Genomic DNA, 122617 nt, shown 5'->3' with positions numbered 1-122617 from the left:
AGCAACCACTGCTGGGCTGTGATGTGGTGCCTTTAGAACCCTCTAAAAATGCCTGGATTGGGTGTGTCATTGTAAGGTCTCTTAGGGGATGTGAGCAAACACTTGCAGACACCCCTCTGGTACCAGCTGTTTGTGGGTGTGGAACTGTAGGGTCTCTTGGGAGGTCATTCACATGAACAGCTTTCCTCAACAGGTTTCCTCACTGGCTGCACCTGATCTCCAGGTCTGCCCGTTATCATGAGTGCTGCATGATGTTCCACTCTGCTTGGGACAGGAATTGCCCCATTTGCCCTGTGGGTGCCAAGGCCACAGGGAGGCATGCCCATACCTAAGTGTTTTATCTGCCTGTCCCAAGTCAGCAGGACCTGGGAGAGGCTTGGTGTCACTCCTCTTGCAGGGAGTTCCTTGAGCCATATGATGCCAGCAGGTGACACTGGCTGCTAGGGAAACACAGTACTTACCCCAGCATTGTGGTTTCCAGGTTCTGGCCAGGGGAGAACAAACACCATTGGATTTGTGATGGATATGGCCACGAGGCAGCCAGGTTTTCTGGCTTGCCATGGCTGCCAGACTTATCCTGGGAAACTGCAGGAAGTTGTCCAGTGAAACCAAAACTTTTGAAGCTACATGTTCAAGTTGATTGGGAGCATGAACTACATGCCTTCCTGTGTGTGTGTGAACTCTGCTATGTTTCATGGGACATGGGCTTCTTTTTTCTCCTTTATTGGGAGCCTTGGGGATACTTTACCCTCATGTGCACAGTTGTTTATTTCCATGCAATATCTGAGAACATGTTCATATACGCACAGGCACACATGTACTGTTTTTCCCCCATGCCTTGGTGCTTCCTGCAATTTAGTGCCAATAATTCAGTGGTGTTTCAGCTTGCATACATGGCTGATCAAAAACTCTCCAAGCCCATTCAACTGCTAAGGAAAGGCATATTATCTTAGTGAAAATATGAATGGTTTATTTTTGTTTCATACACATATGCAGCTCCCACACATTACATCAGAGTTTCAGTATTACTTAGCACTTTGTAAAGCCATTTCTGACCAGGTTCTGTTAGTCTGTGTGGAACAGTTCAGTCTTAGCACAAATATTTCTGGAATATGGCTAATAAAGGCAATTTTTAGGAAAAAAAGTACCAGAAAGTGACAGTAGAAGGGGACAGCTTTCCACCTTCTGACAAAAGTGTTACTGAAGCAGAACCAGGAGAATTTGCCATTGGATGCTGAGGTGCCCTACAGCATCAGTGGGTGGACTGGCCAGTGCCACAAGTGAAGAGACGATCATGTGTAACAAGGGAGGAAGTCACAGATGTGCCCTTGCATCTGTTTAGAAAATTCAGGTGAGTCAAAAGCTCAGATTTCTCTCACCAGGTTTCTCTTGTTCATCTCTGAATCAAGTTAGTCTTGCAATTGGCAATGCCCAAAACTTAGGTGAAGTAGAAAAAGGTAGTTCTTGTTACTCTGTAGGCAATGGGAGGGAATGGGGACTGTTGGCTCTCTTCTGAGCTAAGCTTCTTTGCTCAGGATGGAGTTCCTGGACTCTGATTCCTCCATCTGCTGGTGCTTTCTGAAACAAGAGGGAAATGGCTGGATGCTCCATGGCAGAGACCTTGTGGGAGTGCAGACAGCATCTGCCAGGGTACAAGCAAGAGCTTTGCTACTCAGTGCAGAAATCCCCATGGCATTTCTTTCTTTCCTCTCTCACTGCCGCTCCATGGGGCAGACAGGGACTGACCTTTGTCTCCACACCCAAAGCAGCGACATGGCAGCTACAGCCATGGCTGTAAGCAGCCCGGCCATGAGCCCTGTGATCAGCACCACTTCTGAGTTCCCTGGGAAACATAAGGAGAAGCTGCCATGAACTTTCTGGGGTTTGCTCCATCTTGTGGTGCAGGGTGGCTCAGGACCCCCATCTCATCCCCCACAGGTGGCACCTACCCCATGGGATGAGAAGGCTGCGGGTGCCCAGGCTGTGGTGGCGCACACGGCAGACATAGCTGTGCCCATCACGGGGAGCCACAGCCAGGACGCTGCGGAGCTGGTAGGTGAGGTCAGCGTTGGGCAGGATGGTGCTGGTGTTGAGCACCGGGCCCGGAGGCACCTCCTGGCCATCCTGCAGCCAGGCCACGCTGATGGGACGGGGATAGAAGCCAGTGACATGGCAAACAAGCAGCAGCTGGTCTAGGCTGGGGGTGTGGGCGAAGACCGTGGCCACAGGCAGCTCTGGGGAGTGAGAGCAAAGGGGTGGGGCACAGCTGGGCCCCAGTGTGGGGGCCTTTGGGCTGGCTGTTGCAGGGTCAGGGTGGTCTCACCTTGTCTCTCCAGAGCTGCCCTCCCATAGTGCAGCAACACCTCCATGTCATTGACACAAGTATCATTGAAAAGAGTTTCCACCAGCTCACTCAAGGCGGTGTAGTTCTGGAGAAAGGACTGGACATACCGTGACAACTCGGTGTCCTGGGAGAGGGTCCAGGTGAAATTCTTTGTGTCGAAGCTGAGGAAATCCTGACCATTGTAACCCACATAGACAAAGGCCAGGGAGGTTCTGTTGGGGTACAGCATGCAGCCTGCTGTGCACTGAACAACAAAGGGGTCTGTCGGGACAAAGAGGAGAGAGAGGTTGCGTGAGGGGCTGGGATTGCCTTCCTCCAGACATGGTCAGTGTCTCCTATACAGCACCAGCTCTATCAGATCCTTCCCCACCTCCCAGCTGCTTTTCAAGAAAGGGGATGCAGTGAAGACCAAGCACTCACAGGGGATGTCCTTTTGCATGGCCCCTTCATTGATTAGATGGTTGAACTGCTGCAAATAGATCTTAAGCAGGTTTTCAATGGTGTCCCAGTCGGCACGGGGAAGGGCTGGGCGCACCCAGGGCTGGCAGAAGCGGATGGACCATGTGTGTTTATCAAGAGAACCAAGTTCGATGTCTTCCAGCAGGCCCAGCCCCTCTATGTCCGCAAATGAGGTGTTTTGGAAGGTGGTAGTCTGGAGCAGCCGGACAGTGAAGGTCCCTGCATGAGACAAGAGTTGACAGGGAGGAGATGGGACTGGGAGAAGAGGGCTGAGGAAAGTGGAGGAACTGAGGGATGGGTCCTTGAAGTTGCAGGGATCCCTGGGTTCCCCATAAGCCCCTTACAGCATTTGCAGCCCCAGTTCCCATCTTCTGCACCCACCTGGGGTGGCTGCATCCCTGCTGGGGAAGAGGTGTGAAGCCAGGGGATAAGGAGGAGTGAGGAAGCAAGTGCCCAAGGTGGGTGTGAAGCAAGAAGCCTCTCCCCAATGGAGTCCCATGGAGGTAGATGTGTATGAGCCAGGGGTCCCACTTACCCTCCAGGTTTGCCCATGTCCCAGAGAGGAAGAAGAGGTAGAGGAGGAGGGAGAGAAGGCAGCAGCAAGGGGACTGCATGATTCCAGCAGTGAGGCCCAGAGTGTGCAGCAGTCGGTGCAGCAGCAGGAAGAATATTCTTGAGAGATGTGGCCTCAGATGTCTCCTCAGGCTGGCTCTGCCTGGGCAGCTCTGCTGGTGCTAATGGCCCTGGCAGCAATGGGGCTGGCACTGAGGTTTAGGGGAGGGCTCTGAGGTTCCCACTTGGAGTGAGTTGGGGCATCCTGAGTATGGCTGTGAGTGCTGGGAGAATTTGATTGTGAGCAAGGTTGTTCTATTACATGCAGGAGCAGTCCCTCATGGCTGCAGCAGCACCCTGACAATCAGGGTGATGTGGGTGAACTGAGTCCTCTGTTCTACCCCCCTTTCAGGTCAATGTGTCTCTTGGCCATGTGCTGCATCCATTGCCCTGATAGGAATATCCTTTACTTATGTCTGGCATATCTGGCCCTGCATAGAACAGACATTGCCACCTGCTCTGCACTGCCAGGTGGGTTCACAACAACATGGCTGTTTTTCTCACAGGGCAGGCAAGCCTTATTCTGACCCCAGGGCCTCATGCCTGAGCTCTCTTTGCCCCAAGGCTGTGCACTGGTCCCATGCCTCTTTGTCACCTCCTAACCATCCCACACCCAGGCCACTCTGATGGGCCACAGGTATATAAGCCAGTGATGTGGCAAACCTGCAGGAGAGCTGGGCCATGGCCTTGGAAATCTCTGAGGGATAAGAGAGTGAAGGAGAAAAGTTGATGGTAATATCCCTTGACCCCTCAGCACTGCTGGTCTCATCCTGGGGAAGGGACTTCCCAGAGTTGAGGCAATGAGCACTTCCAGCCTGGATCACAGCTGTGGGGTCAGGGATGGCTGAGGAGGCAGTTCTCCAGGAGCTCTTCTTGGGGTGCAAGAAGTGAAGGGAGTGGAGCAGCTGTGGTGTGGTGGTCACCAAGGGGAGAGATAGGCTGCAGGGCCTGGAAAGGACTGTTTCCCACTGACAGTTATCAGACTCCTGGGGCAGTGGCAGTGACAGGATCTTCAAGCTGGGATGGGACCCCACCATCAAGCCCATTCCAGGGAGTTGCAGTGGATATGCAGCTTCCCCATTTCCACAGAGCTCTATCCAATGCCATGGGATCTGGGAGCTGCCTCTGTTTCCCTGCACCTCACAGTGTAGGGGAGCCTGAAGTCTGCCCTGAATGCCCCAACAGGGGAGGGTCTGAGGATCAGCTGCAGCCTGGCAACTCCTCTTTCCTTCCCACCAGCTTTGGTGAGGAATCCAGTCCCCCTCCCCAAGAGCCCCCCCGTGCATGGGAACAAAAATGGTGGTAGCCATGCACCTGCTCTGTCCAAATTGGCAGCAGTATCCAGTGCTAGAGGGACAATGGGATGACCAGAGCCAGCCTCTCCCCACGATCCCATATCCACTGCTCCTCCCTCACCTGCAGTTTCTCTCTCCCTTTCCTAGGGGTGCCCATGTTGAGGGTGAAGGCAGAGCTAAAGCCACAGCCAAGGGGAAGTCTGAGGTGGGGTGTCCTGATAACAACCAAACACAGCAGAGGTATCCATGTTGGTATGTGACCCTTCCAAGCACAACTGGGATCAGGTGTCACTGCTCCATGTCACCATTTTTGGTGTCTCCAGCTGTAGGGACATGGGGAAGGCCCATATGGGGATGCTGCAGGATGAGCTCCAGCACCCCATGACACTGAGTCAGATATGGGGACAAAAGGACACCAAACCCCTTCCCTTCCATGGAGCTGTCCCAGAGAGAACTAGAGATGCTGTGGTGGTCTGGTAAGCCCAGAAATGACACCAACTTCCCCAGCAGCATGATGCAGGGGATGTCCAGCTATGCCACCACAAGGTCCACATCCCTCCCACTAGTCCTAGACCTAGAGGAGACTGGCTGTCAGGATGGCAAAGTGCAGCCATGGGGCAGCCAGGGAGGGAAGAGACAAGGGAGCTTTTGTCTCTGCAGTCCTGTGAGGTGATCACTTGTCCCCATGGCTTCCCCTGAGATGACTGCTGGTCACTTCTTGCTGAGCAGCTGAGAGGCCATTCACAGCCTTCTGTCCTGTGCAGGTGCATGTGACAAAACTCAAATAACATGCAGCCCCCTGTACCCCAAGATGAGGTCCAGTGTACACAATCTTCTTATATCTACTCATATTTCATTTCTCCTTACTGGTGGAAATAATCACTAGATACAAAATTGTTAAATCCCACAGACTCCACAGAAACAAAGACAAACCCAAAACAGAGGGGTACTCCCCCCTTTCAAGATGGCATCTGCCACAGGCAACCATGTTTAGGGAGACAAAGGGAAAATGCAGTCAGCCTTCCTCCCTGCTTATCTCTCCAACAGCAAAGGCGGCTGGCACATTCCACAGGTGATACTTAGCAAACAGCTAGAAATCATGGAGAGACTTTGCCACACTGGGGCAGAGAACTGCAAGGCAAAGCCAGGCAAAGCAAAGCAGCTGGGCTGGGTGACGGTGCCTTTTTGCCTCGGCTGGGTACTGCTGGCAAGCTCTGGGCAACTTAGACTGGAGCAGGGCCACTGTTCAGTATGGCACAGTGCTGCTGACAGGCACTCCTGGAATTTGCCTTGAGGCAGGCCAAGATGCAAGAGAGGAACAAAAGGGAGGTAGAAAAAGCAAAGCCCCAAAGATTCTGCCTTGAGCAAAGATAACAAGGCAAGAGGGGTCTGCCTGAGAGACCCCTGACTTTAAAAAGGGGTCTTTGCGCCTTTCATGTCAACTTCCATCCATGGCACTGGATCTTAAAGAGACAGTAATAAGTTTGGGCACAGATAGATATGGACTACAATAACATCTTGGGTTACCCAGGACACATGCTTATTTGAAGTGGGCCAATCTTCCTTCCTGCCCTTTCCCAGGCTCAGTTTTTCCTCAGACTTCTCTCCTCCTGCTCATTACAGCTGCAAGTCACGCTCGATGCCATTACCCACGTGCAGGGTACAGGTTCTGTGTACAGTGTAGGCTCTTGCTTTATCTGTGCTCCCACCTGGCTTCTCTGCAGACTGCAGTCCCTTCAGGGGTGGGAGGGGGTGGCCCTGGCTGGGAGGTGACCCTCCCATCCTGCTGCCCACTCCCACTCCCTCAGGGGGACAGGAGAGAGAGTTACAAAGGCATGAGAAAACACTCATGGGTCAAGACACAGATGGTTTAACGAGGGAAAGAAGCTCTCTCAGGAAACACTTCCTCATATCACACTGTGGCCAAGGATGGCAGGAAGCTCTGGAGACCACTGGGGCCAAGCCCTTGCCCAAGCAGAGTCACCTATAGCCCAGCTCAGGGGGTCGTTCAAGAATGATAGATAATTTAAAAAGCATAAGCATGGCAACAGAAAGCTGCCTGAGTGTGGCCTTGGTACGTCCGAAATCTTCAATTCCAACCTCATCCCTTTACATTTTGAATGCATAAGTAATTACCCAAAGTGTAGTGTAGTGGCAATATCTAATGCAAAATGTTTAATTTTGACCTTTTTAAAGCTGTGAAGCATAGTACTGATGTCCATCTAATACTAGAAACCTCTGCTGCTTCTTTGAGGGAAAGAGTATCTTCTACATGGGTAAGTCTGATTAAAATAACACACAGTTCCAAATTGATGCTTGTTTTATTAGAACACCACATAATGTGAAATTCACAATTTATGACACTTAAGCATCAAAATCTTAAAGTTTCTTGCTCTATTCCAAAACCTCTAAGATGTGAAAAAAACCCCAACATGTTGTTCTAACCCAACATCTTCAGAATGTTACTTTGAGAACATTAGCAAAGTAGAATTTAATTTAAAGCATTTAATAGCTGAGATAAGCAATGCTTGAAGAAAGGTTGACAATGCTTACAGAAGAAACAGTGCAACCCAATATTCATACTACAGATCTACCTTTCCACAACAATTAGTACTTCCAGGTCAGTTTTTTCCACCAAAAAGATGTTGTAGTGGCGAAAAGATGATGCTGGGGAAAAAGTAACAACAAGAAGAGCACATTAGACTTAAAATACTTCTCTGAAAATATTGGGAAAAAAGCTGATTTCTGTGCAGAAGGACACAATGCTAGTACAAAACAATACAGAGGGAAACTGAAAAAAACCAGAGGAAATATTGAATAACTTGTGCACTAATGGTCTGGTCTCAGTCATTAAAAGAATGGCACACATTACAATTAACAAGGAGTTTTATTTTTGAAAAAAATAACAAAAAACAGCAGCTGCCAATATCCACCTGGTTCTGTGCAGTGATGGATGGCACTCACAGGATCCAGCCTCAGCAGCATGAGAGAACTCCTTTGGCCAGCCAGCAGGTGTCTGAACAGTGACACTGATTTCCATTTAAAATGGTGCCTTTGGGAAGGCAAAGTCCAGATTTGTTCAATGGCCAAATAAAGGTCACATGCAGCTTCATGGGGCTGACTATCCATCCAGGAAGACCCTTTTAGGTGGCACTTCTCAGCTGAGAAAAGCCACTTTGTATAATGGCTGTGATGGAGATTCAGTCACCCTCTCTCATCAGGAGTTTTTCCCAAAGACAGCTCAGAAGAGGAACATTTAGTGGTAATGCTGCCCATTAGCATGAGATAAAATGACATCCCTTTTTTTTGCCTTGGGAGACTTTGGTTTAAACACAGAAAAATGTCTCCGTCCTTCAAAATTATGGAGAACAACCTGGCACTGCCAGAATCAGCCTTTAACACATCCTTGGACAGAGCCAGGCTGCCGCTGCTCATCAGTGTAGGATTAGTACCTTCTCCAGAACTGTGAGAGACCTCTTCCTTCTGACTTCATGCTTCCTTTCTTTCCTGTTTGGTCCACTTGCTGCAGCAGCTGCACTGCACCCTCGGCCTGACTGACTGCTCTTTTTTGTTCAAGGGCAAATTCCACAGGCCCCCCTGTAAGAAACAGCAGCAAGAACAAAACCACAACCTCGCTCTCTACACACTCCCTGTGTATCCAGGGAAATGAAACTCAGTGGAAACCCGGAATTCCTTACTCACAGAAACTCAGTTGGTCACAGTCTTTAGTAAGGGATGCTGGGCTGAATTCAAGTTCATTTGCTTTGAAGGAATTCTAAAAGGAAAAGGAACCCAAGAACTGTTACATAATGCTAAATTATATTGTACAGAGATTTTTGTTAGCTTGCTTCCTAAAAGTATTAAAAAGCAAGGTCCAAGTCTTTGTTGTGTGGCTTCATTTGGGGATTTTTTTCTGTTATGATGAGGACTTTCTTCACCAAGGTTTTTTTACACCTCTTTCATCAGGACATAACATAAAGCTGTAATTTATTTAGAAGATTTTAGCATACCATATAGTGAACTAATAGTAGCTATGGAATAGGCAGAGATTTCAAAAAACACAAACAGAAGAGCTGTGGGAAACGACAGCCCCTGGACAGTGCAGGGCCCTGGAAATTCATCCTTCTAGGACATAGTCCCAGGACAGAAGGGTCAAAAATGAAAAGTTCCAGAAGCAAGAGGTGGGCCAGGAATACCCATTAGGAAGGTGATCAACAACACAAAGTACGACACAAAACGAAATAAGCATATAGAAACACAGCAAAATCAGCAGGTAAGCTTCTAAAAGAGAGTAAACCCTAAAACAATGACAGGTCCTAATGGTGTTTCCCTTGCACTAATCTCAGAACCATTTCGGTTTGAAAAGCCTTTTAAGATTGAGTCCAGCTGCTAACCCGGCACTGCCAAGGCCATCACTAAACCATGTCCCCAAATGCCACATCTAAGCTCAGGTTAACACAAAATTCCAAGCCTCTGATGGCCTGAGATCTTTGCAGTTTAGTCTGAGAGCATTAACTAAGTTAGGAAAATTCTCTGGAGTGACAGGCTGAGTCTCTTTCTTTATTTGACTCTTGCTGGTGCACTGTGTAAGTGAAAAGACATGCAGGTTTGACCACATTCATCCTGACCAGATGTCACCATCACAGGCCTGGGACACATTTGGATGACAGCTGAAAATGCAGTCTATTGAACAGTCATGTACCTGTGGAACTTCTTTGCTCCTTATTCCAAATCCAACATCCCTAAGTCGATAACACACATACTACATAGACAGATTTCCTTCCTGTTTAATGAAACCCTTCCCTTTTTGAGAAGCATTATGAAATACCAGGTGGATTTGAAACCAAAGCCACACACTGTTGATAAACTGAGAAAAAGCCTTGGAAGAACAACCAGAAAAACTCCAACAAAGTACAGGAGCTACTGACATGTTTTTATCCTAAACCTAATCTTTCTTCTCATCCTGAATTAAAAGAAAAAAAACCAAACAAAACCCAAATGGAAAGCATGTCACAGAAATATTTGGCTTTCATCTTCTAAAAATGCATGTTAGGACTTAATAAGAGGACTTCTGCCCATGATTTCACACAGTAATTGTGACACCTGATCTAGTGTTCATCAACAGAACAGTCTGTGTCCAGACAACCCTCTCAGTTTAACAGCGCCTTAACTAGTGCAATTTCGAGGACAAGTCATGATGTCACAAGCAGCTGTTCCAGAGAAGGTTCTTTTCACCTGAGTTGGTATTTACTGAGTTATTTTTATCACAGTTCCAGTTTACCTGGAAAGTGCTTATGAGATGCCCTCCCACATTAGTTAACACAAGAAGAACTTAGAGTAACGTCTGCCAACTGTCATACTGTTTCTCAGAGTCCAAGCTGCTAACCTGGAGCTCCAGCATTCAAGGACTCTAATGTCTTGAAAACTGTATAAACAACAGAGGAATTCTGGAGACACTGATTATAGCAAAGTGGAGAACAAAAAAAGCATCTTTCAGAAAATTATCCTTATCTCACCAACAGTGTTTGGAGTACCTGAGGAAAGAAGCCAGAGAGGGCATGTGCAGAGACCTGTCACTTATACTGCAAAGATAAGGAGGGGGGGAAAAAAAGGGATACAAATTTACAGACAAATAAATCTGCTTTTTTTTAGGTAAGTTATTCTTTACTGAATGCTCCCAAGGAGTTATTAGGTAGTCTTCTTCCTATCCTGCAAATCCAAAAAACCTGTCAAAAAACCCTGTTCTAAAATAATGTTTCGGGCTTCTTTTGTGAGAAACCCAAGAGAAATGTGTTTGCCTCCTTGGAAAAAACTCTCTTCCAAAAAGCTAGAGAGGGGGAAAAAGCCAGAAAGGTGATAGTGTAGTAGGGATTTGAATTAAATTTAGAATGGGTATCCAGAAAATATATGAAGTGCATTTGGGAGGATGTGCAACATCTAGGAGGACACAGGTGTTAGGGTGTGACTAAGAGCAACTCTATCTGAGCAGGCTTGGAGCCTGTGGGCTAGAAGAAAAAGAATCTTCTCCCCCTAACAAGGTCTTTGGAGAACACAGAGCAACAGCCAATCCCTCTGGAACAATCCTGTCATGAATCTGCCTTCTGGTGACATAGTGAGAAAAGGCATGGCACTGTTTCAGGAACAGGGTGATGCCTGCACAGCCATCAGCAGAGAGAGGGACACTGGTGGGGAGTGGCACATGGTCACAGCAAAGCCAGTGACAAGATGCCAGCACTCACTGTTGGCCCTTTGTGGAGTTCTCCATAAAGGGGCATGTGAGATGACAGAGGACTGGAGTCCTGGAGAAAAGGCAGGGCATCCCTCAGGCTCACCTCTCAGAGGCTGAGCTTACCCCTGAGCTTGTAGCTTGACAATCAGAAAAGTTTGCGTAATCTCAAAAAAAATATAACTCATCCTTTTGCTAAGTCTCGTGAGGAGTCAAAAATGATGAGGGTGATGCAGGGAAAAAGGGGACAAATTACCTGCAGGCATTTTTATGCTTGCCACTGTAAGGGTCCAGGACTAAATAGGTGATGTTGTTTCTTTCTGAATATTCTGTAGCTTACCTTTTCAAATCCTTGCTCTGCTTTACTCATGTGGTGAACACAGTCAGCTCCAGTTCTAAAGAAAAGTAAGTAAAAACTGAGTTTACGAAAAAGGAAGCAGCCACTCCAAGTACTTCACTAGAAACCAGGACTTTAGTAGACTCTACTCAACAAGATATATACCCTTAATCTATATTTGTACTCATGTTTCAAAGTCTTCCTTAAAAATGAAAATAGGCACTCATTCTGCTTTTCTACTGTTGGGAAGGATGAAAGTTTGACAAGAAAGTCTCACAGATATGTATGCTTGGCAGAAAGATTTTTAAATGTAGAGTCTGATGAAGGAATAGAGATGGAAGCAAGTTTTGATATAGAAGAAAAGAATTGCTGAGCCAGTCTTACTGGATAACCAAGAAGGCAAAAGGTATGTTAGTCAGAAGGGGTTCTTATGACTTAGAGCAAAGGATAAACCCACCTCAAACATGAAGATGTTTTTACCAAGCAGAAAGAGCGCAGGCAAACAAGTCAGCAAAGTAGAAAACAAGTCTTGCAAGTAGAAAAAAGGTCTCAGAATTTTCCACTGCACGAAAACTGAAAAACAACTTCTAGCTTAAACTGTAATGTACTAACTTTTAGTGATTGGAGAACAGTAACATGAATATGGTAATTATAGTAGTTATGATAGGCTATAGATAATAGTTAAGGTATAGATTGGTTCTACTGCATTAAGATGCTAAGCAAAGAAAAGTATATAATGCATTGTAATCAAAACTAAAGGGTCTCCAGGCCTGCCTGCAGCTGGAGTTGACAGCTGTAGGCACAGGCTCTGTCACCCACTACCCTGGACTGCTGTAACGTCTTGGATGGAATAAACTGCATTTTGGAGAGCCCCCTGGAGTCCCACGTCTCTCATTTAGGCTCTTACATTCTACGATGACAAACAAGCAGTTAAAGAGAAAAAGCATTACATGAAAAGGGGGATGAGCAGATAGCTGAGAAAGCTTGTGAATCCTACAAGGTTACAAGGGCAGGTTGTAAAGAACCACAGAAAGATCTTGCAAGACTTGGTCATGGGGCATTAAAATGGCAGAGGAAACTCCATATGGGGAAGTATGAAGGGATGCATGTGCAGAAAAACCACCCTGGCTTCACTAGAGGTGATCAGAATCACTGGGAGTGCCACTTGGAGATTCTGATTTCTCAACACTCAGTAGCACTCCAAGAAAATCCAAATCCCCCGAGACAATTTAGGAGCAAGAGATTGTCCAGAAAGAAGAGAAGACAAAGAGCTGGTCTCATTGCAGCAGACACACTCCTTCCTGGGGCAGGGAAGATGCTCACTCTGAATGAGCTCTTCAGTCTAACAGTGTAACTGGAAAAAATGACAGAAGGCTTGAAGCTAGTGCTCACCAATTTGATTTTGAATTCAAGCATACACTTAAAAATTACGGATTGTTCTAATCATAACTGCTGTGGCAAGATTCAGGACCTAGAGAGAACTGCCAGACTGGATCATGAAATAGTCCTTTTTGACCTTGTATTTTATTAATCTACAACTTGTGTCTTTGGGTAAAAGAAATAAAATTCTGAATCCTGGGCTCATTCCTCCCTCATATTCAACAGTTGTACTGTGAGTAGAAACAGGCCAGGGGGATGGGGGTGGGATTAAAGGAGTACATTTGCATGAGCAGGAAAAGAACTGGCTTCAGACTTTGTTAATATCTCCACATGAAACACGCTTGGGAAATGGTTAGGATATAAGGCACCAAGGTAGATATAGTCTGTACATGGGAGGGGAAAGGTGTGCACTAATGGATCCAGGACTGTTTGCCACAAACTTGTGAGGATTCAGCATAGGTATAGATTTTCTTCTTTTAAAAAAATACACTCTAAGAAGAAAGAAGTCTGCCAGCCTGTAAGTAACACTGGATATCTGAGAGGTAGTCAAGAAGTAAGCAGAAGGTTTGCCAAGAGCCAGCCCTGTACCCTCACACAGAAGAGTGATTCAGCTGAGCTGAGTGATTCACCCTGAGCTGAATAGGCAGAGCTCTGCCAAACCACTGCCCTCAAGCAGTGATCCCTCCCCTCTGCTCAAGGCTGCTGAGGCCCCTCTGCCCCAGTATGGACTGGAAACCCCAGTACATAAGTGGGACTCACAGCAAAGGGCCACATGCAAACATGATGATGGGATTGGGGAATTTTTTTTCAAGTGGAGAAGCTTTAAGAGATGAGGCTGTTTAGCCTGGAGAAGGCTTGGATGGGATCTTACCAATGTACACCTGATGGGAGGAAATGAAGAACAGAGAGCCAGACTCTCCTCAACCCTCTTGTCTTCTGGCAGGACAAGAGGCAAATGGCACAGACTGCAAAATATGAAATTAAATTTGAACACAAGAAAAACCTTTTTGACTGGAATTGTGGTCATACACTGCAAGTGGCTATTCACAGCTGTGGTGGTTCCACCCTCAGAGTCTACTCAAGACCTGAAGGAACTTGCTTTGGGTGACCTTGCTTGAGCAGAAGGGGTCTGAACCTTGATATCAAAGGACCTGTCCAACCTCAACCATTCTGTAAAATCCAGACATAGAGATCTACTTGGAAATAACCATGAGAAGTTTAGCTACTGAAGAAATATGGTGAAGTTGTGTGAGAATACTCACACAATGCATGCAATTTCATGAGACTTTAAAGCACTTGGAAAAGAGCAAGTTCCAAGGCATCTTGTCATCAGCCTCAAGCCAAGAGGGCAGCATTTATCAGCTGGCTCAATGGAGCAGGCTGGGAGGCAGGTAGAAAACTGCTTCCAGTTCTTCCCTTGCTGTCCTAGACTCAAGTGTGCAAGCCAGTGCACTGCTCTGTCTGGCTGCTGAGCTATCACCTCACTGTGACTCAAAAGGTGATGTGAACACAGAGGAGTTAAACAGGCAGAGTTCTAGTCAATAGTATGGGAACTTGGAAAGTACGGGACCACTTTTTTCCCAATATGAGCAATGATGCTTAGATTCTGTTAACCATGCAAGAAAAGGAAGAAGGAAAATGGGGCAAAGGATTGCACAGAAATGAAGCATGAAGAAGGTACAAGAGACATTAAGAATATTAATATGTGTCCTGGGAGACTCTTCTGGAGTTCAACTTACCTGTCCATACAAGACTGTGGGCATGAGGTATCATCTCTGACTTCCACTCTTCTCCTCTTCACTGCTTCTTTCATTGCAGTACTTTCTGACATTTCATTTCTTTTCCTGACCTTCAAAGGATTGCAAGTTTGGTATTGGTAACAATTGATTTTGACTTTTCTATTTTAGAACAAAATTCCTAGTTGAAGTACATTCATAGTTTGCAAAAATTGTTCCTGCTTATACTCTGAAAACAAAACAAAAAGGATTCAAGACTAAAACAAGCACTGGGAGGTCAGCCAGAGAATTATGCTCAATAGTTTTAAATAAAGTATTTCTTTCTAGGACATCCTATTTTCTCCCTTTTCAGAGGACTGCCAATGAATGTAAATAGCAGGAATGCAGAGACAGAAAAAATTCCTTAGGGGAATTTGGACACTTCCTTGGGGGAATTTGGATTTGAATTATTCTTCATTAATTCACTTCAGACACTTACCTATATTGAAAATAATCCTATCCTGAACTCTCATTACACAGAAACTTCTCAAATAAGCATAACTTTGCTGTTTATGACACAGTACCTAGGGAACTACTTAATTACTCAGAAATATCAACCTCGCAGATTCTTCCAGTGATGGAAACACTGGACAGCTCACTCAGTCAGGCTTGCAGAAAATCCATGGAACTGAAGGCAGCAGGCTCTTAGGTCCTGATACAGGACTGCTTTCCAAGCTCAACTGAACTGTCAGAAGAACGTCTCTCCCCTTGGTTCTATGTGAGAATTCGGTGCCACTTTACACTGCCTGACTAACTCCTAGTGGTAGGAGAACTCTAGCATTGCCTAAAGGCATAGATTCTGTTTCTCAAGAATACTTAGAACATAAATTAAACAACAAAATAAAACCAAATGCACAACTTACAAGCTCACCACTGCCCTTGTTTACTTCTTTACCTGCAACAGAGGTATAAAACTTGGTGAATATTTGGACTCAACTTTCTTTAACCAGCTGAAAAGTATATTTTTGCACTGCAATTTCTCTTCCAGGAGCAAGATAAACTGCTGTGAAACAGTCTCGACCTGCATATGATACACTGAAATAGAAAACGTTCAAATACAGCTCTTTCTGAACCAGAATTCCTGGCTATGAACACCAGATATCACTGGGATGGGACAATTGCTTGTCTTAAAGAAGTCAAAGGTATCTTCAGAAGAGAAGGGCCTGAAAAACAGTTAGCATCTCGCTGTGCTTTGGGCACCAGATGGAAGATGCAAGGATATCTGGATCACAGCCTCTAGAGAATACTGGCCAGCTGTAGGATGTATGGGATTCACACATATTTCCCTGAAGAAAAATCCCCACCAAGAGAAATGTAAGACATCAAGTCTGAAAGTAACAGTGCCTTATACTGTTCCTAATTCTAGAATAGCAATGCTGTACAACTATCTGGATAAGGCAATTAAATACTGTAGCAGGTGTGCAGGGAAGTGAGTGAACTCTCCATGGTTAGAAGTCTTTACATCCAGACATGGTATGTTTGATAGGAAATGCAAATAGGCGAGACTAAGAAAGTTGGCCATCTTATAAAGATCCCATTATCTTCTAGGCAGTCATTAAAGAAAAACAGTAAGCTTTTCCAGACCCCGATAATCACAACAGGAAACAATATGAATACTCAGTTTTCACATCAGGGGAGTTTTAATGTAGAGTCCCACAGAGTCCTTAGCTGTTGCTTGAGGTTGTTCAGAGAATTCATAGAAAACCTGGAAATTGAGATGCTCTTGAGGTGAAAATGTTTGCTAATTGTATAAAAGATATTATTAACATGATTACTATCATTATTTTTTAAATAAAACTCCATTATTTCTTTAAGAACATAGCAACAAAGAGTGTGATTTTCTATGTCAACAAATGTAGTCATGCACAAGGAAGGAAAACATGTGTCCCATATACATTTATGTGCTGGCTCCAGCCCACTGACTGACATAAAAAAAGGAAGGTTGGGAGCCACTGGGCATAGCTTCACAAAAATACCAGCTAAAGAGTCATCAGTGGTTGGAAGACAAAGGGGAATTCAGGGAATTTTAGACAAGCAATATGAGACAGTAAGGAACACACTCTTAAGCACTATTTCAAACTCATGGTACAGCATCCCACATGCAGTTTTGCTCTCTCTGATTCAGATATAGTGACAAAGGAAAAGAGAAAAGCAAGACATAGATCATAGATGTTTATAGAAATTACCCAAACATAATCACAGTGACTTACCACAAGATATATATCGCTGAAATGAATTCAATTCTAGATACAACGTACAAATGTAGGGATAAGGCATGAGATGGACATTCTCATGTTTGAATTTCATTTTTGATACTTGCTCCCATTTACTCAAATCTGAGAAGAATGGTAAGACTCAAAAACACAACATTAACATTTTAAAGGAACATGAGTCCTGAAAATGTCTTCTAAAGCTTCAGAAGTCACAGCACACTGTACATGTGCACAAGGGAGCTAATACAACCTGTTCTATGAACTTGTGAAACTGCACTAGTAACACACTACAGGAAACACTTATCCATTTTTATTTATCCACACTGCCCCATCAGTCACCTGTATTAATAGTGTTCTGTTCCCTTAACTCCTTAACTGTGCTTGCCTTCAGTACTAACACCCTCCTGAAAAAAACGTAGCCAGGCCCTTCCAAACCTATAAATAAAAAAAACCCCTTCAACAGTCTTCCTAATTAAAAAGGAATTATTTTAAAATTTTATTTAAAAATTAAAAAGTATTTGGATTCATAGAAGCAGCATGTCCTGGTTTGAAAAGGAAGTGAATTTTTCGGGATGCTGTGGTCAGACCAATAGGTGCTCAGATTTGAATATTGGCACCTGGTGTGGGCACTGAGGACATGGATATGCCTCTGAGAACACGGGGGTTAAAAGCAGAGAACTCCCAGGGGGAAGCTCTCTTGGGTTCCGGTCAGTGAAAGAGGTCAGAGTTGCCCTGCCTGGCTGTGGGCTGGGCTGAGGAGGGGAAGCCATGCGGCCGGGTGAGGTAGGCCGGGCCTTGGACAGAGAGGGGAGGTGAAGGCCCCTGCAGGATGGAAGGGTGGAGGAGCACTGAGAGGCATCGGGCAGCCCCCCCCCCCCCTTCGCCCCAGGAGAGAGGGAGAGAGAGACAGCTGGTGCCTGTGCCACCTTGAAATTTGATAGCACGGCCAGCTGAGAAGTGGGGGGGGGGGGTGTGCAGCGAGAAGGTGCCCGGCAGGGCAGCCATGGGAGTTCTGGACATGCAGAGCCTGAGATTTTTAACCCTTTTCTTGGGTGATGGAAACCTTACAAAGGCTGATCCTCCTGGAGTTGAATGAGAAGAGAGATAGAGATGGGATAAGAGAAAATGGGCTAATGTGATGCAAGTTTGTGCAAGTGAAAGATGTCCAAGAGAAGTTGAGAAGAATCCTAGGTGGTGGGAGGAGATGATGGAGTGGCCTTTAGCTGGACTTTTCTTGTATAGCCATGGACAGAATCATTTTTCCTGTGACACAGAGACTGCATTTAGCAGGAGGCAATGGCTTGGAGCCAAGACAGTGCAGTGATGTTATATGAACAGAGACAACAGGTGAGGAGGGTGGTGGTGTCCTCGGTCTTCAGGGAAGAAAAAGATCTCTGTTCTCGAGACCCCTCGGCCCCAGGGGGTGAAATTTGGGGGGGACAGGTGTCCCAAAAGTGAGAGACTGTGCTTTTTTTGGAATTGGGCAAAGCATCCTTAAAAGGGGAAACCTAGAAGCAGCTCTGGTCCATGCGCAATGGTGAGAGCACTGGGCATGGAAGGAAGATGTCATGATGGCAAATGATCTCCAGCCAGTGCCACGTGTGACATGGAAACACAAGAGGTCTCAACTGTGTTTCCAGGGGAAGCCTATGGTACAAGAGGCACTCCTCTCTCCTTGATGAACCGAGAATTGATTATCTAAAGGGTGGTGATGGACTGAGAGTTGGGGACCTGACAGGTGGTAACTGAATTGAGAATCCAAGGTTTTGTACTACTGTGATGTATTGGAAATTTGGTGGCAGGAGGAGGAATGTTTTTAGAGGGTTTTCATTCTGAGTTCTGTGTGTGTTTCTTTTTATATATAGTTGTAGGTTAATAAAGTTTTTTTTCTTTATTCCTAAGTTGGAGCCTGCTTTGCTGTATTCCTGGTCACATCTCACAGCAGACACCAGGGAGAATATATTTTCATGGGGGCACTGGCATTGCGCCAGTGCCAAACCATGACACAGCATCATTAAATTTACTTCACAGTTCAAAATAGGGGAAAAAAGACAATTGATATAACAGTCATTCCTTCATGTGAGTGCAGTTCTGACATGCAGGAGCTTCTGCTTGGAAGGTCAAAGCATGCTGGACATAAGTCTCCTCACACACCTCAGATCTCAGGGAGAAACAGGTGAAATGAATACTGTTAGTCCTCATCTCCTAGCAGAAATTAACGTCTTGGGGACAGAAGACGATGAAACATTGATACAATCAGTTCCTTTCAGGACTGAAACTGCCTGATTTTTAGCTTGAGGGACTGATCATTGGTGATTAACAAAGACACTGTCACTCTACAGAGAGGAGCCCAACGCACCAACTGTAAGACAACCCCTCATGCCAGGCCTCTGAGCTCACAGTTCTCTTCCAGGCCCAGTGCTGGCTGAGCATGTGGATGGACTTACAAGTTCTAGAAATACAAGTTTGTAACTCTTCAATACACAGACAGAACTGGTTGAGCTTTAGAGCAAACTAATAAAGTTGGTTGGATTGGGTGTCTTCTGTATAATGATGCTCTTGGCTACCTTATCTTCTTGACTCTAACATGAGTAAGTTGCTATAGTATGTACCTGCTTCAGACAGAGAAAAAGGATTTCTCATTCCATTATGCCTGCTATTAGGAGGCAGGAGGGGAATGCCTCAGAGGTTTTCATTACTCCAGGGCACTCAGAATCACAGGAAGTGATGCCAGATCTCATCCAAAAATGGACACGCCTTTAGGACTGGAAAACGCTAACATTTAACTGAATTACTTTTCAACAGAAGTCTCGGGATATTAACTTCTCAACCCAATACACAACAGCAACTACAAGAGAAATATTAACAGTTACCATCTCTCTTATCAAGTTATTGTCACTTTAAATTAAAAATCTGCAGAATATGTAGCAGCAACGACTAAATTCTGTCCAGTTGCACAAGCCAGAAGAAAAAAAATGAAGGCCACTTATGTATTCTGATAATAGAACACCTAGAAAGAGGAGGAGCCTGTAGTACAGCCACTAGCTAGAATAATCCAATCTCAAATGCCTCAGCACTTCTGTATCAAAAGTGAAATCCTGGGAAACTATACTCCTCAAAACCTGTGCTTCTATATGACTATGCTGTGCAACTGCACACAGCTTTTACAGCACTGTCTGTGGACAGCAGGCCAGACTGACAGCAGCTCAATGCCTCTGCAAACTTTAGGGAAGACAGAAAAGATCTGCTGACTGGTCCCACAGGAGTGAGAGGCATGAGTGCAGTAAAGTGAATACTGTGCCGATACATTTGCTTCACAATTGTTTCTAGGCTTCAAGGACTGAAGAGGGAACCAGGATAACTGGATGACAATCCTGCAGGCTTTGTGTGTTTAAAAGCTTTTCTGTTCTTCCAATTATCTTAGCTCAACTACTGCTTCTTGTAAAGCTCACTCTGTGAGGTACTTTTTGCTTCTCTCAGCCATCTCTGTGGAGACATGAGTGCAGACTCACACTTGCTCCCATCTTCCATTCCCAAAAGCTCATGGTGGTTTAACCTTGAGGGACCTAACAAGGACAAACATGTGAGTTTCCCTGCTCATGAGCCAGCATTGCTGGGCCTGTAAGGAGTGTTTTACGTTCCACAAACCTTTGGGAACAATGCACCGGCTGTGCTTCTGAGCACATGAGATGGGCTTCCTGGCACTTTATGTTTACCTTTGTTTGCTCTGGCTAAAGCTAATTTGGAACACAAGGCTGTTTGGATGAAAACACTGCAAAACACTCTCGTCACATCAGTTCTCTGGTGAAGGCAACACCTGAAGTGTTCACAACACCTGAGGTGTTCACAATACCTTCAGCCAATGTCAAACTGCAAAGATTGAAGTAGTACTACTCCAGCTAAAGAACTACACACTCCTACACATAAATGTTGACTTATGCAATGCCCAAAAGATACAAGTCATTGAATCTTTTCTTTTATGAGTAGGAAAGAAAGGATACATGGAAAGACGGTGAAGTGGTCTGTAGAAAATGGATGTAAATCATCAAGATTTCCAAGGATTACTCTAATCACTTCCTGGAGAGGCCAAAAAATAAACAAAGGAAAAATATTAAAAACATAGTGACAATTCCACTGTCAAGTATACTTTCAAGACTTGGGGAAAAATTAACATTACTTTACAGTTTGCATGAATCATGGAAGACCAGATTCTATATATTCTGCCTTTCCTCCTCCCCTTCTTCTCCCCACTCCCTCTCGCCATTTTAGAGAGCACTGCACTGACAGACTCATAGACATTTAGGTGAATGAGTACCTTAATCTTGAATTAACATAGAAGAAGTACTATGGAAAATGGGGGCGTGCTTTTAAATTTAAGGAGTGTCATTTAATTTTTCCAGCAAAACACACACAGCATTTACCTACCCCTCTTTCTCTGAATATTGACCCAAATCAGTTATAAGGCAAATGCAGTTAAGCCCCAACAAACTCCTCTACAAACACAAAACGTTTTCTAGTAATACCTTTCAACATTTTCAAAAGTGAAAAAAAGTTGTAGTTCTTCATATCAATTAAAATAAGCACATTTTCTTCAGTAATAGCATCTTCAATGCTATTACTGTACTTTGAAGTTTTTTAGAAATTAGGTAATAGGAAGAAGCATTTTTAAGCAGGCAGTATATTTGTTTCAATTTCTTAGTAATGGCAGGGGCCTTCTTCCGTCTCAGGAAGAAGATGACAACAACACAACTCATCCATTGTGACCATCAGTTTGTGCTTGGACACAAAGCAATGGCATCATTAAAAGAACACCCACTGGTTCAAAAGTTGCAAGGAAAGCACATGCAATTTAGCATTAGATTAGCCTCCATCGAGCCAGGTCACCAGTACTGCCACAGCTCCTGAAAAACCAAGAGGGATTAACAGCTAAATCAAGTCTGACAACTTGAAAGTTTCGACTTTGAGAAAGTTTCGGTTGAGACTGAAATCTTGCAGGGAAAGAGCTCCTGTAAGAATGACTCTGAAGAGGAATCAGACAGGAATTGGGTGTGACTAGCTCAAGAAAGAGGAGTTTCCCTTTGTCCAATTTTAACAGTCAGTAGCTTCTTTGGAATATTTCAAACAAAAGCATGACTCTTCTACACTAAATTTTCCCTGTTGAGGAACATTTTTCATTTGTGGGGGTTTTTTTTGTTTGTTTGTTTGTTTTTTACACTCAGACTCTCCAGGGAAGTTCCCCCTAAGTTCCCCATTGCTCACACTTGAAATGCTGCATTTGACAAAATGTTCTCAGTCCTGTAACAAGCATATAATTTGTTTAGCCTAACACCCATCTGAAGTCCTATGGACCTGCCTCAGCTCCTACCTCTGACTCCTTGGCAGCGCTTTCAGTGAGACTGAGATTGGGAGAGCTGTGAAACAAAGAGAGAATTGGAACCATCCCAGTCAAAATGCAGTGAAGCTACATTTCAAGTAACAGTTTAAACAGAAACAAAACATAATTCCCACTGAACAGGAAAAAATACTTAGTGGGCAGATTAATTCCTAACCTATTACTCGTAAAAAACATCCCTTATTCACAAGGATTGTTCCGTGTGAACTTTCTATCCACTTGTGTTTTGTTTTTTAAGGTCTTGTATTAACTCACTGCCATGTGCAGCCAACAAACAGCAGACTGACTTCTTGGCTTTAACACACATACCTGTTGAAGTTGCCGTACCGGATTTTAAATTTGTACACATGCCTTCCAGCATGAAGAAATCTTGTTTCAGGCAATGGATAGGTGAATGGTTTCAACGACATCTCTCTCTCTCTCCCTGAATGCCAGACTAGGAAAGCAGGAGAGTCAAAGATTAATTCCTGAACCCCTCACCACATCTCTTTCTGTTGTATGGAAAGATTATATGCAGTTTTTCTTCCAGGGGACATTTGCAGAGAGAACTCTCCTACCAGTGAGCAAAAGGCTGATCTGAGTGTCCCGTGTCAATAGCGCTGTGTTTTTGAGCAGGATCTGAGGACAGGCCTGGAGCACACAGTCACCTCGTCTTCAGCTGCACTGCCCTGCAACTGCTTCTGCCGAGGTCCCTGAAGCTTTACAGGACTCGTGCTACAGGGATGGCAAACCTCCTTTTCGGACACCCCCCCCCACCCCAGACTCCTCTGCGGAGCCCTGTGGGGCCTGCGACCAGCACCAGATGCAAAGGAAGCCGTGGATCCTGGCTACCCCCGAGAGTCCGGCCCACAAGAACTCATTGCTCTCCACTCCCAATCAAAACCTCAATCAAGTGCTGATGTGGAATGATCAGGGAAATTCTTCACCTGTAGAACATAAAATTCTATCATATCACTAAAACAATCTTACAATATAAGAAAATGCAAAAACAATGCAAAGAAAGTTCATTGCTCCAAGTCCACACAGCTGAGTCTCAGGAGAAAGTCCATGGACCGAAGATATTCCTCTTTGACATCTCTGAAAGTCCCTTTTGGTCCTGAAACGGGCTTGCAGAATCCTGAAACAAAGAACTGCTAAAGAAAATCCAACAACAATTATCAAAGATCTATTGACAGTCATCAAACAATTTTGAGAAAATTTCTGGAATGTCTTGGCCACAGCCCTTTATTGAACCACTTGGGCTGAAGCTAATTCTTGGCTCTTCAGTGCTTTTGAGCTGCTATTAGCTCTTTCAACTGTTTTAATTTTTTTTTTTTTTCCAGAAAGAGCAGCAGCAGCAGAGAGGCCTGAGAGGCCCTTGGGGACCCTGGCCCTCTTGGAAAGATCAGGAACCCCAGACCCAGCCCACAGAATGGTGGCTCAGGTCCTGACAGGGGAAGCAAAGCCCCCAAACCCAACAGGAGGCCGGGCGGTGGCCCTGGCCCAGGGAACTGAGCCAAATGGCCCAGTCCCGGCCCATGAGGCGGGCTCTGTGTTCTCACAACCCAGCACCATGCTGCCAGTGCAATGGCAGAACAAGTGACCAAACGCTTCCTTCCCCCTGAACCACTGAACCATACCGGCAGTGGGGGAAGAAAAGCTGTCCCGAGAACCTTCATCTCGGGTCTGGGGATGTTTCTTCCCCACAGCAAGCGAGTGATGGTCGCTTTCCGCTGTTTCCCCTGCCTCTGCAATGCAAATGCAAAAGCAAAAGGTGTTCGTCCCTTCTGCTTCCCGGTACCACTCCCACACCCTCCGGGCTGGGGACCAGAGGCAGAACCCCCGGGAGCCACCTCCCCCTTGCCGCTGGGGGCGCGAGGGATGGCAGGGATCACAACTCCCAAGGGGAAACCAGCCCGCGAAAAACGCTGAGTTTGAAAGCAGGCAGCTGTGCTGCGCCCGCAATCAGCTGCCGAGCCACGCATTCCCCACGGAGGGACAGACTGGCTGCCGGAGCCGCAGCCCCAGCCGCTGCCGCAAGGGCAGACGGCTCGGGACGGTCCGAACTCGGACATGCTGCCGGTTCCGGAGCAGCCTCTGATGCAGACGCTGACACGGAGGACGGAGTCCCCGAAGGTGGCAGAACCGCCGGGGGGGGTGGTGGGGGCAGCAGGGGTGCGAGAGGTGCACGGGAAAGCGCCACCGTTGTCTCGGCTCCGGGAGCGGCGGTGCAGGCACGAGCTCTGTCCCTGTGGGAGGGGATGGCGGAGACAGCACGGGGTCAAGCCCCCGCCAGTGCCGCCGGCAGTATTGCGAATGCAACTGCCGGCTGTGATGCAAAGGGAGTGGGTACAGGACCGGCAGCAGCTTCTGCCCCTGGCTCCGGGATCGGCCATGCAGGCACAGCTGCCGAAACAATCGGCGCCATGAGCGGGGCCGCCCGGAGAGGCGGCCGCAGCGGCAGGGCGGGTTGGGGCGGCCCCGCGGGCCCAAGAGGCGGCGCCGCGGGGACTGGTGCCGACCACGGGGCTGGGCGGGACAGGGCCCGCGGCGCTGGCCCGGGCGGCGCAGCCCACTCAGATCCCCCCTGAGAGCAACGATGGGGGAGGAAAAGTGGCTCCATCTGAGCATGCTCCAAAGGCACGGAAAAAACTTTCCTTCGGCTGCGGGCAAAACCTTGCCCCCCCCGCTGTGATTCAGGGGGGCTGGGAAGCAGCAGGTCGTCTTCCTCCCAAGGGTCTTCTCCCAGGAGCGGAGCCTGCCCCCTGCAACCGGCAATCCACTGAAACGAAGCTGCTTTCCGTTTCAAAACTGGGAAAAGCGTTTTGAATGACGGATAGATCCGAGGGAATCCAAAATCCTGGCACCAAGCCATAATAATGAATTCCATGCATTCCCATATGTACGAATCGAGGGCATAGAGCACATTCGTGAAAAACCTGTGGAACTTTGTCGACCAGAAAAACTCATGGAAATGTCTCTTCACCATAGGAACTCTGTCCTCATGACCCCATTTTTGCCAGAGGCCAATAAGTGTCTTCTCTGAGGGAGCTAAAGGAACCTCCGCCTCCATAGGCACCCTCTCCCACATGTGCAGCCAGAGTCTGCGAAGGGCAGCATCATCAGGAAGGGAAACGGTAACAGTACCTTGTGACAGTGTCCACCAGGCTCTGGCAGGCTGCTTGATGCTGCTGAGCTTTCCGGACATCTTCTCTGCAGGCTTTTCAAAAGGTTCTCTTTGTGGTCAGCCTTGGCTGTGAACTCTGTCCAAATTCAGGATCTTCAGTTCTTCAGCTCCTGGCTAGAATCCACTTCTGTGGTCACTTGTGAGGTGACCATCAATGCCACACCCTCGGGGTTTACCCAGTGTAGCAGTGCTCCTCCGGGGTCTCACCAAGTGATGAATCTTCTCCAGTCACTCGGGGTCACCATCTGTGACGGTGTTCACAGGGGTCCCAGGATGAGTGAAGAGACGAGGATTTGACTCCATGTTTCAGAAGGCTTGATTTATTATTTTATTATATATATTACATTAAAACTATACTAAAAGAATAGAAGAAAAGGTTTCATCAGAAGGCTAGCTAAGAATAAAAAAGGAAAGAATGATAACAAAGGCAGCTGTCTCGGACTCTCTGTCCAAGCCAGCTGGGCTGTGACTGGCCATTATTTATAAACATCCAAGATGGGCCAATCAAAGATCCACCTGTTGCAGTCCACAGCAGCAGATAACCATTGTTTACATTTGGTTCCTGAGGCCTCCCAGCTTCTCAGGAGGAAAAATCCTAAGGAAGGGATTTTTAATGAAAAGATGTCTGCGACAGTTAATATCCAGGGACTGATACAGCATCCCTTGCTGTTCAGTCAGTGAGGTGAAGTCCACTTCCTATAAGCAGTGGCATGATGGTCTCCCTCAGCATTGGTAAAGACATGATGTAGAGAATAATTCGGCAGCTGCAGAAGAATTTTGAATTTATTTTCACTGTCTTTTGGTTTAAAAAAAAGCAAAATAAGCTTAGGGAGTCAGGAAGTAAATTGATGCATTGATTTCATACACAAGCAGGAAATTGGTAACTACCAATGTTCAAGCAAGCAGATAACGCAGTGGAAAACACAGCTTCACTAACTACTCTAACCTTCTCTAAAGACACTGAGCCCACCCTTCTGGGTGCATCTCAGCAAGAAGGGCTATGTCCTGTTTGAGCTGCTCTTCAATAGCAAATGGGAGGCTCTAAGCTGGCTTTACAGTAAAACAGCACCCTCAGGAATCCCTCCAAGAAATCCTTGGGGCACACCAAGGGAGTCCTCAACACTAATGGATCTTGCAGCTAGGCAGAGTCCCATCTTGCCACGGTGTCATAAACTCATGCCTGAAAATTAGGCAAGAAAACAGTAGTCCATAGTATAGGGCCTACGGAGCAGGTATTTGTTTAATCAATGCCAGGAGGGGGATAGCTCCACCACAAACTCACTTGTCTATTCTTTGCACAGTACTGCATTTTATACTTTTTTACATAATGTGTATATGATACTTTTCTAACCTTCATATCGCAATGTATTTTCTAATTATATGATTATGTAAGCCCTCATAGCACACGCGCAGATTCTGCATGAGGTGATCGTCAGGCTCCTGGTGGTCACTTTGGATGAAGGCTCGTAAGTCTTCCGGGGGTTTGAATTTTTCACCTCTGTTTTCTGTGCAAGCTGTATAAGATTGTCTGCTCAAAGAGCCATTGGTTAGCTTTTGCAGTTAGCTTGTTCTGCTAAATTTGCTAAATTTGCTGATTTCACATACCCTGTTCCAAAGTAACTACACTTTCTGCATAGCTACAGCCTTTGCATAGCTCAAGCATTATCTTGTCACCTAGCCATCAGCACAAGGAACTCAATGTACATTGTGACACAACACAGCCTCATGGCTCAGCAGACCATTATGACAACCTGAAATCTCATGGATCCAAGCATCTACTTGGACAAAGTAGGGGCTCGTAGGACAACAGGTGCCACTGGGACATTGCCAGCTCTTGTAGAATCCAGTGTCCATTGTGACACAGCACAGCGAGATGGAAACATGGAGACCACTGGAATGGAATCTGATGGAACCAAGTGTCAATTGTGAACACAGCATGGCCTCATGGAATTCAGGGGCAACTGGGACTGGACCATGGCTCATGGCAGCAAGGGGCCATTGTGACACAGCAGGGCCTCATAGAACCCAGGAGAACATTGTGGGACAATGGAATCCCATGGAAACAAGTGTCAATTGCCAAAATCTCGGGCTTCATGGAACCTAAGTGACCATTGTGACTCCATGGCACTGCTCATGGAAGCAAGTGTCCATTATAGCACAGTCAGGTTTAACAAAATGCAGGAGACAATTGTGATGCAATGGAATCTCAAGACACCAAGGCTCCACTGTGACACAGAGGGGCCTCATGGAACCAAGGAGACTGTTAGGCAATGGAATCTCATGGAACAAAGTGTAAATTGTCAACCCAGCAAGGCCACATGGAAGCCAGGTACCAATAGGATGTTGAAAGGTTTAAAAGCATTGTGCCTAGGCATACTTAGGCAAGAATAAGATACATTGCAGCCAATATAGAACCTGGCAAATCCTAGTCACAAGCTAGACACAGGATGAAACTGGGCAAAAAATGGGGAACAAAACTTCGAACAATGAAGTACACAGCTTGCTAAAACCAGTGAGAAAATTGCTGAAACAGCTAACAAGAGACTGATCATGCCTACAGGAGAAAGGTGAAATGGGAACGGCGATAAAGACATCCAGCCTTCATCAGTGGACCACCAAGGAAGACGCAGAGCCTTCCTCAGTGAGACCTGGATGCACTGCGCCTGTGTTTTGCATATGCTAATGATAATGATGAGTTCTAAGAAATAGTTTGTATAACCACAACTTTTCTAAGGAAAAAAATAAATATGCATGAAGTATAAATACGTATTGTAATCTGCTGTGTACCTTGGGTGCCGCGATGCTAGGAGGATTGATCCCTGTGCACCCAGCACACTGAATAAAGCAAAGACCTGTTTCTTGGACTTTGTCTCAGAAATATCTCTTGGCCTAGTTTGGGGCGATTCAACATTTCAAAGGCTCATCCAAGCAAGTGTCCATTGTGAAACAGCTGGGCCTAATGGAACACAATAGAACATTGTTACACAATGGAATCTCATGGATGCAAGTGTCAGCACTTATGCACCGGGGCCTCATGGGACCCAGGCACTGTAATGCAAGGAGTCTTGGGGAAAAAGTTTCAATTTTGAACAACGCAGCTCCTCATGGAACACAGGTGCCATTTGGATAATGCCAGGGCATGTGGAACTCAGTGTCCATTGTGACACAGCGCAGCCTCATAGAACTCAGCTGACCACTGTGACGCAATGGAATCTCATGGGTCCAAAGCTCTACAATGACCAAGGTGCCTCTGGAACATTGCCAGGCCTAGTAGAAATAAGGCTCCACTACTGCGTAGCAAGGCCTTATGGTACCTGGGAGGCCACTGCGTCGCAATGGAATCTGATGGAAGCAAGTGTCCATTGTGACACAGGAGGGCATCATGGCACCCAGGAGACCACTGTGACACAATGCAAGCTCTGGGAATCAAGAGTCAACTGCAAACACAACAGGGTCTCCTTGAAGCCAGATGCTATTTGGATATTGGCAGGGCAGATGGAACTCGGTGTCCACTGTGACATAACATAGGCTCATGAACAACAGGAGAGCACAGTGACACCATGGGATCATGGTGAACCAAGCATCAATATAAACACATCAGGCTCTCATGAAACTAAAGAAAATTTTGTGTTGCAGTGAAATGTCATAGATCCAAGGCTCTACTTTGGGCAAGATGGACCTCATTAGACACAGGTTACTCTGGGACCTTGCCAGGCCTAGTAGAAGCAAGGCTCCATGATTGCACAGCAAGCCTCATGGGACCTAGGAGGCCACTGTGTCACAAAGCAGTTTGATGGAAGCAAGTGTCCATTGTGACACAGGTGGGCCTCATGGTATCCAGGAGACCCCTGCTGTGCAGTGCAATCTCTGGGAACCAAGTGTCAACAGGGCCTCCTTGAAGCCAGGTGCTACTGGGATATTGCCAGGGCAAGCAGAACTCAATGTCTATTGTGACTCCAGTGTCCATTGTGACACAGTGTTGCCTTGCAGAAACATGGGGACCCTTGTGACACAATGAAATCTGATGGAACTAAGTGTCAATTGTGAACTCAGCATGGCCTCATAGAACCCAGGGGCAACTGGGCCTGTGCCATGGCTTATGGAAGCAAGAGGCCGTTGTGAAATGGTGTGGCCTCATGGAACTAAGGAGAACATTGTGGAGCTATGGAGTCCTGAGGAAACAAGTGTAAATTCTCAGAACAGCGAGGTCTCATAGAACCAAAGTGACCATTGTGGCTCCATGGATTATAATGGAACAAACTGTCACGTGTAGCACAGCACGGCCTCATGGGACACAGGCACCACTGGGACATTGCAACTGTGCATGGAACCAAATGTCCATTATGACACAGCCAGGCCTGATGGAACACAGGAGGACACAGGAATATTGTGACACAAGGGAATCTCAAAGACACCAAGGCTCTCTTGTGACACAGAGGGCCATCATGGAACCAAGGTAACCATTGTGAGGCAATGAAATCTCGTGGAAAAAAGAGTAAGTTGTCAACACTGCCTGATGGAACCCAGGTGCCAATGGGACGTTTCCAAGGCTCGTGCAAGCCTCCATTGTGACTCAGCTGGGCCTAATGGAACACAGGAGAACATTGTTGGACAGTGGAATCTCATGGATGCAAGTGAAGTCTTTTGCAGCAGGTCCTCATGGAACCCAGGAGACCATTGTGATGCAAAATATCTTGGGGAAAAAAGTTTCAATTTTGAAGAATGTGGGGCTTCATGGAATAGAGGTGCCACTTGTGTACTGCCAGGGAATGTGAAACTCAGTGTTCATTGCGACAAACCACAGCCTCAGAACTCAGCAGACTACTGTGGCACAATGGAATCTCATGGATCCAAGGCTGTAGTTTGACCAAGACAGGCCTCATGGGCCACATATGCTACTGGGACATTGCCAGGCTTAGTAGAAACAAGGCTCTATTATTGCACATTAAGGTCTCACAGCACCTGGGAGGCCACTGTGTCACAATGGAATCTGATGGAAGCAAGTGTTCATTGTGACACAGGAGGGTATCATGGCACCCAGGAGACCACTGTGACATAATGCAAGCTCTGGGAATCAAGTGTCAAGTGCAAACACAGTGGGGCCTCCTTGAAGCCAGGTGCTATTTGGATTTTGCTCTGGCAGGCAGAACTTGGTGTCCACTGTGACATAGCACAGGCTCATGAACAACAGGAGAGCACAGTGACACCATGGAATCTTGAGGAACCAAAATGGTCTCAACACAAATCCTTCTAGGAGTAACTCTTGCAAAAAACAGACTTTCTTTTGTCTTCAATGGCCTGGAATATTTAGCTTTGGAAAATCAACTAATTTACAAATGTAACTGCAGGGGCAAGCCACCATTCTTTTAATTAACCTTTATATGTGTATAACCCTTAGTAGGGATCCATCCTTGGGACACACTTCACATTTTGTAAGAAAAGAGGCATCATTTATTTGCTTTAGTGAAAAAAAATCTTGAATATACTCTGAATAGAATTAGAATCCAAAAGAGTGAATATATAAGGAACACTTGAGATACTGCCTGGGATGAGATGCCTTTTAACAGCTTCACTTAAGGTCTCAAATTCTCCATCCAAATATTGGCAGATTGGTCAGAGGAGAAAAGCATTCTTTTTTAATGGTCCTTTGGGAAGATAGAGCTTGCAGGGAATTTGGTACTTTCTGGTCTACTGCCTACATTTCAAGAGTTTTAGATACTGAAATGACCTATGGAAGATGAAGTCATTATGAATGTGAAAGTCCAGTGCATGGCAGTCCCAGAAAGGAGTCTATCAAAACCCTTGAAATCCCAACACAAAAGTTGCGAGTTGGCAGTGTATGCCAACCAGTTTTTAGCAAACCACAGAAAATGCAGATGAAAAAACAAAGCAATTAGGTCAGATACAGTATGAAGCAGAATTAAAAAAGGAAAGCAGATGATTGCAGCAACCCTGTTAAGTGGTATAAAAAATGCCAGTAGTCTTACTGACATTAGCAGAAATTTGCAGCAAGTCTGAAAATTACAAACTAGGCAAAAGAAAAGGGGACTGATGACTAGTCTGGGATAGGGTTTCCTAGCTGGGATTTTCAAAATATACAGATTGTATCATCCTTTAATCCAAAGTATGTTATTAAAATGACAGTAAGGAAACTGCATCAAATGCTAGAAAGACTCAGGACAGCATACATTTAGCTAGAAATGCTACTGATACACTGAGAAAACTGACACCAATGCAGCAACATTGTACTAAACTCCACAAATGTCCACTGCTTCACTGTCTGGCGTTTCATTAATATGCACATAGCAGTTCTGCAACATTCCTACTGATCATCTTCTTGGCACACCACTAGTTTCTTCAGTGCCAAGATTTCAGGTAGACGATATTACAGATACAAATCTATGGCCTTCAAGTGAAACATAGTGTGAGGAGAAAATCCTGTCTGAGATGTTCATCATTCAATTTTCTAGACAGACCAAATAAAAAGAAAAGCAAGCTACAGGATTGTGCACTTGCTATTACAAAACACCTGCTGGCATCTGAAAATAAACTAGCAGAAAATCATGATAAATGGCAGTTGAAGCAAACAAACCTTTGAAGAGAATAATGATGTGATAAATAAAACCAACGCATTTCCAGGCTATCAAGGTACTTCAAATATAAGAAAAGGATTGAGAGCAGAGGCTGAACTAATGAGGAAAGATTAAAAGAACCCCAAGAAAAACATGACCAAAAATTCTGAAAGATAAGGACGACTGACATGTTTAAACCTTCACAAAATCAGTGACCAGAGATTTAGATAGACAATTAAATCAAGCAATTTACAGGTGCACCTTCTGCTCCTTTTTCACCTGGCAACATCACAGGGTGAATTGTGACCACAGAGTCAAGATGATTTGGATTATGTTTTTTGCTACAGGAGAGAAGTACAGCAGCTGAAGTACCTGTTACTGATGTGATACCCAGGAACACAGAGTTGATACATTCTATTCATGTCCAATCACAACTAGCAATACTAAGAGGATAGGATTGGCCTCTTTTCATGACGCTCTTCTTGTTTTACAGCCTGCTCTTATGATATTGATCCTCTTAATTAGCTTCTCTCTAAAAAGGAGAAAGTCCAATTAAATTTCCCTCCCTACTGGTGGAGCTTTGACATTTGGTTTGTTCAGCCTAAAAATGGAACTGGAACTAGCAAGAATTACTGTATTTTAAGTTTCCATCTCAGTTTGATAAAAGCCTACATGCTGTTGACTAAAGAATATTCTGTTTTCCCCAAGACGAAATGCATGCAGTTTCATCAAACTTTCTGTAATAAACCCCAGCAATACCAAAGAGTCACAAATAGCAGGAAGAATTATTTCACCATTTAGGGAATCAAACTTCTCACCCTCTTCTGGAGTGAGCATAATCTGGTAGCTGAAGAAACAAACTTGACAACATAAATCTCCCTACTACTGAGAAGCTGCTGACACAGGAACCACCTAAGCTCTGTGCTTTCTCCTTTACATTCACTTAGTCAAGCTTAGTAGCCTATATTGGCAATGGAGACAGATGAGGACAACTGACTGGTGGTCAGAATCCAAATTTATTCTGGACTACATATGCTTATACACTATTCTAGGAAAGCTAGTGATTTTTTATTACAATGTTTGGGTTCATGATCACATAAACAAATGTCTACATTTTGCAACATCTCTTGCTTGCAGAAGTTGATTCAATCTTCTTTCCTGTCTCATCCAATTTTCTTGAAATCTTCAAAGCTCTGTTTGTTCTTGCCAAGGCATCCTGGTTATCAAATCTCTTATGCTAATCTGGTCCAAAGAACATCAGCCTGAAATTGACCCAGTAAAGCAACCAATTTCTTATATCAAATATTTCACTTCTGTACTGAACAATCATATCTATAACTTAACACATGGATTGGATTTGGCAGCATGAGCATCTGAAGGCTATGGGCTTTGCAATGGCACTCTAATGCATTGCCAGAGGTTAAATATGAAGAAGAATTCTAGAAAAGCATAGGAAAAATTGCACCCAGTTTCCCTGAAGGATACATCCCAGGACATTTGGAATCACTTGTCAGAAAAGTGCATGGAGTTTTCTTGATAGCACAGCAACTGGTTTTTTTTCTCCTTCTTCTTCATTTTATCCATATTTTTAGAAACTAGCAAACATGAGGATTGGTGCACCATGAAATCACAGACCACTGCAACCAGAAAAAAAGGCTTTCGTAGATTACTAGGAAAGCAATGTCATTCCTTTCTCTGGAGATTTCCTGTTGTTAAGCGAGTCAGTAACATTTGCTTTGTATTTTGTATATTCTTTTGCACAAAAGGACTCATCTTTTTCATTACCAAAAACATGCACGGAGGAGCATATTGGTTCTTGTTTTGAAATATTTCAGAGCAAAGGCTACGTCATACAAGGAGAATAGTAAAAAAAAGACACTTCTGACAGCTCTCTCGGCTACTTTTAACATCCTGGAGGGATGGCAGGAAATATGGAACACTGGTGTGAAGTCAAGTCTGCCCTTAATTCTGTCACACTGACAAGGCTTTCCCCTCTGGTTCTCTGATGCAAAGAAGAATTTCAAATGGATGCACTCCAAACACATGCCGCCATTCACTCCTGCCTGGGATGGCTTCTTACAGCTCAGCTCTTCTGTTGGGGGGATGTACAAAATCACAGGAGCATGACATAAAGCAAAAAGGCAGATATTGGAAGTCACCTACAATATGTCGGGCAAGTCTCTGATGTCCCAAAATAGTGAATACAAGAGTGAGACATCAAAAAGATGAGCCCCTGCGCATTGCCCAGCCCCACTGCCTCTGGCTGGGAAACTTACATTAAAAACAGCCAATCGCTCTTCCCTTAGAAACATGGTGGCCAAATCCAATTGCCTACTGCATACAGTGGGTCCTGGATTCCACTTTCCCTAAACTATGCCTGGGAATTGTCTCTGTTTAACAGGCATAAATTCAAACCTGGAGTGTTGGTACAGCTGCAGTAACTAAGTATGTAACCCCACCAGATGACAGCAGGTTATAGGGCGTTACCACAAGTCAGAGAAGACTGCTTGCAAGTTGCAAAATAAATACTCAGAAAATTAATTTAAAGCTGAAATAACTCATGCTAAGCAGATAATACAACATTATTATTATTATTATTATTATTATTATTCACTAAAACTTTATACCCTATCAAGTAACAAAAAAAATTTTCATCAACACAGCATATTATTTTGTAATGGATATTTTTTTCTATACCATTGAAAAATGGCTTCAGAAATTTTCAAGCTGAATTGTTTGTTTATTCTTACACTTTTAAAAATAACTTCTATTTTGAAGGACTCCCAAAACACAGCATCAGGAGTTAAAACATATCTCAATCCCTCCACAATACACAACACATTTATTAATTGTTTTAAACTGATGCACTGTCTGACTTTTAACTCCACCGCTTACAACTTCTGCCTACAAGGAGCTCACAAAATGGCTATAGGTTGAGTTTCTGCTAAATGACTGCCAAGTTTCTGCCAAGTTTCAAAACATGAAATTAGAAATCAAAGAAAAAAACAAACATCTACATTATAAGCTTCATCTGTCATTAGAGGAAAAAAAAAGTCTTTCTTGTGTAACTTTTCTAGACCATGCCAAAAGGGTGAACAAAAAAGCCACTCTGTGCTCTATATGTTGCCGGAATCCAAAACTGTGGCAGATTATCATCACCCCAGCATGGTATACACTTACTTATTTCCTGGAGAGCGACATTTTCGTTTGCTTTGGTTCATTTGCTGTTAAAACATTTGTGAAAATAATTTAAAAGATTGAAAGAAATACCATCAAGGCGATACTTAGAAGACTTGCTAACTGCTACCTACCATTTTATCAGAAAACAACCACAACGCTAATGATTTAATTGAAATGATTCCTTTTTAAAATGGAATTATGGCTTCCTATGAATTAGAACTAGATGTGATTAAAATTAACCATTTCTCAAAAAAAGAAATGTTTCATGGCAGTCACTATGAGGGAAGATATATGGCTAAAGATTCAAAGATTACGAATCTCAGGAGGAAGAATTTTAGGAACAAGGAGGGGTATATATGCAGACCTTCACTCTAGACTGTTTTGTTCCACAAGACTTCCCTTACATCATGGTTGCAAATAATCTGCAGAAGAATATTTACACTGAAGAGCAAGCAAGAGTTCCACAGATTTCCATCTTGAAAAGTGTCACAATTCAAACAAGTTCCATCAGCAAATACTTTGGAGGAAACAAACTGTCCGACAGATGATGAAAAGCATCTTGAAAGCTCTGCGTCCATCGTAGAAACAGTCTTGTCAACAGGCAGTGCCTGTTAGCTTAAGTGTCCACAAATGTAAGCTGTCCTAACAGCTAAACAACATATGGAGCCCTCTAGAAATGAAACTCCCTACCCTAAATGGAATCTACAAACAATGAAGTGCAAGAATAGCAAGTACCATGGTGAACATAGCCAGTGCAACTTAAAACACAAACACCCTTAACAGACACCTAAAATATAATAGCAGATCTTATCAGCTGCACCTCAACCATCATACAGAACTAACTAAAAAACAACACATTGCAATTCCTCCTAAGGGTGGCAAAAATGTATTTTCTGCTACAATATCAGGTTCCAAACTATAGGCTGAGTAGTACAATTTATGATGAAGCACTTCAATCTAATGAGGAACTCTAAGGCTAATACATCCCAGGGAAAAGGAGACCTGACTGTATAACAGAACTGTTTTACACACCATAGTTTCCAAACCACTTGGAGAACTGGTCAGTCCTGGCCTTCTGTATGGATGAGAACTGGAGATTCACCACTGCTAGGAAGGACTCATCAAAAGTCTTAAGAAGACACCAAGAATTACAGAATGAGAAATTCCCAGAAATACCAGAAGCAAAATAAATTGAAAGGTGCACATCTGACCCATCTTCAAGTTCTGGAAGCATGTGTAGGACAAATCTGAACTGAATGAGATTTTTTTGCTCCAAATTCTCCTCCAGCATATCAACAGTGGCACACACCTGCTGATTCATCAAGTTACACAGTCTCTCCTTTGGTCTGTCATACACAGTTAAGAAACTGCTTTGTAATAAGATAAGGAGTCTTGTACTTAAAGCATTCGTAAAACCAATCAAACAAGCAAACAAAAAGCCCACTTTCCATCTCTTACCCAATGCGTCTGTATCCTAAGTAGAATCAGTCACTGAGCAAGAAGTTCTTAAACTCAAACCTCAAAGGCACAAGACAACCCTACTGAGATGGACTAGGGCTCCTGAAGCAGCTGCTTCTGGTCCATTGAGCTGGTTGGCAAAAATGAGAGGAGAAAAAACTCTACAGAAAAAAAAGGCCAGAATTTGTCTTGAAGAGGAAAAACTTTAGATCAAAAACAAATACAGCCCAATTGTAGTGCACAAATCAAAAGTTGCTAAGCAATCTGTAGTGACATGACTGGGTTAACCATGGGAACATGACTAGCTTTCCTCAGGAAGTTTCAAAGGACATTTAGTAAATAAGACAATTTTAAAGGCACAAATTTCTTGCTCTAAAACAAGCTAAGTCACAGCTAAGTAATTAGCACAATTCATTTCACAGGCTTTTTAATCATCCAGTAGTAGCAACACTAGTTTTGGAGAATTGTTTGAAGTGCTATGAGGACAGAAGAAGGGAAGAATTCCAGCAAACAAACAAAAGAACAAATACAGAAACTTCAGGATTAAATCTATCTGCATTGTTGAAATGCATCATCAATATGAAGAGACTAGGAAGTCAAGGGAATGTTTTTCCTAACACCTTTTTTTCTTGAGGCAGCTGGTAATTAGTAGTCACGGGTTCAAACGGAAGCCAGAAACACTTCCATGCATGTTCCAAGCACTGTTTCAGACACTGGAGTACCTGAAGGACCTGCACAGGCTGCCAGATGTACCACAGAAGTTCAAGGACACTCCCATTTTCTGGAGCTGCTCCTTGAGGTCACACAAGGGTGTGGCAGACTGGGTCTTCAGTTATACTTACTGCAAGTGAATGAAAAGTGCCTCCACAAATGCAGACCTTGAAGAATATATTCTGGGTTTATCATATAGAAATTGAAATAAAGCGAAAGGCTCAAAGCAACATTAGTTAAGTGCTCCACTTGCTAACAAAATCAGAATTTTCAGCCCACAGATGTTTGCTTACATCTCTAGCCTGGAGTATACTACTCTGTTTTATCAAGTCAACCTAGAACACATTTCACTACAAGTAAAAAAAGGCAGTTAAGAGGAATACTAAAACTTCAAGTTTAGGCCAAGATTTCATCAAATTAGAACATCCAAGATCAAATACAAACAAAGGAGAGGAATAAGCGTTATGGCTTTTCCCTTCACCCACACAAATGTGGTCCAAACAGTTCCTTTTTTAGCTAGCAGTTCTATTTATGTATTTATACTGAGTTGAAATGGTGTAATAATTTTTCTAAGATTTCCATACTGAAACCTGACAAAGAACTCTAAAAAGTGTCAAATACATAAAAAAACCCATCCAAGCAGGCAAACAAACATGAGGTCTTATAAGAGCATGTACCAAAAGATTGAAAATAATCTTGTGAAGGTCAGATGGATGCTCAAACATTATTGACCTTTTAAGGAATTGTTTCATCCCTGCCTCTTTCCAGAGACAAAAATCCCCAAATCTAGTTTGCACATTTATATAGAAGAAAGAACTAATGCAACTTTTGCATCTGGTTGTCTCCCTAGTACCATCAGAAGAAGCTAGGCCATTTATTTGATTGAGTGAAAACAGCCTGGAGAAACAGTACTATTGGTCTGGACTCCAGACCACATGATCAGGTAGCTGAATACATCAACAAATTGCATTAATCCATAAAAGGATTGAATGACTTTTCAGAATTTCAGCATGTTCCATTCTCACCAAATGAAAGCACCTCCAGATGGAGCAGATGTAAGGCTCCATGTGAGTGAAAGAAAAACCATACTTTTACTGCAACATGTAATAGATAGGGACTCATACTCATCTTCCTGATCCCTCAACTCTATCTAGTCTTTCAATATAATAAAATTATATGATTACATTTCCAAGTCTTCATTTAAAATGGCTTCCAGAGTTAAAAGATGTGTATAAGTCTGGTCCATTACTATTTGTTGGCCAAGCAACGCAATTGTTTAAATTAATAGAACTGAATTTTCATAACAGGTTTTTTTCCCCCTATGTTTTATCATAACATTAAAGGAAGAAATTATCTTCCTGTTTCCAAAATCTCCAAATTACTTTCCTCCTTCCTGCATCAGGCAAAATGCAGGATTACTAAGGGTTTTTAAACCCAAAATTATTCCAGGCAGAAAAAATGAAGAAGAGCAAGTAACAGACAGGGATTTGGACATCAAACCAAAAATGGCCCAGCACTAAGGGCAGTTCAACTTGAAAAGAAAAGACAAAGCATTAAAAGTCAGGTCTCCTGCGTGACATGGATGAGACAATTCTAATAACTAAGTTACATCCTGTATGATTGTCTTGGGGTGACTTTATGATGCTGAATTGTATCCCCATTCATCTGTTTAGCCCAAAAATAAGTTTTACACCTTTAAGACTAGTTCTGAGAGCAAAGGAGGGGGAGAGAAGAAGCATGCAGTTTGTTTCTGAAACTGCACTCACTCCTCTACATTCCAGCTCCTAGACTGTATTATCTACAGCACAGACAGACAGCAAGACAGAACTCTCCTTTACTTTTTAGTTTGTTTTTAGCTAGCTGAAGCAGAGAAGTTCCCTCAACTATAGTCTTTCTTTTTCCTTAGAACTCTTTGAACCTGCTCTAAACTGAAAAATCAAAGGAGCATCAACAACTCGCACCTATTAACCCACCAAGCCTAGCCTAGGTCTTAAAATTTCCCAATGCCAGAAAAACTAATAAAGCACTACATAGGCCCAGCATGAAGGGCAGTCAATTTAAAAAGGAAAGATGAAGCACTAAAATTCAGGTCTCCTGACTGACTGACCACTTGTCCACATCTTCTGATGTGGACAAGACAAATCAAATAACTGTGTTACATCCTGTACGATTCTCCTAACCACTCACTGTAATTCCAGCATGGATAAATTCTTCTTGCTTGAAGAAGCATTGATGTAGCTTATTTAAGCATGTGCCTGCCATCCACTAGCCATGCAAATTATTTACCCTGCTTTACAAATATTACACCTGGAATAAGCACTCAAATATCAGCATGTGCCCCATAGAGCATTTGCCACCATCCATGAGTCAGTGCAGAGGCAGAGTGCTGGCCACTTCTCTCATTCAGCCATATCCAAAGCTTTAAGCTTTAAGCTCCGTAACCTGACTGGATCCAGCTTGTCCTTCAGTGGCTTCCGCAAGTTGTCATGTAGGACTCCATACAGCAGCTATCCATTTTTGATGCATCTCTACAATATGGCAGGAACCATCAGTAAAGACAGACACTTTTCATTTTTTGGTCAGGGCCTCCTTAGCACGTGTCACCTTCACCTCTTCCCCTTCTGATGATAATCTGAAATTTTTCCCTCAGGGCCAGTTCGTAATGACTTCCAAGATGCCTTTCCCTTTGAACATCCAGCCCAGCACTGGCAGTCGGGTGCCAGTGGAAGTTGTGCTTTGGTGCCAATCACTTCTGACACAGATGGAACCTTCTCATAAGCTGCCAGTAACTGCAGTGTGGTGTAGAGGTACAGCTGGACTCAGATCTTTTGTATCCCAGAGTCAAGAGCCATAGGGTGGTCCTCGAACTTCCTCAGGTCCCTTCTGGCGGAGGCTCCAGGATGGACCATTCTCCCTGGCTACAGTGTGGAGCCTGTTTTCCACACCTTGTTCTGTCCTGACTGGTCCAACGGCTACTGTAGGAACAATCTCCTCTTTAATTTGTTCAAAAGCTTGTTGCTGTTAAAGACCTCACTTGAAATCAATCTTCTTCCATGTCACATGATAGAGTTTACAATCTGATTGTAACACGGAATATGCATTCTCCAAAATACCACAGTGCCAGGAAAGCCTGTGTTTCCCTCCTCTTGGTTAGTGGGGACATGGCTGCTATTTTGTTAACCGTATCCACTGAAATCTGACAATGTCCATCTTGCTATTTTACTTCTAAAAACTGAATTTCCTGGGCAGGTCCCTTGACTTTACTCTGTTTTATGGCAAAACCAGCCTTCAGGAGGATTCGTCTCCCTCGCACCGAACAGCTGCCCCCATGGAAAACCCGCGGCTGCCCCGCCACCGCTCCGCGTGGCCATAGCAAGCCGGCCGATACTCGCTGCCTAGCCCCGGTCAGGGCAGCCTGTGGAACCGGGGCCGAGGGCGGGAGGGTGAGGCCAGCGGCCCCGGGGCGCCGCTGTTGCCAGATGGGTGGGCAGCCCCACCGAGGGATGGCTCAGAGCCGCAGTCTGGGCAGTGAAACCCGCTCACTGCCGCTGCAACAGAAGCCCCGTGCCGGCAGTGCCCGCGGGCACCAGCCGAGAGAGACTGCCGGGAGGGGGCCAAGCATGGCTGCCAGCGCCGGGAGCAAGACAAAGCTCGTACAGCAGTGCCTCAACACCAGCACCAGCAACACGTCCAGCAACAGAAACACGGACCCAATGACAAAGGTAAAAATGTCCTTGCCATGAATGTTTTGGGGGTCAGTGAAATGGTTTGATGTAAAGAACAGATATGGTTTCATAACCTGGAATGTTAACAAAGCAGATGTGTTTGTACATCAGACTGCTATTAAAAAGAATAACCCCAGGGAATACCTCCACAGTCCAGGAGATGGAGAAATTGTGGAATTTAATATAATACAAGGAATAAAAGGGCCCCAAGCAGCCAATATGACAGGACCTGATGGAGTTCCAGTGCAAGGTAGTGAACATGCACTGAATTGCAAAACTGTGAAATATTATCCACATCACAGAACTCCTCCACACACCTACCAAGGAAATAGAACCCAAAACCAACAGCCATCAAGCCCCAGCAACAGCCTAGAATCCAAAAGGGCACAGAACACCGACGAGCTGTCCTGCATTGAAAAGTCCACCTCCATAATGACTGAACCTTCCAATCGGATAAGTCCCACTTCTTCCCCTTTCCCCAATTCCTGTGGCCTCCCTGCCCCTCTCCCACTTTCCCATTTTCCTTTCCATTGTCCTATTACCCCTTTTTTATGTTCCCAGAAATTCCTACCTCCTCTCCCCCTTTTCACGGCCTCCCTCCACTAATCCCTTTCCCCAGTGTTCTTTCATAATACCAGAGGGAGTGTATTGGGAGGGAAAGAAAAGAATGTTTCCCTGAAGTAACCATCTTTTTCTTAAAAGTTAATAATTTCTATTTTGGAGTTTCCAACAGGCACACTACCACGTACACTACATCGTACAGAGCCAGTCACAGACAACAACACTGCCACAGGTGACAGAGAACCAGTCCCTGCTGAAGGAACCTTCTCCTGACTCAGTTTCCAGATAAACCGTACTCAGAAAACCCCACATCCGTCCTGCCAGCTGTAAGAAAATCAATTTGGAATTGTTTGCATTTTGAAAATTGTCTTATGAGTGCTTTTGATTGTTTTTGTCATTTTATGTTGATTCAATTGATCCTTCAGAGAAGCTTTCTTAATAATATCGAAACGGGGAGTTGTGGAGACCCTGGGGGGCATCCCCTGGCTTGGGGAAACACAAGAAGCTTCCCTCAAAAAGCTGGTAAGGCGGCATTGGCTCCTTCCCCTGTTCTTATCTCTGTTCCTGTGTTCCTGAGCCACTCCCTCCCTATTCCCTGATTGGCCCTTATCTTTTAACTGCCCCGAGACCAAGGTGACCCCGGGCTCCTGGGGAGAGAGAAACCTGGACCCTCCATGTGTGTGTGCCTGGGACCCGAACATGTTACCGTGTGGCTGAATTAAACATCTGTAGATATTATGAAAATGGCCTTTTTGATTCTTTACCCTGGACTTTACTAGCAGCTATTCAGGCTGCAACACTGCAGCTGTGCCAGGTCATCAAAGGCATTGCCAAGGATGGCCGAGAGTGAGTTCTGTGACAGGTAGAGCGAGTGCAAGGCACTGAGTCCCTGGAAGAAGCGTTGTGGGACCACACGCATCCCCTGTGGCTGCTGCGCCTGCAGCTTCAGCTCACAGAGGTTGTGCAGGGAGCAGAAAGGCGGCAGCTGCCGCAGGTGTGGGCTCAGGCAGCGCAGTGCATTGGCAGCAGCTCCAGCTCACCCAGGGTCACCTGCACCGGCTGGAATGCGGCCACGCTCACCTCCAGCAGCCGGATGCGGGCCAGGTAAAGCTGGCAAAGCTGCGGGAGGCCCTGGAATGCCACGGCTCTGAGTGCCGCAGGTTGTTCCCGCCTAGGCCAAGGGTCTGCAGGCGGTGATAGAATGCCCCACTCAGTAGATGAGGGAAGGGCGGTGGATGTATATTTATAGACATCAGTAAAGCCTTTGACACTGGAGAAGCTGGCTGCTCATGGATTGGACAAGGGAACTGTTTGCTGGATGAAAAACTGGCTGATGCCCAAGCCCAGAGAGTGGTGGGGAATGGAACTAAATCCAGCTGGGGGTAGTGTAGCAGGACATGTTCCCTGCCACAAGAACTTGCTAATTGGTGAAATAAATCACTAAGGACTGCTTGTCTCATGGTTATTTGGGTGCTATAGAAGCAGCACTTGTAGCTGGCAATAAACATCTTGCTGTGGAAGCAAGACTGTGGAAAGATAAGCTGGAAGTTCTGACAGACACTTTACTTCACAATCTATTAAAGCTACATCAAACTTTCACAAAGTAGAAGTTTCTGCACATTCCCTGGAAATGTGTGGGGCTTTTCCCCCAAAGTTGGGATGCTGGTTTTGTGGTTCCTCTCTTGAGGGTTGAGTGAAAAGACTTTGTGCACACTCTTGCCAGTTTGGTGGTAAGTTACATTGATTCGTAATCTATACTATTTCTTTCCTAGCTTTGATATAGGTACCTTAATGTTGTGAACTGTTTTACGTAACCTACTGGTAGTTCTTCTGTTTCATGCCGTGTAGCAAGTAACTCTGTTCAAGACCTTTGTCTATTATCTCCTGTCTATTCAATAAATAACTAATTTAATAATAGACCTGATCTGCCACTCTTAGAACTTGCAAGCCAGAGTGGTTTAGGTGCAGACCACCTAATTCAAGCTGTACCCAAAAATATTAGCCTAAGACAGGGCTTGTCTGAAGCTCCCATTCTATCCATAACACCCAATTACTTGTGGGTGACCCCAGGAGTCAGTGCTGGGTCCAGTCCTGTTCAACATCTTTATTGATGATCTGGATGAAGGGATCAAGTGGAAGTCAAACTAAGTTCACAAATGACACCAACTTATGTGGGTCTGTGGATCTGCTGGAGGGCAGAAAGGGAGAGGATCCCTGCAGAGGGATCAGGACAGGCTAAATCAAGAGGCTGAACCTGTCATCTCCCCCATTGAGATGCCTGTTGTGTAGGAATCATGCTCCAGGTGCCTCCACCTGAGGGACTGGAAAGGGCTGGAGCAGACCTGAGAGACTCACACCCCCCAACCCATCTCCCCCAGGGGCTTTTTCATCAGGTTTTCTCTTGCTGTCTCTTCCTGAAGCGTGAGTGATGGAGCAGCCTGGGAGGGCACCTGGGGTCAGCCAAGGTTTCCTACCCCAAACCTCCCCCACTTTTAGAATCCCAGGCTGGTTTGGGTTGGAAGGGACTTAAAAGGTCATCTCCATCCACCCCCTGCCATGAGCAGGGACATCTTCTACTATCCCAGGTTGCTCCAAGCCCTGTCCATCCTGGCCTTGGATACTTCCAGGGATGGAGCAGCTGCAGCTTCTCTGGACAACCGGTGCCAGGGTCTCACCACCCTCGCAGGGAGGAATTTCTTCCCGATATCCTATCTAACCCTACCCTCTGGCAGGTGGAAACCCTCACCCTTCATCCTGTACCCTGACAAAGACCCTCTCCAGCTCTCCTGGAGACCACTTTCTATATTATATTTTATCTCTCTATTAGATTTATACCTACGTACATATCAGCCCAAAAAGTGGCTCAGGCAGTCCACCTGGGGTAGCCCCTTTTGGGGGATGCAGGGGGGTGCCAAGGGTTTGGGCAGATCTATGGGTTATTTTAGAGAGCCTCAGGAGGTATTAGAGGGAGGTTTGGGAGGGTCCTGAGGGTTTATAGGGTCTTGGGGGGGAGGAAGCTATGGAGCATTTTCAGGGGATTCTGAGGGTATTTGGGATCTACTGGGGAGTCTGTAGGGGATGAAGGGGGGGTCTCTGGGGTTTTATATACACCAGGTCCCCAAAGTCCTCTCAACCTGTTCTTCATCTGACAGGATTTTCTCCACCTGTCAGGGAAGTTCACTACACGGACTCTGTTCCCGATTCCCATGAAATTTTGATGCATGCAACATGCAGGAATGCTTTTCCTGCAATTTCCCTGGCTCCAAGAGGGACCACGGGAGTGACACGAAAAAGTGCGGGGGCCTGTCCATCCTCCACATCGGCAACTGCAGTTTTGATTCAAATTTTAATTAAAGGCTTAAGTGTTGCTGATACTGCGATAGAGTCAGGGTCTTACTCTACATCGTTGTCATCACGCCAGTTCCCAGGGCGCTTGGAAGCCAGCTGGGGATGCTTGCGGGATCATTAAAGGGTCTGGAGGGGCACTTAGGGGTCGGGGAGGTAGTTGGAGAGCACTTGGGGGTCCGAGGGTATACACAGGGGGCGTTTTGGGGGCAAGTAGGGGACGGGCGGACTTCGGGACGCTGAGGGGCACTTGAGGGTCAGGAGAGGGAAACTGGGGGTACTTACGGGGCCCCGGGGCGCACTTACGGTTCAGGGAAGCACTTGGGGAGCAGCTGGGACGGTACTTAGGGGACTGTCCCGACCCTGACGGGCCTCTCACGGGCCGCGGGGCATGACGGGAACCGCAATCCCGGCTCTATCGGCGGCCTACGGAGCCCCGCGGTCTTTCGGGAGTTGTAGTCCAGGAAGTGAGTAAACTGGCGCGGAACCGTCGGCCAATGGGAGGCGGCGGGGGGGGGGTAGGGAGGGCACGAGGGATTTTTGGGGGCTTAGGGGGATCTTCTGACGCCCTCATGATCCCCCCGTCCCCAGCGCCCTCAGGGGCGGAGGACACCAGAACCCCCCGGCGCCACGTCAGCCGTGTGAAGGTGAAGAAGACGGGTGAGCCCCACTCCCACGGATTTGGGGGTTCCCCTCCCCGAAATGCCCAATAAACCCCCAGGCACCCCTATTGACTTCCTAGTCCCCGTAGACCTCCCAACGCTGTTCTGGGCCCCCCAAAACATCGCACAGACTCCGGGACCGTAAAGACCCCCCCAAAGCCCTACCTGGACCCCCAATATTTTTCACAGATTTTCCTCGATACTCCTAGAGTCTCCCCCAAAATTCCCACAGACCTCTTCTAGATGCCCTAGGCCCAGTGTGCCCCTAACCACTCCCGATTTCCTGCACTCCCCATACAAGCCCCAATTCCCTTCTGAACTAAACAACGTTGGAGATTTTTCTCCTTTTTAAGGCCTTTATTAAAAATCAGCTTGGGTGGGGAGAACCACACGCCACAGCTGTGCCCAGGAGTGGCACGGAGGAGAACAAGGAAGAGTGCAGCTGTATCCACTGGTCTGCAGACAGAACTGGGGTTTCCATCCTCAGGAGAACACCAAGAGATTGCCCAGTTTCAGGATGACATTTGAGGGCCTCTTTCTAGCCGACATCTTTTAGGTTAGGATGAGAAGTAAAAAGGGTCTTAGCAGACACTGGATTCAGTTCTTCACCTCTAGACATCTCTTAGATCTCTTAATTCCACGGTGGCTCATTGTTTTAGGGGTTTTTCCTGCTAGATTTGGTGAGGGGTTTCCTCATTTGCATGCCTACTCCGATTTCACCTCCTCCTCACAGTGCTGGGTGCCATTTTCCAGGAAGCAGCAGGGTGATACTCGAAGAAGAGGGATTTCTAACCATCAACAACAGGTAATTAAAAAAAAAAATTATTAACAACAGGTAATTACAACATAAAATTATTAACAATTAATAGTTAAAACTGCAGCTTAGCAGCAATTGGTTTAACCTGTTAACTCCGCAACCTTTTTTAAAAAAAATGGACAACTTTTTTACTCATAACACCTTCCTCAGCCTCTGAGCCCCTCCAAACACCCTAAAGACCCTTAGGGACCCCCTAGAGACACCCAGTGCCCCACCAATAGCTGCTTTTGAGCCCCCAGAAGCCCCCAAATGCTCTGGGGGACATTTGGAGGGAGAGGGGATTGGGGGCAATCCCAAAGGTGGGGAAAGGTAAGGGAGGGAGTTTTGGGGGTCTCCCCACCTCCCTGGTGCAATTTTGGGGTGTCATTGCTTTATTGGCCCCACCATGGGCTGGAGGTGTCCAGGTGGGCATTCCAAGAGGGTCTCAATGGCCCTGGGGGAGGAAAGGGAGAGCACATGGGGAGTTAGGGGGACCTGGGGGAGGCTCAGGTGCAGACCCTTGAAATTTGGGGGTGGGGATGTCTTACCAAAGGCTTCGCCTTACGGCCTGGCGGTGGCATTGCAGCATCCAGAGGAGGACGTCCCCAAGAGGGCCTGGGGGGGGCTGCATGTCACAGGGGGTGGGTCACAGGGGGTGGGTTACGGGGGGTGGCAGTCCCACAAGTGTTCCCCCAGCCCCACAAGGGACTTCCTGAGCCAGAAGTGTCTCCCCAACCCACAAATGCCCCCTCAGCCCCTCAAGAGGTTGCTGACCCACGACTATCCCCCCGCCCCACAAGTGCCCACCCTGGCCCACAAATGACCACCTGAGGCCACAAGGGCACATCCAGGCCCATCAGTGACCCCTCTGCCCCACAAATGCCCACAGCCCCACAAAGGTGCCTCATAACCCTCATTAGCCCCCAGCCTTCGAGTGACTCCCTGGCTGACAAGCACTCCCCATGACCCTCAGTTGACCTGATGACCCACAAGTGACCCCCATCACCCTCAAGTGGGCTCCTTGCTCATAAATGACCCCATGGCCCTCAAGTGACCCTCATGACCCTCAAGGACTCCTCTAGTTCCTCACCCAGTGGCTGCTGCCATGGCGCCCCCTATAGAGTATCACATGCACTGCTCCTGATTGGCAGTGGGGCCTCCCTGGGGTCACTTTGAAATGGGCAGGGGACTTTTATCCTTTTTAATGCCTTTATTAAAAGTGATCAGCTCTGGGGGGGAAAACTCACAGTCCACACCACGCTGCTGCGGCCACCACCGCCGGTGCCGCTGCCGCTGCCGCTGCCGCTGCTGCTGCATCCAGGAGTGACTCAGAGAAGGAGAAAGAATGCAGCTTTGTCCACTGGTCTGTGGACAGAGCGGGGGAATCCATCCTCACAAGAATATCAGGACAATCCCTTATTCTTTTGGTTTGACCTCTAGGGTCCTTCCTCTAGCCGAGGTCCTCCTGGCTGGGGCGAGGGGCAAAAAAGGGTCTCAGCATCTCTGCAGGCTCTGGATTTTGTTCCTCACGTATAGTCATCACTTTGATTCATCAATTTTGTGTTGGCTCGTTGTTTTAGGGGTTTTTGGCTAGGTTTGGTGAGGGGTCTCTCCCGCTGCATGCTGGATCCAATGTCATTTGCATGTTGATTCATGTCCCTTCCCCTCACCCGTCTGGGTGTCATCTTCTAGGAAGTAGCAGGGTGTCACTCTGACAAAAGGCGGAATTCTTAACCATCAATGACAGGTAGTTAATGAAAACGACTGGTGATTACAATAACAAACAGTTAGAACTCCACCCTGGCAGCAACTGGTCCAACCTGTTCACTCTGCAACCTTTTAAAAAAAATGGGTAACTTTTTTTACCCGTAACAACATGACCTCGAGCCTGGGGCAGGGGGTCAGGAAGCGCCTCCCTTGCAGGCCGCACGGCATCCTGGGAGCCACGTGACTTCCAATGTGGGGCACACCGCAGAGCCCCGAGGCAGTCATGTGACCCCCGAAATGGCTCCTGCAGCAAAGGCTCATGGGACTCTCGCTTCCCATTGGGTGGCGCCCCCTGGTGCAGAGGTGCACAGCAGCTGCTGCTGATTTGCCGCAGAGCATGGTGGGAGTTGTGTGACTGTGAGTATAGTGCCCCCTGCAGGGTATCCAGCAAGCTGCTCCTTATCGGCCAGAGGGTCTTGTGGGAGGCCTGTGGCCTCCAACATGAATCCTGCCCCAAAGGTTCCTGGGAGACAGCCTGGGGTGAAGATGCCCCCTGGTGCTCGCAGAAATGTCTCCCGATTGGCCATGGCAGGGGCCCTCAGGTGGGTCACGTGACTCCCAGAGCACTGTCCCCTGCAGGACCCTGAGCGGTCATGTGACCTCCCCGGTGGCACTCCCTGCAGGGAACCCCGGGGAGCGGCAGAGCCCAGCAGGGCCCTGGCCACCAGGGGCGTGCCCAACACTGGCTCCTCCCCTTGGCATCGCCTCCAGTGCCATTGGACAAGGGGATCATCGAGGGTGGAGCTGCAGGGGGCGAAGCCTCCGCTTGGCTCCGCGCCTTCCAGCCCGTGGGGGCGGGGGCTGAGCAAGGTCTGTCTGGGGGGGAGAGAAGAGTTGGGGAGGGGCAAGGAGCCCCGAAATGCTGACCCTGCACTGACCTCACGGGGCTGGTGGTCTCGGGAGAAGTTTGAGGGGCTACGGGACGCACTTATGGGCAGAATGGCGGGGTCCGGGGCATCACCTGGCATCGGATGGGGTAGTTGGGGGTCCTCGAGGCACTCTTGGGGAACGCTGGCGCAAGAGAGGGAATTGGCAGGCACTTAGGGGTCTGGGGAGCACTTGGAGTCTGGAACAACACTAAGGGAATGAGGGAGCTGACTGGAGCCTCCAGGGGGCAATTGGGGATCCCATAGGGCACTTGAGGATGGCCTGCTCTCCCACCTCCTTTGCACTGAACACTCTGTTTGCTGCTCCAGGCTGAGCCTCTGCGGGAGGTATGCGGGAAGTGATGATGCGCCCCCCCCGCAAAGCCCTACAGATTCCTCCCTTGGTCCCCTCTGGAGCCCTCAGGCCTCACTCGCTCCATCGCCTCGTTTGGTTTCCCCCAGTGCTCCGAGCTCGGGCGCTGATTGGTTCAGGGCGGAGATGGGCAGGCGCTGCGGCCAATGGGAAGTGGGGGAGGGGGAAGGTGGGGGAGGGGAGGGGTCCATGGGAGGGCTTCGGGGATTCCCAGAGGGGTTTGGGGGCTCTGGAGGCACTGAGGGAGGCCCTGGAGTATAAAGGGGGGTCCCTGGAGCGGTTTGTCGGTCTGGGGGTGCTGAGACATGCCCAGGGAGTTCTGGGGGTCACTGGGGTGGTTTTGAGGGTCTCAGAGAGGTTGGTTGGGATCCTCAGGGAAAGGTTTGTAGTGGAGGGAGGTTGGTGTGGTTCTGGGTGTCCTAGAAGGGACTTCGTGGTGCAGGAGGATCAAGGGGATCTCCATATGGTTTGGGAGGCCCTCGGGTTGGTTAAAGTAGCAGAGAGCTGGGGTCACACTGACAGAGACCCTGATATCCCCATGGACCCCCCCCAAATCTCCCCTAGAAACTCCAAACCCTCCCAGGGACCCCCAGATCCTGACAGGACTCTCTCAGCTCCCCTTAGTTCCAGTAGCCCGTCCAAGGGAATGATACCAAAATTTGCTGGCAAATAAACTTTCTAACACAATTTGAAGCATTAGAAAGCAGGCGTTCTTTATCTGCACAGGACACACTGAAGGATTTCTCCTTTAATCTGATGTGTGCAGTGAAACTTTACCACAGGGTATGGTCCTGGAGGGACCACGAACGATTCTCTGGTGGTCCTGTTCACAGAATGCTTCCATATTCCATGTGACCTTTCCTTGAACGTTTTCGTTGTGCATGCACTGTTACTTCTTGTTATGTAATGTAGTGTTGAGAGTTTTTTGCATGACAATGGACATATGCAGCATATGCACTATCCAGCCTTCATAGAAACTGAGTAAGGTCACCATGCCCTTGGAAGGACACAAAAGGAGAAGAACACGCTCAAAAGCAGACAGTTCAGGAGGGGAGACTGCAAAGGCAGACAAGAAAACCACAGCAAGATGCATGAAGAAGGAAGACTAACTAAAATTAACTAAAATATCAAAATGCATGCGTAAAAAGGATTTAACCGATCATGTATTAGCTTGAGGTGTGAACGATAGAGAATAGTATAAATATGGCTTGCTTTTTGTAATAAATTGGCTTGACTTGATCATATTGGTCATGGCGTGATGTCCTGTTAATTATCCTCTGCAATGTAGCAGGCCCAGTGTTGCTGCCGCTTGGGGCGTGGCGTCCCGGGTCGAGGACGGTTCAGTGGTGGCGCCTCTGCCACATAGGCCAAGCACATGCATACACCAATGTGGTGGACAGTAACTGGCCTTTATTAATGGTTAGACAGGGTCATTTATAACAGGGGGTAACGGTCAGTTAACAGTAAAAGGGGAGGGGTTCTGCGTGACCTCGCGATATCTCGAGAACTCGCGATATTTCCCCACAGCCCAGAGCCTGCAAGACTTCCCTGGTGGTCAGAAGCCTAAGATAGGAAATGCCAAATCCTGGTGACTGGACTAGAAGCCCACCTCTTCCACCTTCAGACCCCTTGCTTATCTCTAAGACTATAGGTCACTTTCCTTTAACCCTTGCTATTGGACAATTTCTGAAACCCCTGTACCCTATATAAAGAGCTGCTTTTGCCTAGTGCAGGAAGAAGAGCTGTCACTGGGAACCTTCGCAGAAGAATCGATAAAAGACACTCCTGTGGAACCCCGCACAGCTCTTCTCTCTCCCTGCGTCTGCCTGCCTAGGCAACCTAGCAAGCTGAGAGCTGAAATCACAATGAGCTGATAATCACTAAAGAGCTGATATCACTTCGCTTGCTAAGGTTGCCTTCGGCTAAGAACTGCTTGGGAGCTTGGACAGCTGTGCTGAACAGGTCAAACAGGTCAGAGCTATCTGGACACCTGTTGCAGCTTGCTGGGGTCAGCCTGAACCCCAGAAAAAGTCGCAATAACATAACTTGACAAAAACCCCACTACATTCCTCATTACCTATATTCCACTGGCTCGAGCTGTGCTCAGCATATCCTCTCAGCATACCTTTATGTACTTTCAGCTTTTTTGCCAGTTGTCTTTAAGCTCCATCCAGCACCTTCAGGGCAACTGAAAATTTCTCTTCTCTGTGTCATTTATCAGGAGCCCCAAAACCCTTCCAGAGACCCACATCTCCCCAGAGAGACCTTGTGGTTTGGGAGGTTCAGAGGGCTGAGGGGATCCCTGGGTAGTTTTGGGGGATCTCCAAGTGGTTTTTGGGGTCCCTGGATGGCTTTGGGGGTGGGGTCTCTGTCTCTGTCTCTCTCAAGTTTTGAGGATCTTTGTGGGGTTCAGGGTTTCCCCATTTTTATGTCTTCATTTCAAGGCAAAAGCCCTTTAATTCCCTGTTTGCCATCATCTCTCCTGGCTCCAGCTGGTTTTCTTCAGCTTTTTCAGTCATTTGGGCCAGAATTTCTCATTACTTGGAATTCCCCACTGGGACTTGGTTCATTAATTTTGGGTAAAAAACATCTGGATTTGGTTTGTCCTTTCCCCAGGGTCATAGTGTCAGGAGAATTAACCCACAAGCACTAGAGGTTTCTTTCCAAAAAGGAGGCAGAGGAGTCCTGTAACTTTATTCAGATAATGCAAGAAATCATGGGCATTTCCCCTGGGTCTGCCAAATTTTTGGGGGATGCAGCCTGCTTTTTATCCTAATTTCCCTGCTGTATTTCCCTCTCTCTTTCCTCATTGGCTGGTGTGCTTGAGAGGCACAGTCTTCCTGAATCACCCAGTACAGACCCCCTTCCAATGTATACCCTCCTATTTCTTTTCCTTGTGTCAATCAATGGAATTCCTATGGAATTTATGGTTCTTCCTGTTGTTTCTTTTATCTCTTAGTATCCATTTTTGTTCATCAGCAGACTCACTGTTTGTAAAGACAAATCCCTCATTCTTTTTAATGGAGTCAGTGCCATGGGGATGGCAATTTTTTTGAGTTCCACTCTGTCACATCCTATCAGTGACAGGATCCAGCTGCCAGTTCCCAGATTCTGTGGAACTGAGGGTCATGCCTCCCTGGCCCCTCCTCCTCACCTCCCATCCTGAAATTTTGCTGAATCTGCCCAAATCTGCATGGCTTGGCTGTGGTTGAGCCCCATTTGGGGATAAAAAGAACAATTTGGGGACAAGTGCTCTGTCTGTGTCTGCAGAGTCCCTGGAATTCTGGAGTTGACAGGCTGGTCAGTGGGGAGGCTTCATTTCCTGTTTTTTCCTCATTTCCTTATTCTTTGGGGATGGACAGAAATTGAGGAGGGGTTTTTTGCCCAAATTTCAGATTTTTTACCCTTTCTCCTCCCCAATTTTATGGCTTTTGCCCCCTTATCCCCACAAGTTTCATAATTTTAACCCTTTTTCTTCACAAATGTTGTATTTAAACACTTTTTTGTGCCCAAGTTTTTTAATTTTTGCTCATTTCTCCCAAAATCTCAAGGGTTTGCCCTTTTTGTGCACTTTCCCCCCAGATTTCAGATTTTTTTCCCTCTTCATGCCCAAAATTTGGACATTTCCCCCCTTTTTTGATGCTGAATTGAGGATTTGGGGGAACTTGAGTGGGATAAGGTGGAAGGTAGGTTATCCTGGATTTTGAACACCATTTTGACCCAAACTGGGGGAATTTGGGGTCCCAAATTTCATCCTTTCCATAAAGTTTTAGTGTGAATTTGGTGGAAATGGGCTATTGAAGTGGCATCAAGGTAAGGTGTAGCATTGTGTTTTATATGGGTTTATTGTAAAGTTGGTTATTTTTATAAGTTAAGAATTTGGTTTGACTCTCGGTTCCCCCCATTTTCTCCCTCGTAATGGTTCGTTCCTTCCACCAGGTACCTGTCAATCAATGTAACCAACCCCCTTTCCTTCTGAGCAATTTCTGTGTCAGTCTTCCCTTACCTAACATCTGATTTATCCCCTGAGCCTTTTCCATCCCCTGGGCCATTTCTATTGGTTCAGTTGTGTCCCTTGCTCCTCCCCTGGGCTTCATTCATTTGTCCCTCGTGTCTCCTTCCGTTACACCCTCCCCCTTTATAAGTGCCTCCCTAACAGTTTTTCCCTGACGCCGTTACTGGCCCCGCCTGGCTCAATAAAGTGCGTTGGCATCCATACGTGTGTCTACTCCTTCCTTCCTTCACCTTAGTACTTCACAGTCCTGCTCTCGCCTGTGTCACTACGCCGCAGACGGAGCCACTACTCGGGGTTCTTGCAGAGAACTTTGTGTTAAGAATAAGAAGCTTGACTAGGCCAATATTCAAGCAGCAATCAATTTATTATTTAATATGGTAAAGTATGAGCAATACAGCGCTGGGTACAGTGGGGGAAGTTTTCCCTCCAACTGCACACTGATAATTGATGGTTACAGGTATTTATAGGGGTACTCATCAGGTTGTTTTTTTTTAACAGTTTCTATTTCCAATTTTTACTCATCAGCAATTTTTATTCCAAATCATTACATCACAATTCTATACACTATTGTGATTTGAATTTCTCAGGATGTATTTTCAAAGGAGTATCCCCAGATGGTGATGGTCCAGTTTCCGAAAGAAGAAAGACGAATCCCATCTGGTGGAGTCCAGCTCCCCAGATGTGTCCACCTTTTAATTGCAGAGACTAAAATCTCATAACAGTGATGTCCAGCTTCCCTTTGGTCGAAACCATAAGGTGATGTTCATCTTCCTTTCTCAAACTGTTTTTCTCTGTTTCAATAAGGCGTGAGATAAGCATATTTCCTATATATCTTCCAAAGCTATAGTTTCAAGGATACAAGTAATATTCTAAAATTATACTTTCAAAAGGTTATTATTGCAGAGCTTTTTTTTTATGGGTTAAATGCAAGCAAGAAGCAACATCCTTAACACCTTAATTCCAATGCTCCTAAATCAACCAGGGTTAATTTCAAACAAAAGACAGGTTCAAAGGCCTTTTTCCATGCTTTATTTTCCTCAGTTATTATTAGAATTCACAACTATCCCATTGTCGATGTCCACACATTTTGCATTTGCAAGTACACACTTCGCCTGTTTGTACCTGACACGAAACACAGCTTTGCATCTCACACTGGGAGTGGCAGGATTCATGCTCTCCACTTTGGGAGCGGCTAGCTGGGACCTGTCAGCTCCCAAGGCCGCAGGACGAGACTGCAGTAAGGGGTTGGTGGAGGAGGGCTGCACCAGCATTTTAACCTGATTTTTACATAAATATAGGTGATTTTGGTAAAACTTTATCCTTTTTGAATAACGTTTTGGGCAAATCTGAATGGATTGGTGTAGGAGCATCGGGGGGTAGGACAGTCAAGACAGACGGAGACGAGATCTCTGAAGCCAAGTCGTGGAATTTGCGGTTTATTGCAAAGGGCCTGGGTGCAGGGCCCTGCTGGGAGCTGCCAGCCACAGCTCGGAGCAGGCCCGAGAGAAGTAAAGACAATGGTAAAGAGGATGATAGAGAGAGAGAGGATGAGAGGATAAGACAGCGAGGTTCCCATTACAATACAATAAATCTTCTGTGTTGAATATTCTAATTCTCACTAACCAATCCAGTACAATATACAAATCCTATAGCATTTACATACAGCCTATAAGAATCATTACATTACCCTACTATGTTACATTTTAAGCCCTAAAACCTCCTCTTTAGACCCCTTCTGCTGAGCTAGTAGGGTCTGCTCTGACCCTTGGACCTGCCTGCAAGCAGGGGGCATTGTTTCATCATGAGGGGATTACCTTCAGTTGGGCCACACCATTGTTTTCCAGTTGTTCAGTAACTAAAGTATCTCAAAGCTTGCTTTCATTTCAATCTTGCTTATAGTTTCTATATTGTCGAAATCTCTTGCCAGGCAATCATATTTATAAGGCTTTCCTGTTTCATCTTCCCCAACAGATTGGGGAATTTGAAGTGGCCTTGGAGGGGGGATATCAGGGGGAGGGAGGGTTGGATCATTTGTTGAACTCCATTTTGATCCAAACTGTATGGAATTTAGAGGGAAAAACAAGCATTTTGGCTCAAATTTGTGGGATTTGAGGCAAAATTCATAGTGTTTGGAAAGTTTTAGGGTGGATTTTGGTGGCAACAGGGGCCAAAATAAGCCCCAAGGGATTCCATGGGGTGAAAAAAGACATTTGGGGGGTTATTTGAGGGTTTTGGAGACATCGCTTGGCTCAGAGGGATTTTTCCCGTAAAATAGCAGTTTTTAGTAATTTTGGGTGATTTTCACCGCAGTGGCACAGCTTGGTCCTGGTGGCTCCTCCTTCCCTTCTGTGGTAAGCAACAGCCCCATTTTGCAGACAAAATCCCCAAATTTCTTGAATTTGGACTTATTTGCATGCTTTTTTGTACAGAAAAGGAAATTCTGAAAGCCTGGACTGTCTTTTTCCTGAAAATTCCTTTTCCCCCTAATTTTGTATCTTCCCCAACAACCTCTCAGCCTCATATTTTTTATTTTTAACAAAAAAGTGTCCTTTTAAAATAATTTGTTTTAATCCAATAGCCTTTCGAATCTTCTTTTTTCATGAAAACATCCCCTTTTTCCTCACTTTCTAAAGAAAAAATGAAAATGCACTTCATCCTGATTATTTGGGCTTACTTTTTAGTTTTGGGGAGGTTTTTTTGAGGTAAAATTCCAATTAGCTATTTTGGTGTTTTTTTCAGGAACAAAACCCACCATTGATACAATGACTGTATTTTTGGGGGAGAAAAAAAAGTCGATTTTTAGAATGTTTTTTATGAAAAAGGCCTTTTATTTGCTCTATTTTAATAAAAACAATTCATTTTTATGGGAAAAAACCATCCTATTCCTTATTTTCTTGACTTTTTCTTTAATTTTTCATGCAAAACCTATATCAACCCTATTTCTTAATCAGTTTTTTAAGGAAAAACCCTTTTTTCCTCTTTTTCTCCTAATTTCTTTCTTATTTTTCTTCCTTTTTAAAAGACTTCATAAACTTTCTTTTAGACTATGGTTTTAAGGAAAACCACCTTTTATTTGGTGTATTTTAATTTTTAAAATCCCAATTTCTTATTCTCCTGTTGATTTTTCTTCAAGACCACAATAAAAAAAAACCAAAAAAACCCCCCAAAAAACAAACCAAAAAACAAACCTGACTTATATTTTATTTAAGAAACACCCCTTTATTCCCATGTTTTATTCCCAAACCTCATTATTCCTATTTTTCCTCCAAACACCCAAATTCCATTTTTTTAGAAAAAAAAGCCAGAATTACCCTTTTTTAGTTAACCCCCCAGTTCCCTATTCCTTAAATTTAAAAAAATTCCTTATCACATACTTTTATACATATATATGTATGAAAACTGAGTTTTGATCAATTGTATCACATTTTTGCAGGTTTCTGCTCCAAGAAAATCTCCAAGTTCCCTTTTTTTACCTGATTAGAGAAAAATCCTAGCCTTTTAAACTTGTTTTGGGGAAATCCAGGGCTTTTTAAATTGCTTTGTAACATTAAAAAAAGTCCTGAAAATATAGTTTGAGTTCTTTAAAAATCTATTTATATATATTAGTTTTATATATTTATATTTTAATATATATTTTACCTTCTACAAAATAATTGAAATGTGAATAGGCTAAAAATAATATTAAATGCTATAATTGAATAGTAATTTGTGGTTAATGTGAGAATAATTAGTTCTTAGTGCTTATCTATAGTATTATATGTTTTGGATATATTAATTTTATATATATACAACTATAGTTATATAATACAGTTATATAGTTGTTAGTGTAATTATATAAAAATCTAACACATTTAAATGTTCTGCTATAATTATATTGTTATTATTCATTTGCATTTTTTTGTTAAAATGTCTATGAAAATTCAGTTTAAAAGAATTTCAAAGTTTATATGGATGTATAAAATATGTAAAATATGAACATATGTATTATATTTTATATTTGTATAACATCCTACTGTATCAGCATATTTATTAATATAGCACTCCATAGTAGGTATAGTTTCATTTAGTAATTGAGAGGTAATTATAAAAGAATAGATATAAATTACTATAAATATAATTATGTTCAATTTTTAGTTTACATTGCAATATAAGATGTTGCTTTATATTATTGAATTCATTATATTGACTCATTTATTGAATTATAATTATATATTGAATTACATTACATTATAGTATTTATAATTCTATGTAATTTATTAGTAAGTATTATATGACTGTCCTGGTTTGGGGTAAATTTGGGAGAAAACCTCCAAAAGGGGGCCCCTCCAGAAAGCAAACCCACATGGCCCCTCCCCACAACTGGTTCGGGAAGAATTCCTGAGAGAGAAGTGGAAAGAACCTGTTTCTGTAACAGGCACAGCACCCGCCCAGCACACAAAATGAACAATACCATATGACACCACTCTTTCACCACTCTGAAAAAGTAGACAACTTCAGAAAGTCTCTCTTGGGCATGGTCGCTCTGTTATCAGTCTGTCCTGTGCTGGAGTAGCTGCTGCACCTTGGCCGCAAGGTGCAAACTCTTGGTGTTTCCCAGGTCCCAGTCTGGAGCAGGCTCAAGTGGTTCCAAGAAAAGGAAAGAAAAACAGGGAAAATTTGGACTGCCTAGTTAAACTAACTAACAAGCAGGAGCAAGAGCAAAGCAAAAGCAAGAGTATAAAGCAAACGCTGCCCTATGTACTGCCCCATCTCTTTGTCCCACCAGCTGTTGCGGGAGTGAGCAGACTGATAACTGATAACAAAACTAAGCTTTGCTCTTCAGAGCCAGTCTTGAAGGTACAGTACATAATATCCAGCATAACAGAACAACGACTGGGGATACAAGCATCGTAATGTCACCCTAGGACAATGACGAAATGATATATGTCTAAAATTTATGTTGCAATGTGATATCCACTACTATAATTTTTATATTACTTATATATAATCATAGATTATAATGTAATATTATAATATAATGGTATATTAGTTCTATTCTTTTCTCTAGTGGTCTTTAATATAGACATTACTGCTCTAATTCTGCTTCTTATTGCTTATTTTTGCTTGATTTTGGCCTTTTCTTTTCAAGCCATTTCTATGAAGAAAAGAAATAAAATTCTTTTAAATCACTATGTCTATAATATTCTAGAGAAAATATAAAGTATCAACTGTTGTATACAATTATAAAAATAAAATCTAAGTTTAATTTCTACTATGATTAATATTAAAATAAATAATTGTAGTGGTTATTATTATATTACTTTAATTATTTTTAATATTTCTGGTTTTGGATTGATTATTTGCTGATACTCTTTTATGATTATCTACAATATAATAGAAAAAATATTGTATATTTTCATAAAGGTATTGTATATTACAGGGTTATTATTAATAGGTCTGTATAATAATAACAGGAAACGATATAAATAAGTTATATACTTAATAACTAATATTATATAGTATATAATAGGTTAAAAAGGTAATAACATGTTTTTAGTAATATGTGAGTTCTATATTGTTAATATATAATTAAACTAATAATTAGTAATATATCAATGTGTATTACATTATGTAATTAATATATTAATAATATAGGTTTTTGTGGTAGTTGGTGTTTTACAGTTGCTTTAATATAGAAGTTAGACCTTTTATGTTAGTCGGTTATAATGGTTTCTCCCATGTACCCCTTTTGTTCCCTCAAATGGTTCGTTCCTAAGTTGTTTACCACAAAGTTTTCCCGCCACTTGTCTGCCCATCAGTGTGTCAGTCTCCCTGTTCCTCCTCTCCTTCCATTATAAGCCCTTGTCTATCCCAGTTGTACTGCCCCTTACTCTTGTCAGTCTCTGTAGTCACTCCCCTTGTGTTCTCGAATGTTCTGTGTCAGTTACCCCTGCTTCAATGGCTGATTAGATTACAAAGCTTGCTTCCTCTCCCAAATGAGCCCTATTGGTTATGTTGAGTCCCCTAAGATACCCTTGTTGGATGAGACTTGTACCCACCCCTTGTATCATCCCCTCTTTAAAAATGCTAGTTGGACCTATTTTCTCTGCCACTCGACCCTGACCCTTCCTGGGAAGAAGCTTTCCTTAGATTTCATACGACTGATCTCTCCCAGTTTCCTTTGTTTCGGTTCCTTGTGCCTGGTTTCCTTGCTGTGCCACCCACGCCACAGCCTGCTGCAGGGAGCCGCAAACTCCCTGTAAGCACCGCCACCCGCAGAGGTTTCAGGCGAGATTTGGGGGCGGCCACTCTAGTGCGTGCTCTCTGGCCACGGGAAGTGTGCTAGCCAGCAACTTTCTACCCTGTGGCCACAGCGTGCTGCCACAAGTTTTCATAATACAAATATGTGTTAATAATGTTTTATTATAGCATTTTATTTCATATAATAATATTAGTTAATAATGCAGCATTATTTCATGTTATTAACACATTGATATATTATTAATATTAATTTGATAATAGAACATATACATAAGAGTTTACCATTTTTATAGCACATAGTTTTATTTATATGTTGTTTATTAATAAAATAAACTAAATATAATTTTTATCCTGATTATATGTAAAAATAGACTATGAATTAGATACTGCAGTCATATCTTTAATGTAATTTAAGTACAATTCCTACTATAATTCTATATAAAACAAATATAAAATTGATTTATGTTAAAAATGTGTATTTATGATTGGCTTTTCACAAATACTAAAATGAATATGATATGTGTTATGTTAGAAAGTTATGGTGTATTAATTTTATTAAGTAGTGTGTTAAATATAGCTTTAGGTTATAACATAATGTTAAAATAGCAACTATGCTATGTAAGATTTTTTTTAAAGAAAGGACTCGCAGCAAGATAGCAGCCACAGGACACCTAAATCTTTCAGAGAAAAAGAATTTATTACTATTATCAGAAGAAGCTAACTTCTTCCTGCCTCGCTCAATCTGAAAGATGCCGTGAGGACTAAGAGGAAGAAGTTGACGATGACCAGACAGACTCCTGTGTTTGAATGGAATTTATGCATCATGTATGAGGTGTATGAATATGCAACAGGCTATTGTTTTTAAGGATTAATCCTCTGTTAACTTGTGTCCTTTTTCGGGTTTATTTTGCCCAGAAAAGGTACCCAGACATCCATAACTCTTTGTTTTTATTGTCTCATATTGTCCTAATCCAAATTGTGCAAATTATTATTACTCTAATTATATTGCTATTTTGATAACTGTTTTATTACTATTAAAATTTTAAAAACAAGTGATTAGCGTTTTTCACAATTTAACAAAGGTCCCCTTTTCCCCCCATTTTTCCAGTGCTTTCCAGTTACAGCTACTGGGGCCAGGAGTTCCTGGCTGTGTTCCCACAGAACAGAGACGGGGCAGTATATAGGGCAGCTTTTGCTTTTTACTCTTGCTTTTGCTTTGCTCTTGCTCCTGCTTTGCTTTTGCTTCTGCTTCTGCTTGTCAGTTAGTTTAACTAGGCAGTCCAAATTTTCCCTGTTTTTCTTTCCTTTTCTTGGAACTACTTGAGCCTGCTCCAGACTGGGACCTGGGAAACACCAAGAGTTTGCACCTTGTGGCCTGCAGCAGCTACTCCAGCACAGGACAGACTGATAACAGAGCGACCATGCCCAAGAGAGACTTTCTGAAGTTGTCATCTTTTTCAGAGTGGTGAAAGAGTGGTGTCATATGGTACTGTTCATTTTGTGTGCTGAGGGGTGCTTTGCCTGTTAAATAAACAGGTTCTTTCCACTTGTCTCCACGGAATCCTTCCCGAACCAGTTGTGGGGAGGGGCCATGTGGGTTTGCTTTCTGGAAGGGCCCCCTTTTGGAGGTTTTCTCCCAGATTTGCCCTAAATCAGGACAAAATTTGGTGCTCAACATGTGGGGGCAGAGAGAGTGGAAAAAAACCTGTTTTGAGTGCATTTTGGTTACCATTATTCTGTGTTTGTATAAAGCAGTTAGTAGCCATGTTTTTTGAATTCATAATGTCTCTTGGTATGAAGGCTTGCATGCATTTCTGGTCCCTAGTTTTTTTGAGATCTTAATACCTCTATAGTCCCTAGGTTTATTTTCTTATCCAGAAATAGCTCTAGTATTGTCCTTAATACATAGTTTTTACAGCAGAGGGGCAGTGACCAGAATAGCTCTCCTGCTGGACTTGGTGGTAAGGACTTGTAAGAAGTTTATAAAGGTGCTTGGGTCAGTTCCAGGTATGAATGGTTCATGGTTATGGTAATTCACCCAGTTTGTTAGAGGAGGAGAAGAGGATGAGGCTTTTCAGCCTTTGCTCTCCTTCTTCTCTGAATCTGTTACAACGCTATTGGAGAATGTTCAGTTTCCCCGAATGTTAAAGAGACCATCTTTCTGGTATTTAATCTGCAGCTTCTCTAGAATGAAGGTTGAGATTTCTAGAGGGGCTGATGAGACCCCTGACCCAGGAGAAGACCCAGGTGTGGAAAATCCTGAGTGATGTGGGAAATGGGAGAATATGGGCCAAATCCTGAAGGAATTCTCTGACCCTATAGTCTGGGACTTTCCCCATGAACAAATTCAGAACCCAGCTGAGGTGGGGAAATACCTGAAAGAGAAGTAGCAGGATGACCCTAAGGAGGAAAAGATCATTGCAGTGAGCCAGGCCCTGGCTTGTGCTTATCTCATATTGCTAGATACTGTCGGGCAGCAGACAGAGGCAGGGCGGCAGGAAGATAAATCAGCAGCTATCCCAGTCAGACTACAGCCAACAGCCCAGGCTCAAAGCCAGCAGCCAAACTAGATAGTGAGCCTAAGCCAGCAGCTAAACCAGGCAATAAGCCTCAACCAATGGCTGTTGCTACCAGCACTAGAAGTGGAAAGTGCACGGACAAGACTAATCAACCAGTGGATGGTGATGATGCAGGAGAAGGAACCTCAATGCTTCCTGACATGAAATCAGGAGTCAAAGCAACAGCCACAAGATCAGAAGCCAATATTGAGTCCTTTTCTCTGTAGGACCTTTGTGGTCTAAGGAAGGATCACACTCGAAGACCTGATGAATCCATAATTTGCTGATTAGTCCGTCTCTGGGATGCTGCAGGTGAGGCTACAATTCTGGATGGCACTGAAGCGAGGCATTTGGGATCCCTGTCACAGGATCCTGTCATCTACCAAGGAATGATGAGGGGGGCTAACCCTCACAGCCTCTGCGCACGGGTCTTGGAAAGTGTAGCACAAAGATACCTGTGTGCAGATGATCTCTACATGTAGCAAACCCAGTAGAAGACCACAGAACAAAGGATTCAATGCCTGAAAGAAATGGCAGTGGCAGAAATTGTCTTCTCAGATGATGTAACAACTAGGAATCCAGACTTGGTACCATGCACGTCTGTGATGTGGCAAAAACTTGTACAACTTGGGCCACATGAATATGCTTCTGCTTTAGCCATAATGAAGAGGGATGAGAGGGATGAGACCGTGCTTGATATGGCAAAGAAGCTCCGAGCATATGCATATGTTGTACTTGGCCCAACACATGCCAGAATTGCAGTGGTGGAAACACGTCCACAGAAATTAGAGGCAAAGATAGAAAAAAATCATAAGAAGCTCAGAGAGGAGATTAAAGAAGACCTTCTCCAAATCTCAGCAGTACAGATCAGAGGTTCTGGTACCCAATGCAAATGTTCCCCAGATAGAAGGAGAAGGTACAGCCCACGAACTGAGCTGTAGTTGTTCCTGCGTGATTGTGGAGAAAACATGAGGAGATGAGATGGAAAACCTACTGCTGCTCTGGCCCAACGGGTGTGTGAATTGAAGGAAGACAGGGCTCAGAGAGGAAGTTCCACAAAAGCAGTTCCAGTTGCCTGTAGCCAAACTGCCAGGTATGATGATGATGATGATGATGACATGTCCAATCCCCTTGAAGAAACATCCAAGACATATGTCCAAAGGAAAGAAGGATAACCAGGTGTTGCAGTGTGTTTTGTTAAGTTATTTTAGGTTGGTTTGTTCCAATCCCCTTCTGTCTGAAAATGGTTCTGCCCCAGTTCTCCCTTCCCGCCTTTGGAGCTGTCTGTCTTCCTGGCTCCACCTCAGCCAACAATGTATCCCCTAAACTCCGCCCTGGTTTCCCTGGAAACCCTTGTATCTTTTCTTCTGACCCCTCCCCAGTACCCCGCCAATCACTCTCACTCCCCACCCTTACTGCTAGAAAGTTCCAGCAGGGGAGTTCGATGGTTGGCTGAGGAACCTGGGCCCCTCCCGAGAATGTTTCCCGTTGGTGTTGCCCACGTGTCAATCCCTTGGACCCCACTCCCCACTACACCCCCATTGGCCCAATGCCTGGCACCTCCCTTGTTCTCCCTACCCCTTAAAACTTGCTGTCACCCCCTCCCCCGTCTTCTCCTGTCGGTCCCTCCGGGATTCATTAAAGCCTGGATTAAGCCACAGTTGGAGGCCGCCGTCTTCTTTCCGCTGGTTGCAGCTTTCACTAGACTCCGTCCTGCACAAGGTGTGCCTACAGCCGCAAGCTGGGCACTGCCTTAGGTGCTATCCCGAAGCCAGCTATCGGGAAAAGTGCCCCCCTGTGCTGCTAGCAGTGCTGGTAGCTAGCCGGACGCTGACAATTGAGTCGCACTGCTGCAACCAGGCTTAGAGGGGGCCTGCCTCTAGTCAGGTAGAGGCTAGGGAAAATCGTGTTTTCTGGACTGTGTGGATTTGTTGGCCTGGCACATTGGAGCCACAAGAATATAAAGCTTTGGTAGATGCTGGTGTGCAATACACATTAATCCCATCGAGATATGTGGGGACAGAGTCTGTTTCTATTGCTGGTGTGACAGGGGGATCCCAGGATTTCACTTTGGTGGAAGCTGATGTGAGCCTGACGGGAAATGAGTGGAAGAAACACCCTATTGTGACTGGCTCAGAAGCCCCATCTATTTTAGGCATAGATTACCTCCAAAGTAGGTATTTCAGGGACCCAAAAAGACTCAGGTAAGCATTTAGGATGGCGGCTGTAGTGACAGAGGGTGTCCAGCAATTGAACACCTTGAGTAGACTGTCCAAGAATCCATCTACAGTAGGACTTTTGAAAGAACAGCAACAGGTACCAATTGCCACTTCCACAGTGCATCACTGACAGTATAAAACAACTCGAAATGCTGTGTTTCCCATCCATAAGATGATCTGAGAGCTGGTGAGCCAAGGGGTGGTCAGCAAGACCCACCCACCCTTCAACACCCCCATTTGGCCTGTGCATAAATCTGAAGGAGAATGGAGATTGACTGTGGACTACCGTGCATTGAATGAAGTGACTCCACCACTGAGCGCTGCCGTGCCAGACATATTAGAGCTCCAGTACAAGCTTGAGTCCAAGGCAGCAGAGTGGTACGCCACTATAGACATTGCTAACGCATTTTTCTCCATTTCTCTGGCAGCAGAATGCAGGCCTCAGTTTGCTTTCATGTGGAGGGGAGTGCAATACACCTAGAACCAACTGCCCCAAGGGTGGAAGCACAGTCCCACCGTCTACCATGTGTGATCTAGACTGCACTAGAAAAAAGTAAGGCTCCAGAACACCTACAGTATATTGATGACATCATTTTGTGGGGAAACACAGCCGCAGAAGTGTTTAAAAAAAGAAAAAATCATCCACTTACTCCTGGGAGCTGGTTTCGCCATCAAAAAGAGCAAAGTAAAAGGACCAGCTCATGAGATTCAGTTCCTAGGAGTAAAGTGGCAAGATGGACGGTGTCAGATTCCTATGGATGTCATCAACAAGATCACAGCTATGTCTCCACCAAGCAATAAGAAGGAGACACAAGCTTTCCTAGGTGCCATAGGCTTTTGGAGAATGCACATTCCTGAGTACAGTCAGATCATGAGCCCTCTTTACCTGGTCACCCATTAGAAGAACAATTTCCAGTGGGGCCCTAAGCAGCAGCAAGCCTTTGCCCAGATTAAGCAAAGAAATCTCTCATGCAGTAGCCCTTGACCCAGTCAGGACGCGACCAGAGGTGAAGAATGTGCTCTACTCTGTAGCTGGGAATCATGATGTTTCCTGGAGCCTTTGGCAGAAAGTGCCTGGGGAGACTCAAGGTCGACCACTAGGATTTTGGAGTTGAAGCTACAGAGGCTCTGAAGCCAACTACACCCCATCAAAGAAAAAAATCTTAGCTGCCTATGAAGGAGTCCAGAGGTAATTGGTACAGAAGTGCAACTCCTCTTGGCATCCTGACTACCGGTGCTGGGGTGGATGTTCAAAGGCAAAGTTCTACCCACCATGCCACCAGTACTACGTGTAGCAAGTGGATTGCTCTTAGGACACAGTGTGCCCGTAAAGAGAAACTGAATCTCCCTGAGATTTTGGAGATAATTACAAATTGGCCAGAAGGTGAAAATTTTGGTGTCACAGATGAAGAACAAGGACCAGTGACACGGGCTGAAGAAGCTCCTCCATATAACCAAGTGCCACCAGAGGAAACACCTTATGCTCTTTTCACTGACAATTCCTGTCACATCGTAAGAATGAATTGGAAGTGGAAAGCAGCCATATGGAGCCCCTCATGACAAGGTCGTAGAGGCCATTAAAAAAGAAGGTGGATCAAGCCAACTTGTGGAACTCAAAGCCATTCAGCTGGCCCTGGACATTGCAGAAAGAGAGAAGTGGCCAAAGCTCTACCTCTACACTGATTCATGGATGAGAGCCAACGCTCTGTGGAGATGGCTAGAGAGGTGGAAAGAGGCTCACCAGCAGCATAGAAGAAAACCAATTTTGGCTGCTGAAGAGTGGAAAGACATCGCTACCAGGGTAAGAAAGTAAGACTGTGAGAGTCCACCATGTAGATGCCCATGTCCCCAAGAGTAGAGCAAATGAAGAGCACCAAAACAATGAGCAGGTAGACCAAGCTGCAAAGATAGGGGTGTCAAAAACAGACCTAGATTAAAAACAAGAAAGAGTTATTCCTAGTTTGATAACCCCATAACGCCTCAAGCCATCAGGGTAGAGAAGCCACCTGTAAGTGGGCATGAGACTGAGGGGGTAGATTTAACCATGGACAGTATTTCGCAAGTTATCCACAACTGTAAGTTTATGCTACCAAATTTATAGTTTATGCTATCAAACAAGCCAAGCAGTTAAAACCCCTATGGTATGGTGAGTGGTAGTCCAAGTACAAGTATGGGGAGGCCTGGCAGATTGACTAGATCACACTGCCGCAGACACGCCAAGGCAAGCGCTAGGTGCTCACAATGGTAGAAGCCACCACAGGATGGTTGGAAACCTACCCTGTGTCTCATGCTACTGCCCGGAACACTATCCTGGGCCTTGAAAAGCAAATCCTGTAGAAACATGGCACCCCTGAAAGGATTGAGTCAGACAATGAGACTCATTTCAAAAACAGCCTTATCAACACCTGGACTAAAAAGCACAACATTGAGTGGGTGTACCATATCCCCTACCATGCACCAACTTCAGGCAAAGTGGAGAAGTACAATAGATTACTAAAAACCCAATTGAAAGCCCCGAGTGGAGGATCTTTCAAAAACTGGGAGCAGCATTTAGCAAAGGCCACCTGGTTAGTTAACGCCTGAAGTTCCACCAACCGAGCAGGTCCTGCCCAGTCTGTGTCCCTGAATATAATAGATGGAGATAAAGTCCCAGTAGTACATATCAGAGGTTTGTTGGGGAAGACCATATGGATCAATTCTACCTCGAGTACAGACAAACCTATTCATGGGGTTGTCTTTACTCAGGGACTGGGTGGGAGGGGGGGTGGTGCTGTGCCTGTTAAATAAACAAGAGGGGCTGTGTGGGTTTGCTTTCTGGAGGAGCCCCCTTTGGAGGTTTTCTCCCTAATTTGCCCTAAACCGGGACAGTGGTGGAACAGCTCCTCCCAATGACAGCGTGGAGGAGGAGCTACATGGTGCCACCCAACCCACTGCAGACAGATGTCGACTTCATTTATGTGGTGACAGATAAAGACAACACCATCACCTACAACACCAGGAGAGGGAATGCCACTGTGGCCATGGCAGCAGGGGAGGTGCAGATGTTCGTGGTGAACCATAACTCCCACCTGTATGTCAGAGCAGTGGTAGCTGTGCAGCTGGCATTTTTCTCCAGTGGGTCATCTTGGCAAGATCCCTTCCTCCTTGTTGTCCCACCTGTCACCTCCCATTGCACTGCATTCCACTTCAGCAGTGTGCCCACCCAGTATAACCATTCCATCCTCATTGCACTCACCACTGCCACCACCACCCTCAACCATCGGCCAGACAACACCATGGTGTGGCAGGCCATTCCTGGCACAGATTTCTCCTGGGCCAGCATCACCATGAGTGCAATGATGCAGAGTGCTGAGAACTCAAGGATGCCCATTGGGCTCCTGGTGTTTGGGTTCCAGAGTCACACTGGATATGGCTTCCCAGGGCTCTGTGCTACCAATGAGTACAGTCAGTCCATTGTTGTGTCACCCCCATGGTTGAGTGACGTGGAGTTGACCATTCATGGGTTTTCCCCATTTTTTTAAGTCCCCACACCACTCTCCTGCGAGGATTTGGTATGCAAGGAGAGGTATGAGATGGTGGATGGGCAACCAGAGTTCATCCAGGAGACTTTCTCCACCTGTTGGCTTGCTGGCAGGCCACACTACTGCAGTTTTGATGGAAAAACCTCTGATTTCATGGGAACATGTGCCATGAAATTTGACCACAAATTTGACCATGCCTACAATTCGACCACCATCTGTGACCCCAATCCCACCCTTCCTGCCTTCTCTGTTGAGGTCAAAAAGGAGGAAAAGGTGAACTCCAAAGTTTCCTCCATAGGCTCCATCACCAATCACATAGACAATATCACTGTCACCACAGTCCTATCAGAGACTGGGATGGTGAGGGTAAGCAAAAATCAAGTAATTTTTTTGAATTTTGCTGAAATTATGTACTTAGCAATGATCTTGAGGGTCTTTTCCTAAATAATTCCAGGATTTGCTGGTGTGTAGGCTGAATTCAAAGGCTGAATGAAGACACCTGAAATCTTCTTAAACGCCATGTATTGCCCAATTTTGGTGAATTTTAGTTGTTTTGATGATTGTTATTGTCCTCCAGGTAAGCAGCCACCACTCATGCCTCCCCATGTCCCTCTCCCAAGGGGAGCTTCACGTCTACCAGAAGGGTAAATCCATGTTGATCGAATCAAATTTCACACTGAAGGTCCTCTACAACTAGGATGATAATTTAGTGATCAAACTTCTGGCTGCTCTTTCTGGGAAAGTCTGCGGAATGTGCAGGAACAACAGGGAGCTCCGGGATGATGCACTCCCTCCTGATGGTAAACAGACATGGGATATTGTGGAATTTGGGTGGAGCTGGAAGGTGACCAGTGAGAGTGGCCACTGCCAGGACACCTATGATGGGGAATGTGAGCTGTGTGGATGGGACCAGGTGCTGACATACAAGGCAGAGACCTGGTGTGGGAAGTTGTCCCAACATTCTGGGCCATTCCGGTCATGTCATGACACTATCGGTCCCAATATCTACGTGAAGAACTGTATCTATGACCTGTGTGTCAATGAGTGGCATCGTGATGCGCTGTGCCATGCCTTCGAGATCTATGCTGATGACTGCCAGGAGGAGAGGATCAATGTTCCTGATTGGAGAAAACAGTGGGATGTTGTGAGTAAAGGATGGTTGGGTGAAAATACTCCTTGGGGTGGGTGTAGCCTAATTAATGGGAGACTAAAGATCCATGGGATCATGAGTTGGGAAAGGTTATGGCAGCAGATCCAAGCAGAAAATCCCTGGAAGTTCGAGGAAATTCCAGGAAGTCCATGTAGAAAGTCCACAAAGTCTATGGAGTCTCTAGAAAGTCTCAGCAGGTAGTCCAGGAAGTCTGAAGAGACTCCAGAAAGTCCAGGTAGAGCATCCAGGAAGTCCATGGAGACTTCAGAAAATCAATGGAGACTCCAGGATATCTGTATAGATAGTCAGAGAAGTCTGTCCCACCATGTGCTGCCTCACCTTGACCGCTCTCTCTCCCTCCCTGTCCAGCTCTCACTTGCCCGCCCAACAGCATCCACAGCACCTGTGGCCTTGCCTGCCTCCCTGCAACATCCCTGCTGTGTCATCCAGCTGTGCTGCTGTCACCACCTGCGTGGACACCTACATGTTCCATGAGGATTTTATCCTTGATGCCAACACCCTCATCCCCCGCTCTGAATGTGGCTGTGTATTGCTGGCCAGGGGTCTATGTACAAATCACAAACAGGATGGGACTGCTAGGAATGTGCCTTGAGCAACTGTTTTATTTTCCAGCATCAGTCTCATTACATGGTTATGACAATGGGAAGATGCCATCAGCTCACATCCCAGGCAGCAGACCAAGAACTTAATGTTACAACTTGCTTTATAAGTTTTTTGACCAATTACACAAAGCAAAAGCGTATTGACAGTAGTTCTATCCAATCAATATGAGCACATGTACCTTCAGTTAAAACAATGCTTGCTTATTTCAAATACAAGAACTGCTTGTAAGCATTAAAACACAATGCACAGATCTCCATTTTTAAGCAGAAAACTTCCTAATATCTCGCTAGATATACTTTTCTGAAGCTTAGGGAGTTATGCTAGACAAGCATTAGTACACAGACCATTGTTCTATTTGCTCTTCCTTTTCTACTTTAAAATAATTTTTCTGCTGACCTATCTTGTGGCTACTGCTTAGCTCTAATCACAGTTCTGCTGTCTCTGAGGCCTGCCTTTTGCAGCTTTCCCAAAACCATCTGATTTTATGGATTCCCACAATTCCCTGTCTTGGTTCACCTAAAAAGAAACCTTCATAACCGTGTTGTTTATTAACTACTTTGCGTTTCATAGCTTTACTTATAATATTTTTGTTTATTACTTACTTACAACATCTTTTTGCTCGCACTAAGCATTGCTATATTACAACACAGCAATTTTAATGCTGTGGAAGTCCAGTCAGTTCAAAGGGTGTAAGTCATGCCTGACAATAATTACAAGTCATTTGAAAAAGTCTTGTTGGTTCCAAGGTCTTAATTCAAAACCTTCCTCCCTGCATATACCTTCATCCACCATCTCTGTGAGATTTCGAGAACTCTCTGTGAATCCATTTCCTATGTCTCTCTCTTGTATGATAAAACCTTCTTTGATAGTTTTGTCCATCATTTGTTGCACACACTGAAGTATGCAAGGTATTACTACTAATATAACTACCAAGACACCCAACACATATAGACCTATCTTACAAAGTTCCCTTAGCCAAGGTGCAAAGCTCCATTCTTGGAACAAATCATCTAGCCAGGACCCACCATCTTCTTTAATTTGAGCTGTCAGATCTTTCAGCTTTTGTATGCTTTTGTGGATGGATTCAGAATGATCAGACAGGTTCATATAACACAATCCTTCAAATTCCTCACAACTGTGTCCATGTACCAGTAAAAGAAAATAAATTGCTGCTCTATTTTGAAGGGTAGCATGTCTAACACTATAAACATCTGTCAACATATCACTGATTGCAGTGGATGGCATTAGTTTGTTTACTCAGCCAACATCCAATCCAATCTAATTGTTTCAATGCCATTGCTGAAGCCAATTAGGGTAAAAACAAACCTGTTGAAACCCTTTTGGCAGCATTCCAAGGCATGAAATCACTCTTACAGTTTTCATCTTAATGATGAGCAGATCTTGTTCCTCTATGTTGCTTCTTAATGAATGCTTTAGCAGTAGATGCTACCACAGTGAGCATTCCAATGCTACATGGGCCACCTTCAAGGTGTGATGGAATGTCCTGCCAAGCCCTATCTCCACAAATGAACCAATATCCTTTTGGCAATTTTCATGGTTATTGGTCAGCCTCGGAAAACACATCCCAACTGTTTAAACAATTACGCCAAAAGCTGAAATTTCTGTATGCAAAATAACAGGGAGTAACATTGTACTTTGGAGGATCACCTTCTCGCCAATCATTCGCTGTAAATGTAAGGCAAAAATCCATTGTTAGAGAACCAAGGATTTCTAATTCTTGGGGTTCAGATATTGCTTTGGGAAGTTCTTTGGCCCAAAAGTTTCAATACAATACAGGATTGCTCCCATTGTCAGTTTCACCAGTCTTACTGTTAAAGACAAATCCTTTACTGGCAGACTGACTAGACAGGTTGAGAAAGGCTTTTCTGGTTCCGAATTAGACAAACATATGGTATCCTAGCCTGCTGCCTTGGCTAAGGTCACCCAAACATTTGGTTTTGGTTGTTCCACAGGGAAATCTGCACTACAGGAAGCAATTAAAACCAACCAACACCGGCATATCATTTGGTTTTGCTCCATCCGTTTCATGAGCTAATTTTTGGCAAAAAATCCTCCCATATATATGCATAAAAAAACTTTGCTTTTGACCTTAAAATATGATTTCACCTTTGAAAGTCCAATAGAGGGAATCTATGACATAACAAAACAAAAACTACACTTTTGTCAAAAATCAGCTCTATGTAACCGACAATTGACACACTTATAAATAGCTTAAAATCAGAGTTTGCAGGTTCCACCCATGAACAAGGAATGTCAGGCATGACCTGCATGACCTGTGATCCCTCTGTTCGGCTCACATCTGCGTACTTGCTTCTTCAGTCTTGGACTCGTCAACACGTTCTGGGGTGTGATATGGTTTGATGTTTTTGGCTGGGACCCACTTAATTCTTGCACTTGTAGAGACAGAAGCATACCCTTTGCCCCAAGTGATTAATCGGAAAGGGCCTTCAATTTGACCAGTCTCAGGGTTTCTAATTAAAACAGGGGGATTTTCTTTAAGTTTCACCTGTGTGTTATTTGAAAAACACCTGAAAATTGATGGATCGGGTTCGGCAAGAGAGTTGTTTTAAGAGAAAAGCATACAAAGCTTTGTTCAAGCTCATCAGTGGTGTGACTGTTACTCCCCCTCTCTGTTGATCTAGATTGTGTTTTAATGTCTGATGTGCCCTGTCAATAACTGTTTATCTTGTGGGAGAGTGAGGAGTACCAAAGATATGACGAACACCCCATTCTTTAAAAAATGTGGCCAATTTTTGAGATATATATGCGGGACCATTGTTGGTTTTTACTCATGGGGGCACACACAATGAAGAAAAAGATTACAAAAAGAGGTGACAAGCATGATTACCAGTTTCACCTGTGTGAAGAGAAGCAAAATCTGCATAAGAGAAAGTGTTCAGATTGGCTGCAAATGGAAGCCATTTTCCATGGGATAAAGAAGGCATTTCCCCAGGGTCTGGGTATCAGATGAATGGTGGCCTTTGGGGCGCTAAGGACTTCCAGGGTACTACTTACTGGCAGCTTTATATTTGGAGAAATCGAGCAAAGTTTGCCAATTTCTAGCAGGTCGCCGCCCTGTCGGCCAGATCAGGTAGTCAGAACCAGAGGCCATTTTCCATGGGGAAAAAAAGTCACTTCCCCAGGGTCTGGGTATCAGATGAAAAGTTATCTTTGGAGCTCTAAGGGCTTGTAGGGTCCTAGTGGCTGGCAGCTTTGGTTTTGGAGAAATACAGCAAGATTTGCCAATTTCTAGCTTGGCAACACCCTCGCGGCCAGGACAAGTGGCCAAACATGGAGCCGATTTTCGGGAAAAAGAAGTCATTTCCTTAGGGTCTGAGTATCAGATGAAAAGTGGTCTTTGGGGCTCTAAGGACTTGCAGGGTCCAAGTTCTGAAAGCTTTAGTTTTGGAAAAATCTAGCTATGTTTGCCAATAGCTAGCTTGTCACCTGCCTGTCCACTAGGGCGACTGGCCCCAAATGGAGGCCATTTTCCGTGGGAAAAAGAAGTCATTTCCCCAGGGTCTGGGGATCAGATGAAAGGTGGCCTTTGGGGCTCTAAAGACTTGCACGGTCTTAGTTGCTGGCAGCTTTGGTTTTGGAGAAATACAGCAAAGTCTACCAAATTCTAGTAGGGCAGTGCCCTGTCGTCCAAGGCGATATGCCGGAAATGGAGCCCGTTTTCTGTGGGAAAAATAAGTCAGTTCCCCAGGATTTGGGGATAAGATGAAATGTGACGTTTGGGGTGCTAAAGCCTTGCAGTGTCCTAGTGGCTGGCAGCTGTTGATTTGGATTAATCCAGCTAAGTTTGCGCATTTCTAATCAGGTGCCTCCCTGTTGGCCTAGGCTAGTGGCCACTAACAGAGGCCATATTACGAGGGAAAATGAAGTCCTTGGCCCAGGGTCTGGGTATCAGATGAAAGGTGGCATCTGGGGCTCTAAGGACTTGCAGGGTCCTAGTTGCTGGCAGCTTTAGTTTTGGAAGAATCCAGCACAGTTTGCAAATTTCTTGCTTGGCACTGCCCTGCCTGCCAGGCCAAGTGGCCACAAATGAAGGCCATTTTCCATGGGAAAAATGTCCTTTACCCAGGGTCTGAGTAATATGTTCAAGGTGGCGTTTGAGGCTCTAAGTACTTACAGGGTCCTAGTTGCTGCCAGCTTTAGTTTTGGAAAAATCTAGCGAAGTTTGCATATTTCTAATCCAGTGCTGCCCTGTCGGCCAGGACGCGAATCCGCAAACCGAGTCCATTTTCCATGGAAAAAAGAAGTCTATTCCCCAGGATTTGTGTATCAGATGAAAAGTGGCCTTTTGGGGCTCTTCGGTCTTGCATGGTCCCTGTTGCTGGCAGCTTTACTTTTGGAGAAATACAGAAAAATTTGATAATTTTTACCTTGGTACCGCCCTGTTGGCAAGGACGAGTGGCTTCAAACTGAGCCTATTCTCCATGGAAATAAGAAGTCTTTTCGCCAGGGTCTGGGTATCAGTTAAAAGGTGGCCTTTGAGTCTCTAAGGACTTGCCAGGTCCTCATTGTTGGCAGATTTAGTTTTGGAGAAATCCAGCAAAGTTTTCCAATTTCTAACCTGGCGCTGCCCTGTCAATCAGGGAGAGATGCTGCACATGGAGGCCATTTTCTGGGGCAAAAAGAAGTCATTTCCACAGGGTTTGAGTATCACTTGAAAAGTTTCATTTGGGGCTCAGAGGACTTGCAGGGTCCTAGTTGCTGGCAGCTTTAGCTTAGGAGAAATACAGCAAAGTTGACCAATTTCTAAACAGTCTCCACTCTTTCAGCCAGGATGAATGGCCTCAAACAGAGCCTATTCTCCATGGACAAAAGAAGTCATTTCCCCAGGGTCTGGGAATAAGTTTAAAGGTGCTGTTTGGGGGTCTAAGTATTTGCAGGATTCTACTTTGCTGGCAGCTTTAGTTTTGGAGAAGTTCAGTAAAGGTTGCCAATTTCTAATGTGGCGCCGCCCTGTTGGTCAAAGCGAATGGCCTCAAACAGAGGTTAGTCATTCTTTTCTTGTTTTCAACCACTCAAAGAGCATTAATCAGAACTATTCAGTAGTTCTTGATCTGCGACAGTGACAAGCACTAGGCTGGTAAGAGTCAGTGGGCATCAGCAGATCCCCTATGACAGCAGGTGGCGGGCTGTTCTGGCAGGACTGATGTTTGAGGGGCTCGAATTCTGTGAAATAGAACATTTGAGGGATGGGAAATATGGAAACAGATTTTGAATTTTCAACCCAACAGATGAACAAGTAATAAGGCAGGTAATTTTCTGTGGAAATTTCTTTAGCCCCAGTGTTGTGTATGATGATTATTCTTCCTACCTCCTTTGACCAGCTACCAGCGCAGACGCGTTACTCTGCTTATGGACAGAAAACCGGAAGAAGGGATTTTTGACCAAAACACCTATCAGGACCTTAGTTTTTTTTTTGCTCCAAAATGTTTCAAGGCAGATAGGGAATCAATTCCATTTTCGAGAGTGTGTTAAGAAGACAAGGTTGAAAGTTAAAAACCATGGGTTCTGTTTCTATATATGTTACTGATTGTGCTTATTATCTTAGTCATGTAATATATATAATATATATATATATATTTGGTAGGGTTTGTTCTTTTTTATTTTTCTTGGGGTTTTTTTTTTCCTTTTTTTTTGATGCATCCTTGAGATAAAAGGCCAAAAGTACAGGAAAGTTCTGTACGGTTAAAATACTTTTGAGATGCCTCATGCTGAAAAACTTGTAGCTACTGCTAAGGCCCATTGGCCAATTCCTGCTTCATTTCTGAGAAGCTGTAAAATTCCCATCTTTATTTTAGTTCTAACAATTTGTTGTTATGGTGGAGATGCAAATTAAGACCAACCATTTTTGAATCTGTAGGGATGTATTTACCATTTTGTAGCTGCCTTTTCAGTTTCTGAGCCACTAATGAAAAAAAGGAGAAGTATCTACACTGTTTTCAACCTGTAGACCATCCACTACAGTCCATGTGCTCCGATTCAAAGGCAAACAAGCCTGTCTGGCCTCATTGGGAGGAATTATTTGCATTCAAAAGACTAGAGTAGTATTTGATTTCCACCAGCAGAGTCCATTGGGCAGCTCCTGTCATCTGCATTTCAATATTTAATCCTCCTCTATGTTTACTGTGCAAAGCTCTTTCAGAATGATGGTGTGCCCACTGTCTCACCAGCTGTGACGTTTGCAGCGAGTCTCCCACGGAAAGGAGCTGTAAAAAAGGCAAGCCAGGGCAGTGATTTCAGTTGCTCACTTGCAATATCCACAAATCAAAGCTATTTAGCCTAATTTAAGGCTGAAAAAGAACATGCCTTTAAAGGATTAAAGGCTGAAAAAGAACATGCCTTTTAAAAAAATCAGTATTCAATACAGCAGTTCAGTATTCCGGACAAGAGCACATCCCACAGGCTGAGAGAATTAGGGCTGTTTAGCCTGGTGAAGAGAAGGTTGCATGGAGACCTCACAACACCTTCCAGTATCTGAAGGGATGCAGGAGAGGAACTCTTCATTAGCAACTCTGGAGACAGGACAATGGGCAATGGCTTCAAAGTGAAAGAGGGCAGGTTGAAATTAGATACTCGGAAGAAATTCTTCCCTGTGAGGGTGGTGAAGCACTGGCACAGAGAGCCTGGAGAAGTTATGGACACCCCAACCTGGTGTTCAAGGCCAGGCTGGATGGGGCTCTGAGCAACCTGAGCAAGTAAAAGGTGTCCCTGCCCATGTCAGAGGATTGGAACTAGATGGTCTTTAAGGTCTGTTTCAACCCCGGCCATTCTATGATCCTGTGATTCTGCTGTGGTAGCGTTCAGGATGGAACATTTCTGCATGTTGGCCATTTCCAATACACCATTGGTTCCAGGTACCTTACACTAGCTTGCTCCCTGAAAATTCTGTCAGAATGAAGAACATCTCTCTATATATTAGACACATAATAAATGAAGAAATGGGTTTGCACATTTGTCCACTAAGTTGTGGATGAGATTGCTGTGAAGTTTCATTTGGTTTTCTTGTTTGCTCATGAGGCCGACGGTCCTTGTGTCAGCTACCTCAAAGGCAGCATTTATCTCCTCCTCCTCCCTTCTCCCTCCTGCCTCTTTCGATTTCTTTCCCTTGACAATTTAATGTCATTTTCCCTTTCATACCTGAAAATCCCTGCATGCTTCTGGGCTTTCTCCCTTTTCATCCATACTTTTCATACTATAAGGGCCTGCCCTTCAGGCATAAAAGACTTTGATTCCCTATTATATCTATGGGAATTTAATTAATAGCTTCATGCCTTTTCATAGAAACAATAGGGAATTGATAGCTTGTTCCCTAAGTGCATTAGGAAGAGAATGAAACATGAATCATGTGGAGTGGAAAAGTTGCTCTCTATTTTCTTCCAAGAACTACCCCAAAAGATGCAGGGGGTGATGAAGCCTGGCTAGATGAGTTTCCCTTCTAATGGAAGGAAACAACCATGCCACTTCATACAAATCAGTCCTATAGAAGAGAGAAATTCACTTCTGGGAACATTGCAGGATTTGAATGAAGAGTCACACTCATTTGTTTCTTTGTTATCTGCTTGGCATGGAACACGATGTCTTGAAGAGGGAAGTGCCTAACAGGCATTCCACTTTACAAACACATATGCTTCTCTCTCCTGACACCTCAGCACAGAGCCCTCTTTGGCATAGTACTTCAAGGTAAGAAGGAGCAGGCAGAGGGCACTGTCAACTGACAGCAGTTTGCAGGTTATATAGGAAAGAAGAGTGCCCCTTGAATGTGGTGCTAATACAAATTTCCACCAGTTTCAGGGGTATGCTCCAGCCAAGCTTGTTGTCCTGTCACATTTTCTCTCTGTGAAATGCTTTGCGGTATGATCTGGATGACAAGAGATGCAGAATATGGGGCTACGTAGTGCTGAGAAGGTAAGTGCCTGGCTCAAGCGTCTTTTGGCAGAAGCACCTTGGCTGCTGCCACAATGATCTGTGTGGGAAATAGATGCCTATTCCCCCATGCAGTGACACAGGCAGCACAAAAAGGTCTGGGTTCCTTTGCTTCTGATTGCCAAGGCATGTGTGGAGCTGCAACTTACCAGGGCCCTGCATCAAAGTGTGCCTGTGGCTCTCTCCCTTCTTCTACGGCCGAGGAATATCCTGCACCCAAGGATCACAGAACAGGTCTTCTAATGTGGGTCTTTCCAAGGAGTTCACGGATAAACACCACCTGATCAGATCTTTGCACTCTGGGCAGAGAAAGCAGAAACTGCCGGTCAGCCAGAGAAGGCTCCTGTCTGCTTTGCCCCACTATTGCCATGCCCAGGCCTTGCTGGATGCGCTCAGGGCTGGGCCTAAACTTTCCCATCCATTCCCTGTTTTGGAGGAGAGCAGGACATGTGCCACCTCCTCAGCAGCTGCCAGAGCGGGATGCTCACGAGCCCGCTGCTGGCTCCCAGCACTGGGATTCCCCCCGTGCCCAGAGAAGAGGATCCACCTTGAGAGAGCCCTTGTGGCAGCGGGAGCTGGCCCCAGCTGAGGCTCCGGCCCCTCCTGAAAGGGTGCTCCCCACAGACCATCTGGTGCAGCAGGATGCCCAGGGACCAGATCGTTGCTGCCTCGCCATGGTACCAGCCAAAGTTGTTCCATTCCGGGGGGCTGTAGGACAGTGTTCCTATGGAATACAGATGGAGTTCAGCAGGGGGATGCTGCTGCTCCCAGAGCCTGGCCCCAGCATCCCTGGGCCTGTGGGGGCTGCATCAGTGGCACACAGGGTGACCACTGCCCTCTCGCCAGCACCTGGGACTTGTGCACAAACTTAGGCTTGGAAAAGAAGCCACTGGTGTCAGAAGAGGGCAGAGGAAGCCCTGGCTAAGCCTGACCATGACAAGCAAAGGAAAAGCCCTCTGTGCTGGGGAAAACATGCCCTTTTCCTCCCTGTCTGCATTGCCCCAAAAATATTAGGAAGCAAAGGCAAACAGGGCGAGTGGAGCAGTGCAAGCCCTTCCTCTCGCCTGCACACCAAACTGGCGGGGGCACAGGTTCCTCCCCGCTCTCTGCTACCCCCACCCACGGGGGTTTTGGTCGGGCTGGCTGCCCCAGCCCAGCCCCAGTCCTGGGCAGAGTGGCTGGCAAAGGCTGCCAGCAGGGCTGGAAGATGGCTCCCCACCCAGCCCCGCTCTAAAGCAACTCAGCTGAAGACTCAGTCCCCTGACTGGCAGCAAAAGGGAGAATCCCCGCTGCCACAGCCACCTTGGGCTGGGAGATGTTGAGCCATGAGATCCCGGGACCAGGAGTACACCCTTACGTGGGCTCACCTGCAAAGTGGGTGTAGGCTGTGTCTTGCAGGTAGGTGCCACAGCCAAAGTCAATCAATTTGGCCTGCCCGGTGGCCAGGTCAAGCACGATGTTCTCTGGCTTGATGTCGCGGTGCAGGACCCCGCAGCTGGTGCAGTGCCACACGGCCTCCAGCACCTGGCGGAACAGCTCCCGCGCCACCTCCTCGGGCACGAACCGCCGTGCCCGAATGACACGCTGCAGGTCCTGACACCGCTCTGGCCGCTCCAGAACCATCACGATGTGGTTGGGCAGCTCGAACCACTCCAGGAGCTGCACCACGCCGGGGAAGCCAGTGGACACCTTGGCCTGCAGCACGATCTCCAGCGGGGCCCTGCTGCCGTCGGGCTGCGGGAGGAGCACGATGCCCTCAGTGGGGCCGATGCCGTGCCAGGCCTGGGGAAGCCCTGAGCCAGCCCGGGATGCTCTGCGCCCTGCGCTGGCCCCACGCCCGCTCCCCCTCGAGGCGTCCTGGCGGCTTCCACCGTGCCGGGCCTCGGCTCATCCCCGCCCGGCAGCCCCGGCTGCTGCCGCTGGCGCCGCTCACTCACCAGCTTGCCCCAGTGCCGGACGCGGTTCCGTGGCACCCTCTTGATGGCCACCTGCAAGCCAAGGACAGCAGCGGGCTCAGCTCGCCGCCCGCCCTGCCCAGCCCCATCCTCCTCCTCCTCCTCCTCCTCCTCCTCCGTCCCCTCCTCCTGCGCCCGCCGCCGGCCCCGCCGCTCACCGGGGCGCCGTCCGAGAGCCGCGTGGCCGCGAAGACGCTGCCGAATCCTCCGCGCCCCAGCAGCGAACCCAGGCGGTAGCGCTCCTGCAGGGCCTCGGGCGCCGTCCCTGCGGGCGGGACGCGGCTGTCAGCGCTCGGCCCGGGGCCAGCAACGGCCCCCGAGCGCCCCTCAGCCGCCCCGGGCCGGCCATGCCCAGGCCTTCGCTCCTCGCAACGCGGCACGGGAGGCTCGGGGCCGGCGGCCGCGCTGCCGAGCGGCGGAGCTCGGGCCGGAGAAGCCGCAGCGGAGGCGGCGGCAGCCGCCGCGCCGCCTGTGTCCTCCGCGGGCCCCGGGAGGGGCCGGGGCCGGGGCCGGGCTCGGGGCTGGAGCCTGCCTCGGGGCCGGGGCCGGGCTCGGGCCAGGCGGAGGCAAAGGGCGGCGATGCCGCCCCCGCACCCGGCACTGATGCCCGCCCAGCAGCGCCACCGCCAGTAGGGCCAGAGCCGGGCGGAGGCGAGACCGCGGCGGGACGGGCGGGGCCGGGCACGGGGCAGCCCCGCCCGGGGCCGGGGGCGGGCCGGGGGCATGGCCCGGCCCGGCAGGGGGAGAGGGAGGCGGGGACACGAGAGGGAGGCCGGGCAAGGGACCCCGGGAGAAGGGTGCCCGACGGCGGGAAAGGGAGACACAGAGACAGAAAGAGAGAAAGACCAAGAAAGAGAGACAGAGAAAGAAAGAGAGAAAGAGGAAGATCCTTATCGAGTATCTGTTCTTGCTGCTTCTGCCGCTGCTGCCGCCGCTGCTGCTGCCGCCGCTGCCGCCGCTGCAACTGAAGCACCGGGGCCGTTCGTCCCCGTGTCCGTTCCCCGCTCGCCCCACGAGCCCCACGTTCGAGCCCCGCGCGCCCCGGGCACAGCCCCTGAGTCTGTCCAAACACGGGAACTTTGCAGCCTTGAGCCCAGGTGCAGAGCCCTGACTCCTGCACACTGGCACAGCAATCCCCTCGCTTGCTGCTCTGCATTGGCCTGGCTGAGGGGCAAACACTGGCGGGACACCTTCCCTTGGGCTAGGATTCCTACCTGAGCCCAGCACTGCACTTACATGTCCAGTGTTGCCTTCCAGTAAAAACAGGGGAAGCAAAACTGTGTGTGGCTCATGGTATTTTAGAGTGTCTAAAAATCACTAAGCCACTGATCTTAGAGGTGCAGTGCATCTGGAATTACTGGGATGGAGAAGTAGTGCAACATGGAAAAGGGGAGCATAGAAATAAATAGAGGAAAACATCTTGGATTGTTTCTTTCATTTTCATTTCACTTCTGGAAAGCTGTTCCAGTTTTCCAGGAATCTTCTCCTGTTTGCTCTTGCCAAGAATCTCTCCTGGAGAACAAGGTCAAGCTTCTGTCCCAAGATTTGCCACCAGCTGCAGCTTCTCTTGGCTTTCCACACTGCACAGTGTCTGCAGCAGGACTTTTGCAGCAAAGCAGGACAAATGTTTGGAGCACTTTACATGTCCTTTCTTTTCCTGGTGGGCTGGGGTGTTGTGCCACTGGTGAAGTTTCCATTGTGACTGTTTGTGCTGGTTTAGGGCAAATTTTGGGAGGAAGCCTCCAAAAGGGGTCCATCTAGAAAGCAACTTCAAGCGGCTCCTCCCCCTACTAGTTCCAGAAAAAACTTCCCTGGAGAAAAGTGGAGAAAACCAGTTTATTTATCAAGTAAAGTATTCACAAGCATGAAAAATGAATAATATTAAATGAAACCTCTGACAGTGCTGAAGAGTTGGCAAATTCAGAAGGTGCTTTTTGTGGGGTGTAGTTGGCTCACTCGGTCTCTTCTAAGTCCCTCTGGTGCTGGAATGCAGCGTCCCAGACCTTGGTGGGCCACAGGTGTGAGCTGCAGGTGTTTTTCTGGGTTTTCAGTCCAGAGCAGGTTTAAACAGTTCCAAGAAAAAGGAAAGTCCCAGTCCCAGGAACTTCTCTGCCTAAGCTAGCTAAAACCAAATTGCTGGACCTGGGCTGTGAAGGCACCGGGAAATTTCCAAATCTGGGCACTGGCGCTGCCAGCAAACACCAGATCTGGATGGTGCTGGAGCCAGAACCTGGAAATTTCCAACTTTTGGCTTTCTATGACAGGAAATCACTGCACTTGGGCTGTGCTGGCACCGGGAAGTTTTCAGATCTGGGCGCTGGCGCTGCCAGCAAACACCAGATCTGGGTGGTGTCGTTGGCAGCGACAGAAATCTGCCGGATTTGGGCTCTGCTGGCACCGGGAAATTTCCAAATCTGGGTACTGGCACAGCCAACACAAGATGTGGGCAGTGCCAGAGCCTGTAGCAGAAAGTGGCCGGGTTTTCGATTTCTGTGCCAGCAAATTGCTGCCCTTGGGCTGTGTCAGAATAGGGAAATTTCCAGCTCTGGGCACTGGCGGTGCCAGCAAACACCAGTGAAACCTTCTGGTCCTCGTCCGGACCATTGGCCAGTGGTTTCCCTGAGAACCAGCTCTGGCCACTTTACAGACAGAGACTGCTTTCATCTGCTTGTCTGGAAACAGAACTTTAATGCAGGCAAACACAACAAACAGGACGGCGTGCACAGTACAGAGAGCAAAGCAGAAAAAAGCCTGGGCCCAGGATCCTGCAGGGATATTTATACATTTATATATGGGGAGGGGTTAAGGTGGGATCTGAGGGAAGGATCCAAGAAGAAGGAAGGATTATGAATATTACAATTTTTGCAGTAAAATGTAACCAATGGTAGCAAAGAGAACTCAGAACTTTCTAGTAACAATCTGCATAACTGAACAAGAGGATTATGGGCGGGAGCTCCTGCTGACCCCAACTAAAGAGGGTTTTCCCACGGCCTTAAGCCAAGGTCTCCTTCTTCTTTTAAACCAACCCCAACACACCAGATCTGGGTGGTGCCGGGTTTTGGCTTTCTCTGCCAGAAAATTGCTGCATTTGGGCTGTGCTGGCACCAGGAAATATCCAGATGTGGGCACTGGCAGTGCCAGCGCACACCAGATCTTGGTGGGGTATTTGCCACCACCAGGAAATTGCCAAATGTGACCTTTCTGTGCCAGCAAACTGCTGGAATTGTGCTGTGCAGGCATCTGAAAAATTCCGGATCTGGGCACTGGCGGTGTCAGCACACACGAGATCGGAGTAGTGTAGGCACCAGGTATTTGCCTGGTTTTGGCTTTCTTTGCCAGCCAATTGCTGGACTTGGGCTGTGTGGCACAGGGAAATGTTCAGATCTGGGCATGGGTGGTGCCATCAAACACCAGGTCTGGGTGGTGACAGTCTTGGCACCAGGAAATTGCTGCGTTTTGTCTTCTTTTTCCAAAAAACTGCTGCACTTGGGCTGTGTTGGAACCGAGTATTTCCAGATTGGGGTACAGGAGGTGGCAGCAAACACCAGATCTTGGCATTTCCAGTGTCAGCACTGGGAAATTGCCAGATTTTGGCTTTCTTTACCAGAAAATTGCTGGACTTGGCTCTGCCGGAACAAGGGAATTTCCAGATCTGGGCACTGGAGGTGGCAGCAAACACCAGATCTGGGCGGTGCCAGACCCAGTAATGTTGGAAATGAATTTGTAGAGAATTTTTAAGGTTTGATAGAAGGTTTCTATAGTATGTATGCAAGTGTCACAATCCATCCTTACGAACGGGTTTTGTGATGGTTCGTGGGTTGATCTCAGAGTGCAAAAAACACCGACACGGTACAGGGGGCTGCAGTGATAATCAAAACAAATGTACCTTTATTGAATAACCACAAGAAAATGCATTGGGGAGGAATTGGGGAAAAGGGAAAAAGAGGGAGGAAGAGAAAGGAAGGTATAGAGCTACCAAACATAGAAAAGGCGAAGTCCTTTGATGTCCAGCCAATGGCGTTCACCAGGTCATGTCTGGGGAGATCTCAGGGTTGCAGTTCATCCGAACTCTTCTTGTCCCCTTTTTGTTGATGGGGGAAGGGGTAAAACTTGAAACCGTATCAAAGGTAGTCTATTGTATTTTTTGGGGAAAAAATGGCATTTAGAGAAGGGTACACACAGTCCATGTTCTCTGCAGTGGGTGAGAGCCATTGTCTTCTTGGTCCACTGCTCGCACCTGCAACATCCATCTTGCTTTGGTTAGCTTGCCTCCCCCACACACCTCCCCCAGGTTAGGGTCTCAGTCCCAGTCCTTGGAAAGAGTGTGGGGGGGCCTTTTCACATAGGGATTTCATGTCTCGGTCTTTGATGGACAGGCCTTGTACATCTCAGTCTGTCTGTCACGGCCGTTGTAAGACAAGTGAGGGGTCTTCTGTGGGGGACCACCCAAAACTCAGGAGAAGTCCAGCCAGGCCGACTGGTGGGACTACTTCCAAGGCTATTGTTGCACAAAGGCAAGGGGCCCCCTTCTTCCTTTCATTGGGTTCAGTGTAGCATACAGCAAACACACCTGTGAACAATAGCTTAGCAATGCCAGGAGCTGTGCTCAGGTCTCGGAGCCCTTGGCATGTAACTTTCTCCACCAGGGCCAGAAACTTCAGACAAGGGGCTTTTCTTCAGTGGTCCCCAATGACGATGGTGAGGCAGATGAGAGAAACTTCGGACAGAGTCTCACACCTACATTACATGGACGACGTACTAATCTGTGCTTCCACCAAGTCTAACTCAGACACAGCACTTTCCAAGACTGTCGCAGCTGTTGAAAGCACGGGGTTTCAGATAGCTCAGGAAAAAATCCAGCTATGGAGCCCATGGAAGTACCTCGGGTTTTTAATCACAGGAAGGACCGTCGTGCCTCAAACTCTGTCCATCAACGAGCACCCCCAGACATTAAGAGACACGCAACAGCTGTGCGGCGTCATCACGTGGATCCGACCTCTCCTGGGCCTCACCACAGAAGAACTGGCACCGCTCTTCGACCTTCTACGAGGAGACGGCGACCTGGCTTCCCCACGCTCGCTAACGCCAGAAGCCTGGGAGGCTTTGCAGAGAGTCGCCAGCGCCATCAAACACCGCCAGGCACATCGGACAGACCGGTCCCTTCCCCTCAGCCTCGGTATTTCTGGTAAGTGCCCAAACTTCCATGCGCTGCTCTTTCAGTGGGATGACACTTCAAACACCCCACTCATCATCATCGAGTGGCTTTTCCTGCCACACCAACCACATCAAACAGTTACCACCCCACCAGAACTTGTAGCCAAACTTATTATTAAAGGCTGACATCGCCTCCGGACCCTCGCAGCTTGTGATCCGGTGTGCATTTACCTCCCTTATACTTTGGAACAATTGGATTCTCTATTACAAACAAATGAACATCTACAAATTTCATTTGACAGATATCCCGGAAAAATTTCAAGTCATTATCCTAAACACAGACTTTTTAAAGATTCACTGCATTTGGCCCCAAAATCAGATAAAAGTAAAACTCCACTTAAAAACACTATCACGGAGTTCACTGACGGTCCAGGCAAATCTCACCAGTCAGTGTTCACCTGGAGGGACCCGGACACTCAGAAGTGGGAGTCTGATATCCAGGTTGTTGAAGGTTCCCCCCAGACTGCAGAACTTGCTGCAGCTGTGAGGGCGTTTCGAACATTCCAACAACCCTTCAGATCAGTCACAGATTCTGCATATGTCACCGGGATAGCAGAGCGGGCAGAGCATGCCCTGATCAAGGAAGTCCAAAATAAAAAATTCTACAGCTTGCTCTCTGAATTAATTTGGTTCATCTCCCACAGAGAGCAACCTTATCACATCCTGCACGTCCGGTCGCACACAGAGCTGCCAAGATACATCAGTGAGGGCAAGCAGAGAGCAGACTTGTTAGCAATGGCAGCAAGTGCCACCCACATTTCCCCCGCTGCACCACATGTCTTTCAACAGGCTCGTCTAAGCCATGCATTCTTCCCTCAGAATGCTCCAGCTTTAGTAGGTCAATTTAAGATTTCCAGAGACCAAGCCAAGGCAATTGTCTCCACCTGCCCCAATTGCCAATCCCTCGCCCTCCCTACCATAGGGACAAAACGAAGAAAATTACAGTGACAACTAACTTGACCATTCATGTTTCTATCAGTGCTCAAACAGTCGATACCTGACTCACTGGAGGACCAGATGGCCACTCCCAGGACACCCCGAAATACCTTAACAGCTGCTGCCACCGTCACTGTGCTCCTGTGCATCCAAACAGCGGTTGGATGGGTCGTGCCACAACCAACAGAAAACCTATGGGTCACACTGGGGAAATCTCTCAAGCAGGATAACTTTTGCATGGCCATGGGAGGTGCAAAAGACCCGCTGTCTACATGTCTGGTGGGAATCCCCCTGTCACCAAATGAATATGCCTGTGCAGGTAAGAAGCCCACCCTGGGAGACACCTGGGACGAGTGGATGAAGATCTTACCCCATGCACCACAGGACCTCCAAGAACTAGACCTACTGGGCTCCTCAAAGCGACTTCTTGTGTCAACTTTTTCTAGGAGCCACCCCAACAAAATTGGCATGAGAAATCTGAACCACAGATGATAGTGAGAAAAGATATATCACCAAATGATAAGAGATACAATGATGTTGACTGGTGCAATTATACTGCCAAAACATTATCTAAGTCCTCTCCGTTTCCCAGAGTGCTTCCCAAGGGAGTGTTTCTCATCTGTGGTGACAGGGTGTGGGCAGGGATCCCCTCAAAGATCAAAGGGGGCCCCTGCAGTCTTGGCCAGCTTACTACCCTCACCCCAAACACTACCCAAATTAAAAATTGGAAACAAGAAACTCAATTGGCACGCCAGAAAAGATCGTACTCCCAATTCTATCAAAATTGTGATGGCCAAATTTATAATTGGGGAAGACAAAGAGGGTCGCTGTTTCCATCTTTCTACCATGGGTTGCAGCTGTGAAGGCCCTCGGTGAGCTTTCTCACCTGGAGTGCTGGCTTAGTAAGCAGACCAAGGCTACATCCGCTGCCTTATCAGACCTTCTAGCGGATGAGGAAAGCACCAGACATGCCACCCTTCAGAACAGAGCGGCCATCGACTTCCTGCTGCTCTCCCATGGCCATGGTTGTGAAGATTTCAAAGGACTTTGTTGTTTTAACCTGTCATGGAAAAGCACATCGATCCAGGCCAACATCAAATAAATGCAAGAGCAAATGAAGACTCTTACTGAAAATAAAGTTGTGGACATGATGGACAAAATGCTCATGCAGTGGAGTGCTCCAGTGTGGGTGGCCCCCACTCTTAGAAGTTTACTGTGGGTTCTTCTCATAGTTGTTATCATTTCAGCAGCACTGATGTGTTTTAAGAAAAAAAATTACAAAAGACTGGGAAATGTTTATTTAATAAATAAAAAAGGGGGAGATGTGAGAGACAGCCATGGAGAAGACGAACCTGGGAGGTCATTGGAGGACACCACTGTTTAAGTTAAGGTGAGAGACTGGTGCAATTCCCCATGGTTCTTTGCTTGTTAATGTGAATGTGCTGTTGTCAATCGACTGCTGCTCATCCCCCAGTTCCAGAATGTTCTGTACTCCCCGTTCCTCCATTGGCTTTCCCTGAGAGACCCCTCCCACTCTGCTCCCCCATTGGTGCGTCCCGTGTCACCCCACCTTAACTCCAGCCCTGACTCCCTTCCCCATTGGATAATTTGTACCCTGAGCCCTCCTGCCTTCCTCCAGTTATATACCCTGGCCCCAGCCCTGCTCCTGGCTCTTTGCCTCAGGTTCCCTTCAGCAGAGGTTGTGTTCCTGCTTGCTCCTGTTTCTCTCTTCCCCCTCACTTCACCCGGGCCCTTGGATTTTCCCTTACTAAACCCGGCTGGATCTGCTCTGCGAGGAGTCCTCTCGTCCCTCTGGTGAGGCTTTGATTGTCCCATCTGGGCTCAGGCGTCTGCTGGGCTGGGGCAGTTGTCAAGGCAGCCCCAAGTGGAGACGCTTTTGGTGCTGCAGGCGCCTGACAGCGCCTGCCTGGGGAAGCTGCTCTGGCCACCCGCAGCAACCAATTCCTTTTCCCAGGCAGCAGCTCCCAGCGTCCTCCTGCGAAGCCCAGAGAGAGAGGGAGCAGCTGCCCTCAGCCCTGTCCTTTACCGCATCCCAATTCTCATGTAATGTCCCCCTGGGAGAGAAACTGCCAGAGAAGAGAAGTGCAACCAGATCCCCTCCTCCCCTGAGCTTGAACACTTCTTTTGTTTCTTAAGGACCCAGTCTTATCAGAGCAGTGGTTTTGCACTGACAGCTGGGACACCAGCAGGGGATCACCCCACAGTGCCCAGTGTGCACCAGGCTCAACAAGGTCTCCTTCCCCCCTGATTCCACCAGGCCTCTTCCCTTGGCTGTGGTTTTGCTGGATAGTGGGTCAGGACAGTGAGAATCTCCTTCATCCATTCATTCACTGTTTAGGGTCTTGCAGACACGTCCTCAATTTCTCTCCAAGGTGACCTCAGAAAACCAATGACATCACAGCTCTTGTCCATCTGGTCAAGAATCTCCCACAGGGACGCTCTGGTCTCTCCTCCAAGGCCCAAAGCAGCAAAACCCCTGAGGAAAATCATCCCCCTTGGGCCCTGCGCCTCCTTGGGTGAGTTCCAGAGCAAACAATCAAGGCAGTGGCCTGAAATGTTTTCCCAGCTGGGCCATAACACTTCTCTGATGGATGCACATTGTCCCTGGGGAAAAAGATGTGCAGAACCCTTCACTAATGCCCTGGAATGTCAAACAGGAATCACAGCCTTGGACAGCTCTCAGGAACCACTTCACTGTGGATTTTCCTTCCTGGAAGCCCAAGATGTCTGAATGTGCTCCTGGTGCCTCAGGGCCTGGGTAAACAGGGCTTGTCAGAGAGGCTGGCAGGGCACCAACACCCCTCCTCCTCCTCACAGGGCACCTCTGTTACCCCAATTAGCTCTGAGTGGCTGCCTGGGAACAGGTGCCCACTACCCCATGTCCCATGCAGCCCCTGCCCCAGCTGTGCCTCTTGGCCAGGAGCCCAGTGCTTCTGGGCAGCAGCACAGCAGCTCCTGCACCCCATTGCTCCCACAGCCCCTTCCCCAAGGCCCCCGTGCTCTCCCCTGCCTCCCAGTGCAGCCCAGTGCCCCCAGTGTGTCTCTAACGCTGCCTTTGTCCCCAGCCCCCTGTGGCTGAAGAGCTGCGGGCTCTCCTGCGGCAGAAGCGCCTGGCTGCCTCTCTGGATGCCTAGGTGAGCCGTGCCTGCAGGGACAGGGCTGGGGACAAAGCCCAGCCATGGCCCAGTGGGCTCCAGGGGTCACCTTCTGGGCTTTGTCTTTTAGGCTGGCAAGGACCAGTGTCCTTTTTCCTCTCCAGTGGCATGAGGAGATGATCATCCCTGCAGGAACCCCCTGACCCCTTTGAGCCCTGGGCCATTTCCCCTGAAGAATAATCAATCAATAGTCAATAAACCCTTTGAGCAAAGCTTTGCTCTGTGTCTGTGTGTGTGTCCGTGGGTCTGGATTTCCTCCTTTCCAGTGGTCTGGGGAAGTCAGGCCCGGTCTGGGCTCTGCTGCCTTGACACAGTCTGTGCTTTCCCCCAGACAAATGGTGTGTTGGGAGTTGTGCAGAGTCCAGGGGGAATGGGTTGAGTGGAGGGGGGGCTGTGCAGGTGGTGAGAAAGGCTGTGGTTCACTGTGAGAGAAGTCGGCATGGCCTGGGTTTTAAAGAAAATGATATATTTAAAAAAAAAGCTTTCTTTTAAAACTTTTTCTCCCTGTGAGAAATGACTGTTCATGTCTCAAAATTTTGAAGGGTCTATTAAAAAGTTAACAAAACTTACAACAAAAGGACTAAATAAGGAAAAAGTGACAGTGCTGGGAGCCTCCCCCACTTTGTGGCTGGTAACCACGGGGCTGGCTCATCCACACAATGGCTGCTCTCCCTTTTATATCCTTGCTGTTGCAACAGGCAGCCCTAGCTCCTCCCAAAGGCTGTCTCTTGACTCTTGGTCGCTGTCCATTGGTGCAGACTGCTTTCTTGGAACTGGATTGGAGCTCAGCTTTTGCTAAGCCGTGCCTCTTAGGAACAATCTGCCCCTCCCCAAATGCCCGCACTACCAAGATCATCCCGGGATAACAATGCTGGGCGGGGGGGACACATTGCAGTAACAGAACTCTACATCTGTACAACTTCTCTTAACATACTGATCATGTTCACCCTTTAATTGGGAGAGCCAACCATCTCATTACTCATCTCTAACACTGGGGCATTCACATTCTCTGAAAAAATCCCTCCGCCCAGGATTTTTCTCCTGGGAAGCTGAGAAGCCTCAGAGGAAAAGGAAAACAATGCTTATCTCATTTGCTTCTCCTGTCTTGTGCTCATGTTCAGAACGTGTTTGGAGATGGTTTACTCACAGGTGATTGATTGGTCACTCAAACCCCTGGTGTGTAAGTGCAGGAAAAGTTGTTTGTGAGAGATAGTTTTCATTTTTCTATCTAAGAGTGAAAAAACAGTTTATGTGGGTGGCTAGTGTTTATCACAGTCCTAGAGCTCTTTTTCAGGAAAAACAAGTTGTTTTTCACTGCTCCACAACTCTGTTCTCACAAAGAGTTGTCAGCTTTCTCATGGCTTCTGTCAGCTCAGGACAGGATTCAGTTTGTCGGCCTTTGGCTGCTGTTTCACCCCCACAGAAAACATCATTCCTGTCCCAAAAAATAAAAGCAGCTGAGACTCAGCCCAGTGCCTTCTAGAATGTGAAAAGGGATGCAGGTGCCCGGAGGCCCAGGAGAGAAATGGCAATATTGAAAATGTGAGAAGCAAAGTTTTATCCATAGAGACAGTGCTTGACCTCAAGGAAGACCTTTCCTACCAATCAAGACTTCCTTAGGGAACACCCTGCTTCAATATCAATTAGAAAATAATGTTATATTGCTTCTTATGAAAAGAAAACTAAGGAGAGAAAATCTTGAAAATGGGAAAAAATCATTTAAAGTAATTGTTCATTGAAATCTTTTTCCTTAATTCCACTCCTGACAAAATTAATTCTTGAAGCTAATTCTGGTCGAGGTGCAGCTCCTTTGGGCTTTGTGCACTCTGAGGAGCCCCATGGGAGATTTGGTGGCAACTCCATGAGCCTCAGTTCCTCAAAGTGGATGTCACAAATGTCCAAGGAAAGGAAGTGCAAAGCAAAGGCAGAACACACCTTCCAGGGCCCAAGATAATGTTCTCCTCCCCACTGGACTTTTGCCCTGGTCAGATGGGACTGTCCGAGGGTGAGGGAGACTTCCTGAGCAATCCTTTGCTCTCCGGGCACTGATCAGCTCGATGCCTGGAGAGGCTCCCTGGAACAGAGGCTGGGCAGAGTTAAAGGAATAAAGTAGGGATTTATTACAAGGCCTTCAAAGGATTCCCCTTGAGCAGGACAAGAGCCCAGCCAAGGCTAGACTCAAAATGGATGACTGGTCAGGAGTTTTCACAGTTTTATAAGGTTTGGTCCATTTAAATATTGGGGTTAAATGTCCAATTCCAGCCTCAGGTGATGCATTCCCATCCTCCCAGTTTGCTCTCCTCAATTCACTGTTGTTTGCCCTTTTGGGGCCTGAAGCTGCAACAGCATCTGGTTCTGGGGCTGGAAAAGGATTGTTTAGTCTGACTACACTGTGAAGAGAACTTGCTAACACTCTGTATGAAGTCCAGAGTTACAGACTAATGCAGTACAGAATCTGGAGATATGACAGCTAAAACTGAAGGCATCAGCCTGTTCCATGTTCCCTTGGTTCCATGGGGACCCACAGCATCACAGTGGCCACTTGTTCCCATGAGGTTCCCCAGTGTCACCGTGGTGTCCTTGGACCCACCTGGTCACAACCGACCCATGGTTCCATGAGGTTCTGCGGTGTCACCATGGTCACTGTCAGAGGCTGGATGAGATCAATGTCCTGAGACACCGTGGGATGAGCTGTCAGTCAGTCACACAGTGGGGACAGTGCTAACCCAGCCCTGATTGCCTGAGTGATCAGAAATCCCACCTGGGGGCAGGCCCACAAAGGCCCGGGGGCTTAAAAACACGGAGCACAAGGTCAGCCCCTGGTATGGACTCTGCCTTCTCCTGGGGTTTGTGTCTCACCCACACTGGAACCCTAGGAACTGATAGTCATATGCGTGTCTTTCTATAGAGCTTCTGTCTTTCTGTCTCTCTCTCTTTCTTCTCCTTCTAATGCTCTTTATATGCAACATTTTTTGGGTACCTCAGCAGCTTACGTGTTCAATGATTTCTAGGTTAAATGAGCTAAGTTAATGAAGTTACTGCTATGATAAGTGTTTTCTGTGTAATTGGATGTTGCATTAAATCCTCTTCCAAAGTTTCTTGTGTTTTTGTACTTTGCCAGTAGAATTTTGTGTCCTTTTGACCTCTTGAGAATATCTGGCTGGTGTTCCTGCTGTGCACCAAACTCAAGTAAAGGAGCCTTTGGTTACCTGCAGCATTTCAGTGTTCTGGGCTGTTACACCCCACAGGCTCACAATGGCCTCTTGTTTCCACACTGGCCCCTTGGTTCCATGGGCCCCAACAGTGCCACAATGATCCCCTTGGTTCCACAACTTCCCAGAGTGTTGTAGAGAATACATTGTTAAAGGAGTTAATAGAAAGTTCCAATGATAGGTATAGATTGTTTGTTTAATGTGTTATAGTTATGTAAAGTGCCAGTGTTAGTTTTAATTGTTTTTTTAAAGGTCTTAAAATTATGTAAATCCCCTTACTGTTGGGTATTCCCCCCGCTGCTCCCACTCTCATCTAAAATGGCAAACCACCCGAGACCATAGAGAGGATGATTACGTCGCCTAATAAGCAAATATGAAACTTCCATAAGACTTAGCAGAAAAGGATTACATAACAAAAACCCCTAGAACAACCAACCACCATGAAAATAAAGAATCAAAATACCACCTCTAAACAAAGAGAACATAAGACAATGTCAAAGACCTTGGTCAGAAATTTTCGCCTTCGTCACTCTAACCATAGCGGGCCACGAGCAGTATAAAGATTATGAACCTGAAACCAAGAGGCGTCTACTCATAGACTCTTGTGAGGAAAGAAGACCCAGCTCTGCTGAGGACGGAGCTGACCTCCTCCTCCTCCACGCCGTCTGGGGAGGAGCGGTGGTGTGCGCACACCCCATGGGTCCCCTGCCTAGACTGTTTCCAGTAAAGCTGAAATCACTAAAGAGCTGCTCACGTGCCATTCATAACAGTCTGGGGGACTGGTCCGGGACAGGCCACACCCGAAGAGGACTGAGGGCCTGCGGGATATCTGGCCCTATCTGGAGCGGTCGGCAGCAGCCTAGGAGCAAAGAGTGTGGAGGAGCATGGGTAAGTAAAGGCGGTGTCAGGAGTATGAGGCAAGCGAAAGAAGTGTGTGTGAGACGGGGCCCGGCAGCTCGGAGCCCCGAAGCAGCTGTGGGCCTCCGAGTACCGCGGTTCCGGACTCCTGCCAGGGGACCGGCCAGAAACGGAGGGAAGCAGGAGAAGCCTGAGTGAGTGAGACGCCTCCCAGGGGGATAAAGTGGGCCCCCCTCCGGGCGTGGGAGGAATAGAAATGTGAGTGGCACGCAAGGGGTCGGCCTTCCCCCTTCAGGCTTGGTAGGTGCCCTCAGGGCGTGCTGAGGGTGGCAGAGGAATTGGTGAGTTGGCACGCAAACCCCGAACGGAGCTCCGGGTGCGGGGAGGATCGGGGCAGTGTGAGTCGCGCACAATCCCTGGAGTGGGGGGACACGGGTCCCTACCGGGGTTTGGGGTGCCCCGAGTACAGCAGTAGCACTGAGTAGAGCCAAGAGGGCCCCAGTGCCCAGGCTCGGACGGCGGTGCTGGGGGTTCAGTGTGCCGCGGTTCAGGTAGAAACCGTAAACCCACTGGAGGCCCCTGGGGGCACTGGGGTCACAGGGCAAGGCTGGACCTGCCCCTTCCTCCCCCACACACAAAATGTTTGGAGCCAACAATCTCCTCCAGTCTGTCACAACAGGCAGTGTTGGAGGTGCAATCCCAATTGTGGCCATGGGCACCTGGCTGAGAAGGACAGTTCTTTTCCATAGGAAGGAAAGCACAGAGCCCCAAGGTTTGGAAGGCAGGTGAGAGCCTCAGTAGGCCAAGGCCAGCCAGACTTGTCAGTAATAGCAGATTTTGGATTTAGGGATTTTTGGAGGTGGAAACCCAATCTCGGCCATGGGTACCTGGAGAAGCAGGACAGTTCTTTCCCATGGGAAGGACAGCATGGAGCCTCCCCCAATGTTTTGGGGACAGATGAGAGGTGACCATTGTGAAACCACTGCTAGACAGAATTGTCCTGGCAATATTCCTATGGGAACAATCCCTGGACTGAAGGAAATTTGGAGGTGAAATCCCAATTCTGGCCATGGGTGCCTGGAGCAGAAGGACAATTCATATCTATTGGGAAGGAAAGCACAGAGCCCCAGTGTTTCAGCAGCAGATGAGAAGTGACCCTCAACATGCAAAGGTCCCTTGGAGCAGTCAGGCAGCCCATGGGAGGCCAAACCAGCCAGAGCTGTTCTGTGTTCCCTTGGTTTTATGGGGCTCCGGAGTGTCACAATGGTGCCTTGGATCCATGGGGCCCCGCAGTGTCATAATGGTGACTTGATTCCATGGGTTCCAGCAGTGTCACAATGGCCCCTTGATTACAAGAAGACCTGCAGTGTCACACTGGCCCCCAGGTTCGATGGGGTCCCACAATGTCACAGTGGCCCCCAGGTGTCATAAGGCCCTGCAGTGTCACAATGGTCCCAAGGATTCCATGAGGCCTTGCAGTGTCACAAGTGGTTGCCCAGGCCCCAAAATGACGCGTGACTCCTCTGTTCCATGAGCCCTGCAATGTCAAAATGGACCTTTGGACCCTGGGGGTTTGCTGTGTCACAATGGTCTCCTCTGGCTCCACAGTGTCACAATGGACCATTGATGACAGGAGGCCACTCTGTGTCACCCTGGAGCTTTGGTTCCATGCAGCCCTGCAGTGTCACAGTGGTCTCCTTTGCTTGCCCAGTGTCACAATGGACCAGTGATGACATGAGGCCCTGCAGTGTCACAATGGACCTTTGGTTCCATGCAGCCCTGCAGTGTCACAAAGGCCTCTTGGTTTCACGAGGCCCCACAATACCACAATGGTCCTCTTGGTTCTGTGGGGACCCCCAGAGGCACAATGGTCTCTGTGATTCCATGGTGCCCCTCAGTGTCACAATGGCTCCTTGGTTCCATGAGGCTGTAAAGTGTCTTAATTGTCTTTGCATGGTTCCATGAGGCCTTGCAATGTCCCAATGAACCTTTGGTTCCATGGAGTCTTGCAGTGTCACAATGGCTCCTTGGTTCCATGACACCCCAAAGTGTCATAATGGTCTCCATGGTGCCATGAGGCCCCCTGGTGTCACAATGGACCCTTGGTTTGATGAGGCCTCTCAGTGTCACAGTGATCCCTACATTCCATGGAGCCACACAGTGTCAGTACAGTCCCCTTGGTTCCATTAGGCCCACCCGTGTCACAATGGTCCCTTGGTCTCACAGGGCCCCACAGTGTCACAATGGTGCCTTGGTTCCATGGCCCTGTGCTGGTGCATTCCCCCCTGCCCTTCTTAGGCCGCCCTGCCGGCTGAGAAATGCTCCTTGGGCCTCGGCCTTGGCCAACAGCCCCTGGGCTCAGCTCCTCTGCAGCTCATCACAAACACTGTCTGCTCCAGGCACTGCTGCTGCCCAACCAGCTCCTGGTTCCTTTAGCCGCAGCCCTGGGAACTGGTTTTGTTCCCTCAGTGGCACAAGATCCCTGTTCTCACCCTGCCAAAGAAAGCTGTTGGTGCCCAGTGCGGCCAGGATGAGCCATTGCTGGGGCTGAAGCCCCTCTCTTGGGGCCCTGCAAACAGCGCTCCAAAAGGAGCCCTTGGAGCTCTCCTGGGCCAGCGACTCCCTCTGAGCGGGGCCTCTCCCAGCTGGGAACTCTCCTGTTTGCTGCACTCGGGGATCCTGAACAAGCACAGAGCCTGGGCCGATCCCCCCACTCCTCCAGGCTCCCACCAGGGCAGGCTGTGGCGCCTTCCCCTCCATGTGAACAAGCGGTGGCGACTCTGCTCCCATGTGAGCAACCGCTGCTGCCGACCCTTCCCAAAACTGAAGAAAAACAGGTAACCATCCCCAAAGTCAGATCTCCCTTGGCCTATTGAACGAGGCAGCGAATGAGGAGGGCAACCACGAGAGACAGTGACGATGAGGAAGAGAAGCCCTGTTTCTTCCCTTTACGGGAGGTGCCGATGGCTCCTGGAGTTATTGGCTTTGTACACGCCCCAATAGACACCAATGATGTGCGAGCATTCAAGAAAGAGATGGGAAAATTTATGGATGATCCTTTGGTGTCATAGCGGCGGGAGAGATGCGACACACTATATGCGATGAATAGCAAATCTCGAAGTTTATTGAAACTCTACACATATTTATATTAGTGTTAATGAAGCTTATACATATTGCAAAAGCTGAGCTCATTATTGGTTAAAGCACACTTAGATCAAACACACTTACTTCTATTTCTTAACAATTATTTTTCTTCTATGTGTATATTCTTCTAATTTCTCTACCTTGGGATAGCTACATTTTCTGGCAAGCAATTTTCTCCCCCGTCTTCTCGTTTTAGAGAAGGTCACTGTGACCTTCGTCAGTAATTAGGCACCGGTTGCTCAGTTCTCAGCTTGTTTCTCTTACCCTTATTTATTGGTATCACATCGGAATGTCTTTTCTCAGCTAACTAATTATCTAAAAAGCTTTCTACATCTCCCCTGTTTTTCTGTTGAACAAGCATAGTTTGATTAAATGCAGTAGTTATCATCTATCGCACTATATTCTGCAAGCATATACAAAAACAAGGCAAAACTAATACTAACAACAAAACTACAATAGTTACTACAATGCTAACCTTAATAATTGAACGTAACTATGATCTTAAGTTTAAAGATTTGAGCTATCTATCAATACTAAGGCTTGATTCTACCTGTAAGTTCTCAGTTAACCTCCGTAACTCAGAGAGCTGTGAGTGTACAGATTGTGCATGATCAGAGAGATTCATGCAACACATGCTCTCAAATTCATCACAACCATGGCTTTGTGCAAGTAAGAGAAAATCAATTGCAGCTCTATTTTGAAGCGTTGCATGGCGAATAGAATCTACATCAAGCAAAAGACTGGAAATTGCTAAAGAAGTTGCATTTGTTTGTTTAGCAAGCTAACATCTTAATTTATTTAAAATAGCATGAGCACTTGTTGCTGATACTTTTGGAGTTAAGAAAGATGCTGCAACTATGGCTGCTGGGGACTAAAACTTTACATCATCTCGGCAGTTAGCTGCAAATGCATGAGCTATTCGCCTGCTTCTACGATGGCGACGACTCATGTTCAGTATCATGGACATGTTAGGTGTAAGTAGAGACAGCCGTCCAAGTGTACGTGGTCCCCCGTGCAGCATTGATGGGATACCGGCCCAAGCACGGTCTCTACATATCAGGAAATATCTTGCTGGCAATTGAATAGGGTCATTTGATGAGACTGACACTCTCTTTGTTGTATAACTGCACTAGGCTGATGCATTTCGGTAGACAGCCATGCTGGAAGTTACAACACTTTGGGGGTGGCAGAAAGGCTAGATGAAATTCTAGGGACCAGCACCTACACCTAGGAGGATCTCCAAGCGATCATGAGATCGCTGTTCAACAATGAGGAGAGGGACATGATCAGACTAGCAGTGATCAAAGACTGGGAAAAGAGAAACCCCAACAGGGAAAGCGGGGATGAGAGATGGCCAAACCAAAAATTGTCCTGGAATGCCCAGACGGAGGAGGGGAGGCAGAAAATGATAATTTTAAGAAATATGATAATTCAGGATATCAGGGAAGCCGTACCCAAGGGACAGAACATGAGGAAGGTACTCAGAGAGTGCCAGGGAAAAGATGAAACTCCCACGGAATGGTTGGAGAGGCTCCGCAAGGGCTTGAGAATGTATTTGGGCATGGATCCCGATTCTCCGATCCGGGCGGTTTTGCTAAAAACTCAATTTGTAGCAAAATCCTGGGAGGACATTTGGAAAAAGTTAGAAAAGATACATGGGTGGCAGGAAAAGGGGTTGCAGGAGCTGCTTCAGGAAGCCCAGAAAGTCTACATGAGACGAGAGGAAGAGAAACAGAAGATCCAAGCGCAGGTATTGGTAGCTGTGGTAAGGGAAGCACAAAAACAGGAGCAGGTCAGAGACACAGCGAAGAAGGCGCTGGCAAAGAAACAGAACTCTTCCCAAGGAAAAGGATCAAATGATCAGAAGAGAGATTTCGAGTGCTATTACTGCAAGCAAAAGGGACACATCTGAAGGAATTGTCCCAGCAAAGCCAAGGACCAGGCAATGTTTCAAGAAGTTTAGGGGTGTCAGGGGCTTCTCAGTTTGGGGTCCGGAACACCGAGGGAGCCCTTGATAAAATTAAAAGTAGGACCCCACAGGCAGGAGATGTGGTTTATGGTAGACTCGGGGGCGGAACGGACAGCGGTGCAGCAGCTGCCACAAGGGTGCTCTCTGAGTGACGACTCACTGATGGTAATCGGGGCAAAAGGGGAACCCTTTGAGGTTCCGATCATAAAAGATGTAGAAATAGAAACGGAAAACAAAAGACGTACAGGACATATATTAATGATACGGGATGCGGATTTTAATTTACTGGGGCGGGACATGATGGTAGCCCTAGAAATCGGCTTGGCAGTGGAGAATTCCCGGCTCAGGGTGAGAATGTATAAACTCACCGTTCAGGAAGAGGAGAAAATAGACCCGAAGGTGTGGTATGTCGAAGGGGAAGCTGGGAGGTTGGACATAGAGTGGATTTGTGTCGAAATTGGGAGACCAGAAGACCCTATACGGGTCAAACCATATACGGGTCAAACAATATCCCCCCTCCATGGAGGGGAGAAAGGGATTGAAACCAGTCATTGACAAATTGATAAAGAAAGGAACGTCTGAGCCATGCACGTGTCGGCACAACACCTCAATTTTTGCTGTGAAAAAGACAGATGGGAGCATTAGGCTGGTGCAAAAATTAAGGGCTGCGAATCAGAGCACTAAGACTTTGTTCCCCATGGTCTCAAATCCTTACACTTTGTTGAATAACATTTCTCCTGAGGACACTTATTTTGCATTTCAGTGGGAAGACCCGGAGACGAACAGAAAGCAGCAGCTCAGGTGGACATCGTTGCCTCAGGGCTTCGTGGATTCCCTGGATTTATTCAGGCATGCACTTGAGCAGGTGTTGAGTCATTTTGTACCAACAGAGGGGACAAAATTGCTACAATATGTAGGTGATTTGTTGGTTGCAGGCCCAAGGGAGGAGGTTGTAAGGGTGAGCACCATTGAGCTTTGGAACTTTTTAGGGGAAAAGGGGTTGAAGGGGTCGAAGCCGAAGTTGCAGTTCACAGAGCCCAAGGTCAGGTACTTGGGACACTGGTTAACCAGGGGAAAAAAGAAATTGGATCCAGAGAGGGTGGCAGGGATTATTGCCTTACCACCCCTGCAAACAAAAAGGGAGGTCAGACAGCCTTTGGGGTTGTTGGGATATTGCCAGCAGTGGATTGAAGGGTACAGCGAAAAGGTGAAGTTTCTATACGAGAAACTCACCACAGACCGAATCAAATGGATGGAGAAAGACGAAGAGGAATTCAGGGGAGTCAAGGAAGCACTCACAGCAGCACCAGTGCTGAGCCTCCCTGATGTGAAGAAACCCTTTCAGTTGTTTGTGGACGTGAGCAGTCACGCAGCACATGGGGTGCTGACACAGGACTGGGCAGGGGTCAGGACACCGGTGGGTTACTTGTCGAGGCTTTTGGATCCGGTCAGCAGGGCTGGCCCACCTGCGTGCAGGCGATTGTCGCTGCAGCATTGCTGGTGGAGGAAGCCAAGAAGGCAACCTCCGGCGCACCGTTGGCAGTATTTGCACCGCACAACGTGCAGGACATACTACAGCAGAAGGCAGACAAATGGCTCACTGATGCTAGATGGCTGAAGGATGAGGCCATTTTGATTCACTGGCAGGATTTGGAATTGAGAACAACGACCGCACAGAACCCTGCAGAGTTTTTGTTTGGGGAAGCTTCAGAGGAGCTTGTTCACGATTGCATGGAGGTGGTTGAATTACAAACAAAGATCAGAGAGGATTTAGAAGAGGAAGAGTTGGATGAAGGAGAGAAGTGGTTTGTGGATGGATCAAGCAGGGTAGTTGATGGGAAAAGAAAATCAGGATACACAGTCTTGGATGGACAGACGGGAAAAGTGATTAAAGCAGGTGCCCTGAGTGCGAATTGGTCAGCACAGGCATGCGAACTGTATGCAGTTCTGAGAGCCTTGAAGGGACTGAAAGGGAGAAAGGGAACAATTTTTACAGATTCTAGGTATGCCTTTGGAGTGGTTCACACTTTTGGGAAAATCTGGGAGGAAAGGGGGCTGATCAACACAAGGGGGAAGGGACTGATGCACGGAGAATTGATCTGGCAAATCTTAGAAGCTCTAAGGGGGCCAGAGGAAACTGCAGTGGTCCATGTAAAGGGACACCAGGCAGGAATTCAGTTCCGAACCAGGGGAAACAATTTGGCAGACCAGGAAGCCAAGACCATGGCACTGATGACGGTGAATACCCCGGAGATCAAAGGGACTGAGGTCCCAGATGATCCTCCACAGCCCTCTCAAGAGGAGATTGAATGGTATGAAAAGATTGAAGGAAAATTGAAAGAAGGTAAGTGGAGATTACCTGATGGGAGAGAACTAGTTTCTAAAGGTTTTACCAGGAGGATTTTGTGGAAACTGCACCAGCGAACACACTGGGGGGCACAGGCCCTGGCAGAGCAATTTTTGAAATTTTTTGGGTGTAAGGGAATTTATGAATTGGCCAAACAAGAGGTACAAGGATGCCTGATTTGCCAGAAAGTCAACAAGACAAGGGCAAAACAGGCCATCCTGGAGAATCGCCCCGTAGCATACCGACCATTTGGAAGAATTCAAGTTGATTTCACAGAATTGCCAAAAGTGGGGAGATTCAAATTTGTGCTTGTGATCGTGGACAAATTGACCCATTGGGTGGAGGCTTTTCCTAGCCCATGGGCAAGGGCTCAGACAGTGTCCAGAAAATTACTAGAGGAAATTGTACCCCCAATATGGGGTGGTGAATTGCATTGATTCAGACCAAAGAACACATTTTACATCAAAGATTATTAAGTAGATGGCTGATGTGCTAGGCATTTGGTGGGAATACCACACTCTGTGGCATCCCCAGAGCTCAGGACAAGTGGAAAGGATGAATCCGACTTGGAAAGTGCAGTTGTCTAAATTAATTTTAGAAACTCGGATGTCTTGGTTGAAATGCCTGCCTCTAGCATTGCTTAATATCAGGATGATGCCTCATTCAGAGATGGGACTCTCACAGTTTGAAATGCTGTATGGGATGCCATATAGACATGGGATGCCGGTGGGACACCCCAGGCTTGAGGACTGTCAGATTCAACCATATTTGGTTACAATCAACAAAAATTTGCAAGAACTCAGGAAACAAGGGATAATATCTCAGAGTGCTTCTCTGGGATTCACTATCCACAAAATCCAACCAGGTGACAGAGTGCTTGTGAAAGTGTGGAAAGATGTACCCCTCTCCCCTCACTGGGAAGGCCCCTTTCTTGTGCTCCTGACAACAGACACAGCCATTCGGATGGCGGAGAAAGGCTGGACGCACGCATCTAGGGTGAAGAAAGTCGAACATCAGGAGGAAGCGCCCGAGTGGAAGGTCACTTCTTCCCCAGGCGACTTGAAACTCAGACTCCAACATCCTTGTAAATGACCAACAGTGATCGGACAGGTTGTAGACTGTCTGACTGTGTATGCTATCCGTTTGTACATTTCAAATGTGAATATTGTCAGGGGGTGTTTGTTGTACACTGTAGAAGGGGACAGAGGCCAAAGGGGTTGTGCACTCAGTGTCTGGAGAAGGAGCTTGAGCTGCCTGACCGAATCCTAACCCTAGCCACAAATCTAGGAATCATTGAATTAGATTCACAGGAGTGGTTTCAGATTTTTCAGAACGGCGTGTGTGGAAAGCTTAGATCAAAGGCAGAGATTCTGGATGTGGAGTGCCGGAAATCAATCAAGGTACCGTGCAGCTCAGATGCCGTCAAGGTTTCATGGTGAGGTGCCTTTTAAAGGAGGTATGCGGCTAGGTCAGAAAATGTGTTCCCTGAAGAATACTCCTGCTGCTGCGAAGATGGTCTGCCCCACCGCTGGTGGCACCCCAGGGGGAGGAGGCAAAGGCAGAGGAGTACGCCTGGTGGGAATCCTGATTGGCCTGAGCCTGGCCATGTGCAGGACGCAGTCTGCACATTGAGGTCCCGATGAGAGGCGGAAACGAGAGCTCTGCAGATGAGTGCGGAAGTTGCACTCAGGTGGTCCCAGTTGTGCAAGGGGATGGGAAACCCTCAGCATACCAAGCCCCGGAAGAATGCATCAAGGAGCCTGGCAGGTACTGTTGGGTGAACGGCACAAGGGTCAAATTATGTAAATTGGACAAGCAGATTTGGTGTATCAATTCTGAGGCAGGGTCAAGGAACGGGCAGTCAGATGAGCACATGCATCAGATACGGAGACGGAGTGCAGAAATAATGTCAATCCCCGTTTGTAACCAATGCAATCGAACCATGTGGGTTGGGGGAAAAACTGAATCGATCTTTGTCGCGTATCACCATGTGAACCCATTGTGTTATGACAATGCGAGGCTGGGGATATGCACAATGAACGGGAAAATGTATTGGATGGGAAGAATTGTTAAATTTGATAGCAAGTTTACCTTAAGCAGAGAACCAATCATATTGGATTTGGCACAGGTGAATGATGATAGGGTGTGCCTGCAATATGACCGGGTTGTCTGTTTCATGAAAAATCAAGATGGTGAGGATCCTGAGGGAAGAATGAGAGAGATCACTCAGGAATTGAAGAGAAGGGAGTCAGAACTGAGGAAGAAACGAATTGAATGAGAGAGATTAAAAACTCTGGAAGAACAGTATGAATTACTTGAGAAAAAATATGCTGATGGGGAATTGCCTTCCCCAGACAGAAATCGATTGATTTGATGCAAGAAATTGCAAGTGAACTGGTGTTGTTCTTCTATTATTTCTAGAGTCCCATATTGTTGTTATTAGATTTCTAAAGTCCATACCTCTTGGGTGTATTCTCATGGCTGCAGATCTTCACTGACTCCTTCTTCTGCACGCTGTTCTCTCTCAGGTCAGGGCTCCTCCAAGACTCTCCCTGACTGGCTTACCCGCCCCCTTTTATCCCGGTCATCTTCATCAGTTACAGCTGCAGCCCAATTAAGGACATCGCAGCTGCAGCCCATCAAGGGCAACCGGGACCTCTGGGGCAAAGCCTCTATACACATATTCAAATACATTTCCTCTACTATAAACTGGGATTGTCAAATTGCTGGATTTGTGAGGGGCTGAAGTCAGCAGAGAAATGGCCATGAAAAGGGGAAGGTTTGGCTCCGGAACAGCTTCTGAAATGGGACAATCCAAAAGTCTCAAAGTTGGCACAGAGGCCTGAGGGATAGATTTTGGACCAGAGGGTAATTGGAACTATTTGCATCAGTCGGGAAGGAAAGGAATATACTGAGATGGTGGGATACACTCCATGTGTAACTACCCTGACGGTAGATTCAAACAACAAGGGCAAGGTCTGGCAACCAGAACCCCTACGGGGTACTGGAGCCAGAAGAATGAGACCAATTGTGAATGGAACAAAAGGATAGGACTGTGCTGAGTCAAAAATCCTGGAGCCAACCCTTTCCAATCCTTGGAGGGCCTGAGAGAATACTGGGGAGACCCAGGGAGGACGAATATCAGATGGAAAGCCCCAGATGGAATTGATTGAATTTGCGGGAAAAAGGCATACAGTGAGTTACCCCCGAGGTGGAAGGGATCATGCACTCTGGGCACGATCGGGCCAGTCTTCTTTACTCTCCCTCGAATGAAAAGTAACCTACTAGGGGCTCCTCTGTATGAGACCCTGAGGAGGGAGAGGAGAAGCTTGAAAAAGATGATACCTGTAATAAGTGGTAAACAAACCTGGCGGGAGGAAGAGTGGCCGGCTGCAAGAATAATTGATTATTATGGACCGAGCACGTGGGCTCAAGATGGAAGCTACGGGTATAGGACTCCGATTTACCTACTGAGCCGGCTGATTCGGCTGCAGGCAGTGGTGGAAATTGTATCAAATCACACCTCTGAGGCCCTGGATTTACTTAGTCAGCAGCACACCCAGGTATGGGCATTTGTGTACCAAAATTGAATAGCTTTAGACTATTTGCTGGCCGAAGAAGGGGGAGTGTGTGGAAAGTTCAATGAATCAGAATGCTGTATTGAGATTGACAGTTATGGGGAGACAATTAGAGGATTGGCAGACAAAATCAAGAAAGTGGCCCATGTCCCTGTTCAAATATGGAATTCAATTTTGCAATCTTCATGGTGGGACAAATTGTTTGATGGGGCCTGGTGGAATAAAATTATGTTCTTCGTGCTGTGTTCAGTAGCCGGAATCCTATTCCTGCCATGTGTAATTCCTTGTTTTATTAGACTGATCCACTGTGTCATACAGGGGATGCAGATAGCAATAGTGCCTGTGCACCAGGAGTTGGCTTCTGGAAGCAACACACCTAAGATCATGAGCCTGGGAGAAAAGAAGTATGCCAGCAATGCTGCTGAAGTATTGGCAAAATTTAAGAAACGAGCAAAATCGAGTGTAAACAATACTGAGTATCAGGGTATTCCCCAAGGGGAGTACCGAATAGTTTAATAGAGGTTACTCTCTTTGTGAAAGACCCTTAATGGTGGCAAACAGAAGTAGATATAAAAAGAATTTAGCAATTTGGGTTATAAAAGAAGTATGAATTAAATTAGTGATATAAAAGGGGAGGGATTGTAATATATGGTAGGGATAATTCATGCTATTAATGTATGGTAAAAAATATTATGAAATCCAAAAGCATGCCTTTGACCATCCCAGCCGGGAGCAGCTGTCTATTTAGATTCAACTAGTTCCCGGACACACGTTAAGATAACGTTCGATGCCTTAACGTAAGGATAGAAGCGTCCAGGGCGATGATCACCGGTTTCTCGAGTCCTCAGCAGCCACCCAAGAGCGATTATCGCCTTGCCAATTGCATCTCTCAAGACAGTCAGCGGCGCCAAACTGATACATCTGCATACACGGCTTCCCCGGAGCCGATTGACACCAATGGCACACCTGGACCCGGCTTTTGTCCAGCTCTGCACATGGAAAGAAACAGCGATGCGTGTGAAGAGTTACAAAGGAAATTTGGTCATCTTTGCCTCGGGCACAATGAACTGTATAAAACCTCGCTGCAAGAAGCAGCGTGCGTGAATGGGGGAGACTCTGACACTCGAGGGGTCAGGTCCAGGTTCACCCAGCGCCAAACTCGGGCTCGACGCTGTCTCTTTGGCTGTGGTGGTTTCGAACATCGGAATTCGGTCTTGCAGACAAATTAATAAATCTTTGCTAAATTTTTGATAATTTTGGCTCACGATTTGATCATTTATAACAATGGGAAGCAAAATTCCAACTCTTCACCTTCTCAGGCCATCCCAATGAATTTGGGAAGTTTGCAACTTTTTGGAACTCCCTGAGTTGAGCAATGGAAAGTAAAGCTTTTCTGAATTGAGGAATCTTAAACCCCAGATTCTTCTGAGCCTTCAGTAAGATGTTTTTCTGCTGAAGGAAAATACTTCAATGAGAAAATAATTTCAGCAGGGAGTGAGACCTTCTGGCAGAGACCAAGTGTTGCCAGCAGTTGCTCCAGGTGCTGCTGCCAACAGCCCCTGCAGGAAGGACCACAGCCCCCAATGCACGTGGGTTTTGGCTCCCTGTGGCACAGAAGCCCCCTGGGGGCACAGGTCTCTGGGGCAGGAGATGGGCACCAGCGCTGCCAGGGCTCGGGGGGTGGCAGCTCTGCTTGGGCAGGGACTCTGCCACACCTGCTGATGTCAGCACTCCCTGGGGCCCAGGGGTCAGTGCAGGATTCATGCCCTGGCCCACACATTCCCTGTCCATGTCACACCTGCGGGTTTAGGATGGCCACCAGCTGGGATGTGTCCAAAGGAGGCCGTGCCAGCTTCTCTGGAAGGTCCTGTGCCCTTCCCAGCGTGGCGTCAGCAGCCCTGGGGCTCATTCTGCTGCCCTGAGTGCGCAGACAAGGGCAGAATTTGCTGATGGTGTGAGCCGGTCCTAAAGATCCTGCTGGGCTGTCTTAGACACCTGGGGCCAGGGATTCCTTCCAAGCTGGGCCACTTGGGCTGGGCTGGGGGAAGCCCCAGGGCAGAAGGCAGTGTGTGCAAGGGCCCTGGCTGGCACGCTGCAGCACGCTCACCGTGCCATGGAACGGAACCCGGTGACCAAGGCCCCTTTGTGACACGTGGGAAACAGAAGCTTGCCCGGCTGCTGGGAGCACGCAACGGGGCAGAACAGGACAGAGCGGTGCCGTGAGGAGCCCCCGCACAGCGCACTCGTTCCTGTCTGACCCGCAGCCTTTGCAAGGCCTTATTCCTGCAGCTGAGCTCCAGGCCAGGCCACAAGACTTGGTGACGCGTGGCCTTGCCGAGACTTCTGTTCTGCAGGTGCTCTCGAGGGCAGGGAGGGGGACTTGGTGCACCAGAGGCATCTCCCATCCCTGCCACCAGTGCCCTCGAGGCCTGAGCACAATCGTTGACAGGAGTCTCCTGTCCTTGTGGCAGGAGCCCTCGAGACCAGAGTGCAGGACTTGCTGTCCTGTAGCCTTGCCCAGGCTTCTGTATTGAAGGTGCCTTCCAGGCACAACTGCAGGACTTGCTGACTCGGAGCTTTTCTGAGGCATCTCTCCTGCAAGTAGCCACAAATCCAGGCACTAACATGGAGCAGAGACTCCCGAGAGCGCCCAAGGTGGCCTGGGGGAAAGAGGAGGAAGAAAGCCCTGCAGCTGCCCCAGCACAGGAGACCAAAGAGGTGCTGCCATTTCAGCTGCCGCAGGAGGGTGAGTGGCAGAGCTGGGCCACAGGCTTGGTGCCTGCAGCCAGCTTGGTGCCTTTGCATCCCATGCCATGCCATGCCATGCCATGCCATGCCATGCCATGCCATGCCATGCCATGCCATGCCATGCCATGCCATCCCACCCCATGCCATCCTATCCCATCCCATCCCATCCCCTGGGCCATGCCCATGGACAGGACAGAAAAGGGGCCGGGGCCCCGCAGAGGCTGTGCTCCATCCCCTGGGGCATCCTGGGGCTCTCCCTGCCTGGGCAGCGCAGGGCTGGGCCGTGTTCTCCGGCCTCTCCCGCAGCCCCTCAGCTCTGGCTGCGCTCGCTCTTTGCCAGGTGCAGCCCTGGAGCGCACACAAGAGCAGGAGCCCGCCCGTGGCCTCTTCCGCAGAACAGCGCAGGTACCTGCAGCCATCCCCACCTGGGCTGGGCCTGCTGGCACCACGCTTGGAGCATTGCCTGCAACATGCCTGGCTTCTTGCCCTTCTCCTACAGCTGGTTTTGCAAATTCATCAAGAAAATTCGGGTGGAAGAGATCAGCACCATGGGCACTGGTCTCAGAGCCTATTCGCACATCTTCAAAACCAAGACCAGTGCTGCTCTGCTGGATATGGTCGTAGAGGAGGGCTTTTCCAAGCCAAAGCAAGTAAGCAGCCTGTGTCCAGGCTTTGATCCTGCCAGGAATTGCTTGCTCTCCCAAGCCATGCCTGCGGCTCATGGAACTCTTGGAGGCCATGGCAGCGTGGTGGCAAGGGAAGCACTTGTCTGGAGAAGCTGGGGACATTCCTCCCTCTGGCAGCTTTCCAAGTCTCCCCATGCCTTCTCCAGGTGCCCGCCATGGTCAGGTACATCCACCAGTGGCTCCTGGCCAATCAGTTTGCTGAGCACAGGCTGAACAGGAGCCTGCTGGATCTGACGGAAGCACAGCCCGCTGACGTAGTCGTGACGCTCCTGCGCGTGGCCCCGTCCTGTGACAGGTATGGGGCCCACGTGCCCAGAGGGGCTCAGGGCTCCCCAGCCCATCAGCCTGTACAGCCTGGCCCAGGTTGGACAGGTTGTAGCCTGGCCTGAGCAACAGAGAGTTCCAGGGCCCTCTGGCTGGTCCCTTTGCCAGCCCTGGCACGTCAGCCCCCGAGCCTGCTGCCATGCTCCCTCGCTGCCCCTCAGGGGCCTGTCCCCACAGGCCTGGGCTGCCTGGCTGCTGCTGGCCAGTGGCATTGGGCAGAGGCAGAGCTGGCAGCCAGCTCAGCTCCCCACTGCTGCCCAGGCCCTGCTGCTGTGTCTGAGAACCCCCTGAGACAGAGCTCTAACCCCACAGAGCTGCTTTCACCATGTGGAAGAGCATCATGTGCTCGCCCAGGACTGCAGAGCCGGCGCTGCTGATACTGCTGCACGTGCTGGGGAGCTGGCCCAAGCACAGCACGTGCACCGCCGATGGGGACAAAACGGGTGTCTTTGTCCTGGCTGTGAGTTTCTCTAACTGGCCTTTGCTGGCCCCAAGGCCGCCTCTCCAGCAGCTCTCCATCCCCCTTCCCCCACTGCATCTCCCTGCCGCAGGCGCTGGCCTGAAACCTGGCCCAGGGGCAGCTCCAGGCCCAGCAGGCCCCGTGCTCCTGCTGCCTCTCTCCGGGCCTCTCCCTGCCAAGCACGGTGCCTGCCACACGGACACCTGGGCACTGAGCGCTCTCTCGGGGGGCTTTGTCCTTTGCAGGCAACCGTGGCGATGTGGAAGATCCTCCAGGTGCCCTGTGTGCCACATATGGTGACGGTGTATTTCCCCCGCCTCTTTGTGCATCTGCTCTCCCAAGTGTTCCTCAGCACTCTGGATATGCCAGAGGAGGTCGATGCCTTCTGGAAGGGGATATGCCAGGAGGAATACGGCCTTGCCACCAGCCCCAACAGGTGCTCCATCCCACTCCTCCTGTCCCTGCCATGTCCCTGGCCACGAGCCAGTGCTCCCAGCATGAACTGGCCTTTGCTGTGCACACAGGTTTGCAGTGCAGACCCTGAAGTCCCTGCTCTGCCGAATGCAGCACGAGGATGTGGTGGTAGCAATGGAAAGCAATTGTGGCTGGGACACGCTGCTATGCGCTGACACCCACAACTGTGCCATGGCTCTGCTGGCCAGGTGAGAGCCCCTTCTCCCCACAGCCTCTGACATGCGTGCCCAGGGAGCTCCACAGAGTCCCCAAGTCGTGGGCCAGAGGGCCTTGTCACCGAGGGATGGCCAAGCAGACTGGAAAAGGCTGGCACAGGAGGGTGCCCAGAAGAGCTGCCTCTAAATAGCCCAGGGCCTCTTGCAGGATGCTGGGGAAAGAGCAGAGCTCTGTGAGTCACTCCTGGCAGAAGTTTGTCCCCCTGGCCCACAGCCTTGGCTCCTTTTTCTCCTGCCAGGGAGATGTGCTGTGTCTCCATCCCCTTGTGCTCCCGCATCGCTCGCTACCTGCTGCGGCTGCTCAGCACACAGGAGCCACGCTGGCAGCTGCCCGCCCTGGCCTTCCTTGTGGAGGTGAGCCTGATGGCCAGCGCCGCCTGGCTGAGCTGCCTGCCAGCTCTCTGTCCTCTCGCAGCCGCAGCTGCCTGGGACGGTGCCCGCGCCCTGTGCTGCTGCCTGGGCCCAGCCCTGTGCGGCTCCGGGCTCCTGCCAGCCGGCTCCCCTGTCACTGGCCTGTGCCTTTCAGGTCCTCCAGTTCCTGGACTTGAGGGAACGTGGTGCTAAAAGAGTCCTGCAAATCTTGTCAAGGCAGCTGCAGAGCGAGTGCAGAGAGAGGCGTCGCCTGGCGCTCAGGGCCCTTCTTGAGCTCATTGAGGAGCCCTTCATGGTGAGAAGGGGGCAGCGGCTGAGGCTGAGCTGGGCAATGCAGTCGCTTGGGCTTGGCAGGGCTTTGGGCGCTGGGGCAGCTGCTCCCAGCTCTCCTGCCTCCCAGTTCAGCTGCCCCAGTGCTTGGCGACAGGCCTTTGGCCTCTGGGCCCTGCGGTGGCAGCAGGATGGCATTTCACCAACTTGTCTTCCGCACAGACCAAAAAAATGCGGAGCCTGACTGAAAGTCTTGTGCGCTTCCTGTGGGATGCAGATGGAGAGATAGTTTTCATGACAGTCATGCTACTCAGCTTCGTCATCTTGGACAATGCCACTCTGATGCCCGGCCCCATCACACTGCAGCTGCTTGAGGCGCTCCTGCCACTCTTGGACCACGTAAGGCTCACTGCCCCCAGCCACGGCCACTGGCTGCTGCCCGGACACTTTGTGCCCTGTGCATTTGCAGGCCTGCGCCAAGCTGAGCCCCGTGCAGCCGCAATGCTGAGCTCTTGTCTTCTTGCTTCCATCCAGAACAATTGGCAGGTTCAGCTGATCTCCATCCTGCTCTTCCGAACATTGGTGACTCTTCCACAGCAAAGGGAAAAAAAGGCCCTGAAGACACCCCTGTGCCAGAGCCTGCTGCCCCTCTTCTTCCACTGCCATGATGACAATCGGCTTGTGGCACAGGTGAGGACTCGTGGGCTGCTGCTGTCCCCCTGGCAGGGGGCTCGGCTGCCTCCTGCCCTGGTGCCTGCCGGGCTGCAGCCTCCTGCAGGCCTTGGCACAGGGACGCGGGTCCTGCGCCCTGGGCTGCGGGGCCATCTGCGCGGCTCTGCTGCTCTCCAGGCTTCTCAGGAAACGCTGCTTTGTGTGGCAAAGTTCCTGAAGAGGAGGGATCTTGAAAGACTGCAGAAGAGCCAGAATCTGTGGAAGTTCAGCAAGTGCCTGGTAAGGACGGCCTGCAAGCCCCAGCCTCAGTCCGGAGAAGCACCCTGAGGGTGGTGCTCAGAGTGCGGGGATGGCAGCTGTGCCCCTGCCCGCTGCTGCAGCCAGAGGCCGCGCGGGCTCTTCTCCAGGCTCCCGTGGGCCCGGTGTTGCTGCGGGGCGGGCCGGCCCCGCCGCTCCCCGGGCAGCAGCCGGCGCTCTGCCCTCTCCCCTCGGGAGCCCGGCGCCGGCGGCTGCTGGCCGCGCCTCAGGGCTGTGGGGCCAGGGGAGGCCGGGGCTGGGCGCAGGCAGCGCCCGGCCCAGGGGCTGAGCCAGCGCCAAGCCTTCCCTCCTGCCGCTCTCTCCAGCTGGCACAGAACAGCAGCAGAGCGGCCGAGCACCTGCGCCGGGCCCTGCCCTACCTGCAGAGCCCACAGGAGTCCCTGCGAGCGGCGGCCATCAGCTTCATGGGTGAGCCACGAGCCCGGGCTCCCTCCCCGGCCTGGCCCACCGCAGCCCGGGCCCAGCCCCGCCTGCTGCCCTGGCAGCGCCAGCCAGGCCCGGCGCCGTGGAGCCCCGTCTGGCCTGGGCATTGCTGCTGCCGCCCTCTGGCAGCCGTGCCCTGGGGCGGCAGCGTGCGCCAAGGGCCAGGCTGAGCCCTGCCGGGCCAGCAGCCCGTGTGGCCGCAGCGCCGGCAGCGCCGCTGGCAGGGAGCTCTGCCGCTGGCGCCGTGACAGGCTCTGTGTTCACAGGCACGGCTGCGCGGCACCTGAGGGGGAAGAAGGAAGAGCTCCGGCTCATCTGCAGCGGTGAGTGAGGCCAGCGGGGGCTGCCGGGGGAGCTGCAAGCCCTGCCCCAGCTGCCGAGGGCTCTGCTCCCTGTGCGCACCAGGGGCGGCGTGGCCAGAGCACACCGAGATTTCAGGGCCACCCGGGGCATTCGTGGCCAGCAGTTTCGGGCTGCTCCCCTTGCTCCCTGCTCCCTCCTGCCCATGGCTAGAGCTGGCTGCCATGGCCCTGCCAGGGGGCTCTCCTCGACTCCCCGCAGATTTGGGATTTGACCATGGCTCTGACCCTCTCTCTTTCAGCCCTTCAACACCTGACAGAGGACACCAGCAGTGCCGTGTCAGACGTGGCACTTCCAACATTGGATGTCCTCCAGGCACTGCAGAGTGAGCCATATTCCATCTTCCAGAGGCTGCAAGATCACCTCCGCAGGGCATGGAGGACTCGGCCTCGTCTCTCCAGGCTGGGCTGGCTGTGCTGCTGCAGCTCTGCAGAGAGCTGATCCCAGAGGCTCTGTCTGCTGGGGCCACCTGAGCCTGGGGGAATTTTCCATTTCTCTAAGATTGTTCCTTTCTTCTTTTTGGTTTTTCTTTCTTATATGAATATAGAGTGTGTTATAATACCCAGACTCCCAGCAGCTTTCTTTTGCTACCCAGGCTCTGCAGGGCATAGGGGAAGAGGGGGAGAAGGGTGCCTGGGCTCAGCCAGCTGTCCAGGCGTGCAGCGTTGCAGGGAAAATGGCCAGAAGCCCCTTGGCCTTTGGTGGTTCTGCTGAAGCCTTTGTGCTGGTGACAGAGCGGCTGGGCAGGGCCCGGAGCTGCAGGGATCCCTGTGAGAGCGGTGCCTGGAGATGGCCACAAGCCCTGGGCCAGGCAGGAAGCGCCCTCTGTGTCCTCCTGCCCGTCTGCTGCTGGCTGCCTTGCTGAGGGCTCCCGGGTGCCTCTGGATGGGGCTCCTCTGGAGCTGCTGTGGGGCTGCGGCGCTGCTGCCGGGCAGCTTGGCCGGGCTGGGGCAGCCCCCGAGGGGATGGGGCCATGAAGGGATGAGGGGCTGGGAAGCCCTGACAGGCCACGGCAGTGGGAAGGCACGAGGGGGATGTGTGAGGGAGTGGGTGGCTGTAACGTTGGCTGGAGGGGGAGTGGGTTGGGGACAGAGAGAGCACTCACTCCGATGTTCATGTGGCAAACAGAGAGCGTTTATTCTCAAGCCCTTCCTTCTAAAGGGCCTTTGAAAAACCCTGTCTGGATCATTTCATTGCTGTGATCTCTATGCCCTGTCAGAATCTGGCCCGTGAAATGCTCCAGCCCTGGGAGAGATGTGACTGGGCGAGGCCCCTGGCAGTCCAACCAGGGCTGGTCCATTCACACAGCACGAGCCAGCCTGCACTGTGACACACGGCAACAGAGTGCAAGGCACAGCTCCGGGTGCTCCCCAGGAACCTCAGCTCTGGGAGCGCTGTCTGCCCCAAGCTCCAGGGGCTGCAGTGCGAGCCCGGCTGGGCTCTGCCCTGGGGCCATCCTGCAGGGACAGCTGGACACAGGGAGCATTCCCTTGCCACAAACAGCCAAGCCAGGGCTGCAGGGCAACTGCTGCAGCTCTGACTGCACTGTTGTGTGCTGTGCTCTGGGGCTGGGGCTCCCCGCCCAGGGCACTGGGCTGGTGTGCCACAGGAGACAGAGAAGCTTCAGCTTCAGCCTCACTGAGGTGGGTGTGTGGGCTGGGAAGAATGGGGAGGCTCAAGGGGATTCACAGAGCTCATCCTGCTGCAAGGACGAGGAAAAGGGAGAGGGAGCTCAGCAGTGAGGAGAGCTGAGGGCTGGAGAGTGGCTCTGAATGACACTAAAATCCCACTGGACCTCTGAGACATTGCTGCTCCTCAGCCAGTCACAAGATGAGTCCCTAAGCCTGGGGCTCTGCCTTCCTCATGGTGAGGGGCACCAAGGAAGGCAACAGGGTGATGGAGACTGCAATGGGCTGGGAACTCACTGGGGGAAAAGAGGGAGCAGTTGGGAAGTAAAAGGCAGGTGGGGGAGAGAATTGTTCAGAGAAGGGCTGAGCTACAGCTTGAGCAAGCTGAAAAATGTCATTTGGGGTCATCCCAGATTGATTTCATTTCAGAAGTTACTGAACAAGTTTATTTTTTGGGGGGAGTCATGTTTTCCCTTGGAAGTGTACACTCTGCAAACTTGGGCTGTGCTGCCAAAATGCTCAAGCAAGTCTGTGCTGCAGGTCACACCATTTCTTCTTTGGCTGATTCCAGCCCAGGGCTGAGCCCAGCAGAGCCCTGGCAGAGCCCAGAGCAGGATGCTCCTGTGCTCGCTGCCATCTCCCAAAAGCTCTGATCCCACCCTGCCAAGCACACAGGGACCCACCTCACGCCAGCCACGGCTGCAAGAAAAGCTGCTCCCAAACCACGTCCTCAGCCTTCTCCAAGGCCACCGCCCATCCACGCCACAGCTGCTCCCAAGCACTTCCCAGTCCAGACTAGAGCCCACCTAGAATGCTTCCTCGAGAAAAACAAACAACAAATTATTGAAAATAGATTACAGACAAATGGGGGAAACAAGATCAAAAATCTTATCTCTACCAGGGCCTTGAGGAAGGCCCAACCCCTGCATGCCAGCGAAAGACCCACCCACGGATGAGGGAGGCCAGGGCTCTCTCCCTTCCCCCCTGCACTGCCCCCCAAAATCACGGTCATCCCAAAGCAAACAAGGGCAGTGCAGCAGCCCAGCCCTTCCTTGCCTGCAGAGCAAAGCAGCCCCTGCACAGCTTCTGGAGTCCCACCTCTGCTCCCACCATGGGGCTTTGTTTGTGTCGGGCTGGCTGCCCCAGCCCCAGCCCCAGCCCAGGCCACGGTGGCTGCTGGGGGCTGTTGGCAGGGCCAGGAGCCCACTCCCATTTGTACCCAGCCCATGCCCCAGCCCTGCCAAAAGCAGCTGGGCAGCGACTGAAGGATCGGCTGCACCCGCCCCAGCAAAGGGGGAACCTTTGGTTCCTGGCCAGGCTGTGCAATGCCCAAATCTGGGAGCATCCCCCTGTGTGTGGACTCATCTGCAAATTCCCTGTGGAGCCTGGCTTTGAAGAAGGTGCCCCAATCAAAGTGCAGCATCTTCAGCTGGCCAGTAGCCAGGTCCAGGAAGAGGTTGTCATCCTTGATGTCATCCTGGCTGTCTCCAGCAGCAGCAGCCCCACCTGGTACAGCTTCTCCAGGGGCTCCTTCTCCTTCCCTGGAGGAAGACCAGGCTCTCAGGGCTCTGCCCAGGGCCCCAGCTGTCAGGGAACCAGGACAAGCAAAACCAGCTTGGATGGCGGCCACCAGTGCTGGGCAGAGCAGCTCAGATCCAGCACAAGGGCTGTGTGTTCCCATCTGATGAGCCCTGGGCAGTGACATAGGCAGAACAAAAAGTCTGGGTTTTTTTGCTACTCATTGCCAAGGCATGTGTGGAGCTTTTAACTTACCAGGGCCCTGGATCAAAGTGTGCCTGTGGCTCTCTCCCTTCTTCTACGGCAGAGGAATATCCTGCATCCAAAGATGACAGAGCAGCTCTTCTAACGAGGGCCTTTCCAAGTCCAGCATGGATAAACACCACCTGATCAGATCTTGGCACTCTGGGCACAGAAACTAGAAAATACTGGGCAGCTGGAGAAGGGTCCTGTTGGCTTTGCCCCACTATTGCCATGCCCAGGCCTTGCTGGATGTGCTCAGAGCTGGGCCTAAACTTTCCCATCAATTCCCTGTTTTGGAGGAGAGCAGGACATGTGCCACCTCCTCAGCAGCTGCCAGAGCGGGATGCTCACGAGCCCGCTGCTGGCTCCCAGCACTGGGATTCCCCCCGTGCCCAGAGAAGAGGATCCACCTTGAGAGAGCCCTTGTGGCAGTGAGAGCTGATGGTCCCAGCTGATGTTCTGTCCCCTCCTGAAAGGGTTCTCCCCGCAGACCATCTGCAGGATGCCCAGGGACCAGATCGTTGCTGCCTCGCCATGGTACCAGCCAAAGTCGTTCCATTCGGGGGGACTGTAGGAGAGTGTTCCTATGGAATACAGATGGAGTTCAGCAGGGGGATGCTGCTGCTCCCAGAGCCTGGCCCCAGCATCCCTGGGCCTGTGGGGGCTGCATCAGTGGCACACAGGGTGACCACTGCCCTCTCGCCAGCACCTGGGACTTGTGCACAAACTAAGGCTTGGAAAAGAAGCCACTGGTGTCAGAAGAGGGCTGTGGAAACCCTGGCAAGGCCCAACCATGACAAGGAAGAACCCACTCAATGCTGGTGAAAAACCATGCTGTTATCAATTCGAACGAGACCAGATTTTGAGAAGGAAACAGGCTCTCGTTTATCAAAACAAACTACAGAGGACAGGGAGTTTGAGATAAACCCAAACTCCCACGCAACAACCCAAAGATAATGATGTGTCCCACACACGCTGGGTTCTCCCCCATATAGTACCTCCCCCAGAAGGAGAAGAACCCCAACCCAATTGAAACCCTCATTTTATAACCCCTCTCAGGTCCAGGATTGGTGGGGTTTGGATCCGCACGTTGATTGGTCGTTTTCCGGTGTTCTCATTGGTCCTTATCGATATTCATTCTGGACCAATCATTTTCTCAGGGCATCGAATGATTGGCCAAGTCCCCTGTCCAATCACCTCCCGCCCCCCTTTGACTATCACCCCCACCAAACCCTGGACCTCCCCTCCCCAGGGCCCACAACAAACACCCATCAACTCACCCCAAAACAACAATTCCCAACCCAGCCCCAATTCAACACAAATTGAATGTAATAAGTAGCAATACGTTTGTTCATTAATTAAATCAATAGCTAAATAATTATACAATAGAAAAGCAATAACTAAATAGCTAAAACCGCTTGATTCTTAAATGTGCAGCCACACATGGTTGCTTGGCTTGCAGGAATCGTATAGTGCTTTGGGAATTCCATGGTAAAGATATACCTTATAAGGGAAAGTTCACCCAGTGGTCTCACAGGAAGGCTGTAACAACAATCCTTAAACTCACAAGAATTGCTTAGGCTTGCAGGAATCGTATAGTCTTCTGAAAATTCCACTGTATAGATATGCCTTATAAGGGAAAGTTCACTCAGCGGTTAAAGAGGAAGACTTGGAGCCTTCATCCCACGACCACCAGAAGGCAGAAAAAGACCCCCTAGCAACTGAACGAGCAAGTGCAAAAGACAGACCACGTCATCCCTAAACCCGGGAGAAGAAGGCAATAAAAGGCGAACCTTGGGGATAGGAACGGCGCGAGCCTAGAGGAGCGGAGACTCCCGGCCGCCCAGCGCTGAACTTTGCTTATTCTCGCTTGCAAAATAATAAAAATAATTATATGATCCTTAAATCCAGTGGACTCGTTTATCACAATTTGGTGCCGTGACTCGGATCCAGAAAACGGGGTTGGTTCAAGAATCCTGGGGGGGCGCCCCACCACCTGGTGGCCCTGGCCTTCTCACCCGACCCCTCATCTGGACTGATGAACCTAAATTCGGGAATAAGCGAGGAAAACACCGGTAACCCTGTAAACTTTGTGCACGAAGATCCGAGCGACGACGCAGGACGCGTGAGTATACGAGATGAACCGCTCGGTTGGGGTTGGGATCCCAGGGCACGGTCAATGAGACGTCCACCTGCGGACGACGTGAGAGGGACCCTCTAGTAGTGCGGTTCTCGTAGCCCGCGAGGGAGCGAGCCATGACCGAGGGGTTTTGTGTGTGTGTGTGTGTGTGTGTGTGTGTGTGTGGAGGTGCCTTGGAAGATGGAGCGAGCCATGACCGAGGGGTTTTGTGTGTGTGTGTGTGTGTGTGTGTGTGTGTGGAGGTGCCTTGGAAGATGGGGCAGAAGAAGAGCAAGCCTTCTGATCCCATGGGGGAGGGTCCCCAGTTACCCCCAATACCTAAGGACAGTCCGTTAGGATTAATGATCAAGTCTTGGGATGACTTGCCTTCCAGAAAGGGGAAGGATAAGGCAAAAATGATAAATTATTGCATGGTAGTGTGGGGAGGTAAGAATCTGGATTCAGGAAGTATATACTGGCCCGTTTTCGGATCCTTCCAGGATTGCCTCTGTCAAGCCCTGAACATTTATGTGAATTCTAAAGAGCCAGTGAACCCAGAGGAGAGTGCATATGCTAAATTATGGTTGGTAGGAAGTAATGAGCAAACGGCTAGGTTGTTCCCCCTTAAGGGAAGTCAAGGGGAGGAAGACAAAAAGAAAAAGTCTCGACCAGAGGAATATGTTCCTATTTATCCTCCCCCGTATATACCACCAGCTCCCCCTGAACCCCTCCCAAATGCACCCCTGGTATCAGCCCCTAATAGACAGCAGGTCACGGACTCCCTGGATTGCAGAAGGCGTACTCGGAGTCAGATGAGGACAGTAATTGAGGAAGGAGAGAGCAGTGGGTGGTTCCCTCTCAGGGAAATAGCATTAGGAGGACCTCAAGCTGGGATGGGGTTTGTCACTGTTCCCTTGAACTTGGGAGATGTCCGCGAGTTTAAGAAAGAGATGGGAAAATTATTAGAAGACCCCATAGGAGTAGTAGAAAGGGTGGATCAGTTCCTAGGGCCAAACATATATACTTGGGTGGAGATGCAATCCATTCTAGGCATCCTATTTACAACAGAGGAGAGAGGCATGATTAGAAGGGCAGGAATGAGGATTTGGGACACCCAACATGTTCAAGGTCCTGCGGCTGATGTGAAATGGCCCTTGCAAAATCCCAACTGGAACAATCAGGACCCCAACCATCGTGGTCATATGCAGGACTTAAGAACCATCATAATCCAGGGCATACGAGAGGCTGTGCCCCGGGGACAAAACATAAGCAAGGCATTCAAAGAGTGCCAAGGAAAAGATGAGACCCCCACTGAATGGTTGGAAAGATTAAGGAAGAGTTTTCAGTTATACTCAGGGGTGGACCCAGAGACGCCAATGGGGCAAGCGCTCCTTAAAACACAGTTTGTAGCCAAACCATGGGAGGATGTTCGAAAGAAATTAGAAAAGTTAGAGGACTGGCAGGACAGAGGACTTGATGAATTGCTCAGGGAGGCTCAGAAGGTATATGTTAGATGGGAGGATGAGGCACACAAAAGACAAGTTCAGATGATGGTGGCAGCAGTCAGGGAGGGACAGCGAAACAACCCTCCACCATGAGAAAGAAGTGGCATGAGGAGAGTCCCCGGGATTTAGGAGGACCTCCAACTGGAGGGAGAGAAGGAGTAGTGTGCTACTGTTGTGGTGGAAAAGGACACGTGAAGAGGGAATGTCGAAAGAGGCTTAGGGATGAGAAAATGTTCAAAGAGGATTAGGGGGTCAAGGGCTCTATCTATTGGGGACCCAAATGTCATTGGAGCCCTTGGTAAAACTTAAGGTGGGTCCCCAGGAAACCCCCATAACCTTCCTTGTAGATACAGGGGCTGAGAGATCAACAGTTCAATCTTTGTCCCTGGGATGTAAGATTTCACCTTCCACAGTACAGGTTATTGGGGCAAAAGGAGAACCCTTCAAGGTTCCTGTAATTAAAGATGTCTTAATAGAATCAGAGAAGAAAATAGGGGTAGGATCACTGCTACTGGTTCCCGAAGCCGATTACAATTTATTAGGAAGAGATTTAATGGTGGAATTAGGGATAAATATAAATATTGAAGAAAAAGAGCTGAAAGTCAGATTGTGCCCCTTACGGGTCACTGACAAAGAGAAAATCAACCCAGAAGTCTGGTATACCCCTGATACAGCAGGAAGATTGAAGATAGAGCCCTTCACAGTCAACATTCAAAACCCAGAAATCCCAGGAAGGATAAAACAATATCCCATGTCAGATGAGGGGCGAAGGGGACTAAAACCAGAGGTAGAACGGTTAATACAACAAGGGCTCTTGGAACCTTGCATGTCTCCCTTCAACACCCCCATCTTACCTGTAAAGAAACCAGACGGAAAATACTGATTAGTACATGATCTAAGGGAAATAAATAAGAGAACCATTGCCTGGTTCCCTGTAGTAGCAAACCCCCATACATTGCTCAGTCAATTGAAACCAGATGATCACTGGTATAGTGTTATAGATTTGAAAGACGCCTTTTGGGCATGCCCCTTGAAAGAAGAATGTAGAGATTATTTTGCATTTGAATGAGAAGATCCCGATACCCACCGAAAGCAACAACTAAGGTGGACAGTGCTCCCACAGGGATTCACAGAATCCCCGAATTTGTTTGGGCAGGCACTAGAGCAAAGAATGAAATCCTATACCCCGAACCAAGGAATAACCATTGTTCAATATGTAGATGACCTTTTAATTGCTGGAAAAAGCGAGGAATCAGTTAGAGGAGAAAGCATTAAGCTTCTGAACTTTTTAAGCATCCAGGGGCTGAAGGTGTCCAAAAGTAAATTGCAATTTTTAGAAGAAGAAGTACCTAGGACACCGACTTAGTAAAGGAACTAAAACACCAGACCCAGGGAGGGTTAAGGGAATCTTCTCCCTTCCTCCCCCAAGGAATAAGAGACAAATCAGGCAGCTATTGGGTCTTGTAGGATACTGCAGACAATGGATTGAAAACTTTAGGGGTAAAGTAAAATTTTTGTATGAAAAACTAACTGCTGAAGGTTTGATGAAATGGACTGAGAAGGATGATGAATCTTTAGAACAATTGAAAGAGGAATTGGCTAATGCCCCGGTGCTAAGCCTCCCGGATGTTAGGAGACCCTTTTATTTGTTCGTTAACACTGAGGCAGGAGTAGCATTTGGGGTACTGGCTCAGGACTGGGCCGGCAGTCGAAAACCAGTAGCATTTATTTCTAAAATCCTAGACCCCGTAAGTAGAGGATGGCCAACATGTTTGCAGATTATAGTGGCAACAGCCCTCTTAGTAGAAGAAGCTCTCAAAATTACCTATGGAGGAGAACTGAAAGTCTTTACCCCCCATAACATACGGGCAGTATTGCAACAAAAGGCAGAAAAATGGATAAGAGACTCAAGACTTTTGAAATACGAGAGCATTTTACTGTCATCCCCTTGGTTGATACTTGAAACCACCTCTCTGCAAAACCCCGCTGAATTCTTGTTTGGAGATCCACAGGAGAATTGAACTCATGACTGCTTACATAGCATAGAAAAACAAACAAAAATTCCAGACCTCGAAGAGGAAGAACTGGAACAGGGAGAAAGGTTATTTGTGGATGGGTCCTCTAGAGTTGTTGAGGGAAAGCGAATCTCTGGATATGCGATTGTGGGAGGTGAAAATCTGGAAATAATAGAATCTGGACCTTTGAGTCCTAGTTGGTCAGCCCAGGCCTGTGAGCTGCATGCAGTATTGCGGGCTCTAAAATTCTTGGAAGCTAAGGTTGGGACCATCTACACGGACCCAAAATATGCCTTTGGAGTGGTACATACTTTTGGGAAAATTTGGGAAGAAAGAGGTTTAATAAACTCCCGAGGAGGAGAATTAATACATCAGGAACTAATTACTCAGGTACTACAAGCTTTAAGAGGCCCAAAGAAAATAGCAATGGTACATGTTAAAGGACATCAAAAGGGTCTCTCCCATTTGATCAGAGGAAACAACACAGCAGACAGAGAAGCAAAGGAAGCTGCTCTCAGAAAATTCCAGGATCAGGGGATAAGGAGAACGTGAGATGATGAGAAAGTTTGAGTCCTGAGCTTCAGAGCCCAGGAAAAGGAGAAATTAGACAAAATGGGAATAAAAGAGAATGGGGCTATTCAAAAATTGCCAGATGATAGGGAGGTACTGCCAAAATCTATGGCCCAAGAATAGTGCAGCAGCTGCATGACCAGACTCATTGGGGAACCCAAGTCTTAGTAGATCAGTTTACTATTAAGTACACGTGTATAGGAATTTACGACATAGCAAAACAAATAGTTAGGGGATGTATAACATGCCAAAGAGTTAACAGACATCAAGCTCGAGAAAGGATTCCAGGAGGAAGGGAATTAGCACACTGACCTTTTTCACATGTACAAATAGATTTCACCGAGCTACCGAAAGTAGGGAGATACAAGAACTTCTTGGTACTGGTAGATCATCTCACCCACTTTGTAGAAGCATATCCTACATTGCGGGCTACTGCAAATGTGGTGATTAAAACCCTGCTGGAAGAAATAATCCCTAGGTATGGACTAGTAGAAATATTAGACTCTGATAGAGGTGCCCATTTTGCAAACAAAGTACTGAGAGAGGTAACCATGGCCTTAGGCACTAAATGGCAATATCACAGCCCTTGGCACCCTCAAAGCTCAGGGAGGGTGGAAAGGGCAAATGGAGAAATCAAGAAGCAACTCACCAAGCTCGTGGTAGAAACTAAAATGTCTTGGGTCAGATGTTTACCTATGGCATTGCTAAACATTAGAACCCAACCTAGGACGGATGTGGGAATCTCTCCCTTTGAAATGCTTTATGGAATGCCTTACGACTTAGAACGCTCTTTTTAATGGCGAAACCAGCTCCCAGGAGGATTTGGATGATTCCCTTTCCTTTCTCAAACACTTCCGCAGCTCTGTTCCCCCACACAATGATGTCATCAATATATTGCAGATGTTCTGGAGCCTCACCCCTTTCTAGTGCAGTCTGGATCAGTCCATGGCAGATGGTGGGACTGTGCTTCCATCCCTGGGGCAGTCGGTTCCAGGTATACTGCACTCCCCTCCATGTGAAAGCAAACTGAGGCCTGCATTCTGCTGCCAGAGGAATGGAGAAAAATGCATTGGCAATGTCTATAGTGGCATACCACCTCGCTGCCTTGGACTCAAGCTCATACTGGAGCTCTAATATGTCTGCCATGGCAGCACTCAGCGGTGGAGTCACCTCATTCAATGCATGGTAGTCCACAGTCAATCTCCATTCTCCTTCAGATTTTCGCACAGGCCAAATGGGGCTGTTGAAGGGTGAGTGGGTCTTGCTGACCACCCCTTGGCTCTCCAGCTCTCGGATCATCTTATGGATGGGGATCACAGCATCTCGAGTGGTTCTATACTGTCGTCGATGCACTATGGAGGTGGCAATTAGCACCTGTTGCTCTTCTCCCATCAGGCGTCCTACTGCAGATGGATTCTCAGACAGCCCAGGCAAGGTGTTCAATTGCTGGATGCCCTCTGTCTCTACAGCAGCTATCCCAAATGCCCACTTGAGTCCTTTTGGGTCTTTGAAATACCCACTTCGAAGGTAGTCTATGCCCAAAATACATGGGGCCTCTGGGCCAGTCACAATAGGATGTTTCTTCCACTCATTCCCAGTCAGACTCACATCAGCTTCCACCAAAGTGAAATCCTGGGATCCCCCTGTCACACCAGCAATAGAAACAGACTCTGTCCCCACATGTCTCGACGGAATTAATGTACATTGAGCACCAGTATCAACCAAAGCTTTATACTCTTGTGGTTCCGATGTGCCAGGCCAGCGAATCCACACAGACCAGAAAACACGATTTTCCCTGGCCTCT

General features: G+C 47.8%; 2 protein-coding genes and 1 long non-coding RNA gene across 4 annotated transcripts; 1 reads left to right on the top strand and 2 right to left on the bottom strand.

The window, feature by feature from the left end:
* Window positions 1-978: 978 nt before the first annotated feature.
* Window positions 979-5235, bottom strand: LOC129125076 (T-cell surface glycoprotein CD1b-3-like). Its single transcript, XM_077184329.1, has 6 exons — window positions 3339-5235; window positions 2765-3022; window positions 2324-2605; window positions 1950-2234; window positions 1747-1843; window positions 979-1578 (listed from the first exon to the last, which is right to left on the bottom strand). The coding sequence occupies exons 1-6, from the start codon at window positions 3415-3417 to the stop codon at window positions 1518-1520; spliced, it is 1062 nt and encodes a 353-aa protein (XP_077040444.1). The 5' UTR covers window positions 3418-5235; the 3' UTR covers window positions 979-1517.
* A 1777-nt stretch (window positions 5236-7012) lies between these two features.
* On the bottom strand, window positions 7013-45202 carry MAJIN (membrane anchored junction protein). 2 transcript variants are annotated; one of them, XM_054640165.2, is made up of 11 exons: window positions 45058-45202; window positions 22343-22469; window positions 22007-22052; window positions 20643-20718; window positions 16639-16764; window positions 15292-15323; window positions 14393-14502; window positions 11277-11331; window positions 8413-8485; window positions 8163-8307; window positions 7013-7377 (listed from the first exon to the last, which is right to left on the bottom strand). In XM_054640165.2, the coding sequence occupies exons 2-11, from the start codon at window positions 22441-22443 to the stop codon at window positions 7332-7334; spliced, it is 810 nt and encodes a 269-aa protein (XP_054496140.1). In that variant the 5' UTR covers window positions 22444-22469; window positions 45058-45202; the 3' UTR covers window positions 7013-7331. The 2 variants fall into 2 exon arrangements, with proteins under 2 accessions (XP_054496140.1, XP_077040443.1); XM_077184328.1 differs by having other exon boundaries at window positions 45037-45194.
* A 77-nt stretch (window positions 45203-45279) lies between these two features.
* Window positions 45280-46293, top strand: LOC143695019 (uncharacterized). Its single transcript, XR_013183888.1, has 2 exons — window positions 45280-45411; window positions 46147-46293. It is a non-coding gene; the product is annotated as an uncharacterized LOC143695019 (long non-coding RNA).
* Window positions 46294-122617: the final 76324 nt, after the last annotated feature.

This window comes from Agelaius phoeniceus, chromosome 11 (genome assembly GCF_051311805.1).
Source record: "Agelaius phoeniceus isolate bAgePho1 chromosome 11, bAgePho1.hap1, whole genome shotgun sequence".
NCBI lineage: Eukaryota > Metazoa > Chordata > Aves > Passeriformes > Icteridae > Agelaius > Agelaius phoeniceus.
Note: the sequence above shows the minus strand (reverse complement) of the source record. Positions and strands in the feature narration are given on the sequence as shown.

Bases quoted from the DNA above. Each gene is read 5' to 3' on its own strand.
- LOC129125076 (XM_077184329.1), bottom strand. From the start codon at position 3,417: ATGCAGTCCCCTTGCTGCTGCCTTCTCTCCCTCCTCCTCTACCTCTTC. The intron at 3,023-3,338 runs GTAAGTGGGACC...TGTCTCATGCAG, and splicing joins GACATGGGCAAACCTGGAGG to GGACCTTCACTGTCCGGCTG. The intron at 2,606-2,764 runs GTGAGTGCTTGG...TTGTCCCGACAG, and splicing joins CATGCAAAAGGACATCCCCT to ACCCCTTTGTTGTTCAGTGC.
- MAJIN (XM_054640165.2), bottom strand. From the start codon at position 22,443: ATGTCGTTGAAACCATTCACCTATCCATTGCCTGAAACAAGATTTCTT. The intron at 20,719-22,006 runs GTAGGAGCTGAG...TGGCCTCTCCAG, and splicing joins GCGCTGCCAAGGAGTCAGAG to GAAGTGATTAGAGTAATCCT. The intron at 16,765-20,642 runs GTATCCTTTCTT...CATTCTTCTCAG, and splicing joins CCACTTCACCGTCTTTCCAT to ATTTGAGTAAATGGGAGCAA.